Source organism: Pelmatolapia mariae, linkage group LG22 (assembly GCF_036321145.2).
Source record: "Pelmatolapia mariae isolate MD_Pm_ZW linkage group LG22, Pm_UMD_F_2, whole genome shotgun sequence".
Classification (NCBI taxonomy): Eukaryota; Metazoa; Chordata; class Actinopteri; order Cichliformes; family Cichlidae; genus Pelmatolapia; species Pelmatolapia mariae.
The window spans coordinates 13,612,448-13,734,343 of record NC_086245.2 but is presented as its reverse complement, the minus strand read 5'-3'; the positions used below and the strand labels follow the sequence as shown (position 1 = coordinate 13,734,343).

At 40.6% G+C, this 121,896-nt stretch overlaps 7 protein-coding genes and 1 non-coding gene across 21 annotated transcripts; 3 read left to right on the top strand and 5 right to left on the bottom strand.

Annotated features, from left to right (window-relative positions):
• Positions 1-3,784: 3,784 nt before the first annotated feature.
• On the bottom strand, positions 3,785-3,903 carry LOC135933380 (5S ribosomal RNA). Its single transcript, XR_010573754.1, has one exon. It is a non-coding gene; the product is annotated as a 5S ribosomal RNA (ribosomal RNA).
• A 360-nt stretch (positions 3,904-4,263) lies between these two features.
• On the top strand, positions 4,264-10,227 carry LOC135933764 (histone-lysine N-methyltransferase SETDB1-B-like). Its single transcript, XM_065471925.1, has 7 exons — positions 4,264-4,466; positions 6,627-6,959; positions 7,046-7,216; positions 8,552-8,753; positions 8,840-8,913; positions 9,024-9,214; positions 9,554-10,227. Exons 2-7 carry the CDS (start codon positions 6,632-6,634, stop codon positions 9,668-9,670), a joined length of 1,083 nt encoding a protein of 360 aa, XP_065327997.1. The 5' UTR covers positions 4,264-4,466; positions 6,627-6,631; the 3' UTR covers positions 9,671-10,227.
• A 1,301-nt stretch (positions 10,228-11,528) lies between these two features.
• On the top strand, positions 11,529-30,112 carry clk2a (CDC-like kinase 2a). 7 transcript variants are annotated; one of them, XM_065470629.1, is made up of 14 exons: positions 17,757-17,865; positions 17,963-18,089; positions 20,353-20,552; positions 20,673-20,952; positions 22,016-22,106; positions 22,960-23,026; positions 24,317-24,433; positions 24,582-24,748; positions 26,492-26,586; positions 26,919-27,048; positions 27,980-28,062; positions 28,375-28,454; positions 28,551-28,641; positions 28,804-30,112. In XM_065470629.1, exons 2-14 carry the CDS (start codon positions 18,057-18,059, stop codon positions 28,990-28,992), a joined length of 1,623 nt encoding a protein of 540 aa, XP_065326701.1. In that variant the 5' UTR covers positions 17,757-17,865; positions 17,963-18,056; the 3' UTR covers positions 28,993-30,112. The 7 variants fall into 7 exon arrangements, with proteins under 7 accessions (XP_065326708.1, XP_065326703.1, XP_065326711.1 ...); XM_065470638.1 differs by lacking the exons at positions 17,757-17,865; positions 17,963-18,089 and adding an exon at positions 18,899-19,085; XM_065470636.1 differs by lacking the exons at positions 20,673-20,952; positions 22,016-22,106; positions 22,960-23,026; ... (6 more) ...; positions 28,551-28,641; positions 28,804-30,112 and adding exons at positions 11,529-11,585; positions 13,095-13,171; positions 13,300-13,468; ... (3 more) ...; positions 17,078-17,273; positions 17,358-17,431 and having other exon boundaries at positions 17,675-17,865; positions 20,353-20,462.
• Positions 30,113-31,896: 1,784 nt separating this feature from the next.
• On the top strand, positions 31,897-33,766 carry si:ch211-81a5.8 (uncharacterized protein LOC560648 homolog). The gene is made up of 4 exons (XM_065470643.1): positions 31,897-32,122; positions 32,293-32,652; positions 33,123-33,210; positions 33,287-33,766. Exons 2-4 carry the CDS (start codon positions 32,432-32,434, stop codon positions 33,446-33,448), a joined length of 471 nt encoding a protein of 156 aa, XP_065326715.1. The 5' UTR covers positions 31,897-32,122; positions 32,293-32,431; the 3' UTR covers positions 33,449-33,766.
• Positions 33,767-34,125: 359 nt separating this feature from the next.
• Positions 34,126-38,029, bottom strand: dnajc8 (DnaJ (Hsp40) homolog, subfamily C, member 8). The gene is made up of 9 exons (XM_065470642.1): positions 37,929-38,029; positions 37,267-37,368; positions 36,666-36,722; positions 36,487-36,553; positions 36,118-36,212; positions 35,927-35,998; positions 34,896-34,987; positions 34,690-34,765; positions 34,126-34,587 (listed from the first exon to the last, which is right to left on the bottom strand). The coding sequence occupies exons 1-9, from the start codon at positions 37,998-38,000 to the stop codon at positions 34,468-34,470; spliced, it is 753 nt and encodes a 250-aa protein (XP_065326714.1). The 5' UTR covers positions 38,001-38,029; the 3' UTR covers positions 34,126-34,467.
• A 738-nt stretch (positions 38,030-38,767) lies between these two features.
• Positions 38,768-46,232, bottom strand: LOC135932894 (heterogeneous nuclear ribonucleoprotein R). Of its 8 annotated transcripts, none has more exons than XR_010573654.1 (16): positions 46,054-46,232; positions 45,233-45,393; positions 45,021-45,139; positions 44,797-44,904; positions 44,571-44,684; positions 44,213-44,389; positions 43,896-44,031; positions 43,562-43,767; positions 43,321-43,470; positions 43,108-43,229; positions 42,485-43,023; positions 40,486-40,546; positions 40,084-40,287; positions 39,470-39,530; positions 39,089-39,194; positions 38,768-38,945 (listed from the first exon to the last, which is right to left on the bottom strand). XR_010573654.1 is itself a non-coding variant. In XM_065470625.1 (12 exons), exons 2-12 carry the CDS (start codon positions 45,387-45,389, stop codon positions 40,512-40,514), a joined length of 1,863 nt encoding a protein of 620 aa, XP_065326697.1. In that variant the 5' UTR covers positions 45,390-45,393; positions 46,054-46,232; the 3' UTR covers positions 40,348-40,511. The 8 variants fall into 8 exon arrangements, 3 of the variants coding, with proteins under 3 accessions (XP_065326697.1, XP_065326694.1, XP_065326696.1); XR_010573656.1 differs by having other exon boundaries at positions 40,084-40,151; XR_010573652.1 differs by having other exon boundaries at positions 39,470-40,287.
• Positions 46,233-46,635: 403 nt separating this feature from the next.
• Positions 46,636-48,977, bottom strand: LOC135932895 (ATPase inhibitor A, mitochondrial-like). Its single transcript, XM_065470627.1, has 3 exons — positions 48,806-48,977; positions 47,004-47,116; positions 46,636-46,919 (listed from the first exon to the last, which is right to left on the bottom strand). The coding sequence occupies exons 1-3, from the start codon at positions 48,875-48,877 to the stop codon at positions 46,778-46,780; spliced, it is 327 nt and encodes a 108-aa protein (XP_065326699.1). The 5' UTR covers positions 48,878-48,977; the 3' UTR covers positions 46,636-46,777.
• A 13,300-nt stretch (positions 48,978-62,277) lies between these two features.
• On the bottom strand, positions 62,278-85,149 carry LOC135932893 (adhesion G protein-coupled receptor B1-like). Its single transcript, XM_065470621.1, has 32 exons — positions 84,669-85,149; positions 80,468-81,363; positions 79,570-79,719; positions 79,376-79,474; positions 79,076-79,237; positions 78,500-78,664; positions 77,206-77,370; positions 76,920-77,084; positions 76,710-76,811; positions 76,486-76,592; positions 76,188-76,382; positions 76,030-76,098; positions 74,960-75,068; positions 74,276-74,419; positions 74,102-74,171; positions 73,798-73,900; positions 73,326-73,369; positions 71,319-71,445; positions 67,934-68,037; positions 67,697-67,799; positions 67,435-67,585; positions 67,243-67,312; positions 67,056-67,122; positions 66,862-66,947; positions 66,538-66,709; positions 66,308-66,403; positions 66,155-66,194; positions 65,367-65,983; positions 65,231-65,266; positions 65,021-65,125; positions 64,728-64,778; positions 62,278-64,492 (listed from the first exon to the last, which is right to left on the bottom strand). The coding sequence occupies exons 2-32, from the start codon at positions 81,168-81,170 to the stop codon at positions 64,295-64,297; spliced, it is 4,575 nt and encodes a 1,524-aa protein (XP_065326693.1). The 5' UTR covers positions 81,171-81,363; positions 84,669-85,149; the 3' UTR covers positions 62,278-64,294.
• Positions 85,150-121,896: the final 36,747 nt, after the last annotated feature.

Genomic DNA, 121,896 nt, shown 5'->3' with positions numbered 1-121,896 from the left:
CTACAGTATTTTGGCTTCAGTCTAAAAGGCCTCCTTACCTAATTGCATATTGAGTGGGATCACTTTACCGCCGTGCCCTACACTACAGCCTGGACACTGTTCATGTCACTGGCAGCATCACTGTAACAATCTCCATTTTAAAGTGGCAGGGTCAATTTCCAGCCTTCTCTTGCATCCTGCTCTGCAATTTAATTGCTAATGCATCTCCTGTTTCTGCTCCTCTGGCTTTCCTTTCTGTGCTGCCAACCCCCCCACCCTCCCCTCCTCTGGGTACAATCTTACTCCTCTTGCTTAAATCTCTTCCTTTTGCTCTACCATCAAGTTTCCCCCTCCTTCCCTCGCTACCTTTTCAGCTCTGTGAAAAGAATAAGCTCAGTGTCACCTGAGGTGCCGGAGTTTTGCTGGTGTGAAGTCTAATCGGTGACAGTGATGAAGGTCCTCCTGACAAGACAACAAAAGCAGTGGGGTGTTTGAGTCACTTGTGAACTGTGTAGACCGTTATTCAATTCCTGCTTAAGTATTAATAAGGCTTTACGTGCCCTGGGGAGGTCGTGAGATGCAAGTGCATGCTTGTGCATCTTGCATGTGTATGCATGTGTCTCTGAGTGCAAGAGCTAATTTGTGGGCTGCTCATTTTTCTTGACAATCACGAAAGAGGAGGCTGGTAAAGACTTTGGTAACTGAGGACCAGCTCATGTAATCGGAGTAATAAGGAACCTCAGAGGAAAGCAGGATGCTATGAACACTTTTGAAAAGTTTTGTTGGAGAGGATCTGCAGCGAAAAGTCCTGCACGGGACGGATGGTGAGTTTTTTTTTGGGGGGGGGGGTTCTTGGATACATGTTTAATTTTACTCATCCTCAGTGTCCTCAGATAATTTATTGATTCAGTCACTCTTTGGGGAAAGCTTTAAAGCAGTTTTCGCCTCATTAGGCACAATTTACAGATCTCACTCAACTTTGTTTTCAAAGTTGTAAAAAAAAAAATCTCCTTCGCTGAAACACATTTTCGCACAGTGAGTTTCACACAGTAACAAAATGTTGCTCACACTTGTTGCTTAAGTTGCCGTTCAAACTGGTGGCAGGTCAGAGCGAGGTCGAGCTGAAGAAAAAAGAAATGGATGCCTCAGAGAATAATTTACTTACAAAAAGTGTCTCAATATTTTTCTCTTATGCTGATATATAGTAAGAGAGCTCTGCTGTACATATAAAACATTAGCATTTATTGTGTTCTGCTTTTCTACTGTGAATGAGAAGTAGCACAGAGAGCGACTCAGTTTCTCTTTCCTGTATAAACCAGTGCTTTGGTACGTCTACACAATATAAAGGTTGGGGAGGGTCTGTTTCTGTTTTTATGTCATATTTTTGTCATTTTTAGCTTATCCAGGCAAATTACTGCTGCTCCTGCAAGAACACTGGTAGGATGTTTAGTGACACTTGCACACAGCGAACACATAACAAGCAAACTGTGCTCAAGGTTAAGGTCACATTCGTAGCTTTACAGCCAATAAACTGAATTATGATGGATCATGAGCTTGATGACCTACTAAATCATCAACGTGGTGGTTGCAGAATTACAAGACGACCACGTGATGTTGAAAATGTGTCCTAAACACACATACACACACCTTTTTGTACTTTGTGTGTAACGAATGCTCCATACTGTTGTTATTATGACCTGTTGTGGGGATGACACAGACAAAAGCAGTTTTCATGTGTTTGTGAGGTTTTGCCAGAAGAGTCACGAGTTTAGCGACTGTAGTTTGGAAATTGTGTTTCAAGAAATGTGTCCAGACAGCTGTGGGCGTTTTGATCATTAGTTTAGTGAGAGCTACTGTGCCTGTTCCTGCAGGAGAAATTGCAGGCGGTGATTATTAAAGACAAAAAAAGTCTATCAGTCATTTACAAACACTTCTTCGGCTTTTCAAATGTTGTAATTCTCTTAAATGAACAAGTTATGGGGAAGACTTGCTGGATAAACTGTAATTAACAACTGATTCGAAGTGATTCACTGCAGTTTTTATGGGCTCACCGATAAGATAACCCTGCAGGTGCAAAATGTAAATCTATGGTGGAATATTTTGCATTGTAACGGTTTTTCCAGGTGTTTTTTTTTCCCTCCCTTTGTTAGACACAGAAATGTGACAAACTGCTGCTGATCGGAATCAAAACCAGACATTTGCTTCTGCATTGAAAGTGTCACCACCAACACCTTGAAAGCACACGAGCATGCACACCGTCCCAAAGTGATGCTGCTGCGCTGAAAAAGGAGAAGAAACGGAAACGGTCTCCCTTCACCATTATCGCTGACCACATGGATAAGCCGTCTCACCCCGTGCCGCAGTTCGAGGTGGACGTGGACCTGGGCTTCGCTCTCTTCTTTCTCTTCCTGCTGTGTTTCTTCCTTCTGGTGACGGTGGTACGCTGCGCCCAGACCGTCGTGGACCCTTATGGCTCGATCTCCACCTCCACCTACCAGGAGGAGCAGATCACCTGAGATAGAGAGAGGGAGAAGGGTTGGGGGGAGAGTGCAATCTTACCGCTGTGTGGGTGCATACTTTTAAGATCATGTGGTTTATAATGTATGTACAAAAAAGCTTCAGGACATTGAGCAAAAAGCAAGCAGCCTCATGGAAGACGTGAGGCGTGCATCGTGATGCTTTTCAGTGTTTCAAACTGAGGGCTCGAAGCACCAAGCTGTTAAAATCAGACTTTGTTCCAAGCATTAACACAAAGATCTGTTATGGTTAAGGCTTTTGGCCTTTGTTGGGTTGTTACTGAAAATGTTTCTCACAAGTATTTCTCATTAAATTAGCAACTAGCAAATTTCAGGTTTTATTTTTCTGTACGTCAAACTGTTTAAATGTGATGCATCTTCTGTGTTCATACTCACAATCAATCAACAATCAAAAGCAGCTCATGTTGACCTACAGTCCTCCAACACCGCTGTGGCCAGGACTTACAGTTACTATGAAGGTTTTTACAGACTGGTCACAAGAGCAACAACCAACAGCAAAACCAGAGTGAGGGCAAAAGAAGGAAAACAGGTTTGTATTCAAATATGTTCAGTTTCTAACTTTCAGTTCCTCGAGTTTCCAGAGTGGGGAAGCTGCTCATTTCAGTTTAGCTTTCATTGTTTTGAAAATATTTAGTTTCTGTCTGAGGCATAAACTAAACTAAAGAGGCAAGAGATTAAAATAGCCAGGCTTCCATAACCTCCTAGGACCTGCCGTCCACATATGTGGACATCACATTTTGGGTTATTTAGACCAAAATACTCAATTTTGCTCTTCAAGTGCCTGATATCCACTTACGAGGACATTATACTGCTACTGTTCTATCAAAATTTTAAATGAATATCCTCATATGTGGCTCTGATTTTTCATAAAAACAAAAATAAGGTAAAAAAAAAAAATCTGGTAATTCTTTGTTTTTACATTCATCGGGCCCCAGTATGCCCAAATATCAAAGAGAAATTAAAAATGCATGTCGTGGAAGAGTTCGGGTCTTAGGAGGATAATTCCCTCCATATTTGGGAAAAACTGAAATCTAGTTTTGTTTTTTTGTTTTTTGTTTACTTTGGTCAACTAACATTTTTTTTTAACCTAGTTCTGTCTTCTAGTTTAGCTTTTGTCATACAAAACTTTTTCTGTGTGGACCGTCTATGCTCCAAACCATTATCTAATTCAGCATGAGTGGTCTCAATGCGCTCTTTGTTACCCTGGCTGCTGCTTCAACACTGTCTCCCCTGGAGCAGTAGCGCCCTCTGCTGGACAGAGGAGAAAAAGCTTACAGCACCTGGTATTCCCAGGCGGTCTCCCATCCAAGTACTGACCAGGCCCGACCCTGCTTGGCTTCCGAGATCAGACGAGATCGGGCGTGTTCAGGGTGGTATGGCCGTAAGCGAAATCAATAGCCATAAAAAGACTATTTATAGATTCGAAGTGCAATATATGTCCACTTGAGAATATAGTTGATTTTATTAACTAAAAGAACATACCACTATTTAATCAGCGAGGACTTCATTTTTTTCTCCCTATAGTGTTACAATGTCTAAAATATTGTTTGCACCTGCTTCTTAACATAAAATTATATAAATAATAAAAGGTATCATATTATTTAAGTTTTCGTAGACTGCTAGCACAAGCCTGCAGTCAAAATGGCGTGTGACGGAGGACAATACCGGGGAGACGACGATAGGAGGCAGCATTTCTCAGAGTCATTTGTTGACAACCCCTTTTGAACGCCGAGAAGAAGGAGGAAAACAACAAGTCTGTTAAGATGGCGGAAAACCCTGCCTGATCATTTTGGATAACACATATTTATCAAAAAAAAAGAAAAAAAGAAAAAATGTACAGTTGTGTCGCAAACTCCAAAATGGTGATTTCAGTGTTAGCCTGATATGTAGCTGCCTCTCCAGCTCTCACTTTAGCTCTAATTACAGCGGATAATTAAGACATAACATCAGGTAAGTGGTTGAATTATTTGTGTTTGTATTAAACGAGTTAAACCCCCCCACTTTGGCGGCCACGCAGCTTGATTGTAGGTAGGAAATGTTTCTAAACACAGCTTTGTTCTGTTATTTGTTCGTTCTCAGCAGGCACAGCTGTAGCCCTTTAAACAGCTTTCATTAGAGTCTCCTGGTACTGCAGCACTCCTGTAGCAGCAAAAACAAAAAAGTTCACATTTTCTGATTCATTCTCAGGGCTTCAGGACACAGTGATGTCACATGTTTTTTTGGTTTGTTTTTGCGAAAAACAGTTTCACTTCCAAGGAGTTGCCACTTGGCATTGGTGCTAATGCTGATCCAGATATTAAAAAATGAAAATGCTAATATTTTCTGTATGACGTCCTCTTTATAATGTTGCTTCAGTTTAATTAGGTTTGTATGCATTCATTTATGCACAGTCCTGCCACAGCATTTCAGCCAGGTTGACTGATATGTGTTTGTGCTAATATGCTGTGCATTATGGCCAAACATCTCCACTTTGGGGCTCATCTTTCTAAAGCACATTGTTCCATAAATCATCTGGTTTGTTCAGATGCAAATCTGCAAACCTAAGCAGTGCTCAAATGTTCTTTCTTAAAGAGAAAAGGCTTTCTCCTGCAGCCCTTTAGACAAGTCATACGCTTTTTCTGATTGTACTGTCACAAACATTAAAGTTATGCATTCTCACTGCTCACATGTCACATACTTTTAAGACATTACACAACAAACTTGCTAAGTTAAACTGAGTTACTCACACAGGTACAGCTGGATGGCGCTTTAATGAAACAGCAGGTGCTGTCTACCCTCCAGCTGCTCCTGGCCACTCCTTTAAAACATGCTGCTGTGAGCTGAGCTCTGACACCAGGTATTCCTACAGTTAGTGGCTGGCCTGACTGAGTCACTGCCATTTGGAGTGTTATATTTTGCACGTTAGTGATATTTTTTTTATTCTTTCTGTTTATGTTTTACTCCACTTTATTCACTTTATTTTCATCATAATATTTTGACAGTGGTGTGTGGTCTTAAGGCAGGGGTGTCCAACTCCAGGCCTCAGGTCCTGCAGGTTTTAGACCTTAGCCTGGGTCAACATACCTGAATCAAATGATTAGTTCATTACCAGGCCTCTGGAGAACTTCAAGACATGTTGAGGAGGTAATTAGCAATTTAAATCAGCTGTATTGGATCAAGGACACATCTAAAACCTGCAGGACACTGACCCTTCAGGCCTGGAGTTGGACACCCCTGTGTTAAAGAGATGTTTAGAAAAGGCTCTCGGGTCATCGTTGTCCACTTATTTTGAAGCAAAATCCAAGTTAATTTCAATTTCAGTGGCAACCAGGGCATGTTCAACATTTTCCCTCCTGGCTCAACCTGGCTACTGGATCAGTATTTTACTGGTCCTGTATATTTACTACTGACTTATTAAGTAGTGCTTGAAAATGCAGTACAGTAAATGCTGTGCCCCACTTAAGGCTACAAGTGTCACTGCTAGAAAGAGATGCAGTGGCTGCTGTCAATTTGCTGCACAGGTAACAAGAAATCTGACAAATTTAAAGATCTAACAGCTTATCTGTAAACACAAAGCTTTTTTTCTAGCTTCTGATTAATTTAGTTGTGCTGTTGTTGTGTAAAACAAACCAGCGGCAGATGATAGTTTAAAAATGTGCTGATTTTTGCACCTAATTAGATTTTAAAACCTCTGAAGTGTTTAAACCTCTAATTCTTAAACCCAAAACCTGTGCTGTCAGGTTATGTAATTAAAAAACAAACAAACAAACAAAAACCAAGTGGACCGCTGTGAGCATGGAAATTACAATAATGGCCTTCGAGATTGAGGCAGAAGGTTGAGGTCATTATCGATGAAGAGTCAGACCACAGAGGGTGAAAAAGCCTTTGTCCCCTTGGGAATTATATTTAAGCAACCATATATTGTATAGAGTGAAAATCAGTGGCCTTTATATAACAGATCTCCTCTGACACACAGAAAAGACAGCTTTAACAAAAGTTAAATGTGAATTTGATTGATAGCATTTTTATTTTCTTTTGATGGAGAGCTACAGTTGTCAGGATTTGTTCTCACCACGATGAAAGTCTGGCATGGCGATGGCTCAAGTTTCACTGATGCTTTTTTCTTTTCAGACACTATGTCTGAATCGGCATGTGAGCCGATTCACTCCACAAATGAAACCAGCAGCCAAATGACACAATGGGAAAATAGCTCGGCTTCTCTTAATCTAATAAAGAAAGCAGTGGTGGTCTTGACCAGACTGCCTGACGATAAGATCAGCGCCCTGCGACCGCCGACGCCTCCACAGTTCTACAGCGAAGATGAATTCTCCAGCAGCTCCGATTCTGATATGCAGTGGCAACCAGAGGATGAGTCCAGTGATTCCGATTTTTCGGTTTCGAACAATAATCAGAAATCTGACAAGAACACCAGCGGTGACACAAGGAAACCCTCCAACAGCAGTGGTAAGGCCACAAACATTACCACTTGAATCCTGCTCTCAAAACTCTCAAATAACTTCAAATTCTACTTCTTACTTTTGCCCTCAAAGAAATAAACCCCTCTGTTGGGATATCACCAACTTCTGCCCACTGCTCTCATGAAACTACGAACATCCATCCTAACTTACCGCAGGATGAAGTGAAAGTGGACATGATGGTCTTGGCCAGGAAGAAACGCATGAAGTGGCAGCGTGGGAAAATAGTGGAGATAATTACAAAGGGTAAGAGAAAATACTGCAGGTTTTCCAGGAATTATGATTTTCTTTGTTTGTTTATTATCCTTTAAACTTGTTAGTCATTTTCAGATGAGAGCATTTCATTTCATTGTTTTTTTTTTTTTTGTATATTTGTATAAAAATATCTTTTAATTCAATTCAATTCAATTTTATTTATACAGCCCCAAATCACAACACCAGACACCTCAAGGCGCTTTATATTGTAAGGTAGACCCTAAAACAATACATACAGAGAAAAACCCAACAATCATATGATAATAATAATAATGGATTGCATTTATATAGCGCTTTTCGAGACCCTCAAAGCGCTTTATAATTCCACTATTCATTCACTCTCACATTCACACGCTGGTGGAGGCAAGCTACAGTTGTAGCCACAGCTGCCCTGGAGCAGACTGACAGAAGCAAGGCTGCCATATCGCGCCTCTGGCTATCACCAGTAGGCTGTAGGTGATAAGTGTCTTGCCCAAGGACACAACGACCAAGACAGACAGAGCTGGGGATCAAACCGGCAACCTTCCGGTTACAAGATGAGCTTCCCAACCCCCTGAACCACGGTCGCCCCATGACCCCCTTTGAGCAAGCACTTTGGTGACAATGGGAAGGAAAAACTCCCTTTTAACAGGAAGAAGGTTCTGGCAGAACCAGGTGCTTAAAGAAAATATCTTTAAGCGATGGATTCTTGTGCACCAAAATATACACATTTAAGGATGTGACCTCAGTGTGGTTAAGATTTTCAGCTTTTTTCTCATAATTAGCTGGCAGTAGGTGAGAGGATTGTACACTCTGGACATCAGTCAATTACAGGGCGGACTGCTTCCATTGGGCATATTTAGGATAGTGATAGAGTCATGGTGCATGCAGAAAAACTGTTGCACTTGTGGGCATGACCTAATGAAGTGTAACCACAGTTTTTTTTTTTTTTTTAAATATGCTTAGTTCTCTGCCTTTCTCACTGCATGAGCCAGGCAACTTAAATTTTTTAAAAAGGACGTTGACCAAAGTGCTCCAAAGCAATTAAAAGAATTTGAACCCTTTTTAAATAAACTGAAAATGAAAGACAAAGAAAAATGAAACGTTAAAAAGACACTAGAAAAAAACAAATGGCGAATAATAACTTAAAATCCGTTATTCCTGTTTATAAAAGATGCGTTTTCATTTTCTTTCTAATTTGTGAAGTGTATGCGGTAAAATCTAGGCAGGGCTGACTCTGTGTTCAGACAGCAGTACTTCACTTTCAAATATGAACCACCATTATTCAAAAAGGAAATAGCATTTAAATGGTAGGAACTAAATTTGTTTCTTCTTCCTCTTTACTAGAAGATGGACGGTTAAAGTACAAAGTTAGCTTTGAAGAAAAGGGGAAGATTCTAGTATCCGGTCACCACATTGCCTTTGACACCACACCAAAGGTAGAGCATCTTTTTGTCGGCACTCGGGTTGTTGTTCAGTGCCAGGATAACAAGTTCCGGTTCCGGCCTGGTGTTTTAGCCGAGCTCCCCAGCAGAAAGAACCACTTCAGGTGTTCATACCTCTATGAACAAACATAATCACGGGCTTTTTGTCAGAAGAAATGAGTGTCTCATACATTGCTGTTTAATTTTCCAGGTTCTTGGTCTTTATGGATGATCACACGCCGGTCTATGTCGGCTTACCTTTTTTTCACCTGGTTTGCAGACCGTGTAAGTTGAGCTGTGTTCCGGCTTTTCTTTTACTCACAGTTGCAGCAAGCAGCAGACAGGAGAGTGTTTATTTGAAGCACGCTTACGTATTTAATTAATTATTTCAACAGTGGAAAACATGTTTGATGACATTCCCGGCGGCCTTCATAAGCATTTCATGAAACAGTACATGGAGGACTGGCCGTACCCTCATTTGACCAAATACAGGGTTGGACAGAGCCTCAATGCAGAATACCTCGGAGAGCAGCAGAGGTGTGAGGTGCAGGCGATTGACTGCAGCTTGATACAGGTTGTTTTTCAGGTGGGTGTCTTTTTTTTTTTTTTTTTTTTTTTTAATCTTTACATTTTATTTTGTTTTAAATAAATCAGAAATCCTTCCCCAAACCAGTCAACAGCAGATCTAATGCTTATTCATACTTCTGTAAATATATTTAACAGAGGTGCTTGTCAGGTTGTGGCACAGGATTTTAGGAGGGTTTGAAATTATGAGGTACAGACAGCCTATGTTTAACCTAAAAACATATCTCCAGTGTAAGTCTGCCTTGGGTACGTTTAAATAATCCAAAACTAAAAAAAACAAACAAACAGCGCTTCCTAATCAGCTTTCCTTGACGATGTGCCTTTTTTGTGTCTCGCTCAGGCTGACCATCACAGAGAGTGGATCTACAGAGGCTCCATACGCCTGGAACACGCACAGGCTAGGTTTTTGGAACTGAGCGCGAGGAGAGAGGCCATGAATGAGTCTGACTCTGACTAAATATCCACTGAGAGTGGATGCTGTGAAAATACTGGGAATAGCATTCACAACCCCCAGGAATGTGCCATTGCATCTCTTTGGAAGAAGATTGGCTTGTGAGCGTGCAAATAAATGACTCAAGGATATCTGTTTAACCTGTTTGAATGGGGTGCTAATTTTGTCATCTTTAATTTGCTGCACAGTTGTGCAAAGTGACTGAGTGGACCATCGCATTACCAAATGAAACAAGACATAATTTTTCCTAGAAAACATGCGAATGGTGATTTTCTTTTTCAATTTCTAAAGACATGGCACTTTATCTTTGCACAACGTTTAACAGCAAGGTTAAGCAGCTGTATTTTTTCAACTTTTTTTTTTTGAACAGTTATATGTGAAAATGTTCATACCCTCATTTATTAACTTGGCCATGAATAGAAATTTGTCTGATGTGTGTTCATTCACTTTTTTCAGTGTTGTTTTTTATGAATTGGGAACAATTCATATAAATCTTTATTCATATTTACAGATTGATATGACAGTTATGTCTCTGATTTATTTTGCCTTTGGTGTCTGTTATGTTGCATCCTTTGTCGTTCAACAATAAAAAAAAATTGCCTTGTATATAAGCTTGTCATATGCAAGCAAATACCCTCTGCCTCATTCATTTTCATTTTTTTTCTTTTTTTGTTATGTGGTTTCCTTTACTGGAGTGCATAATTGTAATTTAAAGATAAATCTGAGCACTCACCTGCTAAATTTACTGATATAAAAATGACTGACATAGAAGTTTAACTATCTAATATCGTTTCTACACTTTGACCTGGTCACACTAGTTAAATAAATACCTTTTAATACATATCAAGAATGTAGCAGAGAGGAAAGTTAAGGGAAATGGATGTATGCAAGGTTGTGTTTCATATTTGTGCCTAAGTGCAAATTTTAGACCAGTATGAATTATCTGAGAAGCAAAGCACCAAACAATTAATTTGCTGTACTTAAAAAAAAATGTAACTGACGAAGACTCAAAAAAGACCAAAACAATCAGTCTTAAACAGACATATTTATGTGTTTACTTACCCAACAAAATATACTCATTTTAAAATTATTGCTTTAGTTTTCATTTATTCGAGAGAGCCTTGTATAGCTCAACACTGTTCAATTTAAATTTACTATTAAGTTTACTCAGAGAATGGTTTGAAAAATAGAAAACATCAAGTGAACCACAGTTCTCTGCTTTGTTCATGGCAGAGATTAAAAGAGAATGACCAGCTGATAGGAAAAGCAACCTCAACTCATATAACGTTACAATCAAAGTATGCAGAACAGCATCTCTGAATGCACAGATGAGCAGCCCGCCAGGTACCACTCGTGTCACCTAAGAACAGGAAACTGAGGCTCCATGGATCACAGCAGATTGGAAAACGTTGCATGGTCTGACCGATCCTAATTTCTGATGCAAAATTTTGGATGGCAGGCCCAGAATTTTGTGTAATCATATGTTTATCGATCCATCCTGCCTTGTGTCAACAGTTCAGACTGGTGGAGTCATGGTGTGTGGGATATTTTCTTGGCACACCTCAGGCTCTTTGGAACCAACTAAACATCATTTAAACAACACAGCCTCCCTGAGTATTTTTGCTGGCCACGTCCAATCCTTTATCTATATCTATCCCTAATGGCTGCTTCCAGTAGAAACACACATCATGTCACAAAGTCACATTATCTCAAGTCATCTGGAAGACTAATAAAAATAAAGTAAAACTAATAAGAAAATGCAAAACTATAATAACTCTGCACCCTTCCATACATAGCAATCGGTTTAAAAAGAAGTGGAAGATTGTTGGTCGTATTTCCGGACGCAGGGGGCGGCAGTGAGTCTCACAGGTCTACCCAGCAACATGAAGAGAAGAAGAACAAAGAACAAAGCTACTTGAAGGTATGGCTTGTTTCTTATTTGACATTTTAAATTAAAATTAATCTAATTAATTAATCTAGCTGAAATTAAAAGAATGTTTATCAGGTTGGATACACTTTGTGCGATAAAGAGGCGCAGAGTCAGGATGAAACGGTCTCCACGGCTAACTGATTGAAGTCCATGCTAGCTTCGACCAATAAGTCTCAAGACAAAATCAGATGCTGGTGTTTTGGTTTTTGTTTAGTTATTTAGTTATTTTTAGTAAAGCCCTTAACACTTTATCCTGGCTGGACGTCTTTTTTTAAAATATACGAGCTTGAGCTTGAGAAGTGTTTCTGATTTACTTTTAATCCCCCCTCTTTGAGCCCGCACACCTAGATGCAGATGAACCAGATGTTCGCCAGGTTTAAAATGTTGTCTACTGTTTTAAGCCAGTACCAGTTTATAGCTAGTATATAAGTCTCACTGCCAAATTTTTAAATTACTGTATTTCATGTACTGTATTTGTTTGCACTAGTTCAGTGGATCTGTATCGTGGCATGATTACCTCTGTAAACAGACCAACATTACCCAAGATCTTCTTCATAGCAACATTATTAATGTTTTATGGTGGTAACACATTATGAAGACATGATTACATGTAATAGATGGTTGGTTTGAATAATTTAACAAATGTGAATTTTAAATTTCCAAGAATCTGAGAAAATACCTCAGGTTTTATGAGGGAGCATTCCCTGTAGTAGGAATGCTCCCTTTAGGGGCCAGTAAAGCAGATTATTTGCCTCCATCTCACTCTATCCATTCCATCCTCTTCTCTCACACCAGCCATCTTCATTTCCTCCTTCATGACATCCATGCATCTCCTCTGTGGTCTTCCTCCTTCCCTCCCGCTTGGCATCTGTTGTCCATTATAGCCAGTATCCCTCCTCTGCACTATCTCTAACCACACCTATTCAGCTGTCTCCAAACTGTTTAACCCGAGCTATCTCTCTGATATAATTATTTCTAATCCTTTTCCTTTTGGTCACCCCAGTGAAAATCTGAGCACCTTCAACTCTGACACCTCCAGCTTAGCCTACTGTCTTTTTAGTGCCACTGTCTCTAAACCATGTATCTCCAGTCTCACTACCATGTTGTGAACCTTTGGTTTTATTCTTGCTGCTATACTTCTGTCACTAATCACCGCCAGGACTCTTCTTCACCTCTCTTGTGCACTGTCTGTTGCTTCCCTGACTATTTAAACTCCTCCCTCTTCACTATATCTGGTTCCTGCATCGTCATTTTTACACCTGTCTCCCTGTCATGCAAACAATTGTTCTGTCTTTCTTCTAGTGAATGCAATTCCTTTTCTGTCTAGTGCACCTCCACCTCTCCAGGGTTTCTTTCACCTGCTCCCTGTTCTCACTAGAATGCACCATGTTGTCCAGAAACATTGTAGCTCAATAAATTAGTGATTCATTTCAGCTGTAAGTTAGCTAAACCACAGCACAATGTAACCATTTTCTATTAATATGTGCTTTATTTATGCAGGTAAACACTCAAAGGCTCTTGACCTTCCCCTAAGAGATGTGATGTCAATCTTTTCTAGTGTGTTAGGAGCCCCAAGTGTAAGTCTTTGAGATGTTTGGACTTTGCATTGTTCATTTCTTTTCTGCATCATGAGAAAATCATTGCTTTTTTGGAATAACATTAGTAATAATTCATCTCTGATATGTGAAACCTTTGTGTGTTGCAGTAACTATGGATGGAGATGAGACTGAGATGAGCAGAGAGGAGTGCTGGATAATAGACAAGGCTAAGAAGACCCAACGGGTCTCCCCGGATTTGATGGAGAAATGCAATCAGCTGCAGTCTCAGCTGAAAAGGAGAGAGGAACAGGCCGCGAGCCTCCTGAGACTTTGCGAGTGAGTGTTGTCATTGTAAACGAATATGAAAGCATTAAGTGTGACAATCTTTAAAAAAGCTAACAAACAACTCTTTTAACATGCTTAACTACTCACACAAAAACTGGTTTTGGGGTTCATTTTCTTGTTGGTTCATTGTTGGAATAAAATGTAATAAAAATGAGCAACAGTCAAGAACTGTTATATATGGAGCACTTATTCTTGCAAGGAAGCAAAAGCATCAAAATTTCATGCAAGTGCTTGAATGGGGCAGTCCCCACTGAGCTTTTAATGACATTTAGTTAATCCCACCTACTTTGCCTTAAAACTGTCCCACAATAACACGTCCTTCTACAGGCTTCTAACAATGTGTGTTGTGATGAACAGATAACGTTTTGGGGTTTTTTTGCAACCTGGGCGTACTTCCAGGCACTAAGTGTACTGAGTGTATCCCTTACTTTTTATACAACTCACACTAATTAGAACATTGCATAACATATTAAGATATAAGATAAAAAATTTAAGATAAAAAAAGTTGTATTGGCTTTCTTTAAAGGATGTGATTTTGTTCTAAATGTGATGATTCTTTATGTATTTTTGATGGCATGGATTCCATCCATCCATACATTTTCTTATCCGAGGCAGCAGCCTAAGCAGAAAAGCCCAGACCACCTCTCCCCGGCCACCTCTTCCAGCTTGTATGGGGGAACACCAAGGCATTCCCAGGCCAGCCGAGAGATATCATCGCTTCAGCGTGCCTGGGTCTGCCCTGGGGCTTCTTCCCGGTGGGACATGCCGAAACACCTCACCAAGGAGGCATCCTTGTCAGATGCCCGAACCACCTCAACTGGCTGCTTTTGATGTGGAGGAGTAGTGGCTCTACTCTGAGCCCCTCCCAGATGGCCAACTCTTCACTCTATCTCTAAGGGAGAGGTCAGCCACCCTTCGGAGAAAGCTCATTTCTGCTGCTTGTATCCGCGATCTCGTTCTTTTGGTCACTGCACTTGTGAACAAAACCCAGAGATACTTAAGCACCTCCACTCGGGGAAGTTACTTGTCTCTGACCTGGAGTGGCAACTCCACCGTTTTTCCAGCTGAGGACCGTGGTCCCCCTTTTTCCCAGACTCTGCTTCCTTTACGAAAGATGTGTCAGTGGGATTAAGAAGTATTCCTTCCACTGCACGACAATATTCTCAGTCGAAGTCAGCAGTGCTCCACCTGCACTATACACAGTGCAGGTAGAGCACGACTTTCCCCTCCTGAGTTGCCTGATGATTTGCCAGAATCTCTTCCGAGGCATGGATGTGCTATGTTAAATATCAGAGCCTGTATACTGGTTACTTTCTCTCTGTTTTCTATCTTCTCTTCATTCATTTCTCTTTGTTGTTGTCATTCAGGTCTGTGGCTGCATGTGAGGATACTGTCAAGAAACTTTACTCATTGTTGGAATGGGAGTACAGTGACACAGATTTGGACGATGACAATAACCAAACAACCCGTGGTAAAGCAAAATTGAATTAAAAAATGTTCACTTGGTAGGTTTGTTTGAAAGCTACAATTTAACCTGTGATTTTTACTGTTTTTAGGACAAGCATCACCGCTGTCATGCGAGTCTGTTCCCTCAGAAACTCAAGTCCACAGACCTCTGACTTCTGATGGCTCGGCTTCTTTTTCATCTAAGCCAAAAGACAGCGAAAAGCAAGAAAGAGTTCTGAGAAAAAAACACCCTCTTGCTTTGAAGAGCCCAGTTGTGGTCCTGACCAGAATGACTGGATCTCAAATGACCAGCTCTTTATCTCCTCCATCGCCTCAGAATCACTGGAGTGAAGATGAGTCTTTAGGCACTGATGGGTCTGACATGCAGTGGGAACCCAGCGGAGACTCGAGTGATACTGACTTTTCTTTTTCAAGTACACGTTCAAACAAGAGGAAAAAAATGACCAAAAAGAATGGAAAACACAATACGAATGACACAACACATCAGGAGAGAAGAAACTCCATCGCTAACAGAAGCGGAGCAAAGACATCGACTCTGACAACAAACGCAGAAAACAGCGCGAAAAGCAGCCAAGTGAAAACACTGACGCAGCAAGCGGGTACAGTTACTGACGCAAAAGGCAAAACGGCAAAGTCACCACAAGCCGACACAAACACGAGTGCTGAGAGCAAGGCAACGAAAACATCGACAAAACCAGCAAGCGCTTCAGGTAATGACCACAAAATATACATTATGCAAAAACATAAAAAGACCTTTTTTTTTTTTTTTTGCCCAGATCTTAGGTTTATGTGTTTTTAAGCTGATTTAAAGCTGTAGTAGAGTTCTTTTACTAATTATATTGTTGAAGAGTAGAAAATATTGGCAAATTTAAGATCTTGCTTTGTACACTGAGGAACAGATCACTACCAGATTTCCAAACACAGAAATCACAAGATCTATCCAATCGTCAGTGTTCAAATGACATTTTGCTCCTTTTACGCTGACAGGAGTAACTCCTGTAACCACTGTATCAGCTGCTTCCCAGTCCTCAGCCACAAAGACCCCTGCTGCGGTGCCACAAAGAGAAATCAGTGTGAACATGAAGGTCCTGGCCAGAAAGAGGCCTTTGACCTGGCATCCAGGGACAATTGTTGAAATAATAACAAAGGGTAAGAATAATAAAGAAAAGGCTCTATTGGTAAGCACAAAGCAGATTGTAAAGTTTCACATTTGTCTTTAGCTTGACAGCTACTCGTTGATTAAAGAGGTCTTGTTTTGTGTAGTTGGGAATGTTGGGTGACATTTAATCAGCCATATGTGAAATGGCTTTGAAGTAGTTAGTAAGTTAAACAATGAATTGCATTTATTTGGAGACATTCTGTTGACACTGATTGTCATCAGGATGTCACGGCAAGCAGAGCTCGACACACTGTTGCTCTGCTAGCTAAGATAACAAAAATTTTAAACTTCAAAGTAAACAAAAGAAATTGTGTGATGCTAAAGGAAGTTATGTTTTTTACATATCCGTGTCCCATAGTTGAGGCTAGACTACCAACGTTTAGATTTTTTTTCTACTGTTTTTTTTTTTCTTCTTTATTTTGTTGAGTGGTTGTGGTTGTGCTTGTTTGTATTACACACTCCATAAATGAGATATGACACATTACCACTGCTGCAGTTCAAAGTTTGTCGGTGTTTGGGCCTCCCCCCTGCCTTCAGTGTTTCCTTGTACTTATTTTTGTGCCAATTTGTGATATGTGTTTAAAATCCTCAAACAAACAAATAAATAAAATAACTTCTCATTTTTAGATTCATCGTGATACAGATAGACTGTTCTGATTCCTATAGTGTCAAATGCACCTGGAAGCAAATTGGGACTGAGCCAAAAAGCATATTATTACATTTTCCTGCAGCACCAACTGAATTCCTCTGACAACACATTTTGACACAGATTGTGATGCTGTAACTTAACGGCTGGTGCTTAAGCGCTTTTGATTACGCTCTCAAAGAAAATAGATAAATTTGATATGAGAAAAAAAACATTTAATTTAACAAATGCACCTGTATTTGACATTTCTTCTTTCAAGAAAACGCAGTATGTAGAAGCAAATTTGGTATAATCTGAAGTGTTTCCAATGTTTCTTTAATCATTTCAGAAGATGGCAGGGTGAAATACAAGGTCAACTTTAAGGAGAAGGGGAGGAGCCTAGTGTCTGGTCACCACATTGCCTTTGAACACATGCCAAAGGTGAATGAGTTGTTTGTCGGTGTGCGTGTGGTGGTCCAGAGCAAAGACGACCAGTTCGTGCCTGGTTTCATGGCAGAGGTCCCCTGCAGAAAAAACCGCATGAGGTTAGTGTGTTTTACTCTGGTGATAAATTCAGATTGTGAAGGTGGGAAAAAAGTGTAAAATTGCTTTTAATTTTTATATTCCAGGTTCCTGATTTTTACTGATGATCACACTCCAGTGTATGCTGGCTTACGTGCAATGCACATGGTTTGCAAACCGCGTAAGTTCAGGTTATTTATGGTTGTCTGTCTCTGTGTTAGTCCCGTGACACACTAGCGATCTGTCCAGGTGTACCCCACCTGTCGTCTTATGACAGCTGGGACACCAGCTGTCATAAGACTGTCGTCAAGTCCATAATATCTAATTTTATAAAATCCAGAATCCTAATTCTTCTATACTCGCTGTCCAGAGCAGCTGCTATTATAATACTGCTACTAAGAAGATTTTCCATTTTCTATGACAGTGGAGAACCCTTTGGATGATATCCTAGATGAAAAGCACAAGCTTTTCATGCAGACTTATATAAAGAAGTGGCCTTATCCACCCATGACGCAGTACCACGTCGGACAGACTGTAAACGTGGAACGTAATGGATTCCTGCAGAGGAGTAAAGTACTGGAGATTGACTGCAGTTTGATGGAAGTTGTTTTTCTGGTCTGTTCCACCTTAAGTTGTTCCTTCTTTTTTAAATCCTGTTACATTTATTTCAATTTTGTAGTTACTTACTGTAGTGTGTTCACTTCATGTTTAGGATGATGATCATAAGGAGTGGATCCACCGAGGCTCCAATCGCTTGGAACAAATGATTAGTGTGAATGAGAATTTAAATAAGACTTAAAAGGAGGATGGGAGGAAGAGTATCACTACCTCAGTCAATGGTAAACTACTTTTGTATGTGGAGAAAAATGTTGTTTTCCTGGTTATCCCTACTGGCTTACTAGTCTCTCTGTTTCCCTGTTTTGTGTGCTTTAGAGTCATCACCAACATGAAACTGATGGACTATGAGGATGCTTTAAGTTTGTCCTACTGTGCCTTTCTCTTACCCCTGGGGAAAATGTCTTCAGATTATGCAGATACTACCGATGCAAATGTATTCATTTTATATTAGTTTTTGTACAGCTGAACGAAAACAAAATTTTCTAAGTAGGTTCAAACTTATTAGGGAAAAGTGAAAAAGAGGGCATCTCTTATATATGTGTGTGGTTGTAAAGTCTGCAGCTCATTTTGAAGTTGTTTTATCAATAAAATAAATCAAAATGTTTGTAATAAAACTACAAGGAATTTAAATCAAAATGTGTGACTTAACATGTAAAAGCTTTTAAAAGCAAGAATGCCGCCATCTGCTTCCATCTCACCTCCAGTATATCCACTATCCTTCCTCTACACATGTCCAAACCATCTCAGCCTTTCCTCCTAAATTTGTCTGAGTCCCTCAGATATACTGACACTAGTTCACTACCCTTTCTCCATAGTAATTTGTATACCACCACAGGTATGTCATTTTAAATCAAAGGTTTAAAACAGCAAGTCAAATATTTGGACATGGAGAAAACAAAAGTTAAAAGGTAGCTGATAAAAATCAGCTGTCCATAATTTAATAAGGACTTGTAACGGTTGTAGGTTGGGGTGGTAATTCCTCACTAGTTCCTTGTGGATGTCTACCTTCGAACAGGAGTAGCCACATTTGAGCGCAGGAGGGCGGTACGAGCGCCGAATTGAACCAGAACTAGCTGTACTAAGCAGACAGAAAAAAAACTGGCTAGGTGATAGCAAAAGAGCTTTGAACATCGAGCTGGCGAGAAGGTAGAGGAGAAAAGTGGAACGCCACCACGGATTTTTTGTGGGATAAACGTACAGGGCTCGCTGCTAAAACGGTAAACACCGTGTTTATTTAAATAAGCTACATAGCGATTCTGCAGTTAGCGCGGCTGCTAGCGTAAGTAGCAAGTTAGCTTGACGAACGTAGCTAAGCTAAGATGGCGGTCAAATTATTTACATTAGCTAGTTGCTAGCAGTGCATGCTAATAGATACTACGTCGCTTGTTGATTAGTTACTTCTCTCCAGGCTTTGAAATGTTGGTGCTGTTAGTAAATGTGCTGGAGCGTTAAAGATGCTTAATTTTACTAATCCACGCAGAGATTAACGACCTTAACGGTAATTTTGCCTTACGTTTAACGAGTGTTGCATCGTCTTGGAATGTGTGTAAACAGCATAGGCAACGCTTAATGAGTAGCCACGATCAATTTATTAACTTGGCATTTACTTGTGCTTTCACTCTGCGTTGGATAAAGCTTAACTGAACTCATTTGCTCTAATAATTACTTCTGACTACAGTGCTAATGGCTTTGCAATGAATTGATGCACCGCTGTGTGGTTTGGGGGTTGTCAAGTTTATTATGGTCATGCAACAGGGTTATTATAGCTATATCATCTCATTTGAACGCTGTTCTTCTTATTTTCAGACCGGTTGCAATAGTTTTGCACATAGTTTTAGGTCCTTGTTGCCTTTTTAGGCATGAAGGAAAGTTGAACTGTTGTTCTGAGGGTGGTCTCCTATATAACCACGTTTACAGAATTGTCTAGTTCTAGGTTAAGGGTAGTTTAATTAAACAGTAAAAATAATATTTACACTTGTCATGCAGTTGAACGTATGATGCTAAAAGTGCCTGTTTCCAAGTTGACAATAGAGTTTGTTATGAAATTGTCTTTTTACTTTCAATTTAAATTCTTAAAACATAACGACAGTTAAATCAGAGAACTTGCAGACTCGCGAGACTTCTGGGTTGTGCGGAGTTCAAATTACTTACGGTTGAGTACGTTTTTATTGGCGAAAGGTCAAAAAATAAAAAGGAAAAGGAGTATTGTTCAGTAAGGTAACACAGATTTTTGCTTTGTGAACCCATACGTGGAAAAGCTGTGCTGATGTACATAGTCCTGATTTGAGCCTTTGGGGAATAACTCTGAACTTTACAGTATTGTTGGGGGGTCTGTAACTACACACAAGGAATGTGCAGGTATTTAGTCCCTCAAATCCCATGAGTTTGGCAGTGATCAGCTGCTCCAATAATTTGAATGTAAGGAGTGACTTTCCTTAAACATATTTTGGTACTCTGTGCTAATTTGTTTCCTTTTTACACCAGATGCCTCACACAAGACGATACTCGTCCTCGGAAAGAGACAGTCGAGCCAGCTACCAGGATCGCTACAGAGACCGAGACAGAGGGCGAAGACATCGACACAGAAGAACGCCGACTTACTCCTCCAGCAGTGACAGAGAAAGAGACCGAGACAGGAGGGGACGTGGACACAGACAGGAAGGAAGCTATGTACGGTCACGGAGGTGCGTTATGGTCAAATTAGCTTGGGCTTTTACTCTTTCATGTTATATTTAACCCTCTTTCACTTTATTATTGGTTGCCAGTCCTAAGGTTTCCGGATATTTCTCTGCTCACTTATTCAGTCGCAGCTTTGACAATCGCTCAGTGGAACAACGACCGTTTGACAGAAGATACTGCGAGGGATACAGACGGTTTGATCAAAGCAGAGAACGCGACAGAGACAGGGAGCCACATGGAGCAGCCGAAAGTTACTATCCACGTGACTTCTCGCCAAACATGTACGACTACAGACGCGGCCGTGAGAGGGAGCGTGAACGAGAAGAGTCGTACCGGAGGAAAGGCAGCAGGCGTAAGCACAAACGAAGGCGGCGTAGAACCAGGTCCTATAGCGCATCCTCCTCGGTGAGTACAGCCAGACCTGAGTTTGTGCTTTAAGTCCTCATCCTCTTCCTCCACCTCCTGTTTCTTTCGCTCAGCTCTCTCTGCCTCTGTCCTGTCCTAACCTTTTCTTTACAGCCCCTAGATTTGGTAAGTAGTAAAACCTTTTTGATTTATTTTTGTTCTGTCACAGGGGTTTTATTATATTTGTGAATAGGTGGGTTTGGCTCTAATTGGCTCTTTTTTTCAAAAATTCTTTCTCCTTTTTATGGTAGAGCATTTTCATTTTTATACAGACACTTTTTAGTACTTCAGCCACTATTTTGTCACCTATAATTGTTACTGTAATTTATTTATTTTACTTTATTTTTTTATTTATAAGAGGGCAGAAAGCCTTGTGATTTTTGTTTTGGCTCTTGCAATTATTATTATTGTTTTTTTTTTTTTTAATGATGAAAAAAGTGAAAATGTTCTGCCAACCATAGTGCATTAGATTTTTATTACAATTTATTGGCATTTAAAATGAGTTGGCTCTAATTATTTCTTTTTGTGTGGGGTGTGGTTAATCACACCTGTGAAGTATTATTATGAACGTAAATGAGGAAAAGGTTTGAATTTGATGTAGGATAACTGTTGGGATTATCTTTAAAGAAGTCCTGCTTGAATGTTTATGGTGTTGTTATTTTATCTTTCATCTTGTTGCAAAGTTTTGAAGTAGTTATGTATATTATTGTTTTAATTGGTTGTTGCGTTGATGAATGGATGTGCCAGTTGCTTCCTTGTTTGTAAGCAGCTGTGGTTTAAAGGTAGGGGGGCGGGAGAGGAGCAGAGGACAACATGTGATCTTTGACTTGTTCCCTTGCACTATATCCCTATCGTTATATATTTCCTTCACGTGGTGTCATGCGTGAATCGCCCAATGACCATGAAACCCACCTACAACCACAACTACATCAACTACCACCCTCCTCCTCCCTCCTCATCCACCTGTGCCACCTGACGCCGTGGCTGCGGCTGCCCCTGAAACCCCCCCTGTCCCCTTCGGTCGTGTTGTGACCTGCTGATGGCCGTTTGGGTGTGAATACAGCGGAGCAACAGCCGGACGCGTGCACTGAGTGTGAGGGACGACGAGGAAGGGCACCTGATCTGTCGGAGTGGGGACGTCCTGCAAGAGAGATGTACTCACTGCCACTACTCTATCGTAACCCTTCTCCATATGAGTATTAAAGCATAGAGCATTTACATGACATGGGGAGTGCCTGATGATCATGATGATGATGATGCCTTGCTAGAATGCTCTTCGCTCTAGCTGAAATAGCAGGGTGGATTGCAAGAATGTTGAAGATTTTAGGAGGGACTTTAGATACAATCTGCTTTTTTTTTTCTTTTTTCTTTTTTTTTTCTAGGATTTTTAAGCTGTGGAGCATTTCCTTTATGTTTCACAGGTTATTTGACTTTCCTAAACTTAGAAATCCAATTTGCAGCTGTTTGTTTATGTTGCGCTTTAGCTTACAACTCAGTTACAGTTTTAAATCTGTAACTTAAGCTAGATGTTTTTCACTCGGATGGTTTCAGGGTCACATCACTTATTTAGCAAATTTCACTAAGGTTAGAACAACCAGTGCACATTTTAAGACTTTCTTTACATTCTCATTTGAGAATAATTACAATACATATTATTTTTAATGTTTCAAGTTTATACAGCATTTGTATCGTTTTGGGCAAAGACAAAAGGATGCGCTCTAATAGCTTCAATGACTGCAAATTGGTCATCAAAGGAAGGGAGTGCTTTATGTTTGCCTCCTTTGTTTTACATCATAGCACCATTTAGTTACCATAGTCTTACGCGCAACGTTTTAAGCCTGCCAGACTCAGTAGGCAGCAATTCGGAAAGGGGATGGGCGCTAGCACTGATTCGCCTGTCTACACTTTTGCATTGTGTATTCCTGCACGAGTCCACATTTCTAATGCTTCTTTTTTTCCCCCCCGCTCTCCCTCTCTTGTTTTTTTTCTCTTTGTACTGTGTTGCAGATGAGATTGTCAGCACTTTGGGGGAAGGCACCTTTGGCAGGGTGATGCGGTGCATTGACCATCGCAGGTGTGTGAGCTCTCAGTCTCTGGGTGTCTTAGTAGTTCATTAGGGAATTGTTGTTTCCTCAGCAACAAGAAACAAGAGCCTCTCCATGCATGTTTTGGGCTGGGATATTAGGATACATCAGAGGTGTTTAACCCATTTTTAGTACATGGGCAACATGCATCCTGTATTGAGCAGGGTGGACCAGTACAAGTATTGCATAAAACCCTCTGTAGGAGAAAGAAACTACCTCTCTAAATGTCTTTTATTTATGGTTACAGCCACATGTATTTTGGCAAAAATAGCTTTTTCTATGCGTTTTGCCTTGACCTTTGAAAAACTCATGCCAGATGAAGGTTTTTGAGAAGTTCGTTTCTACTTTTACATGTGAATAAGGAAAACTGATTTCCAGGCTGTGCACCTTTATTTTCTTTTCTTTGATGTCTCACTGTTTGTATGCTTTTGATTGGCCAGAATTTCTTCATAGAGTGTGATGATGATGAACAGCCTGAAATTTCATAAGAAAAATAATTAGTCTTAAATTATCGTTATGTCTGTTGTCTGTACCTGTGCAATACAATTTACGGACCACTGAGAATCAATGACAGCACAAAGAATTTACACGTAGCGTTTTTTTTATTAAGGTAAACAGTGTTTTATGTTTCAAGTAACTTGTTGAGATTGTTTATTATCAGTCATTTTAGAGTCACATTATCACACCAGACATGGCAGAAACACATTTCTGATTTTAATTCTGGTTCTGTTCACCACATCGTGATGTATACTGAAAATCAGCTCAAGAGTATTTTAGTCCCCTGTGACTGTGAGCCCCTCATGTGAACAGGGGCTATTTGTGCTTCTCTCCCTGCGGAAGATTTATTTTCTTGTGACAGAGCTAGAAATGTCCATCAGTTCATGTTCATGCCCAGGGCCTTAAGATCGTGATGTGCCGTCGTTATGGGTTAATGTCTTCCAACCAGCTGGAGCTGCTGCAGTGACTTCTCATATATATATATATATATATATATATATATATATATATATATATATATATATATATATATATATATATATATATATATATATATATATATATATATATATATATATATTTTCCCCGTCCTATAAATAACTTGATAATTGGAGCCTTTGCTCTCATAGCCAGGCAGTTAACTACTCTGTCTTGAATCTATAAATAAACAAGTGCTAGTGTTTAGCATTCAGGGCTGCACACAGGGATTACATAAAAAAACAAGGCATGTTTTGTGTTTCATCACGTTAGTGTTTGTATTCATAATCTCTTGTGTTTTACAGGGGAGGAGCCCACGTTGCTCTGAAAATTATCAAGAATGTGGAGAAATACAAGGAAGCAGCTCGCTTGGAGATCAATGTACTGGAGAAGATCAATGAAAAGGATCCTGATAACAAATTGTGAGTTCTGACTCAGTCATGCGGCACTGTGGTTAAACCTGTATTACTTAGTGTCTTGTGTTCACTCCGAGGTTTAAGCTGGTTTACGTGATTGAAGTGAATTTGTCAGCTCACTCCCTGAACCTCCCATGCTTTGTCTGTCTTGCAGTTTATGTGTACAGATGTATGACTGGTTTGACTACCACGGTCACATGTGCATCTCCTTTGAGCTGCTAGCTCTGAGCACCTTTGACTTTCTGAAGGAAAACAACTACCTGCCCTACTCAATTGGTCAGGTCAGACACATGGCCTACCAAATCTGTCTTGCTGTGAAATGTAAGTTGTATCTTTATGGTCTGTGAAATTTACAGATAAATTGGATGGGAATTAGGAATACTGTGAAAAGGGAAGACATTGATTCTTATAACTTGAGCTGTAATTTAGCTTTTGACTTGATGATTATACTTGTTCAAATCATCTAGTGTTTGTGGTAGACATTTACCACAGGAGGGCATCATAGCAAAAAGGGTGTTGGCCCCACTGACTTATCAAGTTTCTCTTTAGCTATATATCCTCACCAAGCCCTTTAACTTGTTTACTGTTGTTAATGTTCTCATGTTGGTTTTACTGAGATATTCTAGTAGTGCTTTTCTGATGCTTTTCTATAGGGATGCAACGATACCAATTTTTTCAAACCGATCCGATACCGATACTTGGATCTGAGTACTTGCCGATACCGAGTACAAAAACCGATACTTCTACCACACACAAGTTAAACTTAACCAGTAGTAAAGAAACGACCCCAGACAACTCTTTAACCCAAACGAAACGTTTACTGAACGTAAGGGCAGAGACAAATACTGTACAACACATCCCTTTTTTAAACTCAAATGATATTACAATTCCTTAACCAAATGAAATACACTGTATAAATGAAATAATTCCCTTTCAAATTATATTAAACAACCCAACTTATGTTATCACCTTTTGGTAAGTGACTCACTAATATACACTCCAAAACACGTTATATAAATCCACTAAACACACAATATTCACACATGGGCTCCACACACTCACACTTGTTGCAGGCCTGTTTGCTGCTCACGCCGGACGATGGAGAAAAATCATCTTCTCCCCAGTAAGAGCACAAAAGTCTGACTTACAGTTCCGTTGCCCGGTAGATCGCCGTTCACCAGTCCCACACTAAATCCACTCCCTGCGGACCCGATGCTGTCTCTGCTACAGCACATTAGCCAGTCACTGTCCAGCTCTCCGACAGTCCATAGCGGCTGCCTCCTTGGCGAAGCCAAGCAGTCCGGGCTAGCCTTTAGCCTCGGCGGTCGTAGCTGGAAACACAGTTTTCCACGGTGGTGCGACCATTGAAACAAAAAGTCACTTCACCCACACTCTGTTGTGAAGCTCTCACACGGTTAGCTTTCTAGTCACACACTCTTTTGTGCTGGTTAACCTCAGTAAAACTAGCTGAGTCTCTCACTTTGGTTCAGCTAACCTCGTGCATCTCTCCATGCCGTTCTCTTCTCCTCCTCCATTGCAACAGATACACAGGTCCCGTTTTATGCTACCTTCACGGGCCTCCAGAAAATGAGAACTCTGAAAAATATTTTAACTCCCTTCAGAGTTACATACCATAAAATAATACTTTTATGATTAACATAACAGTTTGATTGCTCTAATTACCTGTATTTACCTTGTGACATATTACAGGGCAAATTACATTTAGGGTAGAGTTACATCACATAACATCAACTGTGAACACCTTATGTTACCGTGGCGTTTAAGTCCATGGGAATTATGAGTATTCCCATCCGGGCTACATTAGTATCGGTTCATGGTATCGGTTAACTTTTACGAGTACGAGTACACACACATTTTACAGTATCGGCCCCGATACCCGATACCAGTATCGGTATCGGTGCATCCCTACTTTTCTATTAGTATTATGATTGTGATTAGTATTATATGTTGTAATAAATGAGTAGACAGTTTGTATAAAGTGATGCAAGGTAACTGACAATTTTGAATAACTTAATCAGTGAAGGTTGCTTTTTACCTTCGTAGTTCTCCACGACAATAAGCTGACACATACAGACCTCAAGCCTGAGAACATCCTGTTTGTCAACTCAGACTTCACCATGACCTACAACGTAGAGAAGGTAAGAGTCAAGGAAAACAGTTTAAAAAAAAACAAAAAAAAACAAAAACCCAAGAATTATATTTGTTTATAGGCAGGTTGGTTCCAAAACTCAAGGGCTACTTTTTGTTCATTTTACATATGAAGAAAAAAAAAAAGTTCTTTATAAAAATTTATCACCTTTCTTGTAGGTGGAGGAAAGTTTTCCTGTTACTTATTGCTGGCAGCTATGATGAATAGATATAAAAACACGTGTTGCTATATTTTAAGGGGAAAAAGCTAAGCTTCTCTACTGCAGATTTACTCCTGAGAGAAAGCTGGGCATTTCTGAAAAACATGCGTGTCATCTTCCAGAAACGAGAGGAGAGGACTGTTAAGAGCACGGCAGTACGCGTGGTGGACTTTGGCAGTGCCACATTTGACCACGAGCACCACAGCACCATTGTGTCCACACGGCATTACCGTGCCCCTGAGGTCATATTAGGTGAGAACTGCTATAGATGTACAGTAGATGGTTTTGTGATTATATCCACAAATCTTTGGCCCAGTCACATGAGCAGCTGTGCCTTTTTCAGTTGACACGATACGCTTTACTTGGAAGACCAAAAGTTTACTTTGAAGTTATTTTAAAAAGCAAACAAACAAAAAAAAGAAACAGGTTCAAACAGGCACTGCTCAGCTCCCGCCCTGATTGCTCTGTTAGGAAAAACAAATGGGATTTGTGATATGTGATATTCAAGTATGTGAAATATTCAGTTTTACACAAGTGTATCATCAGTGGTACAATAAGCAGTTTATGCTGAGAAAAATTGGGGCTCGTTGATGTAAGGAGTGCAAAATGACTCACGTCAAAAACAAATTGGATCATTTGAATGTTTTTTTGTGTGACTTCAGCAAGCATGCGAATCCTTTCCAGCGTGCATGTTGCTTTAAACTGAACGATGTACTGATAAGTAATTGATGATAAAAGATCAACTGACTGTAACATAATGTTGTTCAAAAACACTTTCCCAGGCATTATAAGTGGGAGATAGAAACAGAGATTGTGCTGATATATCATTTCTGGTCTGTTAATGACCAAATGACCAAAAACACACTTTGGTGACGGTGGAAAAGAAAAACTTTTGGAGGAAAAGAAACCCTTTAAACAGGTAGAAATCTCTGGCAGAACCAGGCTTGATACTCAATATTCACAGTTACCTGGTCCAGCCCCAAGTTATATGCTTTGTCAAAAAGGAAAGTTTTAAGCCTAAACTTAGAAGTAGAGAGTGTGTCTGTCTTTCCTGTTAAATCTGGCCAGAAATGGATGTAAATTAAAACGTGGCTGGTTGTGGGAAGCTTACAACCACAAGGTGGTAATCCTGTCCTCTTGTAATCCTGTGGTGGTTTAGTGTACTTATACTTTTGTGTTTCAGAGCTGGGCTGGAGTCATCCCTGCGATGTGTGGAGCATTGGCTGTATCCTGTTTGAGTACTACTTGGGCTTCACTTTGTTTCAGGTACACGGCAGCACACAGTTTGTTTCAGCAGAATACGCCTTTTATTTACTTTTTGTAAACTGATTTATTTGCTGAAATCTCAACTATTAGTTAAAGCTCTAATGTAAATGGGTCCTTGTAAATGCAAGTGTACAATTATTCAGTGCTGGTAAGAATGAACCCTTGCCACTGGTGAGCTTTCTAAAACCGAAGACACCATATACAGCAGCAGAACCTGAAGTAGTTAAATCCTGATTATCTACTGAATCACTCTCTTCCTTTCTGTGCAAGTCTTTTCTCCTCTCATTCTTGATTATCTTATATTTTTTGCAGACTCATGACAACAGGGAACATTTGGCTATGATGGAAAGAATCCTGGGACCAGTGCCCTCCAGGATGATTCGTAAGACTCGGTAAGAGAACATAAAAACACAAGTAAAGGATTAAAAATGTGCCTGATGCAAACATATTTTTTAAAGCAACATTTTAAACTCATCTTACTCTCTCAGGAAGCAGAAATACTTCTATCGTGGTCGTCTTGATTGGGATGAGAGCTCCTCAGCGGGAAAATATGTTAGAGAAAACTGCAAACCATTACGGGTAAGTGGAGTGAGTGGGAAGGGCATGAATTTGATGATTAGCGGGGATGAAAAGTTCCCTGTATGATGCAACAGATGTTTGTTGTATTTCATGTTGGAGTTTTTTTTATTGCCACTAATTTCCACTTTTTTTTTCTTTTTTTCTTTTTCCTTTTTCTTTCAGCGATATCTGCTGTCCGAGGCGGAAGACCACCACCAGCTGTTTGACCTCATCGAAAGCATGTTGGAGTATGAGCCCTCCAAGAGGCTTGCACTGGCTGACTCTCTAAAACACCCTTTCTTTGAGAACTTAGGGATCAGTGAGGCTGCAGGCACCAAGAGCTGGGAGGGCAACCGGGACATCAGCCGGTGACCCACAACCCTCCAAAGACTCAATGATGAAGGGTTTACAGTCCTTTCTGTGTGGAGCAGTGGGAAATGTTGAATAAATTGGGGCCTCATCTGTCATTAAAGCATGGACACCTTAACTTCTCGCTCCTCTGGCGTCCATCTCTGTAGCCACAAGAGGCATGTTTTTGCAGCAGAGACTAAAAATAAGCCCCAGAAGATGTGGGGGAAAGAGTGAAGTCTTTTCTAGTTCTCACAGCCTCGGCAGAGGCAAAAAAAATCTTTAAATGGAAGATTGTTTGTATCCAAAGTAGCCCACTATGCAGCTCCTGTCTTCCTTTAGACTTCTGAACCACCTTCCACCCTTCTTTCTGTTTACCTGTTATTTTAACCAGCATGTAAAGAAAATAAGGAAATGCTACCAGAGTCTGTCATCAAAAAAAAGAATCAGCTTTGGAGATGAAAAAGTCTTCCGATTCTGAAGTGAAAGGAAAGGGTAAAAATAGGAGACATGGAGAAGAGATTCTGTTATACAAACATCAAACATCTGATCATTCAAATTGGAAAGTATTGCAAACATCTGTGGCAGAGGCAAGTGTCTCAACTTCTTGTTTACGTTGTTAATTAAAGACCTGCACATAGACTTCTTGTTTTATAAAAGAAATGTCCCCTATATGGAGAATCTGCAATAAATTAGTGGGTTTATTACTATTCACCAGTAATGTGAGAAGATAATAATGACGGGACACTCCGCTTACATGGGCCTTTGCTGCCTCTCTTATATGATAAATATGTTGTCATGCAATGATTTCTGGGTGTGAGAGTGTGTGTCTGTTGGATGGAGTGGGCGACGCGTTTATGTTTTGCTCAGTGGTTTACGTAAGCATTAGTTGTGGGAACAATCCCACTCATTCAAACTCCAATAACTGCCTTTTCCATGTTTGACATTTTCAGACCTGACGTCTCTCTATCGAGGTTAAGCACACAGCCCCTGTTGATGGTATTTATTATGAGTTCTTCTAGGTCATAGTCCCCACCGCCCACCTGTACATGACTTGTTTTTTTTGTATGAAATTAAAGCGTATAAAACTGTATATATGTATTATTGTGTAGAATTAAAGTCCTCCTTGCCAAAGGCTTCTGGTTTCCGCTGTGTCCGTTTGGGTCTGTGATAAAATTAAAGGTGGTTACCATTTCTGTTTCTTACCTCAGCGATGCCTCTGCTGGATGACCTGCGTAGCTGTCACACAGGTCTTTGGATGCTTGAGTGAACAAAAGGAAAATGGTGAGTATTCTAATTTTAAGTCATTTCTTTAAATCTTTCACATTTTTACTGCAAACTGTCTCTTGGATTCCACTGGCACTAAAAGCTTTCATCTTAATTGAGATGCATGCGATTCATTCATATCAGATTTTATCATTTGGACATTTTATCACCTGCATTTTCAGATTACTGAGGTCTGACTTTAAAGCAAATTATTCTGGGGCCCTCTTCTCTGGATCATAAGCCACACTTTAGACTCTATCACTAGACTCAGGGTCTTTTAAGTGTTTTCTTTTTTTAAAATGGGATAGTTTTCATCCTTTTTTCCAAGTATCTTAACTTAATTGTTTAATAGTTTTAGGCATTTCGCATACACTGATAAAATAATAATTTAAGAAAATCCCGCCCAAATGACAGGGTTTTTTGGCAGTGACTGTCGGATGTTTTTCCTCTACCAGTCCTATCTTGTTAACTAATCTCTCTGTCATTACCCTTCAAAGTCTAAGCTCAGCTGTCACCTCCTGAGGAGCAGAAGAGAGCTGAGCACAAGATCTGTTGCAACAGGTGTATAGATGGATCGTCATGTAGACTTCCCCACCTGTCAGTACTTTATTAACCTCGCTGTCCCCATTCTTTCTCAAACAACAGCAGACCGAATAGAAACCCTGCTATGCGTTAACCTTAAAAGAAAATGATAAAACTGAATCTGTTTGATTGAAACTGTGCTTGACTGACATACAGAGATGTGGGATGTAGGTTTTCTGGTAATTTTCTCACATTTTCTAACAACCTGAGGAATGTCCAATTCTTTGTGTTAAATGTAAAAACCTTCATATGCAGAATTAAAATAATCTGTATGGTAGAAATGCACTGTTGTAGCATCAAACACAGGTGATTCATAGTGGTGTGGGCAGGCTGAGACTGTCTGAAATTCCACACTAATATAGTATTTAGTATGCTTCAATAATGAGAGTCTTACCCTTAGTATGTGTATATAATTGCAGTGTGTAGCAGTACTTTAAATGCATACTATTTCCAGGTAAATATTAGAGTATGTGGCACTGGATACTACACTGGCGTATAAATCTATAAAAGCAGTGCAGCAGTAACAGGATTTAAGAGGCACAGCTGGCAGCTCAATCTTTATGGTAAATCTTTATAGTGTTTAAAAAATAAGGTGCCAATTTGTTAATGATTGCTTGGTCTCGCACAGGTTGTTGGATTACCATTAACACGTGTTGCGCTGTAAGTGACATGAACAGTAGTAAAAATATTGAGTATATAGTGCATGGTTTGGGATTCCAGACACTGTGAATGCTGTTTCTCTCTAGGCCTGAATTTGTCTGAGTTCACTGTGAATGAAGCGAATCTGTGAATGAAATTGAGCCTTCCAGTCAATGAAACTGTCTCGTCTTTGGGTAGAAGTTGTCCTCTGTGCGTCATAAAAGCGTCATCCTCCGCCTTCCACTTTATTAGCTCCCATCTGTCAGGCTTCCTCTGACCCTGTTGCCAAATAATTTCAGCAGCTGCTAAAATTGACAATGAAAATTTTGAACTAAGTGGAGCCTAGTCGTCGTCAGTCCCCTGGATGTAAATTTCTGAACTATTTCAGCTGCCAAAATATAAATAAGCATCTGTTTGCATGTGCAGATTTGTTTGCGGCTACTCTGCTGTTAATGAGATAAACGACTGTTGCGTCCTCAGCTAATCCAATTTGGAGACCTGCAAGGTCATCAGTCAAATCCACATAAGAGCAGAGCGCTGCGGAGCGGAGGTGTCTACAGGTACACAAGCTGAAGTACTGGCTGCAGAGCATTAAATGGATCCTTTGCTTTACAGCTTTGACAAATGATACCATCAGCCCATTGTGTCTACAGGAGAACGCACAAAGGTCAGTCATTGTTTCTTTAAGCCATGTGCAATGTTTTGTAAAATTGTGACTTTAGGGTGTCTCTTTTTGATGGACACAGACTTTCCCAAATAAAGGATGGATAGTATTTTTTTTTTTAATTTCAGTATAGAGGTATTAAAGTTTTCTCTGCTTGTACTTTTTATTTGCAGATTACAGTCTCCAATAAAAGCCTCACCTCTGCTGTTGAATATTTATCCCAAACAAAGAGTCGCACCTTCATGCTGATATTGCCTTAAATACTCGGAAAAGTCTACCTGATAAATCAAGCGACATCTACAAACACCGCAAATGGATTCCTTAATGTCACTGGGCGCTCCCCTGAAGCAGTTCACCAGCTGCGTGTCAGGGAAAAGCACCACCAAGAGGGGCGCCGGGAGGAGCCAGTCTGTCCGCAGAAGCAGCTTCACCCGCAGGAGGAGCTTCAGCAGGAGGAGAAGCGTTCCCTGCAACAGCCAAAAAGTGCCAGACTCCTGGCTCAGAGCTTATCAGGATGAACTGAAGAGGGAAAGGTAAAAAAATAAAATAAAATTAAACTGAAGCATTCATGTGACTGAATTTCAGTTTTTAAATGGTAATGGTAAATGGCCTGCATTTGTATAGCGCTTTACACTACATTCAGTCATTCAAACACTGGCAATGGCAAGCTACATTGTAGCCACAGCTGCCCTGGGGCGCACTGACAGAGGCGAGGCTGCTAGACACTGGCGCCACCGGGCCCTCTGACCACCACCAGTAGTGGTTTTGCCAGGGTGTGTGGAGTTTTTCACGATCACTTTTAGCATTCTTTGCAATACAATAAACAAGAGTTAGAGTTGCTGTTGTATTTTAAGAAAACAATGATTTTCAGTTACTATCTTGTCATCAAGCTAAGACTCTTGGCTAGACAGACCTGGCTTAGTGAGGATAAGACTCTTCCTCACATGAATAAGCTCCTCGCCCATGTGCCACGCTAAATGTTGCTCTTTGCTGTTTGCCAAAGGAAACGTCAGCAAGCCATGCTGGCCAAGAAGAACGCTGAAAGGACTGTCAGGAAAACTCACTTCAGGAGCCATCACTGCCTCCCACGGGTAAGTGAGCAGCTACTTTCAAATGCAACTGACTTATCAGCGTGTCATTATCTAACCTGAACACCTGTGCCTGCAGCAGAGCAACGCTTCCAGGAGGAAACAGACCCCGGCCAAGGACGACTCCTTCTTTGGAGCCTTTCAGGGCCTCAGTCTGGATGGATTGATGGGGGCTACTAATGCATCCCCTGCTGTGACGGCGCCTGGTGCAGGTGCAGGAGATCAGTGCACAGTCATGTGAGATGGGACGCGTAAAGACGTTTCAATTTTTTTCAATGAGCCACATGCTTTTGCAGATTTTTCTGCAAATGAGACTGGATGGAGAAAATGAGACTGACTCTCACCATGTAACCCAAGAGGACGGGAAACATATTTATATTACTCTGTATTTTCTGAAGTATTCTTTTTCCTTTGGCAGACAATGCTGCTTATTTTGATGTTTGTTTTACAAATTATACACTGTAGCCATCGCTATTGTTTCATGGTGTTTGTTGAGCACAACTGCAAGGAAAAGTTTTAAAACTGAATTATTAAACTTTTATTTTATTTTCCCACTGTTCATTTTCAGAGTTCTTTTTTTCATTTTGTGCTTAAAAAAAGCCAAAACAGAAACTAAGCAGTTTTTTAAAATTTATTTTCTCCAAAACATAACTTGGGAGTAAAATGGTGAGCTGCTTAAATTTATATTATGAATACACAGAAGACATGCACAGAGACGTAGGTTCTCAACAAGAATGCCTGTTCCAACAACACATTTGTAAATTTGTATCCAGTTGATATTCTACTTATAAAAGGAATCAATGACAGCCAGATAATAAGAAGCATAGATGCCACATAGCTTATAGATATCCGTATCCCATGACCTAGTTATTTCACTTTTTTCTGCAAGTTTTAACAGTTTTGGAGACCACAGTGAAGTAGGCTTGTTAAGACAAAGATTTATTAAAAAAACAAAACAAGGAGAACAAGAAAGCAAATGACAGCAAACCATGCTTCCACCCTCTGTCACATGAATGGAAGATGCATCATTTCTTTATTAACCGGGGCAGGTATGATCTCCAGCTCCAGATCACAAATATGTACATTAGAAAAGCCAAGTACAAAACTACAGCTGTCGGGGTCGGGATGTTGTCCTACGACACAATGCTGATGGCTGTGATGACGATTACACAGATGACCGCAGACAACAAGGAGAGGATACACAGAAGTGTTTCTTTCATTTAAACAGTGGATTTTAATTGAGTGAAGTCCAGTTTTACATCATTCCCTCTGTTCCATTTTGACTTTAGGGGGCTTTAGGAAGGACCTGTTCTTCTTCTCTTTGCTTTTTCCTTTGGCCTGGAAGTTCCTCCAGCTGTCCACACGTCCATCTCTTGTTTCCTGAAGCAAATAAAAATATTATTTTTCAATTAAGAAATCCAAATGGCACAGTCATCGTGTTTCTATTTACAGATGCGTAACAACTGGCATACAAGAATGCACCTCAAAGTTTTTCTGCCACTCTCGCTGTCGCTTAGCGTTCTCTGCTGCCTCGATTTCTTCTTCTCTCGCCCTTTTCCTGGTAAATTGAGAGAAATCCAGGATGTTATGAATGAAAACATTCTCTGTTTCTAAAACAAACTACCAAGTGGTAAAGACGGGTGAATGTTTTAGTCATACATAGCAGCAACCAAGTTCTTAAAAATTACCTTTCATGCATTTCCTTTGCTTCCCTCTCCTTCCTCTTGATTTCCAGCTCTGCAAACAGCTTCATGGTCTGTTTGTACACGGCTTGCTTGAACTGGAGAGAAAGAAAAATAAAAAATACATGTATGATATAAAGTACAGTAGTTAACTCTGTTTCCTCATAGCAAGAAGTTCCCAAGTACTAAACCAGGGCTGACACATGTTTGCATGTTAGGTTAACTGGCAATTCTGAACTAACTGTGAATTCAGCTGTTCCCTTTAGCAATCACCACAGTGGATCATTTACCTCTATTCCTATTATCCTCTGTCACATAAAGCCTTCACTACTTCCACAAATCTTTTCTGTGCTCATCCCTCTTTCCTCTTGTCTGGCAACTCCATCTTCAATCCAGTATATTTACTATCCCTCCTCTGCACATGTCCAAACCATCTGAGCCTTGCCTCTCTAATTTTGTCTCCAAACTGCTCAACCCGAGCCGTCCCTCTGATCTGCTTGTTTCTAATCCTGTCTATTCTGGTCCTCTGGACGTCTTTTTGTCAGTGCTTTTTCATACATCATAGGAGATCTCACTACCATCTTGAAAGCCTTCCTTTTCATTCTTGTTGCTATCCTTCTGTCACAAATCACCCCCTCTACTCTGCTCTTCACCACTCTGTTACTTTAGATAGTTGATCCCAGGTATTTAAACTCATTCACCTTCACTGCCTTTTGGTAACACTGCTGGGCATTTATTCAAAGTACTTTAATTTCAATTGTGTCTGCCATATAAAAACTACATGCATCAGTCAAATCAGATTTAAAAAATAAAAGTTACACTTACTATTAAGTTACACTTACTTCAATGTCTTTCCTGGTGCAAAATTCTGCTATTGGTTTGCAGTGATAGCACTATCCCTCTATTTTACATCTTGATAATCCAGTAATTTGTGATAAAGACAGAACTATTCTTTACATGCCTTCCCTTTAAAACATTGTGGTTCTGAAATTACAATAAAATTATAATAAAAGTCTCAGTACCTCAGTAGAACTTACCATTTCAGGATCATCTTCCTCCACATCCAGTGGTTTCCCTTCTTTCTTCAGCTGTTTCCTTTTCTCTTTTACCTTTAAAATATAAAGAAACATTGCATTAAAAAAGTCCAGATAATGAAAGCTGAGTAACATGGAAGGGGGGAAAAAAGCATTAGATTTTTTGTTTTTAAGTCACTGTGGAAAATACTCACCATATGCTCCACATATTCCTTTCCTGCATGAATCACATCTAAGGCTCTCTTCTTCTGCTCTGGATCCAGTAAGAGTTTGTATGCCTTGTCCACAGCTGGACATAGTATGACATTAAGGCTCGATTAAAGAGTGGTTTTGTAAGATTAGCAGATAACTGTATCACAGAGGCTCTAACAAAGTCAAATTGTTGTTTTCATACTTTTTATTTTAATTTGTACAAAAACAACGAGACAGAAAATGGTTTTTAGGTTTTGTTTTTTTCCTCCAGAGTTTATTGAGTGTCCAAATAGTCAATAAAACCCATTTTAATTAACTTGTAGCTGTATAAAAATACAAGCCATAACAGATGTACGTGAAAGAATTGTTACCTTCGAACGCTTTCTGCGCTCTGTCTGGATCATCCTGATTCTTGTCTGGATGGACCAAAATGGACAACTGCCAAGTAAAAGAGATTTAAAATTAAAAACAAAAACAGCATTGCAAAAAACACGCCATGTCTGTAAAAATGAGGTCACTGAAAAGCCTCTCCTCCATAAGACTTCCTTACCGCCCGAAACCTTTTCTTCAGTTCATCATCTGTTGCCTCTGGATCAATTTGCAGAACCTGAAAGAGATTTGAAATCGACAATTGTTAATAGCGTTGGATCTCATAGCGTTGATACATCATAAGCAGTTAGTGCTTTGAATAATATAATAATAACTCTTGGGTTCTGTTATTAGGCTTTGGAAAATTTTGTCCCTGACAGGTGACTTTGGTCAATCACAGATCCTTTCAGATTGGCTGTGTGAGTAGTATGAGGAGTCAAAATTATTGCACAGAATGAAGGAAGACTGTCACTTAAAAAAAACATGATTTGATTCCTAAGATCAGTGTTCACAACTTTTAAAAGGGTACATTTTAAAATTGTTTCCTCTTCTTTGATTTAGGTCTAATAAGATACAGATATGAAAATAATAAGTAAGCATCAAGTATAAATATTAATTACATAAGCTCCTAAAAGCTATATACATTATTGCAGTTGCTTTGTTAATTGGAAGTGAAGTGTGAATGAATTATTAAAAATGCTACATACATACATTGATAGGTAGCATATTTAACAATGATAATAATAATTGAAATAACCCACACCATTAGTGCACTAGGTTACCTCAAAAGGGTTGAGATTGAAGTATGATGCGCCAGGTCTGAGCAGTCTGTCAATCTGCTGCTTGGAGGTTAACACAGAGTCTCGCTTCTCAATCTGCTTCACCTGTAAAAAATAAAATAAAATAAATACCTAGATATTCAAGTAAAAAAACAAACAAACAACAGCAGCAAAACAAAACAGTACAATGCAAAGTTCCTGGCAAACAAGGCTGTCGGAATACATTTTTATTTTCTTCTGAATTATGTCAGCCAGCTCCGAAGAATGAAATACGAAGAACGAGAAGGATGCTCTTAATCTTTCCAGGAAGCTATCCTCATTAAATAAATACAGGTCAACATGTACACTGACCCAGCAGCAGCCTCATAAAAGGCCCGCCAACGCAGTAACTCCTATTAAGCAAGCCATAGTTTAGGTGACATGGCTTGTAGTACTAGCTGCTGATAATAATGAATAAAATAAGCCCAAATAGCGGTGTTTTTTTCGTACTAACAGAAGACTGAAGCTGCTCACAAACATCTCGTTTAACGTTAGCTTCTCGTTAGCTAATGTCAGCAGGCCTCGTAGGTGATAAACGCGGTAATCGCTCAATAATCGGCTTCAGTCGGTGCAAAGACAGCAATCGATACTTTAAAGTGAATAATCTAACTTTAAATCTGCTTTACCTCAGTGTAAAAATTTTGAAATAATTCATCCGACACATTATGCACAGAAGACTCTCCCTCGGCGGTCGCCATCTTCGCTCGGGTTTACATGTGACGTAGTGACATCACGTGACTATAGATTAAAAATAAACCTACGTAACGTAAGCACACGTTTTATAACAATTTTAAATATTGAAAAAATATGAAAGTGAATGAATGCGCTGGGTTAGAAAGATTTAAAGTTTTTCAAATTAAAAACATTGCATTGGCATGTTTTGACATGACAGGAACTAGAAGATTTTACTTCCGCTTCGACGTTTTTTTTTAACCTATTTAACATTTAGCGACGAAGGATTACAAACAGCGGTCACGCCTTCAGAACGCTTTGCTAAAATCTTTAACCTGGTGCAGGACTCTGTTATAACACGTCTTCAACCTTTTTTCCCCAAACCAGCCCTCACTTTCTTACACATCTGCGTCTGTCTGTGTATTCACTGTACTACACTTGACTGAACATCTAAGAATATATATTTATAAGTGCCATGGTGCAGACACCCTGTGTGACTAATGCAATATTTATTTAAACGTTTAAGGCATGAAATTCCCTTTGCTTAGGTCAACTTTGTGCTTCCTGTATTTATTTGTATTGAGTGATGTGAGGCAGTGAGCTGAGTATTCAGCTTGATTGGCTAAGGTCTACATATGCCCACTCCCCTATTGCCCATTTCCACTGGTTTGACTGGAAATGTGCGATGAGACAGTCAGCTATAGTTTACTGCACTCAATGATTTCCAATGAGATCTCAGAAATGCTGTAGTGATATAATATTGTGTTTATACAAAAGAAAAAAAAATATGCACACACAAAGCTGCAAATTTATTTGTGCAATAACATGTATCAAACAGTCCGATACATAGATCGTTCCCTCTTCCAGCAGTAAGTCTTTGAGCTGGATGAATGAGCAGTGGCAGCCTACTAGGTGGAGCCAAAGGCCTCTGATGGAGCTGTGGGTCACGTGTCCATCTTTTTCTTCGATTTCTGTCCAAAGACAAAAAAAAAGGACATGTTTTCATTTATTTAAAAATCAAGTGCTATAAAATCTTCACATCTCTGATGCATAACATTGGTCTAGCTGAGAAGGGGATCATTTATACGATTACTACGATGCAAAACTTTCTGACCTCTGACTTCTGTTGAGCCTAACGTGGCTGATGTGCCCCCTGGGTTCTGGACCTCTGCACCTTCCTCATCTTGTGGTATGTGGTTTATCATCAGGGATAGCAGTCCCTAGAAAACATACACACAAAGCTTGCTAAAATTGATCAATTTTTAAACATTAACCATCAAACCTGCACATGACCGTAAAGAGTCATATGATGCTCATTTATGAAATCCACAAGATTAATAACTTTATATATTTTTATTCTGAAAACCTTATAAGACTTACTTGCTCTGGGAAGTTTAGAACTAGGACATCCAACATTGTTTTAAAACATGAACTAACCTAAAAATAAAATCATATTTAGTCTTTCTGAGTGTTACTTGATAATGAACAATCTTACCAATCAGTCCTTTCCATTTCTGTGAACCCATTCACATGGATGGGGGCAGCTCCTTTACTGCCTGGTGACAAGAGGCAACATATAAAGACACAGTTCTGACATGAGAGGCTGTTATGGAAACTCCAGCATTTGCAGGCACTTTAATCAAAATGTGTGTGTGTCAGTAACTAGCTCTACATCCCCGGCTTACCTGTGAAACATAAATAATGTAGCCCTTCTACTGCCATCTTTTGGCGGTAAAGGGTAAAGACATCAGTTTAGAGGTGCAGCCTTTGTTTAAACACAGGCCAGTTTCACAGATGTTTAAGTTAGCAGCTCAAAATCTGATTGAATAAATATGAAAAGTAGCTTCTCTAGTAAATATGGACCCCCTAATTAACACCTATTCAGCTCTGAAAATAGCCAATAAGTGCAGCATCGGCTAAGGAAACAATGCACCACTGGTAGTGCTGGTGCAGAGCTGCTACCTCTAGTGGCGCAGAAGGGGAAAAATGTCCATTCCGCACCCACCGGCCAAATTAAAGAACGCGTGGAGACAACTGAGACGATTTTGGTGCAGTAAGCTGAGACAGGCAGCAGGTGTTTTGCATAGTTTTAGGTTTACAAGTGCTTACCAAATTCCTTGGCTGGCTGCCCTTCTGGCTGTTTAATCAGTCTAAATTTGTGCACGACTCCCATTGACCTTTAGATGAAAAATTGGCATTATAATTGTGAATGAAGTAGCCATTATTCCCATGTTCTCTAAACCCCAGAAATCTGCCGGTTTGAATTATTATTTTCAATGATTCTTCAATCAATTTTTGTTTCTTCTTGATAGCCTGGAAAAGAGGAGAGAGAAAAAAAAAATCACCCCCACCCCCACCAAAAAAAACCCTGAGGAAAAAAACGTTGATTCACAGCAAAGTATATTAGCAAGGAGATGATAAAAGCATAGTGTATAATTAGGGCTAGTGTTTCTCCAGTGATTACAATTAGCTAGAGAAGAGGAGACAGTACTCTGTGCAAGGCTAGCTCACCCTTGAGTACCGTTCAGGTGAGTTCCTCATTCTAGCGGTGCCGCTCTCAATGCTTCTCCACCTAGGCAGGTTGGAATAAGAGGACAGACACATGAAACAAAATACAATGACACCATGGCACCAAAACGCAATGGCTAAAAGAAACAAAACAAAAACAAAAAGTTTTCTAAACAGATCCTGACAGGTGATCGCTTGCTATAGCTGGAGGTGCGTTTTAGGAAATTTGGATGGTCAGATCCTTGGGGTCTTCAAAAGGAGAGAAAAAGACGATGAGATGATGTGCAGATTTTGGAAATTAGCTGCAGAAAATCCATTCCAAGTCAAATGTGTTGCTCTAAATGTTGTAAGGAGGTCAGTATCAGGACCACAGACGTGTGAATTATTTTTTTTTACTATTATCCAAAACTGTCCTTGTCTTGAAAGTTTGTGGATACAGAGCTTAAGTTTCATAAGATGTCAGCCCTAAAGAAGAGGTGGGAAAAAAAAAAAAAAAAAAAAAAAAACACTGGAACTGGGAGGTGCTGGAAATTTACACCTGTGAAAATCCTGTGTTAGCTACCCACTGTTCTCCAATTATCAAATGTTATGCCGGTCAATAAAAAGCTCAATAAGCATTTGCATTATTTTCACAAGAGTAAATTGCTTTCCATCTTCTCGTCATAAACGACAGCATTAAGTGACGGTAGGCTGGTTGTTCACCGTTTGACAGACAGGAACAATCTTGGGTAATTGCAAGGAGTCCAATTTACAGTGAGGTCCCTTTAATTGTTGCTGCAACATTCACAACATGAATTCAGTGTGCAGGATATTACTGCAGTCTGAAGAATAAGGAATACAAAAAATAAATCCTGCTTTTGTATCATCCAGACACCTTTCGAATTCTCGTCCCGTTGTCTGACTGCGCAATTTCAGTCGTTTGTGATTAACCTTTGAGAGAGAAAGAATTTGACTTGGAAAAGAAGATATTCATCCAAATGTGAGAATTGAGATTAAAAATCAAATCAAATACTGAATGACAACACGGAATTTGAGTATCTGACAATTGACTGATGCTCAGCTGAGTTTTATTGAAACGGAACAAACGTAAAAGTTATAAATACAAAGAACATCAGAGAACAAACTGCTATGGCTCTTAAGGTAAGCCAAACCAAATTCTACTGGGCAAGTTTAAAGAAAACATAGGAAGTTATGGTATCAGTTTAAAAAACAAACAAAAAAAAAAAACACAATTCGTCTATATCTAGAAATGCTAGGCATACACTTTAAACATTACAAAACTTTGATTTTTCTTCCTTCCTGTGGATTCTTTTCTCCACCGTTGCAAAAACAAAAAGAAAAAAATGACGTAAGAAAGCTCTACCATATGCATTTATTTACAAGCAAGTCCCTAAAGCAACTATGAGAAACCACAAATAAAGGGAGTACAAGAAGGAGAAGGGAGGAAAGGGGCATGGACAGAAACTTCCTGCAAGGCAATATTCATTATTTAATGTTGTCTCAGACTTTTTGAGAAGGAAATGTCCACTTTTTTTCTTTTTGTGTGTGTAAATGTTCATTGTTGGCTTTAAAAAGAACCAGGAACAAAAAGTAACAATAAAAGCGTTTTTTGAGTGTTTTTCTTTTTTTAAAGACACGTGTCCCAATGTAACCGTAGGAGTAGGAAATGATTCACCACAACGGTTACGTTCATTTCTTCAGCCAAAAGGCTTTCCAGCCAATCATCTTGAGCCAATTCTGGGGTCTGTCCGTTTATTTTTATTTTTTCTGAGATATATACAGATTTTTTTTTTTTCCACGTAGAATGAAGAATAAAAAGTCAATCAAAAACATTGTGGCCAATCTCCTGTTTGTTTGTTTTTTTTATTGTTGTTTTTCTTTTTTTTTTTTTCTCTTTTCTTTTTTTTTTTGTTGCCAAATACCTTTTGGTGCATCTACTTCCACTGCTGCCCATAAGAATCCTGTGAAAACTCCATGGTGTCATTACTGTAACCATAGTTACCGGAATAGTCGGCCCCTTGCTGCAGGGGCTGCTGGGCGATGGGCTGGGACCCCCAGTTCTGTTGGTTGTTGGTCTGGCGGCGCTTGGAGTCAGGCTGGTTAAACACGTCTGCCTTCCTCTTTCCGCCGACGTTTCCGCCGCGATTGCCCCTGGCCCCGCGAGGACCGCGGCCCCTCTGAGGCTGGAAAGGGGCACCCCGCCCTCCTCGGCCACCCCTCGGACCACCGAGGGGTGGCCCTCTTTGGGCGTAGCCACCCCGGCCTCGTGTCGGTGGAGCTCCACGAGCCCTGGGAGGAGGTGGACCTCCCCTGCTGGGACGAGTACCACGGCCCCTCATGGTGTACACGTCTTCGTAGCCGTAGTAAGGGTCTTCATAGCCACCACGGTAGTCATGATAGTCGTAGCCATAGTAGTCATCGTAGTAGTCATCATAGCCATAGTAATCTGGTGGATAGGCATAGCCCCCTCGGCCACCACGGCCCCTGCCTCGGCCCGGTGGAGGCATGCGTGGAGGTGGGTAGTAGTAGTAGTCATCATACCTGGAAAGAAGAAGATATCACTTCAAGCAATTGATTCCTTAAATGAGAAGACGTCAGCTGACCAGTCAGATGTCTCTGACTCACCCCGCATTTCTGGTAGTCTGCCGAGCTGCTTGGCGCTCTTTCCTCTTCTTGTCTGGGGGCTTTGCCAAGACAATCTCAATTTCTTCTCCTCCCAGTTCCTTCCCATTCATCTCCTCCATTGCCTAATCAAACAAAACAATCAGTTTCTCATAAAAGAAACTCACGGAATCGTCACACAAGCAAAAAGGTTTGGCCAAAGCACGAGAAACTCACCTTTACGGCAGCATCCCTCTCTTCAAAATGGACAAAAGCATAGTCTTTCAATTTCTTCACTCGTTCCAGCTTTCCAAACTGGGAAAAGGTCTTTTCAAGAAGCTCTTCAGTCACTGCTGTTGCCAGCTTCCTCACAAAGAGCACCTTTACCTGTAACAACAGAGGAAACAGTATGTTTGTCACACTGGAATGCAGAGCGTGCCTGATGTGTATTAAACAATGAGACACTAAAATCGCTAACCTTAGCCATGACCTCTGGGTCTGGTTCAGCTACAGGGTCAGCCCACTCCACAGTGACCGGGTTCCCCCACACTTTGACCTTGCCGCTCATCAGGCGACGGCGAGCCTGTGCCGCGGACTTGTGGTCCTCATACTCGAGGAAACAGAAACCACGGTTCTTTTTCTTGTCATCCGGCTGATGATACAATATCACCTCTTGGAGGCCCTCTGTAAGGTAAACAATAACATCTGACTATCACAACCATTGTTGTGTGTGTTTATCAATCATTTTTAAGCACTGATAATTTGTTTAAATGAGTCCCTAAGAAACAAAAACCTGCATGTTAGAAACAAACCTGTCACTTTGCCAAAGTCTTCCAATATACTTTCTCTTGTTTTGTTCTTTGGAATCGATCCGACAAACAGGCGATTGTTTGCAACAGATATACAAACTCCCAAGTACTTGCCAGGGCGGATTTCATGGTTATCACACTGTAAAAAAAACAACAACAAAAAAACAAAAAACAAAACAGACAAGTTAAAAAAAATGAGTGAAATGAGCTGAAAATACTGTGAAGCACAAGTTATTTCACTTTCTAATAAGTAAACCTTTAAGTCTATTTCCCCTCAAGCTGTTAAAATATGGACTGATATTTCCCGCAACATTACTTACAAGCTTCACAGCCTTCTGTGCATCATCCTTATTGCAGTATGTGATGAAGGCATAACCTCTGTTCTGACCAGATAAAGGGTCCATCATTAACCTGAGGTCCCAGATGGGACCAGCAGACTCAAAGAGCGGCACCAGCTCATCTTCATACAAATCCCTGGGGATTTTTCCAACAAAAACCTGAGGAGAGGACAGAGGGGAAAGAAATGTGAGAGAGCGTAATGATTTGCAAAACATTACACTTTTAGTCTTTATGAATGACACTGTAGCTTATATTTTCTCAGTCTTACTCAAATAATAAAACCCAGCCTTGGAAATCATGACAGACAATTTTTTTTAAATCTGTCAATCGCTTCTCTACCTCAGTTCCGCTGCCTGGATGAGTGCCTTTGAACACATCCTCAGGTGGAGGACCCCCATATTTTCTCTGGCCTGTAGTGACATCCAGGGTGTATCCTGTGCGCTCCAACAGGGCCTGAAACACACACAAAACAAACATTAACTGAGCTGCGGCTGCAGAGGCGTGTTTATATGACATTCAATCTGACCCGCTACACAAAAGAGCTTAGCCAAATGACTTTGTTTACCTTTATTTTTGCCTCATCTGGGCCCTTGGTGGACTCTTGTACCTTACTTCCTTGTTTTTCTCTCTGTCTGTAGGTCTTCATAACTCCACAAAGGAAAGCACTTTTATTCTGGAATAAAAAACAAAAACAAATGAGATAATTAATTTGCAACAATTTGTGTCAAGTTAAAACTCCTGTCAAGGGCAAAGAGACATGGATCTATTCATTTTCTCCTATGTGGATACCTGTACGTGGGACAGGTCGCTCTCTTTGAACTGCTGCAGCACAGTAAGTGCTCCCTCCTCGTTGAACTCCCGCAATGCATCGATAGCCCTTTCGTCCAGGTCAACGTATGCCACTAGGCCTACGGGTACAATGGCCATTCAGCATCAGGCTCAGCTACAGAAAAGCAGGTATACATTATTCTTTTAGTGGAAATAAACAAACAGCCACTCACCTGTCTGGAAGATATTATCTAGACTTTCAGCTACTTTCTGGGGCAGCCCAGCATCAAGGAGGGTCTGGTAGTTCTCTGTGTGTGTTGTGGTCACATCCATAGGCTCTTCCTCCTCCTTTGCCGGGGCAGAACTACCGTTTACCTCAGCAGCAGCCATTCTCCTTCAGTAGCAAAGCAAAGAAATACATTTTACTTAATTTTAATGTTTTAATGGTTCTTCTTAACAGGTTATTTTACTTAAAATCAGACCAATAAATAGAAAGATCCACGATCCTAAACTACATTTCAATCTTTATGTATGTCATCAACTCAAGTGCAGTTAATCAAGTTGATTTACAAGGTTTATGGTTTCTATTTAATTTAAAAAAAAAAATAGGACTCACTGGAACTGTAGTTCTTATAAATGTAATTTAATAACTATAATCGGCGTCGACACGTTATAATGTACTGCACAACAACAACCTGGTCACTTCAAGAAAACACGTACAGCCTCAGTCCCGCCCCCCTTCACATGCAGCTTGCAAGCCAGCGAAATGAATGCTTTTCTTTTTATGTATTTACGTCCATATGTTTTTGACCCCACAACACCCTCTTCTACAAGCAGACAACGCTGGATAGATTTTACAGCATTTTTGGTCAAGCGGGATCCCCGAATATGTTATCTTGCCCTTGCGGAAAAAAACAAAACAATGATGATGGTTAGCTTTCTAGCTGGCTAACGAGCTTACATACGAAGGCCTCGCCGTGCAGAAAGACACCTTTCGCAAATCAAGTACACGCGCGCCCCGTACACGGGCAAACACACAGTTAGCGAAACTCACCAGAGCGAATCAGGAAACTAACTCCGACGGGTGTTAAAACGTAAAACGACTAGCCTATCGGACATACAAATAGTGTCTAAATGCGCGGAATATGTTTGAGTCTAACCCACGAGACAAATTTCCAGACAGATACGGTCTCGTCGTCGGCTCGCCCGAACAACGCCACTGCTTCGCAACCATCGCGAGATGTGGACGAAAACTCGCCGAGTATGTTCGTTTTGACAGGCCAGGCCGGGCGTGCTCGTATCGGACAACCTGAAGCTTATAGAAAGTTTAAGACGTATGCTTACCGCTTATAAGGAATGAAGTGAGCTGAGCTTAACGCCAACCAAACCAGGCAATAACCGGGGCCAAGCTCAAAAGGGCTTTGCAACTCAAACTGAGCGGGTAGCGCTGGGGTGAAAAACGAGCGCTTCATCAGCTATCCAACCACGGAGAATGAACCATAACTGGCACCGCTTTAACCCAATGGGAGCCACATTTCTACATACAGGATCAGCCTCCTTTTTCTAATAAACAAATCAAAGCTCAAAGTAAAAAATGTTAGGCAATAAAGGAGAGGCAATTAATTCTGGATACATGTGAAAATTAATCATTTTATTTTATTGTTTTTGAAGTTATAGTGTTAGCATGACCCCTGCTTTACATAAGCTGGACAAAAATCAATGCCTAATAACCATTAACCTTTTGATACGTCTGGACTCCTAAAGAGAAATAACAAGGTTCAGTCGTCATGTTTGAGCTTTCTGATTTTGCCCTTGTGGCGATCGATCTCCTTTTGTAGACGCTCAATCTCCTTTTTGTGGTGCTCAATCTCCTCCGTATGATGCTTCCTTAGTGCTTCCATCTGCTCCTTCTCCTTCTGCCTACAAGCGGAAAAAACAAAAATAAAAGTTAATGGGTGAAAGTGTTGTGGAGAAAAAAAACCAAAAATCCCAGGGAGTATTTACCTGAAGTATCGCTCCTCTTCCGCTACTTCTCTCTTTCCAAATGCACCTCCGGCCTCTCTCACAGAGCCTCCTCCACCACCACCTTTCCCAGCTCCCTTGCCCAACTCACCAAGCTAGAAGAAAAAACAAAAGACATCACAAAGTGCAAGCGCTATTATGTTAGGACCAACATTTCTGTAAATCAAGACAAGTGCATTTATTGTCATCTGACCCACAAGTATACGCTCATCCATCCTGCTATGGACTACAGGCAAACACAAACTATTATTTGGCTAGATGTGAACCTACACCAGTGATTCCTGTGGGCTGTTAAAAACTGCTGAGGTATCTGGGTTTGCTTTAGAGTCATCATGGGTCAGCGGTCACTTCTAGTGGACATCATCTCCATTAATAGACAGCAAGTTCAACTTGGAGCCATCTGAGATTACAGTGTAACCCTTTCCAGATTTATAGAAACAAATAATTCTTGATCACAGGTCACACAGATCCTTTATAATCCCATTGTTATCCTGATGGGGACTCCTGATTTGTGTTGTAGACCCATATGTGCAAATGGGTCTACAACACAAGTAGATACAGACATATTTTAAAAAACAAAAAGCACAACCTGTGTAGCCTCAGCCTATTTAGATTGGTGTTAAAAAAATTCCAGATGATAGAAGAACTAGAGTTCTTAAACTGGTTCGGTTTGTAACGTTTTGTGACAGAAGGATAGCAGCAAGAGTGAAAGGGAAGATTTAGAAGACAAGACCTGTTATGATGTATGGTTTGGAGATGGTGGCACTGACAAAATGACAGAAGGCTCAGCTGAAGATGTAAAGATCTTCACTGGGATGACCAGATTGGACAAGTTTAGAAATGAGTACATCAGACAGGCAGCTCAGGTCGAGTTGTTTGGAGATAAAGTTAGGGAAGCAAAGCTGAGATGGTTTGTACATGTGTAAAGGAAGGATAGTGGATATATTGGATAAAGGCTGTTGAAGATGGAGCTGGCAGGCAGAGGGAAAAGAGGAAGATGTCAGAGGAGGGTCATGAATATAGTAAAGAAGAAGATGCAGAGAAGAGGATGCTTAGGGATGGGGTGAGATGAGCTGGAGACAATCGATCCGCTGTGACAACCTCTAAAGGAGGCAGCTGGATGTAGTAGTAGAAGAAAGTGTGCCAGGCAGCAGCAGCTCATACTGAGTGTACAGAATGTGGAATAGACTACAGTGATCTTTTTGACCTTTGACCATTTTCACTGGAGTCTGAATAAGGTGTGCCAATCTTCAACTGAAATGACACAGTAAGGTTAGATTTTTCACTTCTTTCACGGACTCCTTTCAGCAACAATGTATGTTTGAAACAATGAATAAAGCTTAATTTAATTAATTTTTCCTTCCAAGACAAAAAGCTTGCCACATTTCAGCAGTTTTGCACATAAATGCAGGTGATTTCAGGTATTTACACTACTAAAAAGGGGATAAAATATTTCTTTTATCCTGTTCATAAGAACAGCGTTACAATTAATGTCACATACTTAGTCTATATAGCCATAAACCAACTGACATGTCGCAAAAAAGTAAGACAGTAAAGTGTTTAGGGGTAAATAAAACTGCACATACATCATTTTGCGTGTTTTTCATTGCAGCCATGAGGGATCTTCTGCCGTCTCTATTTGCAAACATCACTGTTTGCTTTTTCCACCAATTAAGTCGCATTTTTGACCACCTGGCTTCTTCGCGAGCCTTTTACCGATATGGCAGACGTTAGCGAGCTAGCTGCTAACGTCCAAAACTGTCACCAAACCCACCAAAGTTTACCTGATCAGATGCCATTCTGATCTGAGAGGCGACGCATCTCCTCAGGTTTGTCCCCAGAAGAAGTCTGGCCATTGCTACTCAAATAACAGCGAAAACAACTGCACCAAAGCAGAGAAAAGTTTAGTACGACTACTTGTCCTTTTAGCCCAAAATGCGGAAATTTGAAGTAAACGCCTTGTATGGGCGTGGAGAATACCGTTTGTGGCACATGCGCGCTTGCTGCTGCCACCACCCGGCGAGGGGGAGAAGTGCAGCAGTTACGTCCATATGGCTCCATCTTAAATTTCGTATTTCAGCTTGTTTCAGCACTTTCAGGTGATTTTTTTTTAGCTCTTCAGTCAGGAAGTCATGTGCATAAGATCTATAAAGCGCTATACAAATACAGGCCATTTTACCATTTACCATCTAAGAAACAAATCGCGTGCATACACATTAAATGTAATTTCAAGTGGATCAGTCCAGTTTCTCAAATGCCTCACACCACAACATTTCCGATTTGTCTGGACATAATCCCAGGTGATAGGAATTGCAGAAAAGTTAAAAATTTCAAATCCTTACTGACAATAATTTTCTAAAAATAAATGAATATAAAAAAAATAAAAAGAGACGTTTGAAATTCCAATATCTAGAAATTTAGATGACCTTGAGCCCGATCCTTCATATTTTTAAGGATATATATCTTTTATCTATATATATCTATTGCTCTCTGGATATGGACTTATGGAGTGTAGCTGACGTTAACCCAGAATGATGTATGCTTAAATTTCCTAAATTTAAGCATTTTAGGATGTTTGCTATCTGACAGCAGATTTGGAGGCCTGTAGAAAACTCCATCTTGCAGGTAGGGGACTGATATTCTATTTACAGCTGAGATGACCAAATCCCAGCAACTTAATGTGGGACAAACACAGTGGTGCACGTTACTAGTGCTGAGACTTTTTGGTAACTTGTAACATCCACTAATTGGCAAAATATTATGCAGGCTAACATACGTCTGAATAAAAATAAAAAGTTTTTTCTTTTACACTCACTGAGTAAGAGCCAGGCTTTAGAATAGTGTCCTGTGCAGCAAGTGAAAATGTAGGATGTGATCTGAAGATGTGTGACAGGAGTGCCAACACTGTGCAGTCCCACTTAAAGAGGGACAGCTGATTGCCCTATTTACAGCTTCTCATATACAAAGCACATAACACTCAACAATCCAAGTCAACTGGATTGTTTCACAGATATTAATGGGATTAATTATCATGGTATCATGCACAAAAATCCAAATTAAGCTAGTATTTTCTGTATATTTATATATTAAATTTTGTGATGGTGTCCTTTCTCATTTCCTTGATATTTATCTACATCAGGATGATTTTGAAAAACAGAACAAAGTCTTTTATTTCAGTTCAAGTTTTTTTCTGGCCAAGAAGAGAGGATGTGTGCTGGATGCCTCAGCACAACATAAATGCAAAAACAAGCAGATACGCAGAGATAAACAGAACCTAATTAAAAGATGAGAGAAAAAAACATGATAAATTACACTTTATTTATTGAGGAACGTGATCTGCTAGGGATTTGATAAGGAACTAACTGTTTTTAGGTGAATCTAATGGGATCACAGTGGGGTTTTAGTGAGCATCTTGTCAGGTTTCATCCTCACATTTGAAAGGAGAAAGTTGCCGGTTTCCAAAAAGAATACGACTGAACATAAAATTGGTAAACATACATGGCCAAGACAGAAAACTCTTGGAAAAATTATTGGGTGACACTGGAGAGTTAGTTGAAATGAAAACCATTTTTGGCAGAAAGATGAATTCTGCTTTCCAAGATAAGAACCTTACTCCAACAGTGTTTTGCTATTACTGACAAACCAGTGACGTCCAAATTATACCAGCAAATTCTAAAGGAAATATTCCAGGCCACAGTTTCAAGAGAAAGTGGGTCATGCAGCAAGACAAAGACAGTCTGCACATGAATTTGCCTACAAGAGAATGATCAGAGAAGAATGAACTCAATGTTCTGGTTATTATCCAACGGCTACACTAGGAGGCAGTGGGTACACATCTTAGCAGAAAATGCAAGCATATGTAACCCAAGCCAAGATTAACTGCTATAATAAAAATGTACTGGAGATATGCAGTTAATGCACAGAGGGTAGAGGAAAACTGTTTCATTGTACTTGGCAGAAAGATTAAAACAATTTGGGAAGAGATTAGAGGGTAAAAAAAAAGATTTAAAATGAAATTCAACAAGGCCTAAAGCTATGCATAATTGATTTGTATTCAGAAGGACACAATTATACTAAAAATGAACAATTATTAATAAGTGTCAGTTTTTTTTTATAATAGTCAAAATGCTAGCAGCTATTCTGGAAAACAAAACATAACAAAAACCCCATAGACTAAATCTGCATACTGAATAGAACAAATGATGTCAAACGTTTGATTAGAAAGAACATGCTGAAGACAAAAGTTCTGGGACCTTTTAAAAAAAAATTGGGGGGTGATGTTGGTTTGTTTTTGTTGCATTTTATGAATTCCTTGCTGAGTTAGCTTTTTTCCCTGGTAAATATTTAGACGCACTTACTGCTGCACAAAACCAGGTAGTGTCAGATTTACTGATTTTTCTCTTCACAGATATATAATGGTGAATTATTTAGAAGTTTATTTTCTAAGAATTAATCATAAGCTTTGATATGAGAAGGCAGAACAGTGACTGCTGGGTACAGGAGGTGATGACTGTCTGAGATTACGGTCAAACAGAAGTCAGACTGGCTTCATTTGATGTTTGGCATACTCTCATGTGTTATAGGAGAGCTTGTGAAAAGAAATACATTACCAGTTACACAGAAAACTGCACTTTGAACTTTGTTGCTTGCCCGTGGATAAATTTCCACGTTCTTGTAAAAGCTGACCTCACAGGAGGTCAGCTTTGAGGGGTGGCTGCGATTTAGCGGGCAGAGCAGGTCATCTACTAAATCAGAGGTTTGGTGGTTTGATCCTTGACTGCTCCAGTTTGCATGTCGAAGTATCCTCGGGGCAAGATACTGAATCCCTGGCTGCTCCCGGTGCATTCATGGGAGTGTGAATGTGTGTGTGAATGGGTGAATGAGACATGTTGTATAAACTGCTTTAAGTGCTCAAGGTGAGCAGAAAAGTGCTTCATAAGAACCAGTCCATTTACTCTATGTTACCATTTTTTGGACAATTTTGAGAGTGCATTTATATGCAGGAGGGACAGTTCTTATGAAACTGAATAATGCAGCCTAAGCAAGTTTTCTAGTTACCCAACACAATTTGAATTTTCCATACAATGACGTGAACTGTTTACGCTTGTAATTGTAGTTACACTGAACTGAGGCTGCAGTCGGTTTGTGCCACAGAAAAGCTGAGGACTGTTTGTCACCGGAAATTCATTCCCCCTATTCAACCAAGAATTCCGATTCAGTTTCACTCAGTCTATTTACGCAAACATAATAAATTCTTTCCTGGACTCAAGTCTAACACACATAAGTGGGAAAACATATCATAAATTGTGAAAGACTCAATTTACCTTCTGATGCAGTTATGTGTTTTGCAACAATATAAAATATAGACAGCGAGTCCTCATCTCTCAAGTGCTGGATGAGACACACTCGGCAGGACAAAGGGAAGCTTTGCACAGCAAGGATAGGTTGTGGGTGTTCAGTACAGATGAGTCATCATGGAGTCCCATTGATGAAGAGGCCCCGCTCACCACCTCACCCCACCCGACAATGCTCATCGCAGCACTGAGTAGTATAAGCTCAGCATCCCTGACACTTTCATCATCTGAATCCAGCAGAGTTGAGGGTCAATGAGCAAGTGTTGGCGTGGTGCTTTTGCAATGACGTGCTGCTTCCTGTGAAACTGTTAAGTTCAGTGATGACCATGAGGATGTGGAAGTGCTTGAGAAAAGAGAAAAACATGCAGACCTGTTGAGACACTTTATTCTGTAAAACAGCCTTGGTCTGCAAATATGGAGGACGGGGCAAAGGGGACCGTTTTGCTTTTCCAGGTTAGATCCGACAATTAAGAGACATACTTTTCAATATTAATACGCTTCAGAATCAGTAACAGGATGTGCACGGCTGAGGTAGTAATGCCCTTCCAACGAATGGTGGCAGTATGCACCCATGCAAACGGAGAGGATCTGCTGTCTGTTGCAATGAATATACAATAAGCTACTGTTCATATATTTAGTTAGTTAATTAAATAGTTATTGATGCTTTACATTTTAGGGCACAACACCACCATGACATTTATTTACTCAAACAACAATGCACACACACACACACACACACACACACACACACACACACACACACACACACACACACACACACACACACACACACACACACACACACACACACATGCACACTAATTAAAACATGACTATATAAATATGGCAATGCTTTAAAGTCTCTCAGGGGAATGAGTGTCTCAAACTTTAAGCTGTGCTGCAGCTCCTCCCATTATTAAGGCTCATATATATACTGAGCACACAACAGTCACACAAACAATCTCATCTTGCAGTCCACCATGATAAGTGTTACTTTCATTTTATTCAAGTGAGGATAGAGACTGAGTGAATATTTCTGTGCAGCAGTGATCATTTTTGCACACAAGGCACAAAGAAGTGACTAATTCTGCTAGACATAACATGTAGCACATCCATAACCACATAATCTTCAATATATTAGACATAAATAACTTTAATATGCATAACAGATTAATGTAAAATTGCCCAAATTGTGTCTGATTTCATTTTATGTGCAGGAGAAAAATGGCAGCCGCTGCGCTGAATCAAATTGAACTTTGAGGGCTGCTTATGAGTGCGGATGTGCACATATGTCTATGTATGGGCTTCCGGTCCACAGGATGCAAAGCAGCCAGTTACCTGAATCCTTTCACTGCTGTTCACCTCCTCGGCTCAAGTGTTGCCATAGGAAATTGTATCCTGGCAACAGCACTAACCCGAGCAAAGACAAAGTAAGGTCATGCAGAAGACAAGATGTGGTACAATGTTCCTGCATGATCAGTCTCTTTTCATACCCTCTGCATCGATGGACATTTATTTCAATTTTGTCACGATATCCGTTTAGCATGTTTGCAGTTTTTTAATTTTGCATAACATTTCAAGAGAATTCACATCACCTTTGCATTTAACAGCCTTTCTGGTACAGGGCTTATTACAAAATCTCATGTTTGGATATTATATATGTCCTGTTTAGCAGTGCATCAATAATTTCACCAAACAGCATTTCCATTAGAAATTCATTCACATCTCTGGGGAAAAGTTTTGTTGAGATAATAGGGCTTCTTTGGCATGCTTCTGAACTACAAGACCCACAAGTACCCTACATTTCCCTTAAATGCCCACTGACCTTGGCAGATTTAATGTAAAGTTTTATTTACCTTTAAAATGTAGATTCATTATCTGACATCATGTGAAACTTTGATTTTGTTAAAGTATTCTTGAGGTTATCTGAATTAGCTGTAGTGTGCCTGTATCGATATTAGTGTATGCAGTTAGGCTTTGCTAAATGACTGTTATATTGCTGCATAATCATAACTCTATTCCGAGGAACTGTAAGCTTTGATATTCTGTAAAAATAATCCCTGATGAATTCTGCACAAGAACTGAGACTTATTAGTTTCCTTCGAGTGCATTGAGCTTAGCTATTGCACAGGGGCTACTGATGCAGAAACCCCTTGTTTCTAATAGCCCTCATGAACTGCCTGGATGCGGACACTGTTGCCATGGTGACCACCAGGACTGATAAAGGGGTCGAGGTTCTTTGTGTGATGTACATTCAAGGTCTTTTGGCAAAGCAGAGTTGCAGACACTAACTACCAGAATTAGCGTTGAATAAGCGGCACAAACTCTTTCCAACCACTGTTGCACCATTAACAAACAATTGAGAGGTTTGTAGTCTCTATTTACACATTCAGTCTTGAATAAAAGGCAGAAACAGCATTAGATCTCTCTAAAACATACAACATTGCAACATTAAAAAGCTCTTTAAGGCATTACTTAGGGGGCCTTTTACGCTTTTTAAAAAATTGTCATGTCTCTATATATTTGCACTTTATATTCCAGAAGAGTATATTCTAGTCAGAATATATTATGAAGGTAATAATATGTAAATAGCAAGTTATTACCACTTAATTACAAAAGTAATGCTTTAGTAATATCTTGTTTCAGCAGTAGTTTTAGCTGGGTTATATTACACTGACATTCATGTAATTGGGTAATGAGAAACTGGAGCTGATATTGTGGAAACATCTTATTACAGAGATTAGAACACACTGTATTAAAGGAAAAATGCGGTGCAGTGGTTGGAAATGTATCCATTTGATATATTCCGATTTGTTCATGTAAACGGGGAGCCCTCTTCACATGTGAAATTTAGTCATGGAGTCCCACAAGGCTCTATCCTGGGATCGATACTATTTTCATTATACATGCTCCCCTTAGGCAACATTAATTTAAAATATTTAGATGCATTTTTATTGCTATGCAGATGACAGCCAGCTTTATCGATGTATGAAGCTAGATGACACAAGTCAATTTGTTTAGCATACGTTAAGGCCTGGATGTCCCATAATTTTCTTCTCCTAAATTCAGACAAACAAATATTATTATATTTGGCCCTCAAAATCTTGGAAACATGGTGTTACCAATAAGACTGTGAGAAAAATTTTTACCAGTATATTTCCTTCAACATGGCAATTAAACAAATATGCAGGACTGCCTTCTTGCATCTGTGAAATACTTCTAAAATTAGAAACAGAGTGATGTTGAAAAACTAGTTGAAGCATTCATTATTTCTAGGCTGGACTACTGTAATTTATTTGATCCAGAATGCAGTGAGAGTGCTGATAGGGACTAGAAAGGCAGCCCATACTTCTCCAATATTAGCTTTTCCTCATTGACCCCTTTTAACTTCGGTGTTGAATATAAACATTTTTTCTTGAATGATCAAACTCCATCTTATCTTAAAGACCATATCGCCCCAATAGAGCACTTCGTCTAGGACTGCTGGCTTACTTGTGGTTCTTAAAAGTAAAATATCAAGCAGAACCTTGAGCTTTCACCCCTTAGATCAGGCTTAAATGCTTCCTTTGTAATAAAGAGCATATTTAGGGCTTAATCAGGTGACCCAAAATCCTCCTATAGTTGACCTGGTGTATGCTCAGACTACTGCAGGACTTCAATTCATACAGTACAGAACACAGTAATGTACAATTAAAATTATTCTTTTGATAACAGCCTTGATCAAAACTAGTTACTTATGGCAATTCATTCAATAGTCACATCATAATCTTCCTCAAATTTAAATATTCCTTTTATATTTCGTATTTGTAAATATTTCACAAGAAAAGAAATGGGGATATCCTGTCGTGACACACCAAAATCACCAAGATTCCTTTTAATGTCAGTCAGTACCTGTAGCTGCAATTAGCATGACTAAAATATATATCTTCTCTTCACAAAGGAGTACCAGTGCCTTTCCACAGTCTAGCTGAGTAGCCTGGACAATATTCACTGTAATATTTAAGCTCTCTTTCCACCAGTACCAAAGACATTCATTAGCCTCATTAATTGGCCCTGGGGTTGGCACACCATCTGAAAGTAGCAATAGCCCACCATGAAGCCACTCTCAAGAGAATGGTGGCATTTAGCTATGACGCACGAGCCAGCTGTAATCCACCACACCTGGATTTTTGCCATTAAGCAGTAAAGGAACCACATGGGGAGGTAGGCATATTTTAATGCACAGTGATCCTTTATCAAGCCTAATCAGAATGGAAAGTGCAAGAAAGAGAGAAAGTGTGTGTGTGCGTGTGTGAAAGAGAGATGCAGATGTGTGCATGTGTTTGTATGGGCAGGTTGAAGTGCTTATTTGAGGTCAGTAGGAGACCATAATAATATCAACCTCTACAGCACTTCTCCTCATGCTGGCTCTCTTTGCTGATTTCCTGAGTGGTATGGGATTGCTTCAAATATGCATTGATATTCAAGAGAAATTGTGCTATCAGAAGCAGAAAAACCCAACAGTTTAAGCGTCTCAGAGTCAAGCTTTTGGATCAGTTACGCTCTGGATAACACGAGTGTCATTTGAGCTGAAGGACATGCTGTGCCACAGCTGAAAACAATGGAGCTAATCTTCTGAGCAGAGTTTTTGTTCCCCACTAATGACTTAAAGCTGGCACAGATTTTGTAACAAACAGCATGACACAGTGCGTTTAAACTAACAGAATCACTGCTGAAATCTGATTTCTTCTATCTATCAGTTTATATTGTAAATACTGAGATACATAATACATAATACATATTTAGACAATGAATTATGGAAATATAAAGCCCATTTTCTAAATTAAAGATACAGATTAACAAAGGAACTCAATATACAAACTTCCAACAAAACTGAACATTCAGTATTTTCTGCAGAAATGTAGAAAACAGATCCAACACGGTGTCTATTATAATAACAGTTTCTGCTCATATGACATGATTTTAATACTAGGCAGAGTTTGCTTAATTTTGCCAGATCTCAAATTATAATTTGGAATACCACAATACATCTAACAATGTTGTTTTGTTTGCAATTTACTGTGGAGGATGCAGGTGTTTCCACACCTGCAGAAATTACATTACATTACATAACCTTACACAGACGTGAAGCTGATGTTCTTCTCAGGGTGAATGAGCAGGTGCAATTTGACTGTCTTGCTCTACAATATGTTGACAGGTTGAGGAAGCACTAATTGAAAGACACTGACTGGCTCCAGGGATTTAATCCAACTGTTCAATGAGTCCAACTGTGAAGTGGTTTCTGTAATTACTGTTTCTGTACAGTGTCTCAAATAAAATGTCACCTTTTAGGGTCATGCAAATGACAGTTATGCCAATAGTGGCATCAATAATAGGCACAGGTATTAAAGCTTTTCTTTAGTTTTGGTGTTGCCATCAGTGTTTGTTATGCAGGGGGATTGATTATCCACTTGTTAATGGTGTAATCTTACCCTGCCTGGAGTGTGCAAAACTATTTATTTAGAATTTTCTAATGGAAATTGAAAATGGGTTCAGCGATTTATTGAAACATACCTGGAAATAAAGTACAACCCCACGTCCAATGACGTTGGGACGTTGTGTAAATAAAAACAGGATACAATTATTTGCAAACCTTTTCAACCTATATTCAATTCAATACACTACAAAGACAAGATATTTAATGTTCAAATTGATAAACTTTATTGTTGTTTCGCAAATCTTCACTCATTTTGAATTTGAAGCCTGCAACATGTTCCAAAAAAGCTGGGACAGGGGAGGCAAAAGACTGGGAAATTTGAGGAATGTTGGAAAAACATTTGTTTTGAACATTCCACAGGTGAACACGTTAATTGGAAACAGGTGTTTGTCATGATTGGGTATTAAAGGGATATCTCCAAAAGGCTCAGTCAATCACAAGCAAGGATGGGCTGAGGTTCACCACTTTGTGAACAACTGTGTGGGCAAATAGTCCAGCACTTTAAGAACAGCGTTTCTAAATGTACAATTGCAAGGAATCTAGGGATTTCATCATCTACTGCCCATAATATCATCAAAAGATTCAGAGAATCTGGAGAAATCCCTGGACATAAGCAGCAAGGCCGAATACCAACACCAGATGCCTGTGACCTTCAATCTCTCATTGGGCACTGCATTAAAAACCAACATCATTCTGTAAAGGATATTACCACGGCGGCTCAGGAATTCTTCAAAAAAACATTTTCAGTTAACATAGTTCGGCTCTACATCTATAGTGCAAGTTAAAACTCTACCAAACAAAGCAAAAGCCATATATCATCAATACCCAGAAACGCCACCAGCTTCTCTGGGCCCAAGCTCATGTAAGATGGACTGATGTAAAGTGGAAAAGTGTGCTGTGGTCTGACAAGTCCACATTTCAAATTGTTTTTGGAAATCATGGATGTCGTGTCCTGCGGGCCAAAAAGGAAAAGGACCATCTGGATTGTTATCAGCGCAAGTCCAAAAGCCAGCATCTGTGATAGTATGGGAGTGTGTTAGTGCCCATGGCATGGGTAGCTTGCACATTTGTGAAGGCACCATTACGTACAGGTTTAGGAGCAACATATGCTGCCATCCAAGCGACGTCTTTTTCAGGGACGTCCCTGCTTATGTCAGCAGGACAATGCAAAGCCACATTCTGCATGTGCTACAACAGCCTGGCTTCGTAGTAAAAGAGTGCGGGTACTAGAGTGGCCTGCCTCCAGTCCAGACCTGTCTCACATTGAAAATGTGTGACGCATTATGAAGTGCAAAATATGACAATGGAGACCCCGGACTGTTGAGCAACTGAAGTTGTACATCAAGCAGGAATGGCAAAGAATTCCACCTACACAGCTTCAACAATTAGTGTCATCAGTTCTCAAACGCTTATAGAGTGTTGTTAAAAGGAAAGATGATATAACACAGTCGTAAACATGCCCCTGTCCCAGCTTTTTTGGAATGTGTTGCAGGCATCAAATTCAAAATGAGTGAAGATTTACAAAACAACAAAGTTTATCAATTTCAACAGTAGATATCTTGTCTTTGTAGTGTCTTCACTTGAATATAGGTTGAAAAGGATTTGCAAATCATTGTATTCTGTTGTGATTTACATTTTACACAACGTCTCAACGTCATTGGAATTGGGGTTGCGTAATATGGCCTATAAAGGCAACAACAGAATTTGTACTATTCTAACAAGCTTGAAATAGCTGCTAATAGTTGGTGTAGCCAATTTTATTCTTCAACGCAGCCTGAACTCTCTTAGGCAAGCTCTAATATAATTTATTTAAGTAATCTTCACGATTGTTCTCCAGGCTTCTTGAAGGATATTCAAAGCTCTTTTTTGGATATTGGCTGCCTTTTGTTTTGTTCTCTGTCAAAATGATCCCTCACTGAGATTTTGGCTCTGGCGAGGCAAATCCTTCAGTGATAGTTTTACATTGTGTGCTTTTCTATTCATGCATGCTTTTACTGCACTGGCGGTGTATTTGGAATCATTGTTATACTGAAAAATGAAGAATGAAGTGAATTAGACACTTTACAGATGGCATTGCAGGGTTATCATGATGGTAATTTTGTAAAGATGTTCAACTGTGTTTTGACTGTAGACACTATTTTACCTCTCTCCTCTGTACACAGTGACAACAACTTGAACCAAAGAAGATCCCCGCCCCCACTCCCCCAGATATGCTGAGTCTTCAGCTAATAGCTCTTTGGGTATCACCTTGCTGATGCCAAAATGTTATGCCCGTGTTATCTTTTTTTGCAGATTTAACTAAAAACATATAATTGTGGTGCGGCTCATTGCAGTCTATGTAAACAGACCTATTTTATGGCAGCAGAAAAAACAAAACAAAAACAAACATAAGCATAAGCATAATAATAATAACGGCTGAGCTCCATTAAGTAGCACAGTAAACGTTCACAGAGAACCAGCACACATAAAAGCAGCGGAGTGCAGCAATTGTTAATATACCTGCTGTAACTGGTGATGAATCAAAATATCTGTTTGTGACTAACATATGTGCACGGATAATAATTTGAAACATTTTAAATTAACTTTCAAACTGAATTACAGGGAAAAGACAAGGAAAAGATAATCAAGCTCATAGATCTTTTATTTCCTCAAGCTTAATAAAGATATTAACTGGAAAAGACTGAAAGATTTTAGTGTTAACTTTTCTGCTGCTTCACACGTTCTAATTATAATAATTTAATGTACTGCTGTCAGCTAACAAGAAGATGTTACTGACTGTTGAAAAGCTGTTCACTTCTCTTGGGAGGCCTAAAGACCCTCTCTTCTTTCTCCATCTTGAGGATTAGCATCCTCTGTTTCTATAGTAACCTCTTCAATTAAGAGACAGCCAGGATCTTGCTGTTAGCCAGCAAGGTGCTAATTGATACTGGATTTCATGTCATTTGGGGGTTGAAATGAGAATTAGGGAAAGAATTAGTGTGTGTATGAGAAGCCACTGACAGCTTTTGGATGTTATTAGCATTGGGAGAGACATTGCATCTGCATATAATTATTGTGACTTTGATTGGATTGGCTTCTTTCTTAAATGGCTGATTAGGAAAAAGAGGCTGTGTCCTATACAGAGGGTATTAGGAAATGTGCAATCATCTAATCTTTATAGCTGCATTAAAATTGCTTGTATGAGTGTATAACTTGTGTCCCTGGCAAGCCCTAACTCAGACAGCGACCGATTGAAATGGAGCAGCAGACCCTTTCCCCCTTTGTTCTCCTTGTTTTCCCAATCCATCGCTTTTCTTTCTATAGCTCTCTATAGTTCTTTCTGTTTTCTTCTGCAACCTCCTAACACTCATGACATGAATATTTATGTGTGTATATATATATATATATATATATATATATATATATATATATATATATATATATACACACATAAACACCAATAGGTCACAGTGCACAGCAGCTGCAAAACAGTCTTTATATCAGCAGTATGAATCATCATTAGCACACTGCACATACGCTATGCAGATGACTTTTGGCGAGATAATAAATTAGCACAAAGTGTTCCACAAAGCAAAAATGATCCATAAGCAACAATGTAATGGTGCACATCATATGATTTGGTAACACACATTAAAATGCAGCGAAAATTGCACCTACAGTAAAGTACCATTTGCTCATAATCCAGTCTGCTCTCCAGGTAACCTCACGAAATGAGCAGTGCTCTACAAATGGATGATATAAATCTCATTTTGCTTATGCCTTGCAGCAGAATTACAGCGCACTGGCTCAATTAAAGCAAAGGACTGATTACGGGCAGGAGAGAAATCAGAGCGGGAATACTGCGGACAAAAGTAGACAAAACTATATTTAAACTGCCGAGCACATTTCCTATTTTTAAAGGGGTCAGAATCATATTCTAGCTCCTGTCAAATTTGTTTGTTTTCTCATTACTCAACTTCAGAAATATATTTTTTTTCCTGGTAATAATTTGCCTTCCTGCAAAGCATGAAAATAGAACAGAGGAAAATTGCACTTCTATCATCTTAAGAGATTGCTGTTTTATGTTTCTGCAAATCACGTCTCAAGTGAGAGAGAGAGTGAAATGTTTGCCAGAGGCTTTAATGTGGCAGGAGTTCAAAATTTACTTGTCTGTATTCCATCTTTCTTTGTAGTATTGCAGCATTTTTCCTTTCTTAGTTACAATTTCTCACTGTTGAACTTCTATTTTTAGCTTCCCTTGCGTTTTGTTCTGGGTTTTAGGAACTGCTACGTGACAGCAGGCACACAAGACTCTGTAGAAGTTGTTGTGAATGTGATTAATAGAAATCTTAAGAGGATAAAACTGTATTTTAACATTACACTGTTGTTACCAGTAAAAATGAAAACAATAACAAAAAAACTAAATTAAAGGCCACATTCTTTCACGTATTGTAATATAAGATATTTTTTTATTAGAAATAAGTCACATTCATTTTGTGCTGTGAAAACTGTACATTTACAGGAGGTAAAACAGAACATTAAAAACATTGTGACGAGAAAGTACAATTGGGTTTTCGATACAAGTAACTCGAGGTATGAATTGGGCTTTGGGTGGGGCAGAAAATTTTGACGGGGCAGGGGAATTGACTGGTAATACATACTGTTGAGTTACCAACACTGTTACAGAAGACATGAGGTTCAATTACCCACCGCTACACAGCTGAGAGTAATAACAAACATCCTGGAACACAGTTATGTGATATTCATAGGCTATCATTCATTCTATATAATGCTCATTTTTTCTCAGTACTATCATCTACCTGTCACAGAGAGCTCCAAATATGGAGCCTTGTGCTAACAGATCTCTAGTGAATAAATTCTTTGAATTACTAATACAGATTTGTTATACAGTATTCTCATAAAGCATCTATATGCTCAGTAAATATGAGGAAGATGGTATAAAAATTTTGAAACATTAGTAAAAAAAAAATCTCGGCCTAAATTATATTATCAGTCTTGCTTGAGCATCAAGCGCCCATCATATTGCACTATATCACACTGATGGCTGAAAACACAAATGTGTTGAAGTTTTGAGGACCTGACGCTGAACTTGGAAGTCATTTCAGAGCCAGGAGCCTCCTGTTCTGTCCAAAAGTCCTGCAAGGCTGAGAAACAAAAGGGCGATGATGAAAGGTCTTTCTGAACCCTTGAATCCACATGTTCAACATGGAAGAGCCTGCATCTTGTGCTAGCTGTGAGGGGAGGGTGGTGTCCCCAGCCACCTCCTCACATCTCTATCCAGCATTTTCCAGAGTGCACTGCTCTTCCCGCTTGAGAGTCTGTGTTCCTTCTGGTGCTGGTGTTTTGGTATCGAAGCAGAATACTGGAGGAAACCAGCAAATGGTAACTAACCACCACCTCCATCACCACTCAGCATTGTTTGTCCCGATGCAGTCCATATGGGCTCCGAACACATTATGGGTGCATTGAATCCTTCTTTCTTTTTTTTTTTTTTGAATAATGTCATAGGTCACAATACAACAATAAATCTTGTGCCTGACACCTCATGAGGAAGGAATAAAAATCAAAATATGCTATTAACTCAATAATGACAGAAACAATGCTAATCATAACACCAGCAATAATAATTGGAATTATAATAGCCATGGTGATAGCAAGAGTGAGAATCTCTATCAGCGTGATTAAGCTCTCCAATAGAGGAGTGTGTTTTTTTCTCAGCACAGAGAGTCATTTTCAGCTCTGGAGTTGCAGTTCCAGATGTAAAGCAGTACAAACAAACACACAAGCTGAATAAATAAAACCAAAAGATTAATAAAAACAATAAAGTAACCCACTTCACAAAAGCAAAATGTATGCGCCCATCAGAGTATTGGAGCATGAAACTGGTCCCATATGCTCTCTTTGCCTTGTCCTGTTTTTTGGAAGGTTTTTTTTTGGCTGGAAGAAAATCAGCCAGGAGTTCCGGCTGTTACTCCCAAGAAGCAGGGAGAACGTGCCGTTTCAAAATTATTCACTTTTTCTCCAAAGTTGAGAAGGAAAAAGAAGCACAGACATGTCGACCACAGCTCTGAAACCCAGACTGTGGCGCTCAAGAAACTCCCAGTGAAGCATTAATGGAACCACAGACAGTCCTGGTCCGTGGACTCCACTGATCACTCCACTACCCCTATGACCTTTACAGCACTCTAATAAGAGATGCTGATAAGTCCACTCTGAAGCTACATTAAACATCCCCTTCACCATCACTTCCACTCCACCATCCCTCCTTCTCTTCCTCCTTTCCTGCTCTGGCTGAGGGTTTGAAGACATTGATTCTGGGACCTACTTTCTCACTTCCTCTCTTTCTTGGCTTCCCCTACACTATCCATGCAGGATCCCATTCCCAAACCAAAAAAGGTGACCGAGGTGAAATTAGGCGGCTTCGCTAGCCCCCTTCCTCCCCCTCAGACCTCTGTCTGCAGGTCAATGATGTCCTGCCCCACCAGAGGGATGGTGGTGCTTGTCTTCTCCCACTCCACAGAGTGCAGCTCCAGAGGCGAGGCAGCTAAGGGCTCCAGGTCTTTGCGCACCCATGCAGGGGGTGATGACGGTATTCCCCGGACTCCCTCCCATGGCCTCTCCAGAGGACCTTGCTGCTTGTCCTGTAGGAGGACAAAGAGAGGTCACTTTAGTGTTGCTGTCACTCATTAGCTCCTGGCAATTCCTGATCTAATTGAAATGAAATGGGCTTCATCAGAGGTGATTTTCTGATAATGAAAGTCATTTTTGTCATTTGGGGAAAATTACTCCTCTTTGAGGCATGTGGACTCTATGATAGTGTGTCTATGACTATAGGTTGTAAATTTTGAAAGTGTGAGTTTGTATATAAACACTCACGCTGTGGTTCGTTTTGTCACTTCCTCCTGAAGACACACTCCATCTCACAGACTGTAAGAAGGAAGGAAGAAAATACATCCTTATTCAAATGACCTCAAGGCACTTACAACCATAGTACAATACACTATGTTGTACATTGTTTTAAAAGGTCATTTTCACACCACGTAATCTTTTTTTTTTTTTTTTTTTAGCAATAACATTGCCTCTGCATTTCCCATTTATCTGTGTTTTTCAATTCCTGAAACATAATGTGCATGGAGATGGGTTACAACAATTACATCATGATTTCTTACCTTGCTGTCAGAAGCAGGAGACTCTCTGTCTTTCTCAGCATGGTGTAGCTTCCTATTAAGGTCCTGGAACATGTTCTGGTGGCGTTTCTTGGTGTGCATTATTTTCTAGAGTACATGTAAAAAAAATGAAATTAGTGTATTGTTGCATTGCATTTATTATACAAGTCATTTTCCTAATGTTTTCAGAGACAATATCCAAACAATATTTACCTCAAAGTCCAACTCAGCATAACGAGATTTCTGTCTCTGTGAGAAAAAGAGCGAGAGGAAGAAGGTCAGTTCAGTTTTAGAAACTTATTAGAAAACTGCAAAAGGAGACTAAAGCAACTATTCCATCTTCTCTTACCTCTAAGGAGCTCATGGAGAGGGTGGAGATGGTCTCACTCTTGGACATCATTGAGTTCATGGACTCGAAGGTGTTCTCCAGGCTGCTGTGGGTGATGTGAGACTCACTGGACATGTTGTGGATGTTCTGGATGGGGGAGTCTCTCTCTGAATATGACACGCTGACTTGATCAGGGGGGATCGACTTCATTCCAAAGGCAGCCTGAGGCTCCGCAAAGGGCCCGCCGAGGTGCATGAGTCTGGCTTGCGGCAGCTGCTCCACGCTGATGTTGTACTTTGTCGTGTCATCTTTGGGCTTAGCCCTCAGGGTGGAGGTAGTGTTGGGCATGAGGACGTAACCGCTGCCATCAGAGACACTGCCCTCTGCCTGAGCGAGATCGGCGTCCAGCTGCTTGAAGAGCTCTCCCTCGCAGACATACACAGGTTTTCCGCAGGATGGGTCGACTCCTCCCGCCAGGCGGCTTTTCTCTCTCTTCAGGGTAAGGGTGTGGCTGGAGTACTCAGGAACCGCCTGCATGTGACCTTTACTGGGGTTGGATGGCAGGGTGTGGTAGCTTGAGCCCATGGGAAGGGGCATCTGAGGAGGAGGCATCTTCTCTTCGGAGGAGCTCTTCATTCCTTTTAAGCAGAATTGCAAGAGCGAGAGTTAAAAATAATGGACGTCTAAGGAATTTGGTCCAATAAAAATGCTCTCTTTTAATGCAAGTGCAAGGCTCACTTATATTGAAATGCAAATGGAAAAATGGTTAAGGGTAAGAAAGGAAAAAGTCGATGTAAAAAGGGGCTCACCTTGTCTGCTTGAATCTCCATCCTTTTCACTATCAGACGGCTGATAAAAGAACAAAAACATTCTATCAGTGTTTAATGTATGCATATATTCATTTAAGGGTAAATTCAAGAGGCACTCAAGACATTAAAAAGGCAATAAGCCAAGAAATTTACCATATGCTGGGTGTGGCCATTGTGCAGGGAACTGCCAGAGTCTCCATTTCCATCGTCCTTGCGGTCGACTACTCTGCACTTTACAGCCTCTTGAACCTAATGCATGGAAGGGGGGAAGATATTGAGAAAATTGTCTATGTTCTACATTAGGTAACCTGATCAAAAAACAACCAAATCAAACCAATGCCTTTTTATCTTTTTTACCTTGTCTTATTGATTTGTTTTCTTACCTCTCTGCGCAGAATGCAGTGCACCATGACAATGATGAACCCCTCCAGTGAGTCGAAGACGGCAAAGAGGATCTGAAAGAGGGCTGAGCGGCGGTCTGTGATGGCCAAGACGGCAGACATCCAGGTGAGGGCCAAGAGAGGCAGAACCACGCAGGAGCTCCACAGTGATGCCCTGCAGCGGGAGAGAACAGCAGATTAGTAACAACTTCAGTTGTTTGATTGTGCGGCGTGATATCAAAGCACATCATCAATAAACCTGTAATGGCACTGATAAGGACGATAAGCACAATACTCGAGTGTGTTGAGAAGATCAATAAGACCTACCCGGCTCTCTCCTTCAGTTTCACGTCGGTGATGCCGTCCTTGGATACCAGCTTGTTGAAGACCAGAATACCAATGAACATATTCACCTGTGTGCAGGAAAAAAATACATGGATGAAACAGTGTGATAATAGGTGATGCATTTACAAACAGCTATGTATTATGATGGATTGGGATGTCAAAGTCAGAATACAAACCAGAACGACAGCTGCAGCAGGGCCTACAAATGCGTAGAGGAGTCCACCCTCAAGAGAGAGCCAGCAGCTAGAAATGAAAAGGAAGAAGGATGTTAATTCTTTAGCTAAGATAAGAGTTTTCTCCCTCCTCAAAAAAATTCTAGAGTAAAGAGAAGTGACAAAAACAGAAGGCTTAGAGTAGACTTACTAGTTGACAGTGCCGTATCCCTTAGCTTTTGTAAAACCCACAGACACAGCCACCACCAGTGCAGGAAGTCCTGCAAGACAGAAAAAGGGGGTAAAGTTAGATCATCAAAGATAAAAAGCTATGGAGAAAACAAATAATGCAACACAGATTTTAAAAAAAAAAAGAGAGACACACGAGCGTGAAGACGCTTACCCCAGCCTAAGCACAAGAAGCGCTTGCGGATGATGCGGTTGCGCAGACGACCAGTGACAGCCATATAGGACTGCCAAGCTTCTGTCAGCACCCAGCAGAAAGAAGAGAGGAAGAAGAAATGCAGGAATGCAGCGATGAGAGTGCATACCACCTGTGGGAGCCCGGAAGGAAGGGAGAGATAGAAAGATGAGAAATCTGTGTCAATCCCCTAAGCAGTAAATTTGAAAAAGAGAGGGTAGGATTGCTTAGAAAAGTGCCTTACCTTGTTGCGAGCCTGAGTTTGTCCAACAAGAATAAGGGCATTGGAGCATATAATGGAAAGGCAGAAGTTGATAAGGATAACGGAGCGCTCTGAGCGGATGTACCTAGAGTTTGGGAAAGGTGGAAGGAAAAAAGAGTGAGTTTGGCAATGCGCGGGCAGAAGGAAGGGAAAAACACAGAACACGGCATAAAATATTAGAGGCTAGCATGGCTGATCGTTGCTCGGAGGGATACTTACTTCCACACGGAGACGTAGATGATGATGAGGAGCAGCAGGGTGAGAGAGGAGACCCCACAGCCAACAATGAGAGTCACGGACGGGAGCAGTGCCTTGTCCATGATCTACAGAGAGGAGACAAGACCATGCATGCCTCTTAGAGCTGATTATGAACACACATGCACATTTATGCAGAGAAGAAACCAGCAATAAAAGCCACACACACACACAGACGCACATGCACACTCAGGATACTAAGCTTCTGGGTATGCGCTATCTGGAATAGCAGACAGCTCCCCACAGGCAAACAGTTGAATGGCACAATCAGGCCACGGCTGAGGCAAGGTGACATGTCAGAAAGATGGAGCAGCAAGCTAGACAAATGGTCAGGGTCACTGCATTTCTCCACTGAGTATTTGAGTCAGCAAATGAGGTGAAAATGATACACACATATCTCTCTCCATTAGGCAAGAACGGGGTTGCTCAAATCCCAGGGGCAGTTCAGGTAGGGTTGCTGTAATCAGTCATTAGTCTGAGCTGCTACAGCGACAGTCTAATCACTGACAGACATCCTGCACTCGTCTTTTCTCTCCCCTGTTAGCTGTGCCTCCGAATTTTGGTTCATATTTGTGCCAACCAGCAGCTCCTCATCCATCCCCGGAGGGGTGAACAGGTGGACCATTATCACCTGTGCATTAATCTGCCACCACCTGCCCTTCTGATCTCTGACAGCAGCTTGGTGCCTGCCGCTGCCAGCGGCGGTGACCATCCCATGTTTCAAACAGCTCTGTCACCGAACCTCTGGTGGGGGAAACAGAGGAGGGATTGTTTTTTGTCTGTCGTCCCTGCTGCTCAGTCACCTAGAGGGCCAATGGGTCACCGCTGTGCACACAAATCTCATCTCCTTGAGACTTCAAAACACCCTTGCTGCTTGGCTAACGCACCTGCAAAGCCCCCACAAGATAATTGTGCAGTTTCGCACAATTTTGTGCCCATAATCTCTGTCTAACACCTACCCTCGTGGCTTTAATAAGGGTTTAAGTTAATCTAACACCTCTGATCAAGTTGTCATCACCACAGAGAGTGTGATTACTGGTAAAAAAATCTCTCATTGACAAATGCTGTGATTGTATTTTTAATAATGTGTTGACAGGGAAAAGACGGATAACAGCTGCAAAGGGTGAGTGAGAAAACTGCCCTGAAATGAAATAAATCTGCAGGTATCAAATTAGCCCTGATAGAGGAGAGGGAGATAGAGTCTGCTTTGGCCTTCATTTGATTTATGATGGTGATAAATTCTTGTATTGCAGGGCGTATGAGAAGCACAGCTTCTAATACGTTTACCACTGTGTCCCCAAATTTAAATGGTACAATACGGAGCCTTGAGGGATTGTTCCTCTTCATCTCAGTATTTGCTCCACATAGGGTCCCCCCCCCCCGATATTAAAGCACTACCATGAAGTCCAGCCTGTGGCAGCCAAAGACTAATTTGGTGTGGCAAATTTGTTTCAAAATCTATCCAGCTACATCAGAAGGGGCCCAAAACAGATGGCAGATAGAAGTGCATTGTATTTTTTCCCCAGACTTTACTAAATCAGGCAAAGAGAACAAAAGGGTTGATACAGTTTGTCCTGACCCCTTTCTTTCTCATTCTCTATATCTGGGTTGAATCTTTACCATGGGCCACTGACTAGAATTTAGAAAGCCAGCTTGACCTACATATGAGGCATGTCTTCTGCCTGCCCTTCACCAAATCGCATCAGCTACTTGCGAAGAAATCTAAATGTGGAACATCTTAACTCGTGCACATTTTTAAGGTGTTTCTTACTAGCACTAAGTAGTGGTCAAGGGAATCGGCTGTTCAAGCTGTGGGCTGTTCCCACAGGACCATGGTGTTTCAAACACCTGCCTCAGAACTCGTGAAACGATACCATCGAATGAGAGCTAACATACTGCAGTGTCTGGCTGTTTTTCCGCTCCTCTCTATTTCAGCCTTGTGCGTTTCGCTTGTGTTCTTTATACAGTTTGCAGGAAGATGTTATTGAAAATGTCCACAGCGCACATCAAAGGATGGATGGGGGGGGGGGGGGGCACCAGTGCATGACCAGACGTCTGTCTCTCATTGGTCGCCTCTCTGGCATTTCAGACTTGGTGTTGTGGCCATAGAAGAGGAAGGAGGAGGAGGGGAATGGATGTAATCGAGAATTCAGAGATATTGGCAGACGAAATGATTGGCGCAGCTGCCTTTTTAGTGGTGCGGGGGAATGAGGGGAGGGCCGTGTGTGTGTGTAGCCTGTAACAAATATTGGAGGGACTATTTAGACTGGCAACAACAAGGCAAATCAAATCTAGGATGTAAACAACAGGTTGGGGAGGAAAAAATGACAATCCTCAGTGGGGATTGAGCAGCGGCAAAACACTGCATACCAAATTCACTGGTTGTTTGTCTTACTCCTGCCTGCACACTTAAGGAAATAAGCAAAATTTGCGTATTTAAACTATACATTTCCTCAGTCTAATGGACATCTGTTGATTGTTTATCAGCTCGGAGATGGACAGACCATTTCCTCTGTCCTAAGGGGTATAGGAGAGAGGAGGAGGAGGAGGGGATGTGACTGTGTGTGTGTTTTTCCCCCCTTCAGCATCTCAGTTATCAAAAATCACACAGGCCGAATTTGCGCTGCAGAAGCCGTTACCAAGGCAACTGGAGAGGAAGATGCTCTAGAGGCAACACAGTCTAAAGGGGGAAAATTACACATTGTCTTTGCGCATGAAATAAAGCGATGCACAAGGGCACATTTTGGTAATCAGCGCATCGGGCATGCAAGCTGCACTAACTCCGTATAGTTTGGACAAACGTGCATTATTCATAACCATAATCGGACAATAAATGCAATCCGACGGGCAGAAAGTCATTTTTATGGTGTTGAATTAATCATTCGCAGGCGATCTTTCTTCTAATACAAGCAGCTAGGCATTAACGTATTTCCTACTACAGATAAAACATATATCTTTTCTATTGTTTTTATATAATTTATGTAGCTGCAGCAAACAAATCATCATCAAATTAACAAGCACGAGCAAAATAAAAATAAAAATGTGCACGCCCGAAACGCAACTCGCAAGGTTTTGAATTCAAAATCTAAACGCAATCCGCGCACATCAACATGTTGCTCCGTTATCCCCCGCTAAATATACATAACCCAGAAAAAGCTGCATTTCTCCGATCAGCGGCACCTGTACGGAGACAAAGGAGCGCTGGCAGGCAGCGCTACAGCAAACCGCTCGAAAAACAAGCACTGTACGTTCACACTGCACCGCATTCACACGCACACTGCACTAAACACTTAACATGTACATCGGAGGGAATAAAGAAGCTTATTTTATGATCAGATGGATAACTTACCGAGTCGAAGTTGACGTGCGATAAAATGGCGAAGGTGGAGAGGCTGTCACACACGCATTTGGTTCTGAATGAATGAACGGGCACCGCTCTGCAGCTCCGAGCAGACCAAGACCCAAGCAGAGAGGAACTGCACAGAGAAGGAGAGGGAAGGCAACAACGGGTTAGGAGAGGAGAGATCAGAGAAATCTCTCGTGTGAATGTCTCTTGATGGATTATTATTATTATGGTTTTTGTTATATAAGTGGTGGGAAAATATGTATATATAAAACATATCTATGCATTCAAATCCCGTTTATGTGAATAAATTATTTTTTCTATAACATACTAAGACTGAACTGTTTTATTTTAGAACTTATTTGCAGGTTATTTTCTTTTTGATGGGTCCATCTGTGACATAATTAGTGATAAAAGACCTTCATAAAAGTCTTAATCTCCAACAGTTCTTGCTACATACTATCTTTCTTTAGCAGACATGAGATAAAAGGCAAACGGATGTCCAACTTATGGAGGACAAGAAGACAAAGGACAAGATGTTCCCTCTTTAGAAATAGAAGGACAGGAACATGGAGGCGATGTGAATTGTGATCATTTCTCAATTTTGAGGAAGCCTACACCTCGGCGCCACATGTCAGATGCCAGAGAGCACAGGGGACTTTAAGGCAATGAGCACCCTCAGGCTCTGACTGGGTGGTAAACAGAGAAGGGTATTATAGCCAGCAGGTCCAGTCTGGTATAGATTGTCATGGGAGGACAGCTGCAGGGTAAAACTATTATGACTGTCTACATCTAAGTAGGCTGGGCTGCACTTTTTAATGTGCAGTCTGTTTCAGCTGTGATAGGCTAAAGGTTGCATGTTGAATTGTGATGAAAGGCAGGTATTAAAAAGCATGTGTGACCCCATTAATGTCACAAAAAAGCTGCAGATCATTTTATCTGTAGACCAGTGCAGGAGAAGCTAATGGACCATGTCCTGCGATGAGAGCACTTTCAGACATATGCAGCTCTGTAAGCAAACAGCGACCCCCCCCCCCCTCAACTCTGCCATCATCCCGAGCTCCATCTTCTGCCATTTCCACCGTCTCTATCCTGCCATTAATCACATCCGCTGTCAAAAAAGAATCTAATTTGACTACAGGCACATGCCTTCTCTCTGAAAGTATACGAGTTAATTACATTTTCTCAGACTCTGGTTATTATGTGAGGTGCAGGTGTATTTTCTTATCAGTCTTTCTGAAGTATACAAGTCTATCTATATGCAAATTGTCCACCTGTGTATTACTCAAGAGTGGCATAGTGGGTCTGGAGGCTGACTGATCCAGGGCAAGTCATTCAAATGGATGTAAGCATCTTTAAAAAACTAAACTTCCAAATGCCACAGACATTAACCTCAGCGGTGGCGTATGAGCATAACTGAGAGGAGAGAGAGGGACAGTGTCCATCGTCTTTACACTGACACTCTGCAGTTGACCTAAAGGTGCAGCAGTGAGCTCACTGTGATGCTAATAATGAGGTTAGAGGTGTCGCCTTTGTATTTCTCCCTCTTCGAGATGTGGTTAGTTTAAAGTGACGAAGGAGACTGTTAGATCAAAGTGAAGTGTCACTCAGCTGCGACCAGTGTGGCTCATTAGGGCTGTCATTTCTCGCATCTGTGTGCTTTGCAGTAAGTGTGTCAGACAGCTGATTGAGTCCTGAAGCTTCAGGCATGGGGCTCAAAAAAAAATGAACATGTTGTGGCATTCCTCTGTGTTGCTGTCAAAGTGATTGACATGAAAAATGGATGAGAAATTATTGCTCTCTCTGCGGTGAGAGTAAGATTAACAGTGGGTAGTGCCGGGGGAGTGGAGGGGGCTGAATAGCTATTGTGGGGACGTCAGCTCTACGTGAGGAGATAAACAGCAGCTAGCACCAGATCAGGTGACGAGACCATGCAGGACTTAAAAAAAAGAAAGATGTGAGTGATGGTTAGATGCACATATAAGAAGAAAAACAACTTTAGTCACCACTTACGTTTCGCTTTCGTCCCATGAGAGGCACGTCTCGTTTATGGTGCCCTGCAAGAAGAGGCAGATGGAGAAGAAAGTGTGAGGAATCGCTACAGAAAAGGAAAACGCGTGGGTTGGGACACCTTACTATAAATGTGTGAGATGCAACAGCTTGCTGTCAGCCACCTGCCCACATTTCTTACACTCTCTTGTAAAAGCATGCATGAAACTAAAAACAGCTCCTTATCAGCACAAGAGGCTAATTATTACGCATGATTTGTCATCATCATCATTCACCATCATCATCAGCAGCCGGCCATTTGGCTGTGCTGTGATCTTCCTTGAATTTCAACTGACACAAGTAAAGTAAAAGTCACAGTGTCACTGAAAATGTCAGTAAAATGTCAGGCCTTGTGCGCTGTAGTGAGCAAACAGCCAGAGGGGGGTGATATTTATTCGTGAGGCTCCATTAGTTTGGAGAACCATTAGGGACTCACATTATGAAGGTGGGGGAATTCGATCTCAATGGGGGATGACAGGAGAGTTGGGTTGGGCTTGACGATTACCGTCACCACCTTAGAATTGAGGAGGGTAGTGTTGCTGTGGAGAAAGAGGACATTGCAATGAGACATTACAGCAGAACGAACGCGGGTATGGCCTGATGTAAGGCTTAGCAGTAAAAATGACTCATAAATGCAAGAAAATACAGGAGGATACAGTCAAAGGGGCGCCATCTAGTGGCTACAAAATGTATTTCATGGAAGGCCAGTTTCATACACATAAAAGCAGAGATTGTATTACCTCTGGAAGGACAGAATGGATGCAAGGTTTCTGTAGAGGACCATGCCAGTCACAATCGCATCGCTGCCATCTAGAAAAACACAAGCAATCAAAAAAATCATGTTCACAAGGCTGATCTCCCCCATAAAATAAATTATGTAAAAATGATATCGATACACGTTTGTTAATTCTCACCTGACTGCTCAATGGACAGAGCATCACGGGACACTGTGACCTTCTCCTCAGAGGTCCTGACCCAGTCAGACGTGTCTCTCCAGCCCTTCAAAGTGAAGGTGAAGTTGGAGCTTGTAGCTGGAGAACGCTTGTGAATGCTCAGCACTGAGAGGAACAGAAATTTAGACATTATGGCTTTTTGTTAGTAAACAGCACTCAGAGGTCATCTATTTCAACTCTGCTTATTTTATACTGCAACAGCTGAAAAACTGTCTGAATGAACTGATGCAAACTGCGCCAAGGACACTGTAGTTTCGTGTGTAGTGCTAGCTGACCATAGTAGTCACTTCCCACTAAATTCTGTGAGAATGTCACCTTCACTGAGCCAAAACAGCCATGCAAAGTGCAGAAAGTGATTCAGCATGTGACGTTTGTATTTCACGCTGTAGCGCTAATTGAAAGTTTGATAAGTTTGTGCAAAAGCCACCACATGCATGTTATGCCAAAAATACTGGTGCAGCATTTTGGAGGTGGCACAAATTCTCTGCTATAGCTGATGAAGATGACAGCCTGCTGCCGTTTGTATGTTCAGATACACAGCGGCGAGATTAAGATTGATGGACTCTCCGGGTGGAGAAAGGACAAATCACTCTGAGCTGACATGAGAGGGACAGAGAGAGGCTGGCAGAGGAAATTGGGGCTCACCTAAATTCTCAGTGGTTTCATAAATTTCCTGAAAGCCACTCATTTGCATCCCAATCATGCTCACAAACTCTTCAACGAGGCGGAGGAATTCCTTAATAGTGGCACCCATCTGGTTAAGAAAAAGACAAAAGAGAGAAGGATAGGAGTCATTAACAGGTGAATTCAGTTGATTGAGTTTGATTGTATAAAAAGCGTGCAAATTGATTTAATTGTGTAGAAAGGCACAGTCGCAGTTCCTTAATTACATGTTCATATCTAGATTTCCTGTCCCTCTGACTGTTAGGCTTGTGATTATTCTTTCAGAGTGCTCTGCAGTGGACTGAAAAAAGAAGAAGAAAAAATGTTTCTTGCTGCTATGCAACCTCGGAACTTCCTTAAGGCCATAAATGGGCAGGCTGTTGATTCATACTGAGGTTTTTTCGTCCACTCTCTCCTGCTCAGTGGAAGGGAGGGCTGCCCGACTTGCGTGTTTCTGACGCACAACTGCAGCGATGTGGGCACAAGGTGTGTGCTTGCATGAGATGTACAGCTTGTGTCTCCCTACAACAGCCATCAGTATGTAGGATGGCATGGAGGCTCACAGATTGCCGAGTGGGAGTAGTGATTTTCCCGGATTCAGTTTCTCTCTCTCACTTGCTGTCAACTTGACGTGCTTTTCTCTGTGTCGCATTGGCCTTAGTAATCCACCCTCCTGTTTTTCAGTTTGTACACAAACACGTGTTTGCAAGATGCGGTGGGAGTTTTCTGCTTTTCGAACTTTTCTATCTAAAAAAGTCTTGTCTCTCTTTGGGAACTCAATTAGTAGGAGTTGTTTCATCACTCGCTTTAGCAGGAACACTGACAGAGCATCATGAAAGTGGGAGGGGGGAATATGTTCTTCCCGGTCTGTTGTAAGAACAACTTAAGAACATATTTAAACAAATTGAGAAATGCTAGATGTTAGAGCCATAATTCTAATTATTTTCTTGTACATAATCCCATCTGGAGAATGTCATGAAAAGAGACTCTTTTTCTCCAGCTTGCTCGCATCTACTGTGAATCACTTGTGTATGCACCCCCTTATCACCTACCAGCTGTGCTTCATCCCATTTGTCACGATGTTCCTCCTTCAGTAAGTTGCTGATGGTCTGGACGTAGTTCTGCAGATCATTAAATAGAGGCAGAGGTGTAAGAAGGTGCCAACACCGGTGCTTTTTGAATTGCTTGCTAACAAGTCTTAAGGCCTCACCTCTATATCGGAGTTGCTCAGTCTCAGCCTAGTTTCTTTGTAGAGTTCGGTGGTGTTCTTCAAGATCTCCATAATGGCCAAGATGTCGCCGCTGTAACTTGCCCCTTTATCAGAGGAGGTTCTCAGGCGTGAGATCACCTCAGCGACCCCGTCCACGCTTTGCCCCATCTGTGCTTTGGCGTTGTAGTCCCTCGACTACAACAGAGAGTCAAGAGGTTACTCTGAGCCTTTGCGCTCCCAAAAAACAGATGAGGCATTTAGGATTTTAATTAACTGGGGCATGTTTTTCAGGGCTTACCAGCATCTGAATGTTTTCATAGTTCTTGGAGACACACTTGATGTAAGTTGGGTTCTCCCAGGAGGCGAGGCCAATAGCATCAAGAGTGCAGCGGCGCAGAATCAGACCTGTTGTAAAGAGAAAGTACAATCTTGTTTTTGGCATAGTGGGGGGTTATATAGTTTAAGCATCCAAGGGGCGGAAATAAAAACTACAAATCACATCAAACATCAATGTTACTCTACCTGAGGCATTAGCAGGGCAGCCAGTGGCAGCCAGGTCTCCAGCGGGGGTTTGCTTCCACACGACATCTCCAGTGATTTGCTCGGGGCAGATCTCATGGGGTTCTGACAGGTAAATGAATCAAGTGAGATAAGATAGGAAATCTATTTTCTTTTGTATATGGGCTGCGCTGTACTGAGACTATGTTTATTTATTGTATCAAGACCACTAACCAGGGCATCTCTTGTCATTGCAGCGCTTATGCTCTCTAGAATCACCAGGGCAAGGTTCTCCTCCAAAGAAAGGCCCTTCACAGACCCTCTGCCTCTGCTGGTTGCCTCCACCGCAAGTCTTGCTGCAGCTGCCCCATGAGCTCCATTCATGCCAGCGTCCATCAACTACACACAAAATATTTTACAGCATGAACTCTGTACTGTGATATGCCTGATTCATTTCTTTTTTTTCTTTAAGTGAATTAGATATATAGATATAAATACATATACATATACATATATTTACCAGGGCACTCTTTCAGGAAGCAGTTGGCTGTCTCTTTAAAGCTGCCGTGGCACTCTGAACCCCCGTAAGATGGGCCGTTGCACTCCCTGGTTCTCTGCATGGTGCCATTGGAGCAGGTGGTAGAGCATGGAGTCCAGGCAGACCACTCATTCCAGAATCCGTCCACTAGAGGGAGGCAGAAGAACACGTACGCCGGAAAGTTATAACTTTGTGAAGACATGACAGGCCCTCAGGCCAGAGGCATCATAGCACAGTCACCAGTACATTAAAATTTCACATGACCTACTTTTTTGAGTTTAAATGAAACAGAAAGTTGGAGCTCAGTAATCTGCCCTTCAAGCATGACTGCATGTACCTTTCAACCTCTAAGATCCACTCTCCTTAAATAGAATACACGCAATTACACTGACCAGGGAAGCCATCTTTCTTGTAATGTATTTTTAAATAAATTACTCAGAAATGCAACTAAGATTGAAGATTGACTGACAACAGAAACCAATTTTCATATTCTATTTTTATATTTAGCATAATAACCCTGAAAAAATAAAGAATCAAAATTGTTATTAAATGCTGTCCTGAAATGATAAAATAGATGTAATAATCCTCATGGTCTTTAGAAAATTTGGTCAAAATAAAGAATTCAATTACAGCAAATAGGAAGCTAAGGATGACTTAATTTCCTAAACATTTCAGTTTCAAATTGAATTTATAATCCTCTCAGTAAATGACTTTGCCAACTCTTTGTTTCAAACACTAGCAGTGATTTAGCTGTAGAAGACAGAGACATCTGCTGATAGTAAAATGCAACTGCAATAAGATTTTATTCTGATTTAAAATAAATAGAAGGAAAAACACAGACTAAACCAGATGTGAACAAAGTAGGGAAAAACTAACAAACTGCTGCTGTGACTTCAAAATGAGTTAAATCTTTTCAGTACATGTGTAGGAGGCTGAATGACCGTGAGCACATTATGAGTCACTGGCAGTTGTTATAAAGCTACTGACTAATGCTCACAGAGGATTTTATTCTGATGCGTCAGATGTAATATCAACCTGCCACTGCAGTCGCTGTTTGTGATGGTGGTGATGCCAATAAGTGGCTTAATTAGCTCTCGTCTATGAATCACTTCGCCAAGGGGGGTTAAATATCATATCCAGGGTCAGTTGTCATAGATTTTTAAGGACGGTAGTAAAAGAACATGAGTCCAGTAGAACTCATTTGATGAAGATTACGTATGTCTTTTTTATACTTACACTTAAATAAACACTTACAGTCTAAAGGTTCATGACTCACCTGGGCAAACAGCAATGTTGCAGAACTTGGTTTGCTTTGGGGGGCCACGGCAAGGCTCTCCGCCATTCTGGGGCTGCTTGCATGTGCGGGTACGATCACGATAGCCGCGGCCACAAGTGGATGAGCACAGGCTCCAGGGAGTCCACTCATCCCAAGCACCATCCACTGCACAAAGGTAACACAAAGGGGTATTTTGATGAAGGATATTATAGAACACAGGATGAAAATGTAAGCTTTAATGTCCTGGAACATTTTGTAAACTCTCCACTAGGTGGGGCAGTCAGCTAGGTGGAAGATAGTGAAGTTTCCTTGATAATGACAGTCAGCCCTTTTTTTCAGGCTCTTAATCTCAGTTTGTGAAAGCTCAGAGATGTTTTTAGAACTTGTCTGCATCTCGTCATCTACTTTACTTTTGTGATTGATGTTGCATAAAGGAAACTAATTAAGAGATAATGGCTTCTACTTGTGTTATGCACTTCAAAGACGCCAGGTATCTCTCCAATTTTCTACATCTCACTCTCTCTTTTTTTTCTTTTCTCCTTCTGTAACATTAAAGAGGATCAACCAGGCACTCACCAGGGCAGACAACTGTGTTATTGCATGGCCGGTTCTCGCGCAGGGGTCCAGTGCACTGGGTGGTGAATGAGGAAGTAGCACAGACACGGGTTCGGCCCTGCCAGCCCTCCCCGCAGGTAACTGAGCATGCACTCCAGGGGGTCCACTCATCTGTAGTAGCATCTATGAACATGATATATTAGAGGGTCATCACAGCCCCTTAACACTCAGACATGTTAGGTTGATAATTAGATGCCCTGAGTAACACCTTTGGCTTGGATCACAGTGTGCGAAACTGTTAACAAGTGCTTGCTATCTCACCTGTTTGGGTGGCAACAACTCCATGGTTAGAATCATCAGCATTGTCCCTTCTCAACCCAATTATGGCCCGCAGACCCTGGCTCTTGTTGCGCTCCTTTCCTGAAAGAGTTCGAAAATTATGCCATTACACTACTCAATCTGCATCATCTGCACCATTGTTCTCAGTTGCATGACTAAATTAGAGCTGGGCTTACCAATGCATGCCTGAGAGTTGCAAGCCCGCCCTTCCTCCACTGTTCCCTCACACGCGGTATCATCAGGCTGGCAGGTTCGGCTGCGCACCTGGACTCCGCCACCGCATTCCTGACTGCATACGGACCAGCGGCCCCAACCAGACCAGCCCTCTGCAGGAAGAGATAAGAGGGAGAGAGATATTGAGCAAAAGTTGGAAACTTAAATTGTTGTAATGTAGCTGATTTTTATCACATTTCCAATAAAAGAACAGAAAGTGAGTAATATATGTTTTATGTACAGACAATGAGCAAGGACGATTCTTTATAAATGATGAATGTTTGCTTTTAACCACATGGTGTGAACCACAGCAGAGAAGTGTGTGTGTGTTAGCCTGACTGGTGCGTTGCTATGACAACCTCAAGTGCGGCACTTCGATTTCTGGTGCCAGCTGGCTGCGAGGTCTTTGTGTTCTTCTCTGCCCCGGGCTAACAGACAAACATGCCCTCTATCTCCCCCTAAGACTAAGCCTCCTTGTCAAGCATCTAGATAAAATGAAGCGCTGACTGTGTGTGCAGTTCAGGAGGTCCTGCCACTTAGGTGTGAACATGCACTGGCGAATTTCTCTAACACCTTTGATTTACCCTTCATTACTCTGCGATGGTTAAGTACACAACCTCTGCCTATGGCCCCGCTCTGCAGATGAGGATCATTACCTTAGCTCCTCTTCAGACACACACGCTAACAGACGAGTTGCAGAAAGCATGCAGAGCTGTGGGGTCCTGCACAACATTATCTAACCACCCCAACAACAGTCTGACCTATTTGATTATTGCTAAGCAAATAATAAGCAAGCCAGAACATACTTGGGGAAAAAAGGGGGATTGAGCACAAATCAAAACACTCAAGTTACAAACTTACTGATAATCTCAGCATCACGTCCATTGTCTTTAGGAACGGGAAGGCATTTCTCAACATAGACACCGCCTCTGTAGCAGCTTCCTGGCTTCCTCTTTGGGACCTCCCAGCACTGGCAGGGGGTGTTCATGATGCCACAGGGGTAATCATGGGTGCTACTGGACAGGCACTTCTCCAGCCACTGGCACAGCATCTGGCAGGCAGGCATACTTGGGTTCCTCTTCCCCACGACCAGAAACTCAGCCTTGAACTCACTGACATCATTCTCACCGTTCACAATCTGCAGGCCGTTTTGTGGAGCAACCTTGCGCATCTGCAGGAACTGCTTGCTTGACTCCAGATAGGTGACAGTGGTTGTACCATCGCACAGCCTGACAACCTCATCGAAGCTCTCCATGCCCAGGTAGGTACGGGAGGTCTCAATGAAGGAGTCGAACTGGAAGGTCCGGATCTGGCGTGGCAAGCAGGACTCGGTGGGCTTGGTGATTTTCATGTAGACGGTGTAACGGCGAGGATCAGGATTCTGCAGGGTCCAGGAGCATGGTGTGGAGGGCAGGGTGGTCGTGGAAGTGAAAACACCAAAGAAGCGGCTCTGTTCCAGGGTGGCACAGGTGGGAGAGGCAGGTCCAGAAGGAGTGCAGGAGGTCAAACCGAAGAAGAGCAGGACGAGGGCCACACAGGGGCCGGTAAGAGCTGACCACGCCATTGGGTCGGCTTAGATAGAGGATGCTGTTGATATATCTGTGACTTCTGGTTTAACCAGGTCGTTTCTTTGACTTCTTTGTTGCAAGTTACTGCACTCAGATCTCTTACTTATCTTCACAACCCCTCTCAAGAATTGTTGGATGCTTAAGTTTTAGCAAATCAGACAATGTGCCATGTCTGTATCAAAGAGGAAGCTGCAGAAAACAGAGAAATGAAGAAGAGGAAAAAAAATTGTCAGTATGCACTAACATCTAACTAATCAAAACAAAACACCACATATTAGTATGCATGAGAGGCGCTTTCTTCAAATACAATGCATTTCTTCCACTTCCATGATATGCATTTTAATTGGCCCTATTGTCAGACTAATATTTATGCATCAGGAATCTGCCTTTGATCTGTATCACAGTGTTTCGGGGTATGTTCAGTGATCTAAAATGCCCTGTTCTTCGGGACATAATTACTCAGGCAGTGCAATTACAGTCCTTCACAGCAAGCTGGTATCTCCAAGCTTTTGCTCTTTCCTCCCACACACTGAACTGTACTGCGAATCGTGTGCGTCAGTCTGACGTTCATACAAGCATTGCCACTGGCAACCACAGACGCCTATTAGTTCCATCATTTGTGCAATGCACCCCTGCTATTGAGTGGTAAACAAGTGAAATGGTTAGTCTGTGTCCATGGTGAAGTTTGATTTCATATCCTGCTATGGCATTTCTAAAATTGCTTTTGCACTACATACCATTGCAGTGAGTGAAATGATCTATGCAGCTATGGTGACTAATGCTTGTCTTCTGTGCATAATTAGGGAAAAAAAACATACATTTTAGGCGAGGTGCATACACATATCATACCTGTGAATCACTGAAACACACTCTAGTGAAGCATTTAATTCTCCTCTGCTGAAAGGTTGTATGCATGCACATTAGACATCTGCTGCATTCTTTACTTTTCTTTATTTTGTCTTACTAATCCTGCAGGCATACTTTGTACAGAACTCGCTTTATCTTGTAGAGACTCCAACCTTTGCCACTATATGACTAATCCTGCCTGCAGAAGCAGTGCACAGTCACTACAAAGTCTGTGTAGTCGACTGTACTCACAGAAAAAATGGCCAAGATGCTCCCTGAGCTCAGATGGGAGGACAAAACACTGTTGCTCAGCAACACCTTTCAGGGTTATTCTTTTTCATGTTCAGCTATACTTGACTGATTATTGTCAGGGCAGCCCACTGAAGCTATCATCCACTGCGACATTTAATACATAAGCTGTGATCAGGAATTGTAAGATTTGTGTATGCAGGATGCTAAACATGTTATTTCAGTAAAAGCCTGTATTGGCTATATGTTGCCGTAGGGTTAATCATAAAGGTGGGGCAGCTACACAGCCACACAATTGATGCCTATAGTGGCGTCACTTTGAGAGGCACCTGCACTTTTCAGGCAGAGAACTCATAATTACTTTCCTCACATCTCGTTTCACCTCCCTCCATCCCTCCCTGCCTCTCGCTAACCCTCCCTCTCCTCTTTTTGAGCAGCGCAGCAAAGACCTCTGCTTTGTGTAGGTGGGTGTCTCTCTCCCGCCTCCCAACAACCGGAAGCTCCATGAATGGGCATCGGATGAGACACAGAGTGAAAAGAAAGGTCCAGCTGTCTTTGAAAAAGTCTGTGTTGCTCTTTTTCAACATCCCCCCTCCCCCCCTCCTTGCTCACCCTCCCCATCCACCCCACACCCAATCTTTCTGCCCCTTTCGTCTTGCTTTTTCCATTTGCTGTCGTCAACAGCATTTTTGCATAGCGGGCAGCCTAAAAAGCAGGCAGATTGTCGTTATGGAGACGGGGTTATTTTTTGCAGATCAGTGTGAAACACATAAAAAGTGCAAAATAACAATCTGCAGCATGCTGTCTGTTTTTGCTGGCATACACAGTTCCTCTATGGCGCATACAGCAAGTTTTACATTACTCGTGTCAGGTGCAAAGAAACAATTATACTTATTAATGCAAAAAGCAAAAAAGCATCCATTTGATGAAATGTTACATTTGCACTGGCTGTTAAGAAACACCTGCAGATGTTTAATACATCTGCATGAGCATCTTGGCCAGGTCTCTCTTGTAAAAGAGAGTTTTGATCTTAATGAGACTTTTACCTGAATAAATAAAGAACTATATTACTGTGTAAATCAGAAAGTTATGATAACTTCCATGGGTTGTAGTAAGCAGTTCTGATTTGGTTAAGATGTGATAAAGAGGATAGTGTTGAAATTAGTCAGAATACTATCTCCCAGAAGAGATATTTAATATTAAAATCCATTAAGACAAACCAATTACTTTTAATCTGATGTAACACTTTGAAAGCAGATACGTTTAGTTATCTAGATTTGTATCAACTGAAATGTGAAACTTAAGCTTTTCTGTCTGAATGCTGTTTGAGATGGAATCTGTCTCCTTCTTCACTGGTAGATTTGTGTGTGTATGCATGTTTGAGTGCAGTAGAGGAAGGATAACAAACAGATAATCAGTATTTCTCGACCTCTGTCTTTTCTTTGCAAGCTGCTCTCTTTTGCTGAACCGAACTCAAGAAAAGCAATTTCTGAAGCCATTACTGATTGTGCTTCATCCACAAATTGCTCGCTTTTTTGTTTGCTGCACCCATTGCAAGTAGTTGCACACGTGTGCGGGAAACTAGACCACTGGAGATGGCTTTGCTGCAAATCTGTGTGACAGTAAAAATATCAAACAGCGAAACTCAACCGATTGCTCACATGGACTCTGGGCACCTGGAGGCACAGTTTGAAGAGTGCATGTGTGTTAAATAAACTCAGTCTGTAGGTTTTTTTCAGGGATGCAGACATTTCTTTTTGCTGTGCAAAGTCTCTGTCTTAGTTATCTTTGAAATCCTGCTATATGGAGTAGTCAGACGATGTAAGCTGTTGAGGGCATCACTTAAAAAGCATCTGCAATAGTTAACTGTTCTGCTTTATACAGTTCAGAAGATTCTAACATCTTTCACAGCCACACCCAAATCTTCCATGTAGTCTAAAAGATACAGCTATACCAGAAACTTCTGTCAAACAACCTGTTGCCAAAATCAGAGCGGCATGACATAGTACTATCGCTACCCTTCCAGGATTGTTGAGCTAGAACTTTCTAACAGTTCAGAGAAGCTGTGCGGATCAGCTGTAGGGGCTGTTAAAGGAACAAACATGGGTTACACAAAGAACAACAACAGAACGATTCGACAGAAACGCTTTGCACGAACAGAGCAGATCAGATCACTGACAGGCGAGAGTTTCAGCACCACAGACAGCGACTTACAAATGACAACAAACTCCGCTGCCGGAGGACAACACTCATACACAATCACTTTGTAACTTTCAGTGTTCAGTGTCTTAACAGCATGTTAAATGATGAAACAGATAAAACAACCCCGCACTCACATAAGGCACGTTTAAGAGATGAAGCAACGAAAGAACGGGAAAAAACTTGTGCTCTTTTCTTACCTTGAAAACGTTTTCTTTGAAGTCTGGTCAGTGGCTCTCTAACCGATCGCCCAGGTATCTGGAATCTGGACACGGATAGCAGCTGCTGAGTATATCTCAAAGTCTGACCCGACTCAAAGTCTTGAGATCTGCGCTCTGGCCAAAACTTTCGCAGTGTTTGACGCCGCGAAAAGGATGCGCCAGGTCCAGCCCGACCCAGGAGGGTCGATCCCAAGTTTCAGTGCAGTCCACTCTCACAAGCAAAGAAATATAAAGCGACTCTAACCAAACTCCAAAGAGTTTACTACCAACTTTGTTTAGTTGCTATATCCAGAGAAACTGGTGTATAGCGGAGTGACAAATTGGTTGTATCGGAGCTCCAGCAGACAGTCCGCAGAACCAAACGCCGTGGTCTCGCTTGTCTTTTCGCTCTAAGCTCCAGGATAAATGTTGGTACTTCTACTCCCGGCTTCGGAGTCTTCTTGCTTGTGGTCTTTGCACTGCAAGTGGGTCCAGTCTGAGTGTAGCTTGTGGCCTGCTCTTGGTTGTATATATCCAACCCCGCCCCCCCTGCTTCAAGTTGGAGTTTGTGCGTGGATGGAGTACTGAAGTGAATGAGACAGCACCAAGACAGGGGGAGTGTGCGGGGGAGACGTGTTTGTGTGCGTGCGCGCGTGCGTGCGAAAGTGTGAGAGTGACTATGTCAGCGCACGGAGGAGGGAGGGAGCCTGAAGAGAGGGGAGGGATTTGTGCAGGGAGACAGAGACAAACGATTATGAACGCCAAACTACGCAGATATCAACGCAGAGCCAAAGGTACCGGAAAGAGGATCAACGAAATAGGTGTGCAGCCACGGGGACGACATAAAGAGATGAATTGTCCTCTCATAAACACGAACGCAGCTCAAGACTTTGTGTGCGCGAACGCTGGACATTGAAAGATACGTTTTTGAAAAACATGGCTTTACAATAATAAATATTATATTAATTATATTATATTATGACATTTAATATCATATAGCGAACATGATTATGTTTTTTAATGTCAGACACATTTGATTTGTGGCGGAAGCTCATCCAGCCGTTCATTAAACACATCGAGGGACGATCCCTTACTTTAGATAAGGGAAAAGTAAAAGTTGTTAAACGGTCATGTGGGGGTATTTTGCAAGCTCACATGTGCATCGAACATGATGTATGCAAACACGGCGGTAGCTCCTCGACCAATTAAAAGTCGAGGTGTGGTGCAGACGGTGTGGTAATGCAGGAGGAAATACGGGCGCGCACATTCTTTCCGTCTGTCTGTCTCGCTAAAACACACACACACACACACACACACACACACACACACACACACACACACACACACACACACACACACAGGAATAGGCGCCCCCCTCGCCTCCCTCCCTCTCTCCCTTACTCTCTCTCTCTCTCTCTCTCTCTCTCTCTCTCTCTGGGGATGTGGGTGGATCTGGGTAGTTCTCGAAGTGTGAAAGGGATAACCTAATGTGGGTGTCTGCCTGTTGGTGTAATGTTGGCTTGATTCCTCTCCTAGCAGAACTACATGACAGAAAAAAAGAGATCGGAATAAATAAATGACTGCCCAAACAGCATGATTCAGGAAGTGTAAAGCAGAGGAGCTACAACAACTGATCATCAGTCATTGTCCTTTTTTGTATTTTTTAAATTCTGTCCCGCAGTTTCATCGCGGTTAGTGGGAGTGAGGAGTCATGCTGAGTTGTGTTGTGATGGCATGGGAATCTTCTTTAAGTGGGAAGTCACCACAGACTTACAAAGTAGTACATTTAAAGGGGTGTGTTGGCGCATATTCAAGTCATGAAGGGACCAACTTGACCCCGTAGCTTTGTGGTTAAGGTGACCTTCAGAACTAAGTGTGTTTTTTGTATGACTAATCTGGAAATGTGGTCTGTTTTGCACATTTTCAGAATGCAATTAAAAAGCCAGACATGGCACCTCTATCAAGATGCAACTAATATCCTACATACTGAATTCTGAATGAGACTAAAACTGACTAGAGTGATCATAAACAGTGTTACCCCCCCCCCCCCCCCCCAAACAACACATTTCTTTGAATAACCTTTATAACTCTTCCATATAACTGGGACAAAGTTGCATTTTGTCACTGTTTGAGTCACTTGAGCTTTATTTTTCCTTTTTTTTTTTAATTTTTTGAGGAGAAAATTTTAAATTTCAATTAATCATTTGCAGATTATTCACCACTCACAAATACCTAACATTCTCTGGTTTCAGCTTTTATTATGAATAATTTTAATAACTGTTCCATGTAAGTAAACTAAATGTATGGATTTTAGAGCACTGGAAATAAAATAAAATTGAAGGCATCTAACAACAATAAATAAAACCCGAGCTGACTTTAGTTGGCTCGTAAAGTACTTTTGCTCTTTGTGCAGTGCCACACATTTAATTGTAAGGGCTTTGAAACTCTCTACATTTGAAGGTAGCGTCTTTTCTTTTCACGGAAACTGTCTGAACTGCCTCTTTTGCGTGTGTAGGACGTCTTGCCAAATCCCTTCAGCGACTTACACTTAATGACATTTCACAGAGTTACGAGAACAGCTGTAGCAAAATTGTATTTGTTTTTTGGACTGAAGTCAGCACACAGGCTTGTGACGCTGGCGTTATGAGTAGGAACAACAGCGTTTGTATTTCTTTACACATGGGTGACACAAACTGTCACTGCAAAACAACATCCTGTGCATCATATTACAAGCCATGTTTGACATTTATAAAGCTACTTGTCACACAACACAAGTCGGGCTCCCTTTTACTGTACATTATCCATTATCATCATATCATACTGTCTACAGTAATTGCAGTTCTTCTGAGTTCACTGTAACCCTGTCATTAACCTGCATTTACTTGATGTTAGTCATAAAGCTACATGTTGTCTGCTCTCCTGTTGCTGTGGATGCTGTATCCCATAGCAAGCATCCTCTATAATCTTTCATACAGTGTCCCATAACTTTTCACCCCTTCAGTAATACATTTATGTCACGTTTGTTCAGATAGATTATACTTTCTTTTCTTCTGCTGTCTGAGCAGAGTGCTTTTGAGTGGAAATACCAAATATATGTCCAGCTGTGTGATCAAATGAGCCATTAGATGTCCCAGCATGTGAGAAGCCGGGGACAAGTTTGACCCATTGTTCAACAACTACCCTCCCTCATTAAGCTCGCCTACTGGGGATGGCAGACTTAAAGGGCCAGGAGAGTTTGTGAATTTTGATGATGAATGGATGCTGGTTGTGAATAAAAGGGTAAACAGTGGTAATTCTGACTGGAAGACTCCAGACAGTCTGGGCAAATAAATGTAGAGCGTGTTTGTTCACTGTCTACTGCTTACCAGACCTTTCCTCACCTCCAGCTACTAAAGTAGAGCTGCTCAGAGGCCATAACCACAACTGTGCAAATGAGTGCATGCCTGCAGCGAATGTGAGAGTAATTAACAAGCATGCACCATGGCTAATAAACAGTGATCTAGCTCAAAACAACTCAAAACCCAAACCGCTGCATTTAGTTATTTGAACCTGTGAATGCTTTCTGCTTTGCCGGTGCTCATTTGCGAGGGAGGTGTGGGCTGCTGCAGGCACAGTTATATAAACAAATGCCCATATATGCCATTGTAACAGAGAAAAAAAAAGTTTTGAGGAAACACCACTGCACCTCTCTACCTTTCGCCTCCGCACTCTGTTCCACATGAGCCAGGACAGCCCTCTTACTACACAAGTATTTCGGAGGCGAGCAGACCGCATGGGCCCAGAAAAAGCATCACGCCCAAACAGAGGCAAATCCCCACATACAGGTGACTCACAGGATGCAGTTTTCTCAAGGAACCAGGTGATTTTTTAAAAAAAAATGGTGGTTTGATTGTACTTTAAGACCTACAACAGGGTACATTTACAACTCTTTCAAAGATCACAGCAGTGTCAGAAAGGTATTTATTTCTACCCAATTTCAGCCATTTCAGCTTTGCACCTGTGTTGACTAAGCCCAGCTTTAGCTACAAGAAAAATGACTAACGTTATTTCCCATGCTCAGCTCCTGGTTTGCCTTCATGGACCAGCAGCTATGAAGGTATCTGAACCCTAGATGGTGCTGTTTTTAGATGAAGCTGCAGCATGTTGTGTTGGCCTCCTGTTCATGTCTAAACCAGGAGAACACAGAGCTGGGCTTCTGCATTAGCAAATCTCAAATTATATAAACAAATACTAAAAAATGAGTAAATATGGAAATAAAGGAAAGATTTGGAAAACCGGTTACTACTTGACATCCATGTACATTACATACACTGCAAAAATTTGGATGAAACTGGAGGGACAGACACTAAAGATGCTTTAGACTTTTTGTCCCTGTTACTCTTTAGCAGCTGAAGTCTCAGTGCTTACATTGATCGTTCAGTCTGAAATGTGCTCAGCTGCAGTCTGCTTGAAAGAAGAACATCTCATGTATCCTACAGGTACTTGCATAACAAGACAGCTGTGCCCGTGTGCTGAGGCTTTTTGCCACGTACAATTAGCGTATTTGCTGAGACTCTAACTAAATAAGATGCTGCACAAATGATCTGCTTCATGCTGCACATTTGCTGTAGCTTTAATACTCCTGACAGCTTGAAAGAAAGGCAATGAACAACACAGAATAGGAGATACAAATGTTTTTATTTGCTTTTCCTTTTTCACAGTGGAGAGCAAAAGTAGGACACAGACACAGTAGAGGGTGAAAAAAGGATACGGTGGATTGGTCCTCGTCCAAAACCAATTACCATGACCTGGGCTTGCAAATCACCCCTCACAAAGCAGACAGCACACCACTCTGTTAAAGAGGTCTACATCCTGTGGACGCTACAACACAGATGAACTACTGCAGTTCATCTTTTCTCAAACTCACCTGAATCACCTGGAAAAGTTGTGGAAAGAGTGCATTTACAGAACAGAACAAAACAAAATAAAAACCCCACAATGCTTAGTGCCTGAGAGTAAACAGTTCAGCAAATGCTGTAGTTCCTATTGTAAAAGAAAAAAATAAATAAAACACAACTATAGCAGAAACAAATCCAAAACTACATGTACAGAATTTGGTAATCTGCTATATGATACAGATAAATAACTCATAGAACACTTTCCTAACCAGGGTGTTTAATCTTAATCTGGAGGTTTCATAAATAAATATTTTCATATTTTCATCCGGTAAAACAAAGTTGATCCCATTCATCTGGCACATGTGTAAACTAACTTTTAAATTGATTTTGTGTACTTTTTGGCCTTTATTCTGAACAGAATGGTAGAGTAAAGAGAGAGAGCAAAGGGAAATAGCCCATGGCAGACCTGAACTGGGACCCCTGGAGAAGCCTTTTTAGCATATGTGCAGGCCGCCCGTTCGACCCGGTGAGCCGTACTGGCACCCGGTGTGAATTCACTTTTAAAAGTCAGCCAGATATGCAGTTCTTAGTTTTTTCTTTTTGCGTATGTGTGGTTTTGGCCAAAGTAGCTTGAAACAAAAGGCAAAAACAGAAATCCTGGTGGGTGTCTGCTGGCATGAGCAAGGCAGGCCTCCAACAGCTATGCTTGGCGTGGATTTGAAATTCTGCTAAAGTAGCTTTAATGATATTTTTGATGCTCAACTTGCTCTTAAAATCACTGGAAGATAGCTTTTATTTCAAATCTTGGTTAAAAGTTACACACACATACATGTATAAAACCCCAAAATGAGCAGTTTTGCTGTAAAAAACACGTCTTTACACTCGCAGTGTGGCATAATTTCCCTCTAAGTGACCACCTACTTGCCTACTTCCCCATCATTGTTTATCTACTGCCACTTTATGTGTACTGATAATTAAAGTAATGGTTTCAATTACTTGTTATTAGTGGGAATACTGATAAGAGCTGCCCGGAAAGTGAAAGAAAGCAAAATGTGAGGGAAAACATCTACAAATAAAAGAGATTGTACTTGATATAATACGTGGGAATTTGCATTTAAACATGAAAATTGAATTTTTTTTCAGACAATGACCTACTTTCAGTGACAAAAGGAGACCCCTTTACAACTAAACCTGAGAAAAAGTGAGAAAAGAATATCTTCAAAGGTGTCTTTCATGCCACACTTTCACTCTTCTCGCCATGTGCCAGTCAGACTTTTGCTGCTCATCATTTTTCTCGCCTTCTTCTTTGTTTTCATCCTTCAAACACTGATTGACAAGAGAGCAACAACTGCCGCTGTCAGTCAGTGGACACATCTGTACTTTTTCTACCACTTATCCAATTTAGGGTTGCAGCAATCACAGGGCAAGAGGCGGGGTGCACCCCTGACTGGTCACCATAGTGAGTGGACACGTTTCAAAGCTAATCTTGTGTTTGATGGCAGGGTGTTAACCTCACATCCCTTTCTCTAAAGCGCATCACAAACTCACTGAACCTCTATAAAACATAGCTTTAAAATGTCAAAAGCTGCTACACTCACACACAAACCATAACTCACCTTTAGAGCGGGGAAAAAACTGTACGATGTACCAGGACATACTGTGCCGCACGGACAATAAGTGGCAGCATGAAAATAAACACAAGCTGGCTGTTGTTGTTTGGGTGATCTACCTTATATAACGTCATATTATTGTTATTTTGATTTGGTCAGCCCCCCCACTGGTAGCTCTGTAGTCGTAAGAGCATAATCTCATTAGATATTGCACTACACACACACACGGACACACACACACACACACACACACACACACACACACACACACACACACACACACACACACACACACACACACACACACACACACACAGAGGTCATAGAGGAAGATTGAAGTTCAGGAAAGATTATGTACTAGAAAATTAAATACGCACTGTTTATTTAACCAAGGCAACAATCTTCCCCCAACCTTAACCAAATAAACTAATTAAAGTTTCCACACAATTTCAGTAACATATCCTGGATGGCAGGATGGTAGATAAATACTTTTTTAAGAGACAAGGTTGAGAGGAAGGAAGATTATGAAGGAACGTTTTAAAGGTCTCAAGGTACTTACAGTTCACACTCAACCACACTAAGATGGTCTCACTCCTCACAATCAATATCCCTCAGGGCTCATCAACTGGTCATTAACTCCCCCATTGTGTCCACTTCCCGTTTTTCACTGCAACGGCTGAGCGTACTGGGTGGCAGTAGAATCGTTTTAGAGATCAATTTGGAGACAGAGAATAAAAAATTGACTTGAGAGAGAAAATTGACCCCCCCCCCCCCCCCCCCCCCCTTTAACATTTAGCGCATGCTGAATTGAACCCCCTAGATTTTTCTGAAGAGCAGCAAAATCACCCTGCCTGTCCCCGTGTCAAACCGAGGTGGACAGGCAGGGCGTGCACCCAAGAAAACTGTGTGTTTGTGTTGGTTCATACCAACAAAATGAATGATATGCATGGAACATAATGTTCACTTTGATCCAGTGGAAGCTTTCCCGCTGTTCATGACTTTCTCAGCGACAACAATTACAGCGAGCTAACAGCACGCACCGAACTGTTCTTTGTCATCGTCACGTCTGTGAAAGAGCCAAGATTCATTATGCACTGATAGGGCAGGTGGTGTGAATTTAATAAACACCAGGGAGAGAGCGCGAAAGAGATGTAGGCATGCAGGAGAATGACTCACAGGAGTTTCGTTACACTGAGTGCCAGAGGAAGGCCTCTTCACAACAGGTCCCCTCAGAGGAAACAGATTTGGCTGCAGGAAAGACATACATGGTGTTACCTGTGGATGAGTAGTGCGGTGAATCCCAAACAAGTAGAGAGAGGATGAAAAACCTGGATAATACAAAAGCCAGGCTGGCCTTGAGGGTCTGACTCATTTCTTGCTTAGCTGCTGAAAAGAGTGACATAAATGTAGAGGAATCAAAGCGACACTGACATAACATTTCTCATTTACCTTGTAAATCTGTAACTAACCACATCAGAAAAAGTCAAGAATGTACAGAAACTAAAGAAACTGTAAGTAGCTTTAAAGGGACGGTTTTAGGACAGATGCAACCTTGCTCATGCCAATCCATTAAATATAAGACGACAGTCATCGGACAGTTTGCTGAGCTTTCCATGAAGAGACAGACTCATATGGCATATACTCATCAGCCACTATTAGGTACACGTGTCTTAATTCTTTGTGGCATAAACTCAACAGGATCAGGTCACATGAGTGCAATGAACTCCCTGAAACACGTTTGACATGATTTAAGCTTTGTGACATGGTACATGTTCCTTCTGGAAGCAGCCATCAGAAGATGGGTACACTGTGGTCATAAAGGGATGGACACGGTCAACAACAATACTCAGCCAGGCTGTGGTCTATAAATGATGTTCGATTGGAACTAAAGGGCTCAAAGTGTGCCAAGAAAATATTCCCCACACCATTACACCACCAGCACCACCAGCCTGAACATCGATGTAAGACAGAAGGGACCCATGCTTTCATGTTGTTTACACCAAATTCTGACCCTCATTAGACCAGGCGACATTTTCACAGTCTTCCAATTTTGGTGAGCCCGTGCAGATTATAGCCTCAGTGTCCTGTTCCTAAATGAAAAGAAGTGATACAGCGTGTGGTCTTCTGCTGCTGTAGCCAATTTGATTTAAGCTTCATGTTGTGTGTTCAGAGATGCTTTTCTGCATACTGTAGTTGTCCACTGTTGCCATCCTGTCAGGCTGAATTAAATTAAAATGAATTCTATTTATACAGCACCAAATCAGGACAATATAAAACACCTTGCGGGGACTGTTGTTTTCTAATCCCATATAACTGAAATGAAATGAATTCAGCTGACTTGAAAAGTCTAATCATTTTCCTCTGACCTCTGGTATCAACAGAACATTTTTATCCAGAGAACTGCCGCTCACTGGATGTTTTCTCTTTTTTAGATCATTCTCTGTAAACCCCAGAGATGGTTGTGTGGGAAAATCCCAGCAGATCAGCATTTTCTGAAATACTCAGACCAGCCTGTCTGGCATCAACAACCATGCCATGTTCAAACTCACTAAAATCGCCTTTCCTCCCTATTCTGATGCTCAATTTGAACTTCAGCAAATTTGAATTTCAGTCTACATGCCTAAATGCATTGAGTTGCTGCCATGTAACTGGTCGACTAGACTTTTTCAATAACAAGCATTAATTAAGTGACTGGTCAGTGTAATGTTTACATGATTTAAAATTAGTATGATCCTTTTACATGACACACATTTATGCCTCTGTGAAACATATTTTGAGAAGTTCAAGTTCTATCAGACAAACGAGAAAATGTGAGAATGTATTTTATCTTAAAATGTCAAATCTTTCCTTTGTAGATCATTTTCTCGAGTTAAAAGAGTTCAAGAGTCTTACGCAAACCTGAAAAGAGAGTTTTACGTAACATGAACATCGCACTTCACATTTGGCATTTCATAAGATTATTTCCATCTTATTAACTCTCTCCAGTTTACAGTTTGTTCTCAAGAAAGTAAAAATACTCAAAGGAAGGCGCAATGGCAGCCTAAAAATATTACAGACATATCAAGATTCAAATGTGGTAAGAATGCCATTAATGAGTTTTCCCACACAGCTCCATGTCTCTATGGGTGGCTACCTGCAGATCAAACATTAAAACCGGCCCCCCGTGCTGCTTGGCTTTCATACAGTGAAAAAACACATATCACACCTTTATCACTGTCTTCAAAGTGCATCTCCTGTTTAAACGAATATAACTGGATTACAGTTGGAACACAATGTCATGGACTAATGAGTGCATAATCTGTCCCTGTCACAGCCGTGTAATTTTCCTGGTTCTTATATGGTTAACATTTGTTACTGCTAACATTTCGGTAAAATCCTGTCTCCTCACACAGAGAGATAAACAGCTCTGTCTTAAAGGGGATTATACTCCTTCTCTCCCAAATGAGGGGTCCACAGACTTGAATTATAGACTTGAATTACTCTAAGCTGTGTAAAAAGTGTTGCAACAGTTTTAATTGTGCAACACTTACTGGCAGTATTTGTTTACTTTATACATTTACTTCATTTTTCTCCCTACTCCCTATCACAGAGGCATAAATTTAGTCTATAACCTGAATGTTTCCATTAACCTTTCTGTCTGTAGCATGGCTATTAGCATGATAAAAGAAAAGGTTAGTCATGGACCAGAGTGGGTATTTTGACTGCTTTGTTTGAAAGTCTCAGGAACTTCTAGATAAATTGGCATAAAATTTGGTCCAGATAATCTGAAGAGCAATGGCTTATTTATTTATTTATTTTGTATATTTGCTAATTGCAACCTCTGGGGTGGAAAAATGAAGCAAAAAATGTGAGTGGTGTTTGATTCTTGCTTAGCATGTGATTGTACAAAAAACACTTTTTGGAGTCAGCTTTTCAGTTTCTTCAGTAAATGCATTTTATTTCTAAGCACTCAATTGTAATATCACTGTGAACAACATATTCACAGCGCCTCTAGGACGACATAAGGTTAGTATATTGCAGTCTGTGCATTTGAAAGATGTGCCGTTGCATGTATAATGCAGTAAAAGTAAAAAATAAATATCAAGAAATGTAAAATTTGCTTTTTAATTTCAAACCCTGTGTGCAGAACTTGCAGAATACATTTTTAATGCACATTTTTTAATGCATTTTTCAATGCACGACACATGAAACATACAGGTGTGAGCAGGCTGCAGTGCTTTGTTGAGGGCTGTGGGTAGAGCATTGCGTGGATTTGGAGAGAGGAAACTGGCTTATATTGCAGAGTGCAGAGATTAATGTTTGCACAGTCACTGCTTTTCTTCTCTGGCCGTGTTACTTCCTCAGTGGGAATGTGCGGTTGTCGTAATGTGAACACCATTACTTGTTTTAAACATCTGCTCTTGCACAGTTTTTGCAGTGCTTTTATTTCTTTAGTCGCTTGCTGTCTCACTCTGCTTTCTCTCCCTCTCTGACTTGCACACATGCAAGGCTAGGGAGTGTGGGAGTCTGAGGGATGACTCATCTGTTGCACACCTCATCGTTGCCTGGCCATATTTGGGCTTCCCGGAAATCCATTTTTCTGGTGTAGCAGAGAGAAGCAGGCAATGCAGAGACAACATGATGAGCTCTTTTCTACTTTCTTTTTTCTTCTGTTCTGTTTTTCAAAGCATGGTCCTCTAATTCAAGTGCCCCGGTTTGTTCATCATCACGTGAACAAATGCAGGGCTAATTTTACATGTGCTCCTCACGGTTTTCATTATTCACATTTTTAGATTTCATGAACAATTAATCAGTCATGGATATGTGTATCTTCCCTCTCTCAGAGATATGAACACTCTCAGTCTGTCCCCCACCCCACCCGGCACACACACTCACACACCATATGAACCTAATACCACATAATACCCGTATTACTCTATTCATTAGGCCAGATTAACTTGACAAAACAACAGGTTTCCTACTTGTCAGTGTTTCCTTTTCTCACATTTCATAGATTTACACTTTGTCAACCTGGTATTAATCTATGTTCAGCTCTTGCAGACAAAAGTGATGCGCCATATTTCAGTGATTTTCACAGAAAAATGAAATGCAGCTTCTTTTGTGCTGATATATGTTGGTGTGCACACACAGTGGAGACAGCAAAGAAAGGAAGGTGAAAAATATGCAAGTCAATAGATTTCTTTCAGTAACAGGGGACACACACAAAAGATTTTTGGGACTTGACGCGGGGACAAAAAAGGATTTTAGCACTAAAGTCCTATTGATCTGTTCACTTTTACTTTTCTGTCCACAGATAATGGAGTCTGCTTCTGTTGCGCGTGCAGATGCTCGCACTCACAAAAACACAGTTGCATTCGCATCACTTCAGAGGACATGCCATCGACTTACATTGAGAACTAACTAACTGAGAACTAACACTCATAATAAATATGATTTTTTACTTAATGGGGGCTTGATTGTCACCAAAAGGGTGGCGGATCCTCATGAAGTGATTGTGTAAACTGATTTTCTTTGGTGTCCCCAGAATATATGTGGCAGAGTGCAATATCCATACAGATACACAAAAATTGAGTTTTTATTCCATCTAAGACATTCTCTCCCAGCAGTCTTCCCTCTTCAAAAGTAAAGGCACCATTACACCTTTGGGCTATTACTATTTGTGCATATTTGCATTCATTGCGCCCACCATGGAGGACATTTGTGTCAGAATGACAGCTTGATCAGACACTTTCATCTGCATCGTGTCTCGGTAGGTTTGCCCTAGTTTCTGCAGGTCAGCAGCTTGCAGTGTTTTCAAAAAACCACAACATACATCCTGCAGAAACAAGGTGCTGCTGTGACAACCCGCTGTGGAACAAACAGAAGCAGCTTCCGTGTGTGTGGCAGAGACACTGTTGGGTATCGAAACAATGCGGAAAGAAAATGGAGGTAGAATCGGATGAAACATTTCATCATCAATGCCCTGCGAGGCAGCGTCTTTGGTAAGTTTTTTGAGTTAAATGGGATTGTTAAAGATCAAATAAGTGGTGAATAACATTATTTAATTCAAGCCAGCATGATGGTTACACTGCCTGGTGTGAAAATATTTGATCTGCGCCAGGTCTTTTATTTACCTGTCTTGTATTTCATAATTTTTTGCCCACTTACCTGCTGCATAAAGACATGCTGGGGCTGCAAAGGCTCTAAATGGCCAGTGTGTTTGCCTTCTTATTCTGGCATATGCCAGCACACTGGTGCAGACTCCATCTTCCCTACCACATTGCAGATGAATAAGCAGAAGTAGGCAGTGACTTGCTTGGTTAAATTTTGGCTTCCTCTCAAATAGTTCGGGCAAGTTTCCAAGACAAAAATTATGTCTGTTAAGGATTAAAGTGGCCTGTTAAACCAGATTAACTCAGAAAAAAGAAAAAGGTTTGACAGGCTTTGAGGGAGTCCTGGATTCAACCTCATCTTTAATTAACAAAACAGAATACCTGAAGAATTATTACAGTTTCTTCACAATTTATAGAGGCTTAAGTTAAATCTCCAAGGTGGCAAATTACTGCTGTCTTGGATTATTAGTGAAGCCCAAGGACGCAAAGTAAGACAAGTACTTATTAAGGAGAAAAACCCACTCAATTTTGACTTTATGATACTAAATTTCAGTTTATAAGCCCATTATTACAATATATATAATATCACTAATGAAGCCTAGATCTAATGTTATTATGGGAAACACTTTCTTTTGTCTATCCTGGTCCCAGAACAAGACAGCATACTAGCTTTATCAACATGACATTAGCACAGACTGTTTATGTCACAGTTTCACACAAGATGCCCTTCCTTATTGGAATCGACCCAGCAACCTTTCACTTGCTGCCACTACACTATGAAGCACATCTTTTTTCAGTAAGAAGAAAAGGGGAAATTATTAGTATACTCACTAGGATGCTCACTAATATCACTAACAGGTGTCTTTGGAGCATGTCTGAAACAACATTAGTTATTTGGCCTGCTTTTCTCATTTTTGCAACTTAGTATTTGTCTTCTCCCTCCATGCAGGAAATCCTGCATACCTCAGGTAGTGTCTTACTCACTACCTTCAGGAGAACTGGGATCAGGAAGCTGGCCTTGTGGAGTAAAGATGAGTTAAGAATTTACCGGAAGCGGTGACTTGTCTGAGTTTGTCTGGTTCGTGTTTTGGATTTGAAGGCTGGAAGACTTTCTTTCAGCTATCTCCTTTTCATGAAACCTGTGAACTCTTCCCTGCTGTGTCCTGCTATTGAATTTTTTGTTGGTGATGTGATGACTTTACTGTGTATCTGACAAACTAGACCAGAATGTTTTCTGAGTGAATGAAAACAGGAAACACCGCACCAAGCAATTATTTCATGCACTTAAAAAATACGTGGAACATGTTGGACAAACAGCATTTACATTTTAAAGAGTCTCTGTGGCAAAAGTGTGCAAACATTTGCTGATTTACAGTGTATTTGTCTGTCTGTCTGATAAATTGAAGTTCAGAACAGCGGGGTGTTGGAGCTTGAAAGCAGCTGCCTGTTGCTACTTAAATGTAGAAGATGAAAGCAGGGAGGGTGGAGGGAAAAACCAACACAAAAAGTTTAAAGAATAAATTCTTTCTAGAGCTGTGGGAATCCACAGAGTTTGGTGATGATTTCCACTTTGTCACTATGAGCAACCACCGTCACGACTCACATGTTTATACGATCCACTGATGATTAAAAAGTACTGATCAGTGTAGCTTTAAGCAGACGTATTGCATCCACGTGTTCCTGTGTTGCGACAGTATCCCCGTGATACTTTGGTTCATGCCAGTTTCTGTTATCTTGAAGCCCACTAACACCCACTTTCACTCATAATTTTCCTCACTGTGATTATATCACATTTAGTCATCTGATTATTTTACGTCTGTGAGGTAAAAATATAATCGGTCTGGCACGCTCTTCCTTGCTAAACCCACTCACAGATACTGGTGTGAAGTGGGTGAAGAAGAAACGATTGAAGAATAAGCCAGACTGTTTATTTCCCAGTTGTGTACCTATCTGGTCTTTCTCAGTGCCTCCACAGCAACTGCTGAGTTTTGCAGCCATTACTTGCATTGTTAAGCTGGCTTTATTGCCATCGTGACCTTTCTGTGTTTGCTGGCGTGATTTAATATTAGATGTTTTTACCAACTTGTTCTGTCTTATCTGTCTTAAAGACATTCAAAGCTCTTCATTGGACACTGGCTTCCTTTTGTTCTGCTCTCTGTCAAGATGATATCACACTGTTTCAATAGTGTTGAGGTCCAATCCATGACTGGTTGTGTCCCATCATGTGTTTTCTGTTCAGGTATGCTTTTACAGGACTGGAAGTGTGTCTGGGGTCATTGTTATGCTAAAAATTAAGCAGCTGACAATCAGATGCTTCCCAGGTGGCTCTGATAAATATGGTAGTGCTTTTCTGAACTCATAATTTCATCATTTTGGATGAATCTCCAACTTCACTGTTGCATCTCTCTCCTGACCTTCAATGTATATATTGTTGACACTGGACTCAAACATTTCAAATTTAGATTCATTAATCAGTAAGACCTGTTGCTGCTGATTTTCAGTCCTCTGAGATCATTTTTGACGAGGCAGTAGATGGGTCAGCTGAAGGCCAGATTCTGTCCTCTTTCTTAAGGGCATGACTTTCAGATACTGGTAGTTTGATAGTTTTATAGCTGTAACATTTCTTTTTTTTTTGTCCCCCATTTGTCCAATTTCCTTGAAAATTTCTAAAGGAAACCCCGCACACCCACCTGATATATGTCAACTTTTTCAAATAATAGCTCTTTGTTAACTTGTCTGTTATGTGTAGACACAACACTAGTTAATGTTTTCAGTTAGGTTCATTTTTTATGCTTGAGATCAGCATTGAGTCTCTTAAAAAAACAAATGAACAAATATTCCTATGAACATGCTCAGTTACACGAACCGGACTGAAAATGAATGAAAAAGCAGCCAATGTCCAAAGAAAAGCCTTTCAGGCAGCCTGGAGAACTTTTGCTCAAGACCACAAGAAAGTCTCGACCTTGGAAGCAAAAAATTAATAAATGAGAGGTGACTCCATACTTTTGCACAGCACTGCATGCACACATATAAATGTACTGACATTTTTTCTAATTTGCTATTGTCAAGAGAATTACATAATTCCATATCAGCAAAACCCCCCAAAAAACAATTAAAATAAACTGCAGCTGGTTTCCAGAGTGTATCACTAAACCAGACAGGGGTTAAAACCAATTGTTTAGGGCCGCACACTAATAATTAGGCTCATTGCCAGCAGATGTGGAGACTGCTGCCTGCCCTCACACACGGACTATGGCGCTTTATAATCTCTCGCCATGTGGCTGAAAATGAAACAGTGATTGCTCTTGTGATCCAAACCTGTGGTTCTTTTTAATCATTTATTATGCTTTTTAAATTGTGTTATTATTATTTGCATACTGTCAGCATGTACACGCACCAAGTGACCATTAATTTCATTGTATTTAGAAGAATGAAAAGAGATTGATAACTGTTAAATGATATACATGAAAAATGACAAATTTGCATTGTTTTAGGTTTATTTTATAAGATATAGTCTTTATTTTTGTTTTGTTGCTTGACCTTAAGGGAACTTAATGCTTAAGGGAATTTAATGATGTGGTCAGTGTGCTTGGAATTCACTCATATAGTTTGGGGTGGGGCATTTTATTCGAGTATTTTATTTGAAATCTGAAGTGTCACAGGTGCAACACTCAGTGCTCCATCAGTGGTGGATGGACTGGTGCAACTGTTTAAATGCTGCTCAATAAATGTCTCACTGCGACCTCTTCAGTGAACTTTTTGTGCTTCAGTTATGTGTTATAATATGTTCAGCTCATGCTTATCTTGATGTGTTATAAATAAGATGTAAAAGTAAGGCTAGACTTTTTTGTTGTTGTTTACCCCTGAATGACTAAACAAAAGTCAGCCAACACTAAATTTAACTTCATCACCTAGAGTCAACAACTCTCAGTAATGTCCTGTAGTTGCTTAAAATGGCCATTTCCAGAAGCAAAAAACAAACAGTACTCCTGATAACACAAAGCGGCAGCAATTCAGTTATTATATGTACTTATTTTTCAGAGACAGGCATAGGATCCTTGAAACCGGTACTTAAGATAGCATGTTTTTAGTTTACAAAAACGATGCAAAACTAAAACAAAAACAACCTGTCAAGACATCAACACAGCATTTGTTTCAAAAAAAGGACCAAAATATCAGAAGAAGACAAACACCAGGGGGGCATCAGACTGAAAAACAAGGTTTATATCAGCCAGCAGTAGATGTAAAAATGTTGATGGGCAGTGGGTTTATCTAACTTTTAAAAAACATTCTTTTGTTCCTCATTTATCTCTGTTTATTCCTCTCTCTCACGATGATTTCTTTTTACTAAGAAATCCCCTCTTGCGGTGTAACACTGCTGTACAAAGACAAACGCCTCTCTTTCTGTAACATCACATGTTCAACTAAATGAAATGTGTATTTATAAGCTTTCTGAAGTCTTGGTGCAAACACTTTTGTAAAAAAAACACACAAAAAAAACCAACCCACGGTCACGTCACAATTTTATTGAAATATACCGTTCTGACATGCTTCTATCTGTGATGCACTTATTACCACACAGCTTTTCATCATTCAGCCATGTCAGGCTGCATGGAGACACAATGTGAATGAAATTTAGTCACATCCTAAATCTGGATGAGGAGGGGAAAAAAATAAAGGGAGAGTAGGAGAAGATGCTTTAAATAGCAGACATGGTTAATAAACGCAGACATGTGCTTGCTGTTTTTAACCCAAAGCATGAGCAATGTAACCTAATAAAAGATCCTCAGTATTGACTGTTTAAATCCTTGATAGGATAAAGGAGTTAATGGGTGCAAGGGCAAAGAGTTTCAACTGAATACACAGAAAGGTGTTGGAAAGCATCCAGTTTGCACTATTAAATCATACAGTCAACACTGCGTCACATATTACTATGTGCAGAAGAATAAAGTTTCATGTAATGAAGACAGTGTATCAGTGTATGCACAGTACAATCAGCCTGCTCTAAACACTCCGTTTCAGGCAGTATTTTCTACTCTTGGCTCTGTATGATGTCAGATAGATTGGATATCATTAATAAGCTTAAACACTTGTGGTGGAGAACACATAAGCCCCGCCCACCTACTGTTCAAACCTGTTTGCAAGTGGTAGCCAATCAGAAGAAAACTGGGTGAACGTGGGTCTCAGTGGAGCTACAACTGCTTGTTGTTGTAAGATAAACAACTCAAGTCAAGACAGCTTATTCATATAGGACAGTTAACCACAACAGCAGCAATATAAAAGCACCAATACAAATACTTTAAGAACAATAACAACAAATCAATAAATAATAAAAGTTATAATAGCAAATAATAATAAGAAAGGAGAGTAAAACTAGTAAAAGAGATGTTCTGGGGAAAGTGACATAAGGCTGTTGGGATTGGGTTTAGGTGGGATTTGACCGAATCTGAAAAAGGAGACAATTCCAGAGTTTTGGAGCTGCAATTAAGAATGCCTGCTGTATCCACCAATCAGGAATTTGGAATTGCCAGGAGATGCAGATAGATCGAATGGTATGGTATATAGGAACACATCCATGCAAGCACTTATACGTAAGATGCAATATTCTGAAACTGATCTAGTACTTCACAGAAAACCAGTGCAGCAACTCACGAATGGGCAAAATATGATCATGTTGCAATCTCGATATTAATGTGTTGCTCAGTTCAACATGTAATGAACTGTAGTAATTCAGTCTAGATGTAATAAAAGCATGCATGACTTTCTCTACTGTAGGTTGTTGGTCTGACTTCAGTTAAAAGTCTGCTGTAAATTAAATGAAAATATGCTTCACTTGTTGTTTTACTGTAATAGAGTGTGAACTCACACTGTCATCTAAGGCCCAGTCAAATATGCTGGTCAGTGATGTCCTTGCAACCCAAAATTCTGGTGGTCGGCTTTGGGGAATATGGAGGCCTGTGTGATCAGGGCTTTACTGTCATGTATTTGGAAAAACAGGAATTCTTCCACAATGTAAAAATAAAACTTTGAACATCTTCATAATCAGTCCGGCCTCTGTGAAGCTTGTGCTCAGGTTTGAATGCTTTCTTTTTATTATTGTAAGGTCTTTACCTTAAAATATAAAGCACCTCGAGGCAACTGTTTTTGTAATTGGGCGCTATATAAATAGAAATTGAATAAATGAGGCAGGATCAGGGAGGTTTTCATTTAATTCGACAGTAATTTCCGTGACAGTAGGTGCTGGTGGCTATTATACTCAAAAGTGTTACCAAAATATCTTTTCCACCCTCATTTACATACAAACTGGGACTAAATCCTTTTAATATAATGTCAGCAAATGTGCTTCCTACCTCAATGGCTCTCCTGGTCTTTCCTGAGTCATTAGGTTGCTCCTATGCTCATAGACTCATGCAAGGGAATGGGAATTGTTTTGGCCATTAAAGCCTCTTTATTGAGGCAGGAGCAGTAAATGTATGACAGCATCTTTAAACGAGCCAAGAAGGGGGGTTTACTTCTGTGGCCAGATGCAGATCACCGTGACTTTCTGTGTTAAAATGTGTCATCGGGTTTGCAAACGTGCGTCAGAGACTCCGTCACATCCCATAAAGTGCAAATTTCTTTGCTTATAATTGAAGGGGGGGGGGGGAAGACAAGTGCTCTTGTTGGTGCTTAATTTCAGGGTTTCTGCAATCACTTGTATAGTAATTTGCAATTAGAGAAAATCTTAGATCTATAAAATATTTTAGAGTCTCGAGGGTTTTGAAGGATCCTTTTGTCGCTGATATATGATGGTTTTAATTAGATTAATAGAAAATGAAGCTTTTCTATTAATTAATTTAACCGAATCCACTTATTTCTTTATGCCTTGTTGGAGAATAGAGTGTTAAGAGATTATATCAAAGATCAACTCCAGTCTGACTTGATTAAGAGTTCTTGAAAGGCCAACTGGCGGTTGAAGTCATGTTGCCCCATCCTCAAGGGGCTTTTTATGCTTTCAAAGTACAAGTCCATTTATTTATCATTTTTGGAAATCTTGGAAAACTTACCTGCCTGTGGAAAACTGAAATCAAAAGACACTGGGAAAGAGAAACAAAAGCAAAAGTTCTCTGATAAATTCTTTAATAGCACACTGCAAAACCTTGATGATACCTGATGACCAAATAGTTTATTTATAATATTAAAGTATGTTTACATATTTTGCAGAACAATGCTAATACAAACCCCCCCCTTCCCACACACACACAAACTTTACATGAAATTTCATTTATCATACATGCATACATACACAATATACAACATACAGTATGTGCCCTGTGTTGCAGCAGCACATGCTGTTTAGTCAGACATATCAAAGGTCATGAAAGTCTGGCCAACATGGCTATAAAAGTACTTTTATCCTCTCAAACAAAAGGTCCACAGGAGTGACCACTATTCTCGCTGCATGTTGGTCAATATCAGACACATTTACCACCCAAATATCTATTTCAAAGGGAGACTTTTTGTGACTCTTTTTATAAAATCTCAACAGCTTACCAGTGTATTTGCAGAAATACTGTACTAAAACTATTAGTTTACTGTTTGGCTTCCACCCAAAAGATATAAAGATGACAAAAATACCCATACATAGGACTTATGTAGACAAAAAAATACAGGCTCAAAATCCCAAGAAAGATGAAATATGATAGACAGCCACGGATCAACACTAGTACATCTGCTGCCAGTGGACAAACACTTCACTGTTACTCATTTATTTTTAAAGCTGTTTTTATGTCATACCTGTAATGTCAAATTCATTAAATCAGATTATTCTCCTCACACTTGGAAAAGAAAGATCCTGGTCGGTCCCCTCCCCCTTCTATTTTTTGGCATAATCTCTCAAGTGTTTCACAATCAGCAAAAACTGTCATCTGCTCTCTGCCAGGTACCAGGAAAAAATTACTCACAGCTCTGTCAGGTGTGCAGTATTTTTGGGTTTACTTTTGTAGTTTGTGGCACACGTCAAATGCTGATCACAGACCATTCTGTTTACACATTATAGAAATGTGTTTTATTGGCGTCTCTGCAGTGACCGTCGATGGCGGGGCACAAAAACACAGGAGGAAGGTTGACATGCACAGAATGACTGCTCAAAGCTGAAAAAGACAAGCAGTTGGGCTCTTTCTGTGAGGCTGGCGATTCTAAATTGTGCATGGATATTTATGAGAGCCTGTTTTGTTTCTCTGTGTTAGCCCTATGATGGATGGATGGCCTGTGTGAATGTGCCCTGCCTTGCCCTGCGGCACCTGGGAAAGGTTAAGACGATGGGTGTACTGACTGCTAAATAGAAAGCCAGAAACAGCGGATGACCTCATTAAATATTCACATTTTTATCCCGCTATGCAAGATGATGAGGGTGTTAACAAACAAAGAGAAAAAGCTGGTACAAATACAAAAGACTTTCTACTGATATATATTCCACATGAGTAGCTCCATCTCAGACATCTACTTGTCCGAAATGCAGCATTTAAAAAAAAAAAACGTTCCAAGCACTGATATATTGATCCAATTTCTTATGAGGGCCTCCTTATAAAGGGCTTCAGTAACAGTTAATGCCTTCCTACACATTCTCATTTCCAACTCATAAATTATTGGTTAGGACCCTGCTTTAATTTTTCTATGAACAGGACAGTGCTCCAGAACAGCTTATGGCCAGATAAAGAGCTTAAAATCCAGAATGAGGCATGAGGGAAATAAATTGCAGGACTTACAACAGAAGAACTTCACATCTAACGCTGGACTGCTCTTTTCTTTTCTTTGTTTCCAGCTGCTGTTTTGGGAAGGATCAGCGCTTTGGTTAAAATATACTGTCTCACATGGTTAATGACATGCTTCAAAGTAAATATCTCCAATCTGCGACAAGCTTCCCCCCGATTTTCTGTGTTATTACATTGAAATGTTCTGTGACGATGGCGACACAAGCAGAGAACATCTGTCCGAACAGCTGGTGCGCATTCAGTCATTTTTTTTCAGTCCATTAAAGAGTGTCTGTTTAAAAACTATGCTCGTGTTTTTAGCTAGTGTGATGCTAACAGGTCCTGCACAGCGACAAGTGAAAATGAACCAAAGCTGGACAAGACCAAATTATTTTGGATTTGCTGAGTGATTGATCAAAGATGCACTCACCACTTCATTAGGCACACGGGTTAAACTGCACATTATCATACTGCTTTGAACTGATAGCATCTCTGAATGCACAGTATGTCGAAGCTTAAAGCAGATGGGTTACAGAAGAGCAAACCGGGTGCCACTCCTATCAGCCCAGATCAGGAAAATGAAGCTGCAGTTTGGATAAGCTCACCAAGATTATAAAAATATTACTAAAAAAAGACCCTACCATCAACATGATAACATGGATCCATCCTGCCTTGTCTCAACAGTTCAGGCTGCACATGGTGTAATGGTGTGGGGAATATTGTCTACCAACAGTTTGTCCCTATTAGCACCAACTGATCATCATCTATGCACCACAGCCTAGTAGTAGTTGCTTACCGTTCTCATACCTTTATGACCACAGTGTACCAAAGCTCAACAAAGAATAGAATTGGCTGATTCAGATTGCTTACTTAATTTATTAGAAGGCAACATCCAGGAGGGGTTTGGGTCCGCAAGCATGGAACTTTTGGAAGATGGACAGACAAGTGTAGTGGTGAGCAAACAGTGAAGGGTCAAGGTTATAATCAGGGGTGCACATAAGTGGTCCGCAGGTGCACATTTATATTATATAAAAGGCACTGTTTTTGTCCGCTAGAGTGGGATTTTCATGGCATAGCTCACCTCCTGCAACCACTTTTCCGAGAATACGCGCTTCTTTTGCGGTTCAGACTCCTTCTGACATTTCTTTGGAGGTGGAGGAACACCAAAGTAATTGCTTAAAGGAGCTTGCTGCTTCGACATCTTTAAGAGTTCTAAACAAATGTCTGTCCTCCTCCAGAAAATCTTATGTACGCAAACATGCTTTGCAACTTCTTATCTGGTGTGCGTCTTTTATTTTGAAAGCACATGCGCACCCCTGGTTATAATATCCAGCCTGATGGAAACAGGTGAGTATGAGTGTCGACTCCAGCAGCCAGCAGGGAAATACTGGAAATGTAATGCAAGAACACCAAGGGTTAAATCTAAAAAAAACCTACTTGGTTTACCCTGTTTACCTATCAAAATTGGCACATAATCCGGTAAAGACTGGGAGGAAAGGGTGGCCCTCCTTTACTGTTTGATGAGGCACAGGTGGTCTTGGCTGAGGAGTGGAAAATCCAGAAGGGTGGAGCCTGCCTGCTCAACCCAACCCGGACCTGCAGAGAGTTAGCACACAAACCAACGGACAGACCATGACAACATGGACATACAGCGCACAAATCTGCAGCAACTGTGCGATGCATGTGCCCCCGCCCTCCCCCCGGCTAGCTATCTATAGATATTTACATCAGTGAGCTATTAACATAGCTCATAATAAAGCATTTGCCAAGTTAATTTTTCATTTACTGATTCAGAATGTTTACAAAAATGTTCCAAGTCAATAATCTATGTTTATAACCTGATTCAGTAGTATGAACTGTAAACTATAGTTTTCAAATCCATCAAAGGTCCCAGAACTGTCTCACTACCCTATTTGCGTTAATGTCCTACCTGTTTACTTCTCTCCCCTTTGCTCTTGTTTTTGTTTGTGCAGTATGTAAATGGAATATCCTATCACTGCCTAAAATAACAGCATGCCCATGCTGAGACGTGTTTTTCACAAAACCAGTGACGACGACGTCTGCCTCAAGAGCCTGTGTGCTGATGAAACACCACAGCGGGGAGTTAATGATGATTTCGTTTACACCTCTTCCCACACTGCCCAGGGCTTGGGCCTAACTGTCACTGTCCATCTCAGCCAGAAAACCACTTGTATGACACATTGCACGGCACCCATCATTCATTGCATGTGGTTTATGACTGATAACTGGGCCAAACGCCCAGAACAGGCTGCTGACGACTGGTAGGTCCCCGATACAAGGCACAGGACTCAACTTAGTCTTCCTTCTATCTGCAGAAAGTGGCATGAGGTTTGAATCATCAGTGGGTTTGGCACACAATAGCAGGGTCTCCCACCCACACGATCACTATGAGTGGCTACAATATGGACTCATCTGAGCAGACAGGATGCCACTGGGAGCCACCTACTGTTTTTCATTTGGTTTACCGTCATGTTATTTGTATTCATCACGTATCAGGAGAGGGAATGACGAAACATACGGACATGAGCTTGTCTCCATTTACCACTCACTGCTTTGCCCATTGGGCAGGAAAATGATGCGAAACTTTCACTGACTGATAACATGACGGAAGTTTTGCTAACATAAATGTGTAATGAAAAAGAAAAAAAAAAATTCCTAACACATGATTAAAAAATTATGCTAAATGCATACTGGAGTAAAACTGACAAATTAAAGGATCAGTTGGACACTTTGTTGCAAAATTGCCCTCTTGCTAAGAGTTAAAACAGTATCACACTCATGTCTGTGAAGTAAAACGAAGCTCAAGCCTCTGATCGTTTAGCAAACTACTATAAAGACTGATAGAGAGCAATTTTTAGCCACTACCTTCCCTATTTTATAGACTATAAACACAAACAATTCTGATCTCTGTGACCATATGAGATACTCTGCTACATAATGCCTGAAAAAGATTAATTTTCTTATTTCTTTCCAGATGCGTTTAGATCTCTTTAGGCCTTTTTGTAATTCTTTAAAGTAAGCTGACAAGCTGCTGGCTCCTGCTTCATAAATACTACAGAGTTGTGAGGTTAGCACACTTTATCTCTTTTACTATCTGCTCTTTAAAATCAGTTTGAGAGTCCAAAGAAGCCAAAAACCCACTCGTTATAATTTAAGTGCACCGCCCCTATATATCTTTTGCTTTTGTTCTTAAAGGAAAAGACAGTTGGTGCATGCAAATGTACCCACCCGCACACCCACACCTTTGCACACCTCCATAACTACATTTGTATTTACACGATTCACCTACACCCACTTATGCAACCAGCCACACACACAGAGTACAAAGTAAACTCAAACACATACTGGAGCGGAGACTCAAAGGGCATCACAGCAGAGACTTTGCTTTGATTCAGTTGTTTTTGCTGGGAAAAGAACCAGTTGGAAGCAGCTTAGCAGTATAATCTAGCTAATCCTGGTGGCTTCTTCCACAGCTGGGTACTCTCATTTGCTTGGTCTTGTATAGGCTCCGTCTCACACTCACCAAAGCCCTCTCTCTCCAATATCATAATTGAAATGTGAATTTTTCTCTAACTGTCCTTCTAAACAACAGGCTATCACTTATGATGGAGCCCTACCAGTTACAGTTGGAAGGATTAAGAAATGTCGAAAAGCTTTCTGAAATAATGCACAACGGTTTAGTTTGTGTGCTTGAAAATATGTAACATCTTACAAAACTGTGCCTGAAATTAGACCTTTTTTTCTGTGAGTTTTCAAAAGAACAAGTCAATTGTTATGCCGAATAACCTCAGGACAAATGATTCCAAATAATTACAGCTATTTACGCTGGAGATAAGATGTATAAAGCAGCGGATTTAGGACTTTTGCGCGGGCGGCTGCCTTTGTTTTGCACCGAGATTACTTGTAATGATTTTGCTATTGTGTATTCGAATTACAGATCATAGTGCTGAAATCAAAACCTCTAATGACATGAAGACCAGGTACATACTCTAACCCAGACTCGTGACTTCTACTTGTTTGTAATGCCCCCACACAGCTTTGGTAATGGCCTTGTTTATTTCCGAATGCGAATCACGATCCTCGTTGCTTTTGGAAGCTGATTTTTGACAGTAATTTGTTCTTAAAAGAGCTTAGTGATTGATTTTTTTAGTGAGAAGTTCTTGTACTGATGATTTTTCTGCTTGAAGGTATGCAATAAATCAACAATAAGATACTGCGCCCTGATCTTAGGAGCCATTCTTCTGATAAACAAACAATTTATGGTGCACATGGTGACAGTTCTGCTTACAGCATTGCTGGTGATTGCTTCCTTCCACAGCTTTTGTATTTTTCCGTAGTTGCCATCAGCGCTCCACCAAACCAACCACTAAGCCTTAATAATATGTGACGTACGTTGCTAACATTGCACTGTGATGCGATCTGTTCAATCAACAGAGTAGTCTGTTGTAACAAGAGCTAATGAGGAGGTCAGATGCCGCAGCAGCACACATGATATTATAGTATTGACCGGTGCCTGAGTCATTCACATCTCCTGCAACCTAGACTCAATTTAATGGTGACTCCAGTTCTGATTTAGAGATAATAAAGCTGCCACCGTACGATCAGACCTGCTCAAATTTAATCAAAGGAGTAAAATTCAGTCTCATGGGGACCTTTTTCCCCTCCAGTTTTGATAAATGTCATGAAACACTTCAGTATGTGCCTTAGTAATATTCTATCCACCTAAATGTGTTCTCCAACTTCATTATTCTGTTGTTATAGACAGAAATCCCACATTTCTCTCCGTTAAAGAATATGGATATAGCATTCATTTGTTTTGTATCCTTCTTTTGTATCTATTGGTTATCAACTCCAACTCAAATGAATTTTCAAAAGGTTTTTAATCTGCTGAAAAATCTTTTCTGAAGAACTAAGCAACCATCTTAGGCCACTTTTATCCCTTTACAAAGCTGCTCCACAGCTGTATCTGTAGTTTGAGTTTCAGAGCTTTACAAAATTTCACAATTACCTTTCCCATCTGTAAACTGCAGACTGTGGCATTATGAGAACATGATGTGTCATTCCGGTAATGAGTGTTTGGAGCTCAGATTCGTTTGTGCTGGCCAAATTAACATCTGATGCATCCTTGATTGGCAAATTACTCACAGTGGATCTGACTGCATCAAACGCAGCACGAAAATCTGGAAATGAACAATAAAGATGCGTATTGAAAAAATATTACGAGTTGTTTTAAAGGCATTGTATATCGTGTTTCCCCTCCACGTTTCCAACTTAGTGTGCGCTACTATGTTTTTGAAATGGAGACATTTTCTGCAACAGGTTTTAGCTTTTTATGAAGAAGATGCAAACTTTCTCTGTTACACATTGTGTCCTTTTTATATCAATGCTGTATCAATTACTCATAAGCAATTACACCTGTGACAGGTGATGTTGGAATCTGTGAGTAAACCACGTGTAGCCATTTTAGCTATCTGTTCTTCCTTCACAAGCAGGAAATTAAGGTCCCGGCTAAGTGCTGAGAATTTGGTGGAAATCCTTGGTGCAGAGTGGTGATGTGAATAATCTACCATAGAATTCAATAGAGTAAGTTGGGTTTTGTAGCCTTCCACTGAAGAGATGGGCCACAAAAGTTCCTTTTGGCTCTTTGTAGAGCTTGGTATTGAGAACTGCGTTTAAGTTTTACGAGAAGGACCCATTTTTCATTCCTGTCAGAAGCTCAGACACAGTCTCTTCTTCTGGTGTTACCTAATGCTGAGACAGGTATTTTAATGGAGTTTTGTAAAGTAGGAGGGATAGTCCCTCCAAGCTCATTAAATATACTTAAATCTTTAGATTTCCAGGCCGAACTGCACCTTTACCCACCTGGCTCCAAGGCTGCACATCTGTTGTGTGATATTTAAAATGGTTTTAATTAGTCTTTTCTGCAAGATAAAGATTCTAAATTCACTGTTTGTTTTTAGTAATTACATGGAGCATCATATTTTCAGACAAGGTTAGAGTGGCCTAACCTTGTTTTTTCCTTTGTCCCAGTTAGAGGAAATGTTGTGCTGAGTTTGTTTGGTTTTCTCATCGTTCCTTGTGTGTAATGTGGTGGGCCTGAATTCTGGTAGTGACTTGAGACTTGACAGATTTTGCCCCTTTTGTGCTGCACTGTAGGTCGATGTGAGGACAGCCTTTATTTATTAATTTTAAAATACTCCCTGCAATAAGTACTCTGTCTATTTTATTTGCTTAGGTTGGTCACTGATGTCTGGCACCAGCTGTTTTAGCTTGGCATTTAAGTGTTCCAATAAAAAGCCTATTGTTCATATTCATGGCTTTTTAAAATTGGTACTGGTTCAAATTGGCTCCATTAAAAGTAAAAGTCAGTTGTTGATTTGGATGTATGTCAACGGCTCTTCCTTGTGTATGTAATGTAAATTGTCACTGCTACATTAACTGTAGCTATCACATGTATATGATAAGTAAATAAAAATATCTTAAGCCGATGCTCCACTCCCCCTCCTCAGCTGATTTTTATTCTCAAAGGGAAAATCTTTTTGTCATTAAAAACAACCAAATGTACCATTAACATTTCCTTCATGTTGTCCCACTTACTGTAGGTCGGCAGTTCATTTACATAACATTCTCCAGCTTGTATTTTTCTTCAAACTTCATGCACGGCACTTAGTGATTAATCTGAACCACAATCTCAAAATAGTCACAGGAATCCCTCCCCACAATCAGACAAATGCGAGTCATTCAGTGTATTTTTTTTTTTTTAAGCAGATTGTGTGTAGGAGCTCTAACCATACAAAGAAATATCCGGCTCACACATTTTCTTATCAATTCCAGGGTGATACATCTTTTTTTTTCCCTCTCACCCTCCTCCATTCATGCATTTATCATGAGGTGTCCTTACTCTTGTTGTGGGATTCGTCATAGACGTGTGCTAGCTATATCTGGGCTCATGTGTGGGCTTCCTTCATGTGATACCCACTCTGCATTGCATGCATGCAGGGCTTACCAGGTTGAAGTGAATGGTAGGCGGAGGAGCGGAAGAAAGAAAGCAGGTGATGGGGTCAGTTGGCATAAACTGGGAGCTCAGGAAGCGCAACCTATTTTCCATGGATGAAACAGATATTACAGTGTCTTGTTTTAAAAATACATTATTTTTCTTGATTTTTTTTTTTAAATACATGCTAACAAACAAAACAGAGAGAGGGTTGTTTGATGTAAGGGTGGGGGTCACCTGGTGATTAATTTCTCATATGGCCAGTAGTGTGGCACCGCCTGAATCAGAGACAGACTTAGGGAGAGCAAGACAACCTGCTGCAGTCTCATGGGTTTGCCCAGTGATGTCATCTTCCTTAATGACCTCATAGCGCTATCCCCACAGCTATTGGCCATTACAGCCAATGGCAGAATAGAAGCTTCCTGGTGACTCATTCGTGATAACCCCATTTGCAGTCCTCTGATGTCTGTTATCAAAGTTCAGTTTGGAACATTTAAATGTTAAAGGTTGCTGCCATATCTAATTCTTGATAGATTTTTTTTTTAAAGCGGATATTGCCATATCAAATTTCTGATTTTGTTTATGCCAGGATTTAAAAGAACTGGCAAGTTTGCTGTATGAATAACTGATTGCTCCAGCAGCTTGTTGTGGGAAAAAGCCAGAAGGCAGAAAAGGAAAGACTCATATTTTTCGGAAGAGGTGCATGTGTGAATCATGACGTTCCTACAAAAACCATGAAAGAAGGGACCAATAAGAATTGTATTCAAAACGGTGTCTGAAAGCCTAAAAGGTTCTCATTCACATCTTTTATGCTTTTATTTTACTTTGGGAGTAATCCATGCTCGTATGTTTGAAAATAAAAATCCTCCAGATGGAAACATCAGTTTGCTGTGCAGAATCTCTAAAACAATAGTTAAGAAATGGACTATAAAACTAAAATGTTTACAGAGAGAAGCAAGGAAGCACTGCATGACAGTGCACTGATTAGCACTGTTGCCTCACAGTGAGAGGGTAATGAATTTGAATCCTGGTCGCCTGAGGCCTCTCTGGGTTGAGTTTGCATTATTTGCCTTCCTCCTTATGTGATTTTAAACTGGTTGTAGTTGCAAATACGGGCATGAACAGCAGTCTGTCTCTGTTAGCCCTGAGACAGACTGTGACTGTGCACCCTCTCTTGCACCCCATGACAGCTGCTGTCACCCTGAACTGGAAAAGTGGAACAATACGGATGGATGTCACTTTAACTTTGCAGCCTGTAACCTCAGAGCGCAAATGGCTGGCCTCAGACACTCAGAATAGCTTACAGTAGGTCACAGTAAGCCTTAGCACCATTTATCCACTGCCCCATCTGGCAGACGACAGCACGGAGCAGCTTTTAGAATATTTTTGCTCATTATAATTAAGTGATGCATTTAAATTTAGGTTTTACGTAAACAGAGGTAATGGATTTAAAAGGGAGGCCCATCAATGCTCTTTAACCAAAGGTTTTCCCATTCACAGAGCTGGTAGACACAAAAGGTTTATCAATTGAAAAGTTGAGACTCTTAAGAGTCCCCATCTGGTGAGCAAAAATGATTCGCTGGCCCTTTTATGAATCTCTCACTAGGCAACATAATAATACCACTGGGGTAAGTCCATTAAAACAACTGCAAGGATGTTATTCATGATCCTGTTGCTAAGCCACCCAGGACAAAAATAATGTAAAAATAAAACTTGATGACGAGGTAAATCAGCAGGAGAACTTCCTGGAACAGGAAAGCTAACTTCGTAATGTTGAGTGCTCTGAATAGATTTAAGTTTAAAAAAAAATGTCGTTGTAGTGTCCGGTCAAAATAACACTGGATATGCGCAGCTTCCGTTTTGGTGCAATGGGCAGCAGCCATTCAGAGCAAACAAAATAATATGTCTAGTCTACAAAACAAAAAATAGACACCGAACAACAAAAACCTAACAGAAATGGCAAAGAACTGCTGGGAACATTATCTGGTAAAATTAGCTATCCCAGTAGGAGAGAGTCACTCTGTACTACTTTAAAATAGCAGGTATCACTCAGGAGTTAGTAAAGTGATATGCAGCTAACACGTGGAGATTATGCAAAATCACTTCCAAAGTTGCCATGGTAAAGCTTGGACCTGCAGTAAATATTGTCCATTTGATGGTGTTTAATAAGACCACTGTAGGAAGGCGTTCTCCATTCACATGCACAGGTGCAGGAAATTAGGGTGTCTTTGTTAAAAGCCTGAGCATTTGATGGAAATCCTTGGTGCAGAGTGGTGGTGTGACTGATCTTTCCAACACAGTGTCCTGGGTTTCAGCTGAAGAGGCAGGCCACAGAAAATGAAGATGCTAATTTGTTTATTTGTGGGTTGTTTTAGTGAGTTATTTAGTGGTGTAGTATTTGTTCCTTTAATATAAGTCAGTTTGTGAACTGGAATTACATCTCCCACTTGTCCTCAAACCTGAAAATTGTGTCATCAAGATCATCAAGAATGAGATTTCCATACTGGATCGGTTGAGGGCTGACAATGACAACCTCCGGTGCTGTTGGCTAGTAGGGTGCTGGCGTAAACTGTGCTACCCTTGGCTGAAGAAGCAGGAAGAGAAATGGAGAAAGGTGTGTTTAGGGAAGCAAAAGCATGAGTGTGGAGGTGATCATGCGTAAGCTGCACCACAGGTTGGATTTTCTGAAAAGGACAGAAATGGTTGTGGTGAACACATATTTCAAGAAGAGGGAGGAACATAGGGTGACAGAGTGGAAGAAGCTATACACAGGTGGACTGTATCTTATGCAGAAGCTGCAAACAAAGCTAAAATAAACAGGACATGTAAGACTGTAGCTAGTCGGAATCGGTTGGTAGTCTGCAGAACGGCTTTGTAAATCAAGACGAGGAAGCGATTTAAGGCAGAAGTAAGGATTAAATGGTGAAAGTTGAAGAAGGAAGAATGTTGCCCAGGGTTCAGGGAGAAGCTGAGGCAGGCTTTAGGTAAAAGTACAGCAAAAGTGGTGAGGAAAACTGCTAAGAAGGTGTTTGGTGTGTCCTCTGGACAGAGGAAAGGCGATAAGGAGAATTGGTGATCTAATGAGAAAGTACAGGAGTACTGGGAGACTCCATGTTCAGCAAAGAGAGTCAGAGGAAGAGGCTTAAAGTGAAGTGAAGTGAGAAATGACACTAAGAAGGGTGAAAAGGACGTCTATTGAATGGCTAGACAGCGACAGAGCTGGAAGTGATGTGCAGCAGGTAAGGGTGTTAAAGGACCGAGATGGAAATGTAGTAATGAATGAAGAGAGTGCGTTTAGAAGATAGAAGCACTACTCTGAGGAACTGATGATTGAAAAAAAATGAATGGGAAAGGAGAATGGATGGAAGGCAGTTAGGGAATTGGGAAATGAGTAGGATTAGTAACAACGAAGTGGCTGAAGAGTGGAAAGGCGGCTGGTGGCAGCGGTAATGAGATTCTAGTAGGGGTATGGAGATGTCCAGAAAAGAGGGCAGTGAACTCTTTGACCAGATTAAGCAACTACAGAGGGATAAAGATGATGAACAATACCATGAAGATATGGAAGATAGTGGTTGAAGCTAGATTAAGAAAGGTAAACAAAAGCACTGAGTTAAAACCAGCAGAAGGAAACTGCAGTGTTGGCTTCTTTCCGAGAAGTAATCCCTATCACTGTCCCTGAGACAGTTCAAATAAAGTTGTTTATTTCATATGTTTCTGTGATAGATTCATGCTTAATTTAGTTCATGTATTTGTTGGAAAGAATTAAAAATTTATTGGATAAGATGATAAAAGTGTAGCATTGATTAAAAAACTTATCTAAAATATGTGGTTAGAAAATAATGGTTTGTTAAAGATGTAAAGTGCTGTAAAGTTTGTATTAGGTAGAGCTTGTAATGGTCACATGACCAGAGTCTGGCTGAGAGCACAACCATGGCATTGTGGAGCTAGCATGGATACAGAGCTACAGATGCGGCTACAGCCACAACATTAATGTTTCATGTATATTGTTTATTTAATATTGCATCCATTAATGTTGCATCCATGTTCTACATTGGTAAAAAGAGGACATTTTCAGTAATATCCATTAATTTGCATTTTTTCTGTTCTGCTTGCTCAAGAATGTTTATGGACAATAACATGAGAGACTTTGATAAGATCAAAGACATTTATGTTGTAAACTTTGTGTTTCTTCAGTTTTCACGGTGTCTGAAGACAATAAGAAAGAGAGAGAGAGAAAAATAAATTTCTGAACACATCAGTATGATGCGTGGCCATTCTTTGTTGGACCCCGGTAGTTACAATCCCTTTTAAATGAAAGAAGCCATGCAATCCAGCCATGAAGCCATGTTTATCTTCACCAAACAAGGGGAAAAGTTACCATGGCGAAGAATTTAATTTATGTCATGCAAATAAAGTTAAAATTCTTGGTTAACCTAAATTAAAGCAACCTCTTTCTGCTTGGATAGTAAATTTTCTTTTTATTTGTTGTGGTTTTGTGATGCTGGTTATGATATTCAGACTCAGCGCATCATCACAAAGTTAATGGAGATGACACTGATCTATTAAATGGCTTAAAGGCAAAGCTTGAAGGATGGCTTTAAAGATTAGAGCTGCAGCATGGGGCAAGGGCCTCATTATGAGTGCTACCCTTGGTAAAATGTAATTTTTTTGAAACTACACGTAGAATTTTGAAAGCATCCTGACTTTAAGTTCCTAAATTTATCCATTTCAGCTATGATAGGGCAGGAGGCTGGTTACTACCCTGGACAGGTTGCCAGTCTTCTGCAGGAGAAACACCCTTTTTTGTGTGTGTAACACAACCCAAACCAAGAAGCTGACTCCCTCGTGCAATCATCTAAATGTGTGTTTAATTTGCAAGGCACTATGATACTGAGGTGATTTATTGAGGGAACAAAGAGAGATAAGCACAAAAGGGAGATAAAGAGAGAAAAGCTGAGGCAAAGTGAGCAGGGCTTTAATGAGAACACCGGGCACAAAGACACATCTAGCCTCTGACAAGTCATTAGTTGCTCCTGTAGCATAAATTGTCTGTTTTTGCCTTAGAGGTTGCAGACAAGCGTATTTGGTATCACTGTCTGGGTTTCAGCAACTCTGATGTTCTGGCACCAGACATCCTGCTGACAACTACATCTCAACAGGCAACAGGCAAGTCAACATCTTTGATAAACTTCACAACGCCCCCTCCCTGGTCTTTCACCATGTTTATGTAATGCTGCCAAATGTCGCAAGATGTCTTTCCCTCTCAGTCAAATTATTATTCTACCGAAATGAGGACAGCAGGGGAAAATTTGGGACCGCACATTTAGGAATGATAATTGTAAGAACCGGGCACCAAATGTGACATGGACCAACAGATGGATTTGAATGCTGAATGTTGCATTTCTAATTTGAGGATTTGCATACGAACATTGTATTACCAATCAGAGTATTCACAGAAAATTCTAAAACGCATGACTGCAAAGAAAGAGGCCTCAGGAATGAGTGAATGAAATAATCTAGCAAAGACCTGACATTTGTGTCATCCCGCTGTATAACTCACTTCCTGTTACTTTCTCTTCATGACGGTAGTGTAATGATTACAATAAGTGGTTCTCAGAAAAGAGGTTCAGCTCTCATAATGACGTACTTGCAATTATAATAGGTTTGAGTTTTGAAGGGTCTCGGTTTCTTAATCCTGAAATTATATGAAACTTGCTGACTGACACCTTAATTGACTTGTCAGAACGATCACTTATTTTTCTTACTTTGAGGACACGAGGGGAACAAGTTCTCCGTTTCTTTTAAGCAGTAAAAGTAACACAGAAAAGTTCTGCAATCACATGGGAGGTCTTGCAAGTCTAAATTGGTAGGAGCATATCTACTGGTTGGTTATTAAAATCTATTGTAGCTAGCTGCAGAAGATAAAACCATATATGATGTCCTTAAGAAATAGGAAAAAATAAAATCCTGTAAAGACCCGACACAGCACCTGAAAGATAGATCTGAACCTTCAGATGATCTGTCTACCGTTCACTGAAGTTTCATCAGAAATGGTTTATGTGTTGGAAGTGTTGAAGAATTAAGGCAGTCATACCAAATATAGACTTTCAAGCTTGCTTGAATTGTAAAAACTCTGTTTTTTCCTTAATTACTGCATTTCCATGTATGTTTCAATAAACTGCTCCATGTATTTTTCCATTTTCCTGGCAAAACTAAAAAAAATGAGAGGTGAATTAAAACATTTACACAGCACTTTATACTTTACTTTCCACAATTGGCCTTGGCTGTTGATTTTGTAAAATGTGTTTACATGTACCACTTTCTCTACATTTTAAGTGGACCACGTCTTTTTGTCTTTGCAATTGCAATGATGTCACCGCAGAGCGTGTTTGCAACGGAGTGGTGCACCACTAAAATGTTTTTCATCAGAAATGAGTAAAGCCAACAACTAATTATTAAATTGGTTACTTTTGGCCTTCCAAGCAGACTGCAGTGGGAGGCGAGGTGATGCACCCGTGAAAAAACAGTGTTCGTCGTTGGTAGCATTACATCATGGAAATGGGACAGTCCATGTAATGAAGTGCTTTTTTTTTTCTGCACGAGAACGTGGGACGAGATTTTTGGGGGGATCACCTGTGGAGGATGTGGAGGGCTCAGTTGGTAATATGTGCTGTGCTCTTAGTGCTGAACAGGAAATCCCTTTTATTGCCATGACAACGCCTTGTACCTACGTTGTAATGGCGTCAACCAAGTCCCTGAGCCGCACAGCAATACTTTCCCCAGTAAATCAAAGAAAAGCTTTCCTTTTAGCTTGAGTCATGTCATGATCTTGTGTCAGGAACAGGATATGACGGGAACAGACTTGTCTGTGCCCTGATTAGAGCACTTATCACCAGATGTGAAAACTGTAGGTCTGGTATTTTATACTTGCAATTATTTTCAGCTGCAAATAACTCCATAAAATTCAGGTCAGCTGTTAAAATCCGATTTCCAAAGTTGCTTTCTTCACAAATAACGTGAAGTACACGGAGGTATGTAAGAAAATACCTTCCATACATAGATACATCCATTTTATTTCCAGTATACGTGACTCCTGGAAGTGGTTACAGTTTTTCTGATTCTTTATTAGTTTATTTAAAAACTGGTCTATGGCAGGAGAAAGAGGGGAAATTAAAATGCAGCTTATGGAGATTTTTTTTTTCAATTCAACAGTGATTTTTGATCACCACAATTTTTCTGCTTGTCTGACGGGCAACTTCGTTGTCTTTTCAACCTGCCATTCCCTGCTTGCTCACTTTGTATATGGAGTGCATTGTTAGTTATGGGGTGCAAGTGATGGAGATTTCATCAAACATTTCATTATGATGCCACACTCTCCCTCCCCTTTTAAAATTAATTCAATTCCTATTAGTACATGAGGATCCGCCCGGCCTTCCCCAAACCACAGCCTCAATTCATGATTCTCCATCTGCCATTGTCCAGTCTTAATTAAAATGTGGTCCCAACAAGTAAATTACTGATAAAATTTGAGAGGTGTAAGCATAAATTTTTGTGCAAGAATCACTGCTTTAAGGACACAAGCAAGAGCTGTGCTAATGTACCCAGGGTGTCTTTCCATTATCGCTTACTGTAATGTTGGCCATTAGAATAAGCAGTCATGCCAAGCTGGTTATGAATTCAATATTTTAACCCAGAGTTTCCTGAGTGTTCGCATGAAAAAAGTGGTGCTGGACTCACATGACCAATCATAATCAGGATAAGAGCAGAGGGGCTAATTTTTACAGAGGAAGATCAAACCATCTGAAAGTAACACACATTCTGCAGACAAATCAGCAGTGAGTGTGTGAGAGGTAAAGCTCTGTGTCGTAGTTTAGTAGTAAAAGTGCTGTATGAATATGTGAGACTGAGAGGGATACACTGTAATAATAATTCAGTGTAATTAAAACCTGGAAAGAAAGCCATCAAATATGCAGACTGTGTGAGTTAGCAGACTTATCCTTACCACAGCTGTATCATTATGACAGAAAAGAATCTGATGGATTATATCAGAGTATTTCATTTGATTAATGTTTTAAAGACATTTTTATTTTTTTCAGCTGCTGCCTTGGTGGTTTTTAATTATCTCAGAGCAAGTAGAGCAAGTCTCAGAGCTTAGATTATGTATAAATCTGATATAAGGTCCAGGTGCTTTGTTTTAGGATCATATATTAGTGTCATGGTCCTTCAGTCCATCATCTTCTGTCTCTCTCCTCATTTTTTGCTCTCCTCTCCCCTGTCTGTTTGTGTTTGTCTGTTTCTGAGAACTTTAGACCTTCCTACTACCCATACACAGAGGTCTCAGGGATTCCAGGAATGGCAGCGTTATTTTTTAGAACACAAACATAACCTGCTCCCAAGCAGGTTTGACCTACAGCACAAGTACAGAAAACCCAGGCTTAACCCTGAAATTATGTGGATGACCTGCAGGTCGCTGAGCAGGAAATAAGCCAAAATAAAGTTGAAGATCGACAAATAAAATAAATGATTACAAACAAACAAACAAAAAACAGGAATGGTAAATGGCCTGTATTTGTATAGCGCTTTACTAGTCCCTAAGGACCCCAAAGCGCTTTACACATCCAGTCATCCACCCATTCACACACACATTCATACACTGGTGATGGTAAGCTACATTGTAGCCACAGCCACCCTGGGGCGCACTGACAGAGGTGGAGGAACACAAAGGATCCCTAACGAAACAAGAGATGAAAGGAAAAATGGAAAAATAGATCTGTCCAGTCATCCAGCCACTCATTCTCTTATTCATTTTCAGGACAATCTTAAACAGAGAAGCCCAGCCAATCCAAGGAAACATTGAGGCATTCCTAGGCCAGCCAAGAAATGTAATTTCTGGGTTCACCCT

Bases quoted from the DNA above. Each gene is read 5' to 3' on its own strand.
- LOC135933764 (XM_065471925.1), top strand. From the start codon at position 6,632: ATGTCTGAATCGGCATGTGAGCCGATTCACTCCACAAATGAAACCAGC. The intron at 8,754-8,839 runs GTGTTCATACCT...TTAATTTTCCAG, and splicing joins AGCAGAAAGAACCACTTCAG to GTTCTTGGTCTTTATGGATG. The intron at 9,215-9,553 runs GTGGGTGTCTTT...TGTCTCGCTCAG, and splicing joins TGATACAGGTTGTTTTTCAG to GCTGACCATCACAGAGAGTG.
- clk2a (XM_065470629.1), top strand. From the start codon at position 18,057: ATGGGAGGAAGAGTATCACTACCTCAGTCAATG. The intron at 22,107-22,959 runs GTACTCACTGCC...ACTGTGTTGCAG, and splicing joins GGACGTCCTGCAAGAGAGAT to ATGAGATTGTCAGCACTTTG. The intron at 26,587-26,918 runs GTAAGAGTCAAG...GTCATCTTCCAG, and splicing joins TGACCTACAACGTAGAGAAG to AAACGAGAGGAGAGGACTGT.
- si:ch211-81a5.8 (XM_065470643.1), top strand. From the start codon at position 32,432: ATGGATTCCTTAATGTCACTGGGCGCTCCCCTGAAGCAGTTCACCAGC. The intron at 32,653-33,122 runs GTAAAAAAATAA...TGTTTGCCAAAG, and splicing joins GATGAACTGAAGAGGGAAAG to GAAACGTCAGCAAGCCATGC. The intron at 33,211-33,286 runs GTAAGTGAGCAG...CTGTGCCTGCAG, and splicing joins GCCATCACTGCCTCCCACGG to CAGAGCAACGCTTCCAGGAG.
- dnajc8 (XM_065470642.1), bottom strand. From the start codon at position 38,000: ATGGCGACCGCCGAGGGAGAGTCTTCTGTGCATAATGTGTCGGATGAA. The intron at 34,766-34,895 runs GTAATTTTTAAG...TCAATTTACCAG, and splicing joins GCAAAGGAAATGCATGAAAG to GAAAAGGGCGAGAGAAGAAG. The intron at 34,588-34,689 runs GTGCATTCTTGT...TATTTGCTTCAG, and splicing joins AGTGGCAGAAAAACTTTGAG to GAAACAAGAGATGGACGTGT.
- LOC135932894 (XM_065470622.1), bottom strand. From the start codon at position 45,389: ATGGCTGCTGCTGAGGTAAACGGTAGTTCTGCCCCGGCAAAGGAGGAG. The intron at 44,905-45,020 runs GTATCCACATAG...TTTTTATTCCAG, and splicing joins GCGACCTGTCCCACGTACAG to AATAAAAGTGCTTTCCTTTG. The intron at 43,768-43,895 runs GTTTGTTTCTAA...TTTACCTTACAG, and splicing joins AGACTTTGGCAAAGTGACAG to AGGGCCTCCAAGAGGTGATA.
- LOC135932895 (XM_065470627.1), bottom strand. From the start codon at position 48,877: ATGGCCAGACTTCTTCTGGGGACAAACCTGAGGAGATGCGTCGCCTCT. The intron at 47,117-48,805 runs GTAAACTTTGGT...TTTTTCTTCTAG, and splicing joins TCAGAATGGCATCTGATCAG to CTTGGTGAGTTGGGCAAGGG. The intron at 46,920-47,003 runs GTAAATACTCCC...TTCCGCTTGTAG, and splicing joins GAAGAGGAGCGATACTTCAG to GCAGAAGGAGAAGGAGCAGA.
- LOC135932893 (XM_065470621.1), bottom strand. From the start codon at position 81,170: ATGGCGTGGTCAGCTCTTACCGGCCCCTGTGTGGCCCTCGTCCTGCTC. The intron at 67,800-67,933 runs GTAAGTATCCCT...CCCAAACTCTAG, and splicing joins ATCTACGTCTCCGTGTGGAA to GTACATCCGCTCAGAGCGCT. The intron at 67,586-67,696 runs GTAAGGCACTTT...GGGCTCCCACAG, and splicing joins AAACTCAGGCTCGCAACAAG to GTGGTATGCACTCTCATCGC.